We start from the raw sequence: 142,688 nt of genomic DNA, 5'->3' as shown, positions 1-142,688 counted from the left end.
AGCTAGACTTTCCTGTCTATAATCTGGAGGGTGCTGGGCCAGGGACAGAGATGCGGCCGAGGTCCTGCCCGCTAGAGACGGAGCTGGCCTCTGAGGACTGGTTTGGAAGCCCTCTGTACCCTGACTCTTGGTGCCCTGGGCTTCCTTTGTGTAATTCCTCCTAGTTCTCTCTGCTGTGCTATGGTGAGTTAGTTGCAACCAAGGGCCACAGAGGTCAGCACCTTGTTTCGGTGGAAATTCCTTTCAACCCCCACACACTGCACTGGCCACCCTCACCCGACCCAGGCCCACACCGCTCTTACTTCGTAAACTCTTCCGAATTTTCACGTGTTACATTCTCATACCGAAACTATACAAGGGCTTCGTGGAAAATGGACTTAAAAGATGTTTACTACAGTGCTCCAAGCAGGGGGTGTACACACACACACACACACAAACACACACACCCTACCCCGCACCGGAAAACCCAGACGGCCTCGCAGCTTTCAGCTGCCTGCGGACCCCGGGGGCCGGGTGGTCGGTCACCCGCAGGGAGGTGCGAGCCGCGGTCGGGGGCGCGGAGCTGGGAGCCGGTCTCCACGAGGACAGGAGCGCGCGCCCGGGAGACGACGCGGGAGCGCGTACCTGGTCGCCGCCGAGGGAGGAGCGCGCGCGCGCGGGGCTCAGCGTCTTCCCGCTGCGCGCGCTTGGCCTAGCCGGGTCCGGGGCTGTGGCGCGGCCCAGAGAGCGGCTTCCGGGAGGGCCCGGCCGCGCCCTGCCGCGCCCCAGCGGAGGCGGGCGCAGCCTCCTCGGTGACCCGCCGGCAAGGCTTTGGGGCGCCGGACGCGGCGTGCTGTGGGAGCCACGGGACCGGCTGTTGTCAGTGACTCACGTCTGGCCCTGGGCTTTCTTCTGGGCCCTTCCTTCCTGCCCGGCTTTCCTGGGCTTGCGGGAAGCTGGCGGGACCGAGAAAGCGAGCAGCGGCGGCCAGGATTCTAGGCCCCTGGCCCAGTAAAGGGAGAAAGCGATAATACCTCCCTCTCATAGCGCTTCAGAGTTTTAACTGTTTGTCTGCAACACAGAATTTCTTTAGATCCTGATAAGAGCAAACAGAAACCAGGAGTAGTAGTTTTGTTTAAATAGTATTGTCGCTTTTAAAGAGGGTTGTGGCGTTATCGAATGCGAGTAATTCTGGATGCTTCTCTAAAATTTTTAATTCGTTGTGTCTCTTGCTGTAATGACCCAACTTGGCCTGAGGATTTTCAACATTGAGATGGCCTTTGCAAGTAATGAAATGGGTTCGTTGTGTGCTGTTCAGTGAGTTTTGATAAATACATCCGCTGGGGTGCCAACACACCCCTAGTGTGCTCGCCACATCACCGACTAACCAGCCTCAAGTGGGACTGCCCTCAGGAGAGCTTGTTCGCTTGTGACGAGTAACGGAGACAGCGGGAAGACGCTTCAGGAAACTGCCCGCTGCTAACCGGAGATGGCCTTGCTGTCATGGCAAAGGTGAGGGGAGTGTCCAGGAAGTGGCAAGGCGAGGCGGGGAGACTGAAGCCACATCTGCCTTTGTATTTTCAGAAAATGGCTGCACCCCTAGGTGGAGAATTTAGTGTGTGTGTGTGTGTGTGTTTGACAGGCAGAGTGGACAGTGAGAGAGAGAGACAGAGAGAAAGGTCTTCCTTTACCCTTGGTTCACCCTCCAATGGCCGCTGCGGCCGGTGCCCCACGCTGATCCGAAGCCAGGAGCCAGGTACTTCTCCTGGTCTCCCATGGGGTGCAGGGCCCAAGCACCTGGGCCATCCTCCACTGCTTTCCCGGGCCACAGCAGAGAGCTGGCCTGGAAGAGGGGCAACCGGGACAGAATCCGGCGCCCCAACCGGGACTAAACCCGGTGTGCCGGCGCCGCAGGTGTAGGATTAGCCTAGTGAGCCGCGGCGCCGGCCAGAATTTAGTGTTATAAAGAGGAAAGTTCAGCTTAGATGGGGAAGATCTGACTTGTTTCTTGCAGCTTTAACTGCTGCTTGTTTGTAGAAGCTGCCCTCTTCTGAGAAAGATGTGGCAGGATGAGCTCTTCAGGAACATTCTGTGAAAAACTGGCTCAGTACAGTTCAAATTCTCTTCCAGGTGTCCCAGTGCTCCCTTTAGCACCATCAAGGTCTAGAATATTTCCATCACTCCAAAGCATCACCTAACCCTCTTTCCCAATCCATCCCTTACCTCCACCGCTAAGCCTGGCCTAGGAGACTTCTTGGTGTTTACAAAATTAAGTTCACCATCAAAGATTTGCAACCTCTGAGGACATGGTCAAAGACAGCTCAGAGTGAGGGGTATTTTTAATAATTATCTTTATAAAGCTCTGCTGTTTCAGTGTAACATATCTGTCCAGGGTATTGTTCACACCACTGATACAGGAGAGCTAGGCAGGAAGATTACATAGGAATAAGTGAGCGGGAATTTCTGCCAGCCCTGCCTGGTAACACTGCCTCTTAACTGTCAGTCTAGTACACCACTTTCCCATGATGCACTTGTGTCTCATCCGGGACCAGGAAGGAGCAGATGCCGTGATGGCCATACTGAATGAAGTTAAATTCCAAGTGACTGTGCTGCAAACCTCCCAGAAAGCTTTATGCACCCAAAACTCTGTCCCTTGTAGTATTCAATTAGAGCACCACTTCCGAGCTAATAAAAGAGAGAGGTAAAGTGGAAGGGGCCCCTCTTTTGTCCTGGACTTGGGGACCATGCTTATGTGTCCTTCTCTGGCCGCTCCTCTCCCTGTGTAGGCAATAGAGGCTCTGGGCTGTGGTTGGCAGGTATGGCTCCACGTTGGGTGGCCCGCACTCACTCACGAATGTAGATTCATGATCTCTTTTAAAGAAATCCTGCTCTTGCTTGTGTACTGTATTTATGCTTCTGCTTTGAATTCTTTCCTCTGTGGGCACAAGAATTTGGAATTAAGATTAAGATATTTAGGCCCATACCTCAACTGTTCTGTCAGAATTCGTGAAAAAAATGTGTGCCCTGATTATAAAGAATAATTGGAGTTATTCCTAGCAGTGAGCTTACTTCATACTTTCTGATGCCTACGAACCTATCAGCACAGGCTCCTAACTCATTCATGCTGCCTGGTTTCCAGCCCCAGCAGCACTTACTACTTGGGTAAATCAGCATTTTTGTCACTTAATCTCGCTAAGCTTCTCTTCTGCTGTTGTAAAGTGGGAACAATAATTATACCAACATCAGACAGGTGTTAGGAGGATTGCCTGAAACCGTGTAAAAAACTTTAGCGTATTGCTTATCAATGTAGTAATCACATAATAAAAAAAAATGACTGCTAGTCAGCTGTTTCTCTATGTCTTCTTGTCTCCATCATACATGTGAGCCATTCCACATCCTTCTCTCACTGACGAACACCTGTCTCCCCAGACAAAATTGGAAAACCTTTTTGGGACATCAATGGCCTGGTCACGTAGAGCAAAAGGGCAATTTATCAGCATGATTCCAGCTCCAAATAACTGCAGATAACTGTCACTCCCCTCTAACCCAAAGCAGACTCCGGAGGCTCATCTTTGGTTGCAAAATGTCTAGAGGCGAGAAGTCCCCAGGGTTAATTCAGCAGCTATATCAAGGATCCAAGACCTCCCAGCTCTCTGCCCCACTGTCCTCAGTGGAGATGGCCTTAACCCGCAGGCGGACTTTAACCAGTAGATCAAGATATAGTCAATGTCCAGAGGGAAGAGAGAGTGTCTCTTCTCTCAAAGTTGAGAGAACTACTTCCCATGAATCCCCCTGAGGACTAAACCAACTGCTGACAAGTTGGCTGTGATAGGTTTCCTTTTGATCAAAGAACATTTTCCCTGGGCTGTAGATACTTTTTTGTTTGCTTGTAAAAGAAAGAGTAAATGCTATTCTGCCAAAAAGAACATGTAATTATTTGGCAATTTGCTAGGCATTAGTAAAGATAGTAAGAAGACAAGGATGTTGAACACTTAGTAACTTGCTTCCAGTTTTATCAAGGAACATACAACACAGGGATCCTCATTACCCACCAGTACAATCAATGGCTGTGTTGAGATTCTGATTTGAACTCTAAGGTGCTGTAGGGACCTTATCTGTAAGGTTGGAACTTTTCTAAAGAATCTTATGATTTTCAGGAATAATCTTTATATATGATGCAACATTAAACACCTACTGGGTACCAGTTATATACTAGGACCTGATACAGTCTCTGTTCTCATAGAGTGGACTTAGTTGAATGATGCCATTTTAAGCTACTGACTTAAATCAAAATATAATAATTTTTTTAAAGTTTTTGCTGCCTCATTTTTTAACTGCTTTATTGAGGTATGATTGACATAGAACAGTCTGAATAGTAAAGTCTGAACATATTTTATGAATGCAATTTGATGAGTTTGGAGATAAGTAATTTTTTAAAAAAGGATTTATTTATTTGAAAGGCAGAGTTAAAGAGGCAGAGAGAGAGAGGTCTTCCATCTGCTGGTTCCATCCCCAGATGGCTACAGCAGCCGGAGCCTTGCTGACGCGAAGCCAGGAGCCAGGAGCTTCTTCTCCTAGGCAGGTACAGGGACCCAAGGACTTGGGCCATCTTCTACTGCTTTCCCAGGCCATAGCAAAGAGCTGGATGGGAAGTGGAGCAGCTGGGATTCAAATTGATGCCCATATGGGATGCTGAAACTGCAGGCAGAGGCTTTACCCGCTATGTCACAGTACCAGCCATGATAAGTAACTTTTTTAATGACAAAAATAATGTATATTTATAGTAGAAAAGAAGTATGCACACATATTCACACAAATAAGTGTTTCTGCATACTCTTCACAGAAATTTTAAAAAAGATTTATTTATTTATTTGAAAGGCACAGAGAGAGGGAGAGATGACAGATGGATATATGGATGATAGATGATATATACATATACATATACATATACATATACATACACATGATGGCTTCATTCCCCCAAATGGCCATAATGGCTGGGACATGTCCAGGCTGAAGCTGGGAGCAAAAACACCATCCTGGTCTCCCACATGGGTGGCAGGGCCCAAGCACTTGGATAATTTTCTGCTGCATTCTCAAGGCAAATTAGCAGGGAGCTGGATTAGCAGCAGAGCAGCCAGGATGCAAAGTGATGCTCTAAGATGGGATGCCAGCATTTCAAGCCACTCTCTGTGCTACAATGCCAGCCCCTCAGAATTGTTTCTAATAGCAGAAAATTGGAAATAAGGGCCGGCGCCGTGGCTCACTAGGCTAATCCTCCGCCTTGCGGCTCCGGCACACCGGGTTCTAGTCCCGGTTGGGGCACCGGATTCTGTCCCGGTTGCCCTTCTTCCAGGCCAGCTCTCTGCTGTGGTCCGGGAAGGCAGTGGAGGATGGCCCAAGTACTTGGGCCCTGCACCCCATGGGAGACCAGGAGAGGCACCTGGCTCCTGGCTTCGGATTGGCACAGTGCGCCGGCCACAGCGCGCCGGCCGCGGTGGCCATTGGAGGGTGAACCAACGGTAAAGGAAGACCTTTCTCTCTGTCTCTCTCTCTCCCTGTCCACTCTGCCTGTAAAAAAAATAATTGGAAATAAATTTAGAGGAAGTATTACTTTCCTTCCCCAAATTATGGTGCAATTGTGGAGCTATTTAAAACATGTGAACCATGGGGTTCACATAAAGATTGGAGATAATTATTAACCATAAAAATGAAATTTTAGAATGATAAATATATATGGTTTTATTTATGTTTATTTTAAAATGGTGTGTGTAAAATCACTAATCAAACTGAATAATTAGTACAATTATCTCTCAGGAGGAGAGCTGGGTTTTCTGGGAGTAGGGAAGAAGAAGGGGAAAATTTTAATGTCTTAGAATTTGTATGTATAAAGAAATTTTAGAAAACAGAAAAATTAGAAACTGTTCATCACTCAGGTTTTATATATTTACAGTCTTTATTTTATATGCATTTAAAAAAAAAAGAGGTACCAATATTGTGGCATAGCAGGTCAGTTGTTGCCTGTATCATCTGCATCTCATATCAGAGCATCAGTTCCAATCCCAGCTGCTGTGCTTCCAATCCAGCCTCCTGCTAATGTGCCTGGGGTAACATCAGAGGATAGCCTAGGTACTTGGGCTGCTGCAACCCATGTGAGAGACCTGATAGAGCCCTGGGCTCCTGATTTTGGCCTTGACAGTGCTGGCCATTGTAATCATTCGAGGAGTGAATCAGCAAATTGAAGATCCCTCTCTGTCTCATCCTCTCTCACTTTCTCTTTCTCTCTACCACTGTGCCATTCAAATTAAATAAGTAAAAATCTTTAAAAGAGAAAAAATGGTTCATTTTGTTTATGCAGTTTTATATTCTTTAAAATATTACTTAGGAGGAGATCCAAGATTGCTGAATAGGGAGGTACTGTAGTGACCTCAGCCACAAAGAGATACAAAGGAAACAAAGGAAGTACCATGTTCCCAAGATACTGATTGAGAAACAGTGTTGGCCGGTGCCGCAGCTCACTAGGATAATCCTCCGCCTGTGGCGCCAGCACCCTGGGTTCTAGTCCCGGTTGGGGCGCCAGATTCTGTCCCGGTTGCCCTTCTTCCAGGCCAGCTCTCTGCTGTGGCCCAGGAGTACAGTGGAGGATGGCCCAAGTGCTTGGGAACCTGACCCGCATAGGAGACCAGGAGGAAGCACCTGGCTCCTGGCTTCAGATCGGCACAGCATGCCGGCCGTAGCAGCCATTTGGGGGGTGAACCAACGGAAGGAAGACCTTTCCCTCTGTCTGTCTCTCTGTCTAACTCTGCCTGTCCAAAAGAGAGAGAGAAAGAGAGAGAGACAGTGCCAAATAATTTTCTGAAGTGGAGCTGCAGCCAATTCTGTCCTGTTTGGAGAATGGTGGGCATCTCACACTGGAGATGGGGCAGCTTGTTAATTCATCACATCAACAAAATGAAGGATAACACCCATATGATTATCTCAATAGATTCAGAGAAAAAAAAATCTTTTCATGATTAGTAACCTTAAGCAAATTGGGTATAAAAGGAACATACCTCAATACAATCAAGGAAATATATGACAAACCAACAGCCAGCATCATATTGAACAGGGAAAAGCTGGTGGCATTTCTTTTTTTTTTTTTTTTTTTTTTTTTTTTGACAGGCAGAGTGGACAGTGAGAGAGAGAGACAGAGAGAAAGGTCTTCCTTTGCCGTTGGTTCACCCTCCAATGGCCGCCACAGCCAGCGCACTGTGGCCGGCGCACCGCGCTGATCCGATGGCAGGAGCCAGGAGCCAGGTGCTTTTCCTGGTCTCCCATGGGGTGCAGGGCCCAAGCACCTGGGCCATCCTCCACTGCACTCCCTGGCCACAGCAGAGGGCTGGCCTGGAAGAGGGGCAACCGGGACAGAATCCGGCGCCCCAACCGGGACTAGAACCCGGTGTGCCGGCGCCGCTAGGCGGAGGATTAGCCTAGTGAGCCGCGGCGCCGGCCAGCTGGTGGCATTTCTGCTAAGATCCAGAACCAGACAAGGATGCCCACTCCCACCATTATTATTCAATACAGTCTGGAAATTTCAGCCAGAGCCATAAGGCAAGAAAAAGAAATCAACACAATACAAATTGGAAAGAAGAAGTCAAATTATCCCTGTTTGCAGATGACATTATCCTTTATATAGGGGAAGAAAAGAGCTTAAGGGTTATTGCAACTCAAGAGAATTCAGCAAAGCTGCAGCATACAAAATCAACACACAAAAATCAACAGCATTCTTATACACCAAGAATGTACTGGCTGAGAAATAACTTGTAAGATCTGTCCCATTCACAATAGCTACAAAAATTTTTAAATATCTTGGAATTAAATTTAACCAAGCATGTGAAAGATTTCTACAACAAAAATTACACAACATTAATGAAAGAAATAAAACAGCACACATACAAACACACACACACACTAGAAAAATCTTCCACGTTTCTGAACTGGAAGATTTAATATCATCAAAATGTCCATACTACCCAAAGCAATTTCCAGATTCAATGATATCCAAATGAAAATATCAGAGACATTCTACGAGATCTAGAAGAAAACAATCCTAAAACTCATGGAAGCACAGAAGACCCCAAATAGCCAAAGCAATCTTAAATGATCAAAACAAAGCCATTGGCATCACAATACCGTATTTCAAGGCATACTCCAGACTGTTAAAATCAAAGCAGCCTGTTGCTGGTCCCAAAATAGATATGTAGACCAACGGAACAGAACAGAAACCCTAGAAATTATTCGACATATCTGCAACCAACTAATCTTCGGCAAACAAGCCAAAATCTCCCAGAGAAAGGACAGTCTCTTCAACAAATGGTGTTGGGAAAATTGGATCTCTTCACGCAGAAGAATGAACAAGACCCCTACCTTATACCTTATACAAAAATCAGCTCACAGTGGATCAACAGCCTAACCCTGAGAACTGAAGCCATGAAATTACTAGAGAAAAACATAGAGATGCACTGCAAAATACTGACCCAGGCAAAGAGTTCTCAGGTAAGACCCGGAAGCACAGACAATAAAGGCTAAACTGGACAAATGGGATTACATCAAGCTACAAAGCTTCTGCACAGAAAAGAAAATAATCAATAAAGTGAAGAACAACTGACAGAATGGGGAAAATATTTTCAAATTATGCAACAAAGTATTAATATACAGCATACATGAGGAGCTGAAGAAATTCAACAACGAAACAAGCACCTCAATTAAGAAATGGGCATTTTTCTTCAATGGAGGAAATACAAATGACCAAGAGATACATGAAAAAAATACTCAGGATTACTAGTTGTCAGGGAAATGAAAATAAAAACCACAATGAGGGATCCCCTCACCCCAGTTAGCATGGCTGTCATCCAAAAAATAAAATATTGGGGAGGATGCAGATAAAAGGTACTCTAATATACTGTTGGTGGGACTGCAAAGTGGTTGTACCAGCTGACACCAGAGAGATTCTTCAGAAAACTAAAAATAGATCTGCTTTATGTCCCAGTTATTCCACTCCTGGGAATACATCCCAAGGAAATGAAAGCAGCATATGAAAGAGTTACCTGAACACTCATGTTTATAACAGCTCAATTCACAATAGCTAAGATATGAAATCAACCTGATAAATAAAATGTGGCATATATACATGATGAAATATTACTCAGCCATAAAAAAATAATGAATTCCTGACATCTGCAACAAAATGGATGCAACGGGAGATGCTCATGCTCAGCCACCCTGTAAATTAGCGGATTCAAGAAGACTTGGTGAGTATCTGTGAGAGTTCATTTTAGGTGTGAGCACAGTGAGGCCACAGATAAACCAGGCCCCAAAAGAAAAACATCACATATTTTCTCCTACTTGTGGTAGTTAACATACAGAGGGAGGATACAAATTCTGCGGATTTCAGATCATTTGGTATAGTTAATGATGAGATATTCTTGTTTCACATGTTTAAAAAAAAGGAATTGATGGGGAGATAGTGAGGACCTTTGGGACACTAATAATGCTTTGTTCTTAATTTGGGTATTCATTATGAGGATTATCAGAAGATAAGAAAAAACTCATTGATCTATACACTTAAGTGCATTTCTTGGTGTGTATACTGTAGCTCAATAAATTGTTTAAAAAAACTATTTAGGTGTACATCATAAGCATTTCTTTCTGTCACTTGTAATAATATTATACTATAACCAACTCCAAATGTCTGTACCCCTTGGATCCTCAAGCAGATACAAAATAGTAAAAACAGTTCAAAGTAAAACATACCACAAGTAGGGCCTCTGCATAAATTTTTTAGAAAACAATGGTGGGGGGGGGGGGATGAAACCAGAGAGAAGCTAGCACGGGAGAAATAAGAAACCAGCAGTAGCTGCTCACACATCCTGTCTGTTGATTCACGAAGACTTAGTGAGTTTCTGTGAGGGTGCATTTTAGGTGCCCATGCGGTGAGGCCGTAGGAACAAGACATTTGCTACAACATTGTTCTAGATGTTTCTGTGAAGTCTTTTTTCTTTCTTTCTTTCTTTCTTTCTTTCTTTCTTTCTTTTCTTTTTTTTTTCTTTTTTTTTTTGTAGAGGAGATGAGCATTTAAGCAGTAGACCTTGAGTAAAACAGATTGCCCTCCATAGCATGATGGGCCTCCGTCCATCAGTTGGACCCTAATAGAAAACAGACTCACCGCCTCACCGAAGAAGGAATTCTGCCAGCAGACTGTCTGCGGATGGTGGTAGCGACATCAGTTCTTGCCCAGGTCTCCAGCTTGCCCACCGGCCCGCCAGCCCGCAGGTTTCGCACTTTCTAGCTCCTGCAACTCTGTAAACCAATCCTTCATTGAACTCTGTCTTGTCCCACCCCCTCCCTCTTCACAGGGACAGTTGTCCTTTGCGTAACCCTGGGAGATGGTTCCAGGGCCCCTGAGGATACCAAACTCCGCAGATGATCAACTCCCTGACATACAACAGGGGAGCATTTGCATATCACCCACCCACATCCTTCCATTTACTTAAAGTCATCTCCAGATTAGTTGTTAATACCAAATACAATATAAAGGCTATTAAGCAGTTGCTACAGTGTATCACTTGGGGAATAATGGAAAAACAGTCTGTGTACATTCAAAACAGAAATTGATTTTTTTCCCTTAAATGCTCTGGATCTCTGTGGCTGCCGAGGGCCACCTGTCTCCACGCATGTGTTTCTCCTGCTGCTTCTGTTTCTCAGAACCCTGACTAACGCAGCACCTGAAGCCTAGAAGGTGGGATTTCTGACAAGAAGGGAGCACAGAGCAGGCCAAGAATCTGAAACAGTTGACTCCCTAGAGCTTGGTTTTCAGAGGATGTTCCTGCTGGGAGGGGGCCAGAGCATCAGTCAAACAAGGCAAGCTACTGAAGGCCAGTCTGAGTCAGAGCTTTAAACATGCAAGGCATAAAGATGTACTTGGCCCTGCGGCGGCGGCTTTTCTACATCCTGGGCCCTCCCCTCATCCTCGCACTGACAGCTGCTTCTTTAGGAAACTCTACCTCCCCACTGCATCCTCTACTGGAGGCTGATTAATCAGCTGGCCCCCCCCACCCACCCCGAAGCAGATGCATTGAAACCGTCAAGCACTTTGCTAGGTGGTTCTCACAGCTAGAGAAGGAAGGCAGCAGACTTTGCAGGGTACATGAAATCACCATGGGCTAAAGGGAGACAAATGAGCTGCCCAGTAAGGGTGTTCAAAAGAGGTGTCCAGGGAAAATCGCCTGTTAGCTGGTTTTGGAGAATCTTAGGGAGGCAGACTAAATTTACCACAAGCACAAAAATAACCTACCTACACAGCCAGAATGCAGAAGTGATTTGAGAAGGTGAAAACAAAGATGCAGGTTTAGTAGTGTTTTCTCGCTGTGTGAGGCCTGATTGCTGGGCCCTGGGCTGGGACACAAGTGATTTTCCCAACTAGGCCGGTCACCGAGTTATGAGAGTGTTTCATCAGCTTTCTCATTTCCTCTCTGACTGAGTCATCCCAAACACACCATCTGTATGACTGAAGATTTTTAAAGAAAATGAGAACAGACCAGAAGAGCGGCACATCCGAGGAAGATGGCTCTCTGGACACCAGTGCTAAGATAACTTGTAGAACTGATAGACTATAAAGAAACATGGAAGGGCAGGTTTAAATTGTCAGATATGGGGGACAGGGGACTGTTCACACAACTCCTCACTCTGTCGAGAGGAAACAAGCCAGTGCAGAGGTCCTCGGGTCTATGAGACTCCAGTGGTCGCACAGACAGAAGCATGCCTGGAACCCACCATTCCTGACTCCCAATCAGGACTTCTTCCAGTCCCTATAGACTGCCTTTTAGGAAAGCTTTAGAATGATGAGGAAGACTAAACGTTGCATTGCCTGAAAGATAGGCACTTCCTGAGCCTCAGTTTATAAATATTCCCTGCTCCCTCCATCCCAAAAGAGGCTTCCACGTCCATGGGATGAGAGTGTGCAAACAGTATTTGAAGGGAAGTCTCAGCTCTGCGCTGTGACTCTGTTAGGCAGAGTTACAGGAGCTGGAGGTGGGAGACACTGCACGGAGAAGTGCAAACCAGAGAAGTGGATGCAAACTGCAGTGGGAAGAGCTAGGAGCAGGCAGAACAGAAAGAGGTCTGGGGGAAATCCATGTCGTGGCCCGGCTTCTTTCCCAGCCTCCCCCACCCCCGGTCATGGGCCCGTAGGTCAGGGCTTCCCAACTCCTGACTTGGAGCTCCGCCAGTAGTTTCCAGACGCATCTTGGGTGACTTTCTCAGCATGTGGCCTCCCCAGTCCCGTTCTCTTAGCTCGGCTGGTATTCCCCCACAGGAAGGGGACTCAGCCGATCAGCTGAGTCCCAAGTTGCAGAGTTTTCAATGAACTCTCCATCCGGCTCCCTACAGCCCCACCCTAAGGGACTTCACTGTGCACCGGACTCCCAGTGGGTGAGCATACGGCATTCAGCAAACGAAAAGCAACTTACTCCTGCAACCAAAAACCTTGCTGAAGTTATTTTTCTTCCCTGCAGCCTCTGCCCACAACCCCTAACGGGGTCAGCCTGGGCTAACCACCATGAATCTACTCTCTCTTCTGTTTCTGAAACAGCCTTGAGACAAGGAGTAAAGTGCGGTGGAGAGATACTCACTGGCTCTCTGCTTTCCAGATCATTCCTTCTCTCCATGATCCCCTTGCTTCCATCTCCCCTTGGTCTCTGGCATTCATTCCTCAAACTGCCCAGTGGCAAGAACTCCTAAGGCTTGGGGGCTGGGCCGAGGCCTGGGACCTGAACCAAAGGACAGCCAGCATTTTCACGTGGCAGCCGGGCCAGGCAGCCTTCTCCATGGTAGCGGGGGCCGTTGGAGCCGCAAGCGTTACCCGTGGCCTCTGGAGAGACTGGGTCCAAGTTCAGGAGAGATTTAGTCTGACAGTACTGTTCAAGTTCTTCTTCACCACAACCTGGCCTTCACGGTGTGGTCTCGGCACACGTCGGCCCTTGGGCAGGTCTTCCAGGTGGTCAAATTCGCACGGTAGCTGAAAGTGCCCACCCCAGGTAGGCTTGAAATGTTGCCCTTTCTAGAAAGAGTTTGTGAAGGGAAAGTGCCCCCTTTCCCTGCAAGCCAGGCAAGTTTTCTTTAATTTTATGAACAGAATCCAATTCCCTGGCTTATTTTGAAACATGGAAGCCGTGACCTTTTGTTAAAGATCGTTTTTTTATTATGTTGTAAGAAATAAATGGCGATTGTCTGGTTCACTTTTCCGAGAATGCCCTAGAAGGAGAAGGAGGAGGGGAAGGGGAAAGGAGAAGCAGAGGGAGGGAGGAGAGAGGAGGCAGAGGATGCTTGCTTCATCCCGGGGGCGGGCAGAGAGCATGGTGTGTGGAAGCAGGAAGGAACAGCCTACTGCTGGATCTTCATGACAGCGTTGTGTGCCTCTCCAGCTCCAATTCCTCCAAGCTGGCTTGCATAACCACCACACTGTCCTGCTCTGAAAGCACCAAGACCATGCCTGGCTTCTCCTACTGCCTGATCCTTGGGTCCTCACTCTGCTTCGCAGGGGAAAAGAAAGACGAAATAGAAAACTGAGAGTGACGTTTGTAACCGGTGAGCAGCCTTCGCAGCCAGTGTGGCTGGGTGGGGCTCCGTGACGGCCAGTGCCTGCAGAGACTCTTCATGCTCCCATCCTGGAACCGTGGACTGGCCAGGATTCCGGGGCGGGCCCTCACTCTCCAGCAGAGAAGCTTCAGCTTGCCTGGACACAGGGTTTTTTTCTTCTTATCGCAAAGCATCAGTCAATAAAAATGCCAACATTCTTGGAAAGTTGCTCTTTCCAAGTGCATTACACACACAAAAAAAATTCTTCCTTAAACATAACCAGAATTACCCCTGCTTCAGCTTAAGATTATTTTCTTTGGCTTGGTCATCCATAGACCTCTAGGGCACTGACATCCATCACAGGCTCAGAACAAGCAGAGACCACTCTCGGGCCGCTCCAGGGCGCTGGGCGTCTTTTCCCAGCTCAGCTTGCCGTTTCTCTGTCCTCCGAGTTGCCCAGATGAGCATCCTCCTTGTATGGCTTGTTACTGTCCTCTGGCTGCTCTTCATTTTCTATATTCAGTCTGAAACTGGATGCAATGTTTCTTTTTAAATTACAGATAATGCATTTGAAAGGGAGAGAGACAGAGACAGAGACAGAAACTCCCAGTTCTGGGTCATTCCCCACTAACGCCCACAACAGCCAGGGCTGGGCCAGGCCCGAGCCAGAGCTTCCCCACCAGTACCCTTCTGGTTCCTGCCGGTGTGTGTTTGGTAGAGGGGCAGGGGAGCAGGAGCTCCTGTAAGTGTGTGCTTATACAGGGAGGGGTGCACTCTCTTTGGATTTCATCTCGCTTTAATTTCTTTTCTGCATTTTTATTGAAAGACCTATTTTTGGTCAGTATGAGGCTGACCAGAGCTGAGTACTTCTGAAGAGTTCCCCAGGTTACAGTCTTGGTAACAAAGCACAAGGAGATGGAGCGGAGGCTTGGGGCAGGGCTGGGGCGGGGGGGGGGGTACTCTGCATGTCAGTGAAGTTCACTGTGGGCAGTGTCTTGGTGCAAAGGAATGGACACTTCTTTTTGGCTCATTGGAAAGAGTCCGGGAGTAAATGGTGGTTTTTTTTTTCCCTCTCTCTTCTCTTTACTCCCTGTCAAAATAATTCACAGTTCTCCCTTCAGGCGACACGCTACTCAGTTAATTACGCTGCAAAGACCTTTTCACCCGTCCCAGTCAGAGGACTCACACTTTGACGTAATCCTGGTTGAACGGAACATCCTGGGAGAAGTCGAAAGTGATTGACAATGACTTCCATTTCCCAGTCTGTGACGCGGCGAGGCAGAGGCTAGCCCTGCCACAGTTCGCTTCTCTTTTTAACAGTGCCTCGCCCTCCCTCTAGGACCCAAGGACTTCCATTTCCTTTCTGGGATTGGCCACTGTCCTGTGTTCTGTGGCCTCCAGTTTTTGGTGCTGTCTGGGTGAAGGTGGGCCGGCCGTTCCCTCTCGTGTCTCCCCGGCCCATGGACCTGCTATCCTGGGGCACCTCCTGATGTCTGAGGGTCTCTCCTCCAACACTGCTGCCTTCCACAGCGCCCACTGGTCATTCGTGCCTCTCTCTTGGCATCTCTGTATACTCCCTATACTGACTATGGGGCAAGGGAAGTGAATTTTAAGTATGCTCAGTGGCAGCTCCCTTCAGTTTCAGTGTCACTATTAAAACTTATCTCGGGGCTGGTGCCGTGGCGTAGCGGGTAAAACCACTGCCTGCAGTGCAGGCATATGGGCGCCGGTTCGAGTTCCGGCTGCTCCACTTCCGATCCAGCTCTCTGCTGTGGCCTGGGAAGACAGTGGAAGATGGCCCAAGTCCTTGAGCTCCTGCACCTGCATGGGAAACCCAGAAGAAGGTCTCCTGGCTTCGGATCTGCCCAACTCTGGCTGTTGCGGCCATTTGAAAGTGAATCAGCAGAAGGAAGACTCTCTCTCTCTCTCTCTCTCTCTCTCTCTCTCTCTCTCTCTCTCTCTCTCTCTCCCTGCCTCTGCTTCTCGGTAACTCTGCCTTTCAAATAAATAAATAAATCTTATTAAAAAATCTCAAAGCAACTTCACTGGGGTTTTCTTAAGTGACGGCCTTTCACACATGCTAAGCATTTAATTTCCTTCACGTGCGGTAAAATAAGCTCCTCTGTGTCTGCTCCTTAATAAAACATCTCTTCTGTTCAAAGAGGAAACAAAATCTGTAGCAGGAGAGCCCAGTGCCAAGCACAAGTGGGAGAAGGGGCAGTGGGCAATGGAGACAGAGCCTTCTGCTCAAACAGAGTTAGCTCTGAACGGTGACTTCTCTTCCATTCCAGGCATTCTAGCAATTTCTGTCTCAAAGAACCAGCAAGAGGGTGACAGCCCTTTACAAGGAAGAGGTGACCACTCTCATTCTGACGACATTTCCGCCAGCTTCAGCAGCCCGTGGCTTGGGTCTGGCCGCCCTGTGCTGGGTGCAAGCCTCCTAGGCGGTTTGGCCAGAGCAGGGGCAGGAACCGGAAGGGGCATTTGTCCCGTCCACAGAGAGCCTGGAAGCCCCTGTGCCATCCTGCCCAGCAGAGAGCGAGCTGGCGCTGGCCAGCAGCCTTTATCCTGAAGCAGTGGTCAGAAAGCTCCCTCACCGCCAAGAACATCTAGACTCCATGGGAAGATGATGTTTGGAAACGAAAAACAAAACTTCCCTGAAAATTTTTTCAATGCGGTGATGGGTTTTGTTTCTTGAGCAACCATGAGCCACGGTGGGAAAGGGGTTTTCCCCGGCATCTTGGCTGGACTCTGAGCGTTCCCTAGACTAATACCGAAACCCAGCAATCCAGCCCTGCCCCACCCTGCGGACTCCACAGGGAAGAGTAGAAAGTTTGAGTTCAGCTTCAGCAGCATGAGGATGTGAAACAGCTCCAAGGTCAAGACCGGCAAGATTGTATTGACTTTTGTGCCAAGACCACGCTATACCTGGGGCAGAGACCAGGGGAGGCCCCCCTGTGGAGACCCATCCAGCTCTGTGCCCCATGTGCCCCGAGTGCCAGGCTCAGACCCTCCAATCACCCCTCCTCGGGGGTCCTCTCCATATGCCCAGTCTGGGACTGCCATGAATTTCATTGATTGTGTCTTTCCTCGTAGAAATACTTTTTATATTTATGAAGCTAACTCAGCATATCTTTGTATGTGTGTGTATGTGTTTCTGGGGCTTATATCTTGTTCTCTTCCCTTAGGAGTATAAAAATATTCTCTCATAAATTTATCATTTTAATTTGCACATAAAATTTTTCAAATATTTTTTCTTTCATTAATGTAAAGCTACAGATGAACTAAAAGTCAAGCAGTGGTTTGGGCTGGCAATGTGGTATAGTGGGCTAAGCCTCGGCCTGCAGTGCCCCCATCCCATATGGGCACCAGTTTGAATTCTGGCTACTCCACTTCTGATCCAGCTCCCTGCTAATGCACATAGGAGAACAGCAGAGGATGGCCCAAGTGCTTGGGCCCCTGCATCTATGTGGGAGATCTGGAAGCTGCTGGCTTCAGCTCGGCCCAGGTCTGGCCACTGTGGCCATTTAAGGCGTGAATCTGTGGATGGAGGACCACTCTCCCTGTTTCTCCCTTTCTCTCTCTGTAACTCTGCCTTTCAAATAAATAAATGAATCTTTAAAAAATAAAAAAGAAATCAAGCAGTGGAGCTGAAGAACTTACCTGGAGAGGCAAGAGTTTCCAACTCTGTTCCTCCTCAACTCCAGAACAAAGGCCTTTGAAGGTTTTGATTGGTTTTACCCTCTGGTAATACAGGTAGCTGGGCTGTGGCTTCCAGTGCACCACCTTCTCCTCCTCTGGCTCCATCCACTTTCCAGTCCCTACACATTTCCCCCAGGAACCTTTGGTCCGTGTAGCATGCTCCTATCCTTATGCAGTTGTGAGCGTATCTCAGTCTTTTCTTTCACTATTGTTTTCATTTCAGAAGAAGAGGGATCAAATACATCCCCCAGGTGCACCAGCTTGGAAAGGAAGCTCTGTATTTTACAATCAGAAAGGGGAAGCTACCTAGGGAATACCTGCCCGGTGTCCTTTCCTTTAGTCCCCGAGAAATTTACATCAAGCTATTAGTGACAAAATTTTCTTTAAAAAACTATCTTTTAATTCCACTTAAAAATATTTATATAGGGGGCCAGCCTCGTGGTGCAGTGAATTAAGAGGCCACCTGTGACGCTAGTATCCCATATTGCTCCAGTCCCCACTGCTCCACTTCCCACCCAGCTCCCTGATAATGTGCCTGGGAAAGCAGTGGAAGACGGCCTGAGTACCTGGGCCCCTGCACCCGTGTGGGAGACCCAGAAGAGGCTCCTGGCTCCTGGCTTCAGGCTGGCCCAGCCTAGGCCTTTGCAGCCATTTGAGGAATGAATCGGCAGATGGAAGCTCTCTCTCTCTCTCTCTCTCTCTCTCTCTCTCTTGTCTCTGCCTCTTTCTCTCTCTCTCTCACTCTGCCTTCCAAATAAGAAACAGTGACAAAGAGAGTTCCACTGGTTCACACCCCAAATGCCCACAACGGCCAAAGTCAGGAACCAGGAACTCCATCTGGGTCTCGCACAAGGGTGACAGAGGCCCATGTAATTGGGTCATCATCTGCTCCCTCCCAAGCACATTAGCAGGAAGCTGGACTAGAAGTGGAGGAGCCAGGACTTGAATTAGCGCTCTGATATGTGATGCAGCACCCCAAATGGGGCCTTAACCCACTGTGCCATAATGCCCACCTTGTGAAAACTTTTAAATGCGTGCTTCTCCAAGGCAGGTTAGGATTTTACTGAGACTGAAAATTTGAGAGTGTCTTGTGGTCTTCAAAATGTGTGCTTGTAAGTGTCCAAACAGAAAACCACAAAATCCAGAAGTTTGTATCACTTTTTTTTTTTTTTTTGACAGGCAGAGTTAGACAGTGAGAGAGAGAGACAGAGACAAAGGTCTTCCTTCCATTGATTCACCCCCCAAATGGCTGCTACGGCCAACACGCTGCACAGATCTGAAGCCAGGAACCAGGTGCTTCTTCCTGGTCTCCCATGCGGGTGCAGGGCCCAGGGACTTGGGCCATCCTCCACTGCCTTCCCGGACCACAGCAGAGAGCTGGACTGGAAGAGGAGCAACCAGGACAGAACTGGCGCCCGAACTGGGACTAGAACCCAGAGTACCAGCGCCACAGGTGGAGGATTAGCCTAGTGTGCCGTGGTGCCAGCAGTTTGTATCACTTTAAATATCTGCAAAGGATGTAATTTCCAACGTGTTGTAATATTGTCATTAAAAAAATAAACTGTGTCATCACTCTTAAATGCATTGAGTAGAATATAAATTCACAAAATCAGTGAAAATATTTCTTTCAGTATCTGAATAAATGCTCAAAAAATCTAAAATCCAACCTTCCCTTGCAAGTGAATGTTGATTTATTAGGGGTAACTCAGAATGTGGCACAGCCTTCCTCCTTATAATTATTCAGAGGGTGCATCTGAGACCCACACCATGACAGAGGAGGCCGAGGGTGCTCACCAAGGCCCTGTTCCTAACACAGCAGGGGAAACTGCGGTGAGCACCTGCCTGCTCAGGTAGGCTCAGCGGTTCCAAATCCAGGGACAGAGCAGTTCGCCCACTGAGGCCTGCTGTGATGTGCTGCTGGGGCGAAGCTGGTGCTGCTGCCATCAGTATCTCCCCCTCACTCGGCCTTTCTGGCTGCTGATGTTTGCCAAACACACTGGCGAGAGATTGGAGAGGGTTCCTGGGTCTCCAAAAGTTGTGGATTTGTTTTCACAACCCGAAAAAGAAAAAAAAAATCGGCATCACCCAGGAAGGAGGGGAGGTCTGCTTCCTGGGTTCTAAAGTTCTGATTGCCCGCCTGAGCGCATCTGGGATCTTAACCTGGGAGACCTCTACGTAGGGCGCCGCCAGGAGGGGCAGCTCTGAGGTGACCTTGCCCGCGCCTATTCCAAGAACCAACCACAGCTCTTCTGTGAAACAGCTCTTGCTTCTTGCCAAACAGAAGAGGCAAAGCTAGAGATACAAGCTGCCAGCACTCCTACCTCCTGACTCTACAGTACACGTTTTTAATGTCACATTTCTTTTTTTTTTTAAGATTTATTTGAAAGGCAGAGTTAGAAAGAGAGAGAGAGAGAAACAAAGAGAGGTCTTCCATCTGCTGGTTCACTCCCCAAGTGGCCACAACAGCCAGAGCTGGGCCTATCCAAAGCCAGAAGCCTGGAGCTTCTTCCAGGTCTCCCACATGGGTGCAGGGGCCCAAGGACTTGAGCCACCTTCTACTGCTTTCCCAGGCCACAGCAGAGAGCTGGATTGGAAGTGGAGCAGTCGGGACCCGAACTGGCGCCCATTGGGATGCTGCCGCTGCAGGCAGTGACCTCACCCACTATGCCACAGAGCCAGTTCCTCTAATGTCACATTTCTACTTAATAGAAATTTGGACAACTTGGGAGGGACATAAAGCCATATCTTGGATTTATAATGTTTGATTTAAGAAAACCACATTGACTGAAATCAGTATTTCAAATTGTCACACCTTTATTGGACACCTTGAAGTTTTTTACTTTCCAGAATATTATACCATGGTTAGATTCAGGTTGGGTAAGAGGTAAGATTTTCTTTTCATGTTTTAAATTAAAAATGTCTCCTGAAAGTTATTTTTTTGACACTCAGGGCTGAGCCAAGCTCAAGCTGGGAGCCAAGATCTCATTCCTGTCTTTGTCATGAGTGGCAGGGACCCAAGCCATCACTTCCAGGGTCTTCCCAAGGTTTGCATTGGCAGGAAGCTGGAATCAGGAGTGAGAGTGAGGAATCGAACACCAGGTACTCTAAAATGGGACACAGGCCTTTTGACTAGCATCCAACTGCCAGGTCAGATCCCTTTTTAAATAGGAAGAGGGCCAACGTCCTACTCACAGCTGACTGAGTTTTAGGAAACCATTTAAAAGAGACTACAAGTCTGGAAATTGATTAAAAAAAAAACTATCAGTCTATCAGTAACTCCATTTCCTGTGAAACCTCTAGGTGCCCTTGGGGGTAAGCAAACCTCAGTTTGGCCTTAGCCCCAAATGAATGCATCTGCTGGCGGGGCTGCATGCATGGGGGTGCTGGTAGGAGCGATGCTTTACAAGTGGACCTATCGGATCACACCGTATAAGCCACCACTCATTCCCTGCTCAAGATCTGTCTCCGATTCAGCCAGAGGTTTCCGGAGGCAGTGTTAGCTGGGCCTGAGGACACAGTCCCTCTAGTGAGAGGGCCTGTGTTGGCCATGCTGCAGGCCTGATCCTAACTTCAGTACAATCAGGAAACACAGGCAGCTTTTCTCCTCTGCTTCTCTTCCTTTTGGAAGGGTTCCCTGGCTCCTCATCTACACACACCCAGAAGCCTCACACTGCCACCTTTATCCATTGGCTTTTTATTTCACGGGATTTCAGTGCCTTGGTAACACTGAAAAACATTAGTAGCTCAAATTGTGGTTTTCCTCCCCCCAGCAAAGTTTGTTTTCTAATAGCTTTAAGTCAACATGTCACTCATTTTGAAACCGTATTCCCAATGTTTGCCACATTCATACACCTTATTGACTATCATTTTCTTTTTTTTCCCCTCTAACTTGACTCACCTTTCTGTTTCGAAAAAAATGTATTTCAGAAGGAAAACCATTGTATCTCTACCATCCTGACTGTTCCTGCTGTCTTAGCCTGGATTCTCCAGAGAGCAAAGCTAGCAACAAAGAGCAAAGTGGTCTGTTTGGAAACTTGATTTCAGTGGTTTGGCATGGGAACCTGAAGCAGGGGAGGAGGAGTGCGGGGTAGGGGAAGCCATACCCAGAAGCCTGCCCGAGTTGCCCCTCAGAAAGCAATTGGTACTCCACCATCCAAGGCCTTCCAGGAGCCTCATGCATTAGCTCTCAAAATTCTCTACCTGGAAAACCAAAGGTTGACACAATTGTTCACTAACATCCAGCCCCTACGAGCAGTGACCTTCTCAACTGCTTAGTCAAACACCCCCAGAGGTACCCCATGCCAAGGCAGCAGAGAAGCCCCTGCAGGGCCCAAAGCAGACTCTGAGCAGTACAATGCCAGGCAAGGTGCATGAGGGCGGCTGGCCCGGTGTGGCTCAGCTGCTCACTCCCAGATGCTCCAGAATTCTCCAGAGAAGGGCACTGGAAGGCTGGTGGGAAAACAGGTGGTGGTGGGACTCAAGTCCTCCTCACTCCCCCATCCCTAGGTGCCACCATGGTGCACACCTGAGCTTCACTCAACCGTGGCAAAGATGACTGCAATGCATCTGCCCCCTCTGCAGAGGCAGTGGGTCTGCGGATCTTGTGAGCTGAGCGCTCTCCAAAATGTGTACCAAATACATATGTGTATATATATATATATATATATATGATGTATTTATTTATTTATTTGAAAGGCAGAGTTACAGAGAGGCAGAGAGAGGTCTTCCATGCTGGTCCACTCCCTAAATGGCCGCAATGGCCAGAGCTGAGCCAATCCGAAGCCAGGAGCCAGGAGCTTCTTCTGGGTCTCCCATGTGGGTGCAGGGGCCCAAGGACTTGGGCCATCTTCTGCTGCTTTCCCAGGTCATAGCAGAGAGCTGGATCGGAAGTGGAGCCGCTGGGACTTGAGCCGACGCCCACATGGGATGTAGGCACTGCAGGTGGCGGCTTTCCCTGCTCCGCCACAGCGCCGGCCCTGTGGCTGACCTCTTGTAGTGGCTGGACAGTGACTAGGTTTGAGAAACTCTGGCTGCTAAAGCAGAACTCTGGAGCAGTGCAGAAGCAGTCCCTCCTTAAAGCTTATAGACTTTGCCCAGGCAAAACTAGCAGCTGCCCCACCCTCGACTGGGGCATGTTCTCTCCTCTGCCCTGGCCCAGCTGCCCAAGGTCCTCAAGATTTCCTGTTTGTTAGTTTGTCGATGGGGAGCAGAGAGGGCTATTGGGTGCTTCGCCCCGGGCCACACCCTCTAAGGAGGTGACAGAGGAGAGCGCGGCGGAGGGAGCTTCCTCAGACCAGACGCCCTACCCAGTCCTGGGCTGGCGGAGCTCAGATTCTCTACCAAGTAAAAGGAAGTCGGGAGGGGAAATACCACCTCTCTGATATATCACTCGAAGAAAGACAGAGTGGTTTGCCATTATCGTGGAGACGGCGAGAAAAGAACATCTCAGAGACACAGCCTCACCCTTTGACTGTTAACGCAGAAGGAAAAGAAGAACTTGTGAGTAAGTACACTGACCGTCGCCTTATTAGGGGATAAGTGGGTAGAACTAGTTACCCACAGCCGGCTGCCTTCTAAACAACCATCCCATCACTCCTGCCTCTAGCAAGCATGCCTGGTCTCAGCGGAGCCCGCTGGGGTCTCTTATTCCCATGGGAGCCTACAGAGTCCCAACACACTTGGACAATCACCATTAGAAGGATGGCCCATTGTTTTTTAATTTCCTAGGCAGCAGAAAAGATTATTTCTGCAGGACCACTTTGAGTCTGTCCAGCGAGAAAACTTCTGGTAAATACATCTCTCCAAGGTAGCCCTGACGCAAATAGATGGTGCCGATCAGGGCATGGGCCTTGGCTGGCACTCCAGTTGGGGGGGGGGGGGCGGGGGTTGCTTCAAAGAGGAGACGGAGCTCCTGCTGAGCAGTGCAGGGGCCCGGAGAGAGTGACAGTGCCACGGTCATTTTCATTTCTCAGTTTTGATAGATTTACTGGCAAACAAAACAAAAAACTTACTCACACTGCAGCCCATGAGCTCATCAGTAATGTTGGCTGTGCGTCTTGTTTCTCCCTTCCTACTGGCAATGGAGACCTGCTGGTCTCCCACTAGTCTCGATGGAGACCCCGCGCCCCTTTAGGACAGGTTCTTTGAGCAGAAGGGTTGAAGAACAGAGACACTTGTGTTCCCATGTTTATATTAATTAGAAAAAAAATGCTGTCCGATGACTCGGACAACCAGCTGTGCTGGTTGCTCTGTTTTCAGTACCATGGTCCAGAAGGGAGCTGGAATTTCCGTGGCCTGGCTGACGGATGCCGAGGGTCCTTACAGTTCTCTGTGTTTCTAATAAAGTCAGCCACATCTGTGAAGCAAGAGCTGTTTCACAGAAGAGCTGTGGTTGGTTCTTGGAATAGGCGCGGGCAAGGTCACCTCAGAGCTGCCCCTCCTGGCGGCGCCCTACGTAGAGGTCTCCCAGGTTAAGATCCCAGATGCGCTCAGGCGGGCAATCAGAGCTTTAGAACCCAGGAAGCAGACCTCCCCTCCTTCCTGGGTGATGCCGATTTTTTTTTCTTTTTCAGGTTGTGAAAACAAATCCACAACTTTTGGAGACCCAGGAACCCTTTCCAATCTCTCGCCAGTGTGTTTGGCAAACATCAGCACAGAGCCTTCTACGAGGGGCAGCTGCATCGTCTTCTGCCCTTGCCTGGTGTGCACCTCCAGGCTTCTCGGTTGCCTCGCTCTGCGCCCCGTGTACCCCGGAGGCGTCCAGCCTTACTGGCTCTGAACTGTTGGCTTTCATTTTCCAACCTAAGCACCTGGAGGCATGGGCCACACGCTGAGGCCGGGAACTCCACTGCCCAGGTGTCTACACCTCAAGCTCTGCCTGCTCTTGGCGCTGGCGGGTCTCCACTTCTCTTCAGGTAAGCGGCACGCGGGAACCTAACTGAGACACTGCGCCAGTGGGGAGAGAGGCGGCGGCGTTCTCTCTGCTGCCCCCTTCTGTCGCCCGATGAACTGGAAGGGAGCTGCTGGGTGTTTCCAACCCAGTGTCGGGATCAGGAAACTGTGCTCCGCAGAGGTTAGAGGAGCTGCTTAGGGTCACACGGCAAGTTAGCATCCAGGTGGGGACAGGGTTATCATAACAAAGCCAAAAGCTCATTTTGCCACAGCTTAGAGTTGTGGCCACTTGCATGAATGCCAGGTGCTCTCTCTCTCATTCTGTATCGTGCTAAGGGTGTTGTCCTAGGGATCTGGTTCCCAAACTAGATTTCTCTACCATTCGGCTAAAGTGGTCTTCCTTTAAAATTCAGCCTTCCGATTCGAAGGCAAGGGGAGTGGTTGAGGAATATAATCTTCCGAATGCCGGCTCTTTCTCTTCATATGTGTTCCTCCATGTTGGATGCTGAGGTCTTTTGGCATCTGACAAATTCATGGTCTCAGACTTTAATTTACTACCTAGGGTCTCTCAAAGAATGTTTGGACATCCAGGGGCTTTTGTTCCAGCCTCGGTGGCTGTAGGAGGTGCTGGACTTGGAGTGCTGTTGAGATGGGAGGGCTCAGCCTGCTGGTTTCCCAAATACAAACAGGAGATCCGGTTCCAGCCGGAACCTTTCCAGTCTGCAGAGGTGCTGGTCTTGAAAGCTGCTTCCTTCGCGTAGCCCAGAATCTCCACGGTGTGTCTGTGTGGCAACGGGAGCCGGGGCGGGAACTCCAGGAAGAAGACTTGGAGGCTGGGAGAGTGCCTGAGCACAGTGGTCTTCAACTTTTTGTCCTGAGCTGTCAAATTTGTTGTTGTATACTGTTGTAGAGCCAGGAGACCCATGGTTGAAGCTTCACAGCCTTCATGTTAGATTTTGTGTATATTTAATGGTTATATGACATTTCCAACAGTTACAGCGTTCTTATGGGAAGGCAGGGAAACACTCCCCAAAGAGACTTCTCTGGGGAGTTTAAAATATGTAGAAGGAAATTCATACAGGTGGAATTCCTGGAAATGAGGGTGTGTTGGGGGAAGGGGGTGTGAGAGACGGACAGAGAAGGGAAGAAGAGAGAGAGAGAGAAAGAGAGAGAGAGAGAGAAACAACAAAAAGGAAAACGAAAACACACACACAAAAGAAATGAAACCAAGACATTAGCAATTGTCCCAGGAAAATTATAGTCAGAGGCAAATGAAAAAAGATGAGCTCTGAGCTAAAGAAAGAGGTTTAGGAAAACCCCTTGTCCCACGGCTCCAGTCAGATATTACTGTTGCTGTTACTCAGTCAACAAACCAGCCCGTGAACTCCTTACACCTGAACACACAGTGTGCGTGCTCCAGGGGCACCACAGAGGCTGTGCCTGGGATTCTTGTCCCCAAAGAGGTTTGCATAGGTTGCCTGGGAAAGGAAAACTAACCCATATACAAGAGTACTTCGAACATTTCGTGGAAAGGCAACATTTTTAAAAATACATTTATTTTGGTGCACAGATATTTTGAAATCCATGCTTAATTTTCCTAATATACATTTTCCATGAACTTTTTGAAAACAAGCAAAGAGTGATGCTGTGCTGGGTCCTGGCTGTAAAAACCCAAACTCTGGCAAAGGAGGGACGAGGGTGAGCTGGAGCAGCTGGAGGCATACGGGTGACAGAGAAATCTGGGCAGGCCAGCAGCCTGGGCAAGGCGCAGGGGCAAGGCTGCATGGGACACAGGTGTTCATTCTTTTGCTTAATCCTTTATTAATTTGACAGGCATCGAGCATCTGCTATGTACAGGATGCTTTTCTTGGTCCTGGGGACAAACTATGAGCAAAATGGACACGGCTCTCATCTTTATGGAATTTAAGGTCTTTGGGAGGAAGAAGAAAAGTAACTCAATGATGACTCAAGGATGCATGAGTAACAGGGACCAGGACTTTGCAAGCAAGGGACCAGTGCTGTCCCCGAGCCACTGTCTCTCCAGAGGGCAGGGCCTGTCACATGGGGGAAGCACAGACGTGAGAGAGCAAGCAGGGCCCCAGGGAAGACAGTGCTGGACTAGGAGGCAGTGGGAGCAGCCAGGCCCCCAGGCTTGAAGGCCACAGTCAGGAATCTGCTTTATGAGACAAGGAGCTCAGTCTATCCCAGTGCTGTTCGCACTTGAATTGTGCACACCAATCACTGGGGTGGGGGTGGGGAGTATTAAAATGCAATTTCTAGCACAGGGGATTTTTTAGAGAAGTAAAACTATTTTGCATTATACTATAATGATGGATCTAGGTCACTATAGATTTGTCAAAACCCATAGAATGTGCAGGAGCAGGAGTGAACCTTAACACAAACCATGGACTTTGGGTGATGATGACGACGCGTCAGTGTAGGCTTACTTATGGCATCAATGCACCACACGGTGTAGGATGTTGATGGTGGGGGAGGCCGTGCATATGTGGGGAGGGTTATAGGAGAACCCTCGGTGACTTTCCACTCAATTTTGCTGTGAATCTGAAATTGCTGTGAAATAGAAAGTTCACCTACTGTTTGGAAATGCTATTTTTGCTTCAGTTAGTCTGGGAAGGGGCCTGAGATTTTGCATTTTCTAAGAAGCACCCAGGCAATGCTGATACTGCCAGACCGTAAATCTTTAATTTGGGTAGGAAAGCTTTAATGACATTTCAAAAAAAAAAAAAAAAAAAGTGTTGCTGCTGAAGCGTAAAGAGTGGCTGGTAGGGCGGCTGCCGTGATCGTGCGAAACCCATCGGCAGGCTGTTTTAGTGCTTCCAGAACACGGTGAGGGTTTTCGTGAAAATAATGGAATCAATCAGAATGAAATGGGTGGGTTGGAAAGGGCCTCTGACTGGAGCATAGCTTTCAGTTGTGCATGGTCTGCGGGAGACAAGATTGAGTGACAGAGTGGAGTAAGATTATGGAGGACATAGCTTCAGGGCGCTGGGCTCTCCCATCTGGCTCTGGGTCAAGAAGGCACACTGCAGCCAGAGTGCCCCGACTCTGCGCTTCCCCAGCCACGGGCACCCAAAGCAGTGACCCCTCTCTCTGGCACAGGGTGAGAGCAGCCCGCCTCTCCCCTCTGCCAGGCTGGTGTGCACTGTTGACAGAGACAGGAACACCTGACTGTGCACTCCGGAAACCGGTGACTGTAAGGCAGAGGGGCCAACGTGGTGTGGCTTTGCCCTCAGAGCTGGGGTCCTTTAATGGGATCCCAGGAAAATCCTGGGTCCGTAAGTCTGTAGCAGATACCAAGCAGAAAGCGAAGAGATTGCCCCGAGGTGTTGCTATTAACAGAACCGCCCTGAACGCACGAGCACCCCCGTGTTGCTGTCAGAAGGTGGCGGGCCCAGGGGTCCCCTGAGGGAGGCATTTCACCATCATCACCCTGGTAACAGCTCTTCTGGTCCCTGAGCACTTTGTGGATATAACTACTGTTTAGGGGGAGGAAGAGAGAAAAGTCACAGACACAGAGATTGTGTCAGTGAGCTGAGACTACAGTGGAGAGAAGGTTGAGCGACGTGAAACTCACTGCCAGCTGCCACGGGTCACAGGCACCTTCTCTTCCCTGTGTTGCTGGCACCAGCCCAGGGTGACCCTGACTGAGCCCAGGCTGCTTTCTGAATCAGAAGCTTAGAAGTGTCCAAAGGGGTCACTTCTGTTGGAAGAGTGTGTACGTACCAGCCATGGTGAAGTTTCCAGGTGGGGGCATGGTAGATGACTTCTATGCTCACCTGTCTTTGCTATTCTTCCTATTTGTACTGTGTGTTTCTTCAGAGAAAATGTGTGTCTCTGTCTCTCTCTCTCTCTCTCTCTCTCTCTCTCTCTCTCTAACTCTGCCTTTTTTAAGGTTAATTTATTTATTGGAAAGGCAGAGTTAGAGAGAGAGAGATTTCAATCTTCCGTCGCTGGTTCACTCTGCAAATGGCTGCAAAGGTTCAGGCAAGAGGCCCAACAACTTGGGTCATTCTGTGCTGCTTTCTCAGGTGCATTAGCAGGGAGCTGGATTGGCAGTGGAGAAACCAGGACTTGAACCGGTGCCCATATAGGATGCCAGCACTACAGATGGCAGCCTAACCCAGTACGCCACAACAGCAGCCCCACTTGGTGAATTTTTGATACTGTGCCCACCTGTTTTTCTCCCTCAGGGGAAGTGGTGAGGCAGCAGCCAGTCTCTGGGCAGTCTCCCTGCCCACTTCAGTGGTTAAACTGTGCACCTTTGCCAGAAGGGTGCTTTGGCCCAGCCACTGCATCCACACTGCCCAGCTCATGTGTTAGGAGACTGACATCTTTCTAGATGGAGTTTTTTTTTTAAAGCTATACATTATATTGTATTATTTTTTTTAAAAAAAGGACATTTGCTTTTTCAAAAAAAAAGTTTATTTGAAAGGCAGAGAGACAGAAAGGGAGAGGCAGAAGGAGATGGAGAGAGAGAGAGAAAGGGGGAGGGAGAGAGAGAGAGCTTCCATCCACTGATTCATTCTCCAAATGTTCACAACAGTTAAATCTGGGCCAGGCCGAAGCCAGGAGCCTGGAACTCAATCCAAGCCTCCCTTGTGGGTGGCAGGGACCCAACTCCTTGAGCCACCACTTGCTGCCTCCTAGGGTGTGCATTAGCAGGAAGCTGGAATCAGGAGTGGAGCCAGGACTCGATGCCACTCCGAGTGGCATTTTCACCACTGTGTGAAATGACCATATTAAATTTCATTTTTATATTATTATATCTCCCCATTTTCCCTGTACTCTTTTTTGTGATGATATAAAATTCACCCTTTCACAGTGTATAATTCAGTGGTTTCTAGCATATGCTCAACGTTGTGAAATCGTTACCACTGTCTAATTCCAGAACATTTCCATCGCTGCAAAAAAACAAAACAAAACAAAACGCTGTACCCTTGAACAGCCACTTCCCATTTCTCCCTCCCTCCCTCTGTCTCCTGGTAACCGCAGATCTACTTTCTGCCTCCATGAATTTGCCTATTCTGCACATTTCTTATAGATGGAATCATATAGCATGTGGTGTTTGGGGCCTGGCTTCCTTCCCTTAGCACAATGCTTCATTTATTCTTTTTTTTTTTTTTAAGATTTTATTTATTTAGTTGAGAGGCAGAGTTACAGACAGAGAGAGGGAGAGACAGAAAGATCTTCCATCTGCTGGTTCACCCCCCAAATGGCCACAACGGGCTTGGACCATCTTCCACTGCTTTCCCAGGAGCATTGGCAGGGATCTGGATCTAAAGTGGAGCAGCCGGGACTTGAACTGGCACCCATATAGGATGCTGGCACTGCAGGCTGGGGCTTTAACCCACTGTGCCACAGTGCTGGCCCCTGCTTCATTTATTCTTATGGCTGAGTGGTAGACTCAGTTTTTGAGGCACCCGCTATGTGTTTAAAAACGAGCGGTCGCTGCACTGGTTGGCAAATGGCTTCTCCCTTGGGCATTAGTGGTGGAGAGTTGAAGCAGTCAGGGCAGGAAGTGGACAGGCCAGGGCTGGGGGCTAATACTACGGAGTGTCCCCAGGGAGCCACAAAGATGGGGGGCAGTTTACACACATCCACCCAGAGAGGTGAGCAGAATTGCCTTCCGTTTCTGCCTCCTCCCTCCCTCTCTCTCACCACCTCTGTCCCTGTTTGACCACCTTTGGGCTCTCGATTCCACAGGGCGGCCAGTTACCATGGTGATGCTGGTTCCACCCTGGGTGTGGTTCGACAAAGCAGGGCAGGAAGGGCCCCATTAAGACTGTACACCTTTTGCAGCTCACAGCCCTTTACGTCTGCTGCTGCATGAGTGCTGTGAGAACTGTGTGAAGTAGGGAAGATAACAGCATGCTCATTTTGCAGAAGTGGTTCATGAGGCCCACAGGGGTTAACCAACTTGTTCAAGGTTGTGATTCTGCCCCTCAGCAGATGGAGCCAGATTTCATTGTCTGGTGCCCGCTGTGCACTCAGGAAATGTTTGCTGAGCACCAGGCCCTGTGGACACTGCAGATGTGGCTCTGGACAAAACAGACCAAGCCCCTGCTCTCACGACCCCAGGGGTAATCATATGAGCATGTTGTATACAAGGGGTCTTTAAAAAGCTCATGAAAATCCACTTCATCCTTTTTTTTTCTTAAAGATTTATTTATTTATTTATTTGAAAAGCAGAGTTACAGAGAGAGAGGGAGAGACGAGGAGAGAGGGAGAGACGAGGAGAGAGAGAGAGAGAGAGAGAGAGAGAGAGAGAGAGAATGTCTTCCATCTGCTGGTTCATTCCCCAAATGCCTGCAATAGCTGGGGCTGGGCAAGGCTGAAATCAGGAGCCCAGAACTCTATCCAGGTCTCCCACATGGGTGGGAGGCACCCAGGTACTTGGGCCATTTCCACTGCTGGAGGATCCAGGGAGCCGGATCAAAAGTAGAAAATCCAGGACTCAACACCAGCACTTATACGGGATGCTGGCATCTCAGGCAGTAGGTTAACCTGCTGCACCACAACACTGGCCCCGGCATATATATCATCTTTTAATTTCAGTTGTCCTTGAACTTTTTGAAGTACCTTTGTATATACTTATATGTAGATTCATGACATATAATGCCATTTCGGTCAATGATCAAACACATATACAATGGTGCTCCCACAAGGTTAGCATGGCCTTGAAACGGGTCACCATGTGGAGGTGGAAGGCAGTGACACCGAGGATCCTAGCCCTGGGGAGGTTTAGGCTACTGTGTGCATTTGCATATTTGTTAAAAAAAAAAAAAAAACAATTGCTTAGGGGCCAACATTGTGGTGTAGTGGGTTAAGCCACTACCTGCATGCCATATGGGTGCCGGTTCGTATCCCGGCTGCTCCACTTCTGGTCTGGCTCCCTGATAATGGCCTAGGAAAAGCAGCAAAAAATGGTCCAAGTGTTTGGACCCCTGCCACCCAGCTGAGAGATCATGATGAAGCTTCTGGATACTAGCTTCAGCCTGGCCCAGCCCTGGCCATTGTGGCCATTTAGGAAGTAAACCAAGAAAAATCTTCAGAAAATACTTACAGGATAAAGATATAAAGAAAGCAAATATTTTGTACAGTTGTACCAATGTGTGTTTTAAATGGTCATTACCCAAAGCAATACAAATTTTTAAAGTTTATAAAGTAAAAATATTATATTAGGTTAAGCTTAATTTATTATTGAGGGAAGACAAAAATAGTTTAATGAGTTAAGTGTAGCCTGAGAAAGCAGTGTTTAAAAACTCCACTGTGGTGCACAGGAATACACCAGGCCTCACAGACACACACCCTCACTCACCAGCGTGCCCACTGCACCTATCAGGCCTGCAAGCTCCATTCATGGTAAGCACCCCACCCAACGTACCCTTTTAGATCTCTCTATACTGTATTTGTACTATACCGCCTCTTCTTTTTTTTTTTTTTTTTTAGATTTATTTTATGTATTTGAAAGACAGAGTCACAGAGAGAGGTAGAGACAGAGAGAGAGAGAGAGGGAGGTCTTCCATCTGCTGGTTCACTCTCCAAATGGCCACAATGGCCAGAGCTGAGCTCACCTGAAGCTAAGAGCTTCTCTTGGTTCTCCCACGTGGGTGCAGGGCCCCAAGGACTTGGGCCATCCTCTACTGTTTTCCCAGGCACATTAGCAGAGAGCTGGATTGGAACGGGAGCAGCCAGGATTCGAACCGGCGCTGCAGGCTGGGGCTTTAGCCCACTGCATCACAACACTGGCCCCACCTTTTCTTCTTTTTTAAAAAAATAAAGATTTATTTACTTATTTGAAAGTCCGAGTTACAGAGAGAGAGGGAGAGATACTTCCATCCACTAGTTCACACCCCAGATGTCCCCAGTAGCCAACACTGGGCCAGGCTGAAGCTAAGAGCCAGGAGCTTCATCTGGGTCTCCCACATGGGTACTGGGGTCCAAACACTTGGGCCATCTTCTGTTGCTTTCCCAGGCATAGTAGCAGGGAGCTGGATAGGAAATGGAGCAGCTGGGACTTGAACCAGCACCCATATGGGATGCCGGTGTCACAGGCAGTGGCTTTACCCACGATGCCACAGCTCCAGCCCCTTACTGTACATTTTTCTCTGTTTAAATACACAAAAATCTATCATTGCTGTATTCAGTACAGTGACATGACATACAGGCATGTAGCCTAACAACAGTAGGCTACACCAGCAGCCTAGGTGTGCAGTGGGCCACACCAGGTAGGTTGTTGTAAGCACTAAACACTTGAGGAGGGACGCATGACAACCAAATTGCCAGCAATGCATTTCCCCGACAACAAGTGACACGTGGCTGCAAATAGGCACCAGCCAGAAGGAAGCTTGAAAAGAAAGACATCAGGACCACAGTGGCAGATGCAAGGGGACAGGGAGGCAGGCCTGAGTTCGGGGGTCTCTGGGCCATGTGGCTCCTTTAATTCCCAGTCCCGGGAAGGAGTTGTGCGTGCAGTATCTCATTTAAATCCTTGGGGAGGTGTTGTGATGCCCATTTGTATACTGTGAAAACACACTCTGCAAGTCACCCAGATTGCAGGGGGTCATGCTGACAGTTCTGGGGCCCGCCTCTCCCCTCCAGCCTCACTGGAGCACCCCGAAACCCTGCAGAGGTGCGGCCGCTGTGTTCTCATCACCATCTGAACGCGGTGCAGCCCCTGGGCATGGAAGCAGGTCCCTGTGGGAATTTGCAAACTGCCCGGCAGAGTTTTGGTTCCTCTTCTGGGTCTGGTTCTTCCTCAGCACCGGCTGTCTGGTGAGAGGACCTCGCCTGGGAAGCGTAAGCTGCCCATTGACGGTGCGCCGTGACCTTTTGCCAGCCGCCCACACTTCTCCTCAGACAGCTGGACAAAAAGTCCTCAGGAGCCATCATGGAAATCAGATGGCTTCATTTTCAGTTGTGGTTGCTCTTGTGCTAAGTCACCACATGTCAAAAGTTGGTTCAAAATACTGCATCCTTCTTTTTGGGTGGGAACGGGGACTCGGGGCCCCAGCAGAGGGAGCTGCTCTCTGTCTTGGCATCCGTCTGGCCCCAGCAAGGCCAGAGTCCTGTACGTCTGGCAGGACGCCCGAGAAAGAGGAAGAAGCCAAGGGGCAGGGTTGGGGAAGGATAGAGGGAGAGAGAAAAATGGAACGCAGGCCTTTTCTGTTTATATCATTGGAATTTGAATCTGATTCTGCAAGTGGCCGAGCTGGGCCTGGAATGCAAGTCAGGAACACACAGTGTGCGCTGCCTCTTCATATCATTTTGCTTTCTTTGTGTCCCGAAGCGTGTCGGCACTGCAGCTGGATTCTCAGCGATCATAGCTTCGCTTGCCCTTCATTGCTTCCCCGATCACTTAACACTCCTGCAGCAGGGACTGGCCACGCTCGGCACAGTCGCCCAAAGCGGGGGGCCTAGGATCCTTCTGAGTTAGCTCGGGTTGCTGTGTAAATACTCGCCATGCCCAAACCACTTCCTAATTGCGGTGGCCGAGCCATCTCCAGGGTGACGGAGGTCTGAGATGCAAAGTGCTACAGCCCCTTGATCTTGCTTTCCAAGAACACAGAGGACCTCGAAATAAGTCACCCAAACACTGGCTTTCTTTGGGGGGGCTGGGGGGGCTCTGTGTGGCCCTGGGACATGGGGCAGGGAAGACAGAGCACGATGGCGCAGGCGGGAGTGAGGCCGGCTGTGAAGGGTGTGCTCCTGACTGCGATGCTGCATCAGGTCCTGCGCGGTACAGGAGGAGGGAGCACCCCTTGAGAAGCAGACACTCAGGAGGTCAAGTCCGCTAAGGGATCCTGCTGTGGATGTGTGGGTGCTAGGGGCTAACAAGGTGCTGGAGCGCACGTGCTGAAATGTTGGTGTTTCAGGACGTACTGATGAGGAATCCACTGCACTGCAGGTAGCCAAGGGAGATAAAGTCAGCACATAGGAATCACACGGGTTAGCTGAGAGGGCTGAAGCAGACCCAAGGTGCGACCGTGGTCCTGGGTGGACAGAGATGAGGGGCGTCACTGCAGCCTGGGCCCACGGGGTCAGCACAGGCGGGGGTGGGGGCCAAGCACTCTGCCTCTCAAAGCCAGCACTCACGGTGGGGCCGGGGTGGGCTGGGGCAGCCTTGGCTTATCTACCCCAGAGCTGGGAAACCGGCCAACATGAAGAGGGGCCTAAAAGCCTGGGCCAAGAAACACAGCGCAGAGTGAACCTGGAGCAGGTTCCTTCCCAGGGCGCACTTTCCCATCGCTGAAAGAGGCCAGCGACACCAGTGACCCCAAAGTCCCTTCGAGGCCTCAGCTTCCTTCCCCATGATGGGCACTGTCCTTGGGCTGAGTGCACTGTGTTACCCAGGTTGGTGCCTACATCCACGTCTCTTAGTGGGCCTCCTCCCTGCCTCACTGTGGGATCCTGTCCCTGGCCCTGACTCCTGGTCCGTGGTATCTGACTATACACAGGCGTGACACTAGCAGATGCCACTCCATGTTTCTTTCTTTAAAAAAAAAAAAATCAACTTATTTATTTAGAAGGCAGAGCTACAGACAGACAGTGAGACAGAAAGAGAGAGAGATCTTTCATCTGCTGATTCACTCCCCAGATGGCTGCAATGGCCGGAGCTGGGCCAACCTAAAGCCACGAGCCAAGAGCTTCTTCCAGGTCTCCCGCACGGGTGCAGGGGCCCAAGGACTTGGGCCATCCTCTTCTGCTTTCCCAGACATATCAGCAGGGAGCTGGATTGCAAGTGGAGCATCCAGGACTTGAACCCAGCACCCATATGGGATGCTGGCACCATAGGTGGCAGCTTTACCCACTGTGCCACAGAGCCAGCCCCCACTCCATGTTTCTTAACGCCCAAGGTGATCACCATATGGAGATGCAGGGAAAGGGAAGATTCTGGATGAATTTCTGTAGGTGGCATCCCTAAAAGAGATGGACCATCTGGTGGGCTGCCACGAGGAGGTCCCAGGCACTCGAGAATGGCCAAAATGCATGCCACACTTGTGAATTTTTAATGAAGACGTATGTAGGTGCAAAGCTGTGGGCGAGGCGTTCTGCACCGCAAGCGACTCAGGGAACATGGACATAGAAGACAGGAAAGGGAGAAGGCCCTGACTCCAGGGGCTGGGTCTACACGGTGGAATCTCTGTTCCTCTGGGCAGTGCTGGCCGAAAACCACCTGAGCAAGGGAGCAGGGGACAGAGCCAAGGAAGAGGCCTTTTTTTATTTTTAAATTTTTTTTAAGATTGTATTTCTTTATTTGAGAGGTAGAGTTACAGACGGTGAGAGGGAGAGACAGAGAGAAAGGTCTTCCTTCCACTGATTCATTCCCCAAATGGCCGCAACGGCCGGAGCTGCACCAATCCGAAGCCAGGAGCCAGGAGATTCTTCCAGGTCTCCCATGCAGGTGCAGGGACCCAAGCACTTGGGCCATCTTCCACTGCCTTCCCCGGCCATAGCAGAGAGCTGGACTGGAAGTGGAGCAGCTGGGACTAGAACCGGCGCCCATATGGGATGCTGGCACTATAGGAGAAGGATTAACCTACTGCGCCACAGCCCCGGCCCCGGAAGAGGCATTTTAGAAGTAGGCTGCCAGGGGCCGGCACTGTGGCGTAGTGGGCAAAGCCACTGCTAGAGGAAGACTTCTCCCTCTCTCTGCCTCTGCATCTTTGTAACTCTGCCTTTCAAATAAACCTTTTTTTCTTTTAAGTGCGCTTTCCTGGGGTATCTGTTTTCTGTCTCTTAAAAGAATTTCTAGGGAGCCAGTGGTGTGGCATACACTGCCTGTGACACTGGCATCTCCTGTGAGTGCCCCTTCGAGTCCCAGCTGCCTCACTTCTGATCCAGCACCCTGTTAATGCTTCTGGGAAAGCAGCAAAAGGTGGCCCAAGTGCTTGGGCCCCTGCACTCACATGTGAGACCTGGAAGAAGCTCCTGGCTCCTGGCTTCCACCTGGCACAGCAGATAGGCGACAGCTCACTCCCTCCCCCACCGCCCTACCTCTCTGTAACTCTGCCTTTCAAATAAGTAAAAAAAAAAAAAAAAAAAAAAAAAGGAATTTCTAAAGAAATGAGTTGCTACTTAACCTCCAAATGCATGTTCCTGACCCCTTTTTCCTAGAGGAGAGAAAGGGTCGTTACGCCCCCGTGAGCCTCTCATAACAACACTGTGGTGAGCTGGTGAGTGCATCACTTTGCTTTATATGTAGTTCTGTTGAAGGTCACCTTAATTAGCATCTAGTATTGATTCAGAAACATTGAGCTTGTATCCTACAGCTCTGTAACTCCAGCCTGCAGGAGGCTCATCCAACACAATGACGTCTCTGTAAGGCACAGCACAGCCTCCTGCTGCTTAGGGATGCCACACGGCGCTGCCCCAGGGCCATGTTCAATGTCAGAGTCAACAAGAAGAAGCACAGACATGTGAAGAGGGTGGCACCGGAGCTGCACACTGTGGGAGGACACTGCTCACAGTGCGAGGCCTAAGCGAATAGGGCGGAGCCTAGCCTCCCTCAGCATCCGTCTGCTGGGGACCGGTGTGTCAGCTGACTTGAGTTTTTGGCACTCTGCCTGTGCCTGTGAATGACCGCAAAAGTACAGTTTTACCTAACATCACTGCACCGTAGGCTCAGAAATGGTTACCATCTGAATGGATGGGCAATGTTGTGTAGCAGGTGTCACCACTGGCCAGTTTGAGTTTCAGCTCCTCTGCTTCGGATGCAGTTTCTTGCTGAAGCCCCTGAGAGTCAGCAAATGATGGCCCAAGTGTTTGGGTCCTGGCCACCCATGTGGGGACCCGGCTAGAGTTCCTGACTTCTGGCTTCAGCCTGGCTGAGTCCTGGCTGTTTTCAGCATTTGGGGAGTGAACTCATGGATGGACAATCTCTCTCTTTCTCTGTCACACTGCCTTTCAAATAAATAAATCAATCTTTTAAAAACTTGGTTAACATGATAAATTCTGTAATTTTTACCACAATACAAACACCCAACATCATTGAGACCAAAATAATCAAACAGAGTTCTCTCATCATGCTTGGTCATGGGATATAACACCCTGAGATGAGGCTGGCGCTGTGGTGTAGCGGGTTAAGTTGCCACCTGCAATGCCAACATCTCATGGGCGATGGGTCATGTTCCAGCTGCTCCACTTCCAATCCAGCTCCCTACTAATGGCTTTGGACAAGCAGCAGCAGATGGCCCAAGTGCTTGGGCCCCTGCTACCCACATGGGAAACCCAGATAAAGCTCCAGTTTCCTGGCTTTAGCTTGGCCCAACCCCAGCCTTTGAAGCCATCCGGGGAGTGAACCAGCAGATAGAAGATCAATATTTCTCCCTCCCTCCTTCTCTCTACCTCTCTCCCTGTAACTCTGCCTTTCCGAGAAATAAAAGATAAATCTTTTTTTTTTTTCTTTCTTTCTTTCTTTTCTTTTTTTCTTTCTTTCTTTCTTTTTTTTTTTTTTTTTTTTTCTTTTTTTTTTTGACAGGCAGAGTGGACAGTGAGAGAGAGAGACAGAGAGAAAGGTCTTCCTTTGCCGTTGGTTTACCTTCCAATGGCCACCGTGGCCAGTGTGCTGCGGCCAGCGTACCGCGCTGATCCGAAGCCAAGAGCCAGGTGCTTCTCCTGGTCTCCCATGGGGTGCAGGGCCCAAGTACTTGGGCCATCCTCCACTGCACTCCTGGGCCACAGCAGAGAGCTGGCCTGGAAGAGGGGCAACCGGGACAGAATCCGGTGCCCTGACCGGGACTAGAAAGAACCCGGTGTGCCGGCACCACAAGGCAGAGGATTAGCCTATTGAGCCGCGGCGCTGGCCTGATAAATCTTTTTTTAAAATAAAACTCATACAGTCTGAGTTTATTGCTGCCACCTCTGGATTTCTGCTCATGAGGGAATCTACAATTAATCCATAAGCAATCTTGTTCTGTTTGCCTCTCCGTAGGTATCAGCCAGGTCACCAAGTCGGTGAAAGAAATGGCAGCACTGTCCTGTGATTACAACATTTCTATCGATGAACTGGCGAGAATGCGCATATACTGGCAGAAGGACCAACAGATGGTGCTGAGCATCATCTCTGGGCAAGTGGAAGTGTGGCCTGAGTACAAGAACCGCACCTTCCCCGACATCATTAACAACCTCTCCCTTATGATCCTGGCACTGCGCCTGTCGGACAAGGGCACCTACACCTGCGTGGTTCAGAAGAATGAGAACGGGTCTTTCAGACGGGAGCACCTGACCTCCGTGACACTGTCCATCAGAGGTTGGTGGGATTTTCTGGTTTACTTTAGACTGGCGGATTCTTCGTGCCCTTAAAGCCAAATGTCTGTTGATTTTGGTGAAAATTTTACCAAAGTACGATATATTTTGTTTCATTCCTTAGGATTGATTCTTAGTTTACAAAATACTCTGATTTCTTAAGATGGCCTAGACGTACCTACTAAAGAATATTTCCTGTACATTGAAAATTCAAGCTCTTGACAATCATCCTGGGGCATTGTAATATCCTGAAGTGCCTTCTGAATCACAAGAAAATTTTTTTCTTTCATGTGTCTTCACTACTAACTGCACATGACCCAACAATATGTACATGTGCCTCTGCGAGTATGCTGGAAAGGTAAAGGAGCCGTGCAGGGAGAAATATTGCTCAAGTAGTTTTTAAATGTCTAGGACTACGGTTATTTGACTATTCTCATATTTTCAAAACATCACTTTTTTTTTGCAAATTTGAAACTCGCATCTCACAGTCACTCCTGCAAAGTTGAATGTCAGAATTGGATGCATGATTTATGACTGCCACTGGAAAGGATAAATTCCTGAATCAAAGCCCTGTGTATACACCTCCTGTGAAGGGCAAGCGTTCTCATCCTAGACAGGGAGGAGCCTCGCCTTCATCACACGTGCTAGGACGACAGGACACTGACGGAGCCTGAGCCCTTGTCGAGAAAGTGCAGCTCCGGGCCAGTCCCTCACACTTAAAATTCAAAGATTTCTTTTTCGTGGGCACCTGAGACTCTAGTGAAAAGCAAACCTCCTACTTAATCAAATGCAGTTGTTAACCTTGGTAACAGATAACTTCAGCAGATCCTTAGTGAATTCCATACTGTTGTTCCTGCTTTGCTCGTTCGTTAGCAGTGAAGCTATATCCATGGGTCACACCTGCAGCTTATAGAGTAGGCCAAAGTTCATGGAACTTCCTTAAATCTCACTCAGTGTATTCCCTACTCGTGGACAGGGCAAATGACTACATGCAGATGGGACTGGAGGGGTACTAAGAAGCCCACCCCTTCTAAAATGTTGACCTGTACTGATTTCAAATTCTCAGCATTATAGCCATTCCTGTTTGTTTCAACAGTTCCCTGTACAAGACGCTTGTTAGAAATGAAGATGTGTTGTCTGGGGAGATATTGCCATGCAGTAGCTTATTATTAAAAAGTCCATATCAGCCTGTATTAGTTAATTACATTTAGTACTTAGTTCCCTGACAAAATGCCCAGACAGAGAAGTAAGCCAAGGAGAGCCAAGTTTTGATAGAGAAGAAAATCTAATTTTACCCAGAACAAGGCTGAATTTTTCAATTAAGTCAATTAAGGCCCCTCTCCCATGGTAAGGGCACCTGTGAATCCCCTGGGGATTTGCAGGTTCAGCTGCAGCAGGCCTGGGGTTGGATCTCGGGAGTCTGCACAGCTAACAAGCTCCCAGGTGGTGCCTGGGCCACTGCTGAGACCCACAGTTTGAGAAGCAAGAAGTTAAGGTAGACTTGGCTAGAGTGGTGGTCTTAGTGCATTTTCTGATGCTAATAACATGGTATCACAGACTGGGCAGGTTACAAAGAGAAGGGGTTTATTTTGACTCACAGCTCTAGCCCAAGGTCAAGGGTTCACATCTGGTGATGGCCTTCTTGCTGGTGGCATGAGGTATAGCAAGGTAAGGGAGCCACTGGGTCAGACATGAATGGTTGTATGCCGGGGCTTAGGCCCACGACAAGCAGATCTAGATTCCAACAGGGCAGAGGACAACTCGGAGCCATTTGTGGGTTTCTTTCTCCTTTCCAAACAGTGGTGCGGTGAGAAATGCACAAGGAACAGACTGGTGGTGGAGCCACAGGAGATTTCCGCCTTTGTGTCCACAATGGCAGTCAGACATCTCCACACAGCCACAAGCAGCTGCACATGTGTCCACATCCATCCCCAGGCAACTGCATCCAGCCATGCCCCCCACTAGCTTATATGGGTTACAGATAAATGTGGCCCAGAGCCAAACCATTACATCACAGACTTGTGGGCAGCTAGCCCAGCAGGTGGACCTGTCCGTTACCATGACACCAGCTGCCAAACAGGCACAGAAATATGGAAGCACAGAGGTACCCCGGCAAGAGCAAAAGGCATGAGAATTTGGTAGTTTCACCTTCCCAAGTTCATCTTGGCAATGGCTTAATCCATTCACAAGGCAGAGCCCTTCAGGCCTAAAGGCCTCACCCCTAACACTTCTAAATAGGGTGAAACTTCAACCTGAGTTTCAGAGGGAACAAAACTTCTTCAAACCACAGCGGTAACCAGGTGTCCTCTTTTGCTTGGGGTGGAGGGGTTTCTTCGAGACGCCAAGTTTTTCAGTGCTAAAATAGAGACGTCTCGGGAAAATAGCAGAGGTTGATGATTCAACAGCAGCTAAGAGAGCAGAATGAGGGGCCGGGTGTTTGGCACAGTGATTAAGATGCCCACATCCCAAAGAGCCTGCTTTTGAGTCCCGGTTCAGCTCCCGCTGCCAGCTTCCTGTTGATGTGCAGCCCAGGAGGCCACAGGCTATGGTTTTAAGACTTGGTACTGTCTACCCACATGTGATAGGCTCCTGGCTTCAACCTGGCCCAACGCCTGGTGTCAGGGCATTTGAGGAATGAACCAGTAGATGAGAGTGCTCCCTCACTGTTTCTCTCTCTCTCTCTTTGTGTGTGTGTGTCTCTGCCTGTCAAACAAAATAAATAAATAAATGAATCTTTTTTAAAAAACATTACAAGATGGTAATAAAATATCAATATAGAAGTATACAAGGAGTCTTCAAAAAGTACATGTAAAATATGTATTAGAAAAAAAAAAACTATACATGAATTTCAAATTGGTTTTGCACCAAAATAAATTTTACTTCCGTTTTACATGAACTTTTTGAAGTATCCTCATATGAAAACCCCTATTAATCTGCATATTTGAAAACTTGCTATACTAGTTAACAAGTTAGGTTAAAGGATTTTTCCTTCCCTAAAACGTGCTTACCTCTTCCTTTCCTTGAAAGACAATCCTAGCCCTCCCCACTATGTGTGGTGGAAGCTAGAGCTAACTGGTTGAAAAGGAGATGCCGCGGAGTAATTCCCTGATGGTGCACAGTGTGGCAAGGCCTCCGGGGCAGTCACCCTCCACAAGTCAGGAGACAGAACTGAGGCTCTTCCAGGCCCGCACAGACCTTGAAAGGATGGCTTGTCAGGCGACCCGGCTGGCACTGGCATTCCTGAGAAGAGTACAGAGACGACTTAAAACATGACTCATTTGGACGTGCTAGTCCATGTTGCAACAGATGACAAACTGATGTTGTAAGAAACCAGGGGAATATTTTTGACGTCAGGTTTGAGTGTGATGATTTCATCTTAAGAATAAATTCATGAGGAAGAAATAATAACTCAACTAAAAAGGGCTCAGATACATGTCAAATTCCAGTTAGAAACAAAGTTCATTCCCCAAAAAGGTGACTTTACTTTCAACTACATCCAAGGCCAACTCTTCGCTTTCCTGGCAATTATAGTCACTTGTCATGATTTCTCCTTCCCCTCGTTTTTCCCCCATCACTGGGCAGTCCTGGAAGCCTTCAGTTGGCCGCGTGATTTAAATGAGGGGACACATCTAAGAGAAAACAAATGTATGACCCACTTAAGTCAAGCCATCATCTAACTTCCTGTGTGCCAGGTTCTGAGCCAAGTGATTGATGTGAATTACGTTACTTAATTCTTTAGAATCCTGGGAGATGGTATTATTATCCCCCATTTTATGGATGAGCAAGCTAAGACTAAAAGCAGTTACTTAGTTGGTGTAGGGTCAAAGGCAAAATTACTTTTCTAAAAATTTTTATTTATTTCACCATATTTGAAAGGCACAAATAAAGGGGGAGGGAGAGAGAATTTTCCATCATCTAGTTCACTCTCCAAATGCCTGCAACAGCTAGGGCCAAAGCCAGGAGCAAGAACTCCATCCAGGTCACCCACAGGGGTGACAGGAACCCAGGTACCTGAACCACCAAGTGCTGTCTCTCAGAATGCATTAGCAGGAAGCTGTATCAGAAGCATAACATGAGACAAGAAGCAGGCACTCCAGTATGGAATGCAGGCATCCCAAGGGCATCTTCACCACTGTGCCAAAAAAAAAAAAAAAAAAAAAGTCCTCAAAACTATTTTATCCAAGTCCTTGGGTCCCTGCACCTGCGTGGGAGACCCGGAAGAAGCTCCTGGCTCCTTACTTCAGATCTGTGCAGCTCCAGCCATTGCGGCCATCTGGGGGTGGAACCAGCCCACGGAAGACCTCTCTCTCCCTGTCTCTACCTCTCTCTGTCTTTCAAATAAATAAAATTAAATAAAAAAAAATGAGTAAAGAGGAAGAGAGCTGCCTGTGCACCTAAAGTACCGGGAAGGGCAGGAAAGGACAGGCTCTGGGGATAGAAAAGCATAAATTCAGATCCCTGCTCTGCCACTTATTTAAGATGGAGATTGTGGATGAATGTTGTGGCTCAGTGGGTTAAGCTGCTGCTTGGGATGATGACTCATGTATCAGAGTGCGCGTTTGAGTCCCAGCTACTCCACTTGTGATCCAGCTCCCTGCTAATGCGCCTGGGAAACAGGAGGTGATGGCCTAAGTACTTGGGTCTTTACCACGCACTTGGGAGACCAGGATGGAATTCCTGGCTCCTGCCTTTAACCTGGCCCAGCACTAGCTATTGCAGGCATTTAAGGAGTAACCAAAAGATGGAAGATTTCTCTCTCTCTCTTTTTCCCCACCCTCATCACTCACCCTTTCAAAAAATAAATCCTTTTCATAAAGATTTTATTAGGCCGGCGCCGCAGCTCACTAGGCTAATCCTCTGCCTGCGGCGCCGGCACACTGGGTTCTAGTCCTGATCGGGGCACCGGATTCTGTCCCGGTTGCCCCTCTTCCAGGCCAGCTCTCTGTTGTGGCCCGAGAGTGCAGTGGAGGATGGCCCAAGTTCTTGGTTTGGGCCCTGCACCCGCATGGGAGACGAGAAGCACCTGGCTCTTGGCTTCGGATCAGCGTGGTGCGCCGGCCGCAGTGCGCCGGCCGTGGCGGCCATTAGAGGGTGAACCAATGGCAAAGGAAGACCTTTCTCTCTGTCTCTCTCTCTCACTGTCCACTCTGCCTGTCAAAAATAAAATAAAATAAAATAAAAAGATTTTATTTATTTATTTGAGAGGTAGAGTTACAGTCAGTGAGAGGGAGAAACAGAGAAAGGTCTTCCACCTGCTGGTTCATTCCTGAAATGGCCACAACAACTGGAGCTGGGCTGATCCGAAGCCAGGAGCCAGGAGCCTCTTCCCCGTCTCCCATGCGAGTGCAGGGGGCCAAGCACTTGGGCCATCTTCTACTGCTTTCCCAGGCCATAACAGAGAGTTGGATTGGAAGAGGAGCCACCAGGACTAGAACTGGCGCCCTTATGGGATGCTGGCATAGCAGGTAGAGGATTAACCTGTGCTACAGTGCTGGTCCCAATAAATCCTTTAAAAAAAAAGATGGAAACTATATTAGGTTAAAAAAATGTATGAAATTACTAATATTTGACCTTTTTTGTTTTTGGTCTGCAACCTACCTCCCAGGATTGTTATGAAGAAAAGTAAGATAATGTCCAGATGTGACAGACATGAGTCCAGTGAATGTTACCTCTTAATTTCTCTTACCTCTCACAGTCGCGAGTGTTGTTCAGTCACATGAACCTACTTCTCCTTTCTCTAATAAGTGCCTTCCTATCACCATCAAAAGTGGCAAAGGGGACTGATATTGTGACATAGTGGGTTAAGCCTGTGATGCTAGCATCCCATATGGGTGCTGGTTCAAGTCCTGGCTGCTCCATTTCCAATCCTATTCCCTGCTAATGCACCTAGGAAATCAGAAGATAGCCCAAGTACTTGGGTTCCTGTACCCATGTGGAAGCCCTGGATGAAAATTTCTAGCTCCTGGAATTTGCCCCAGGCTAGCCCTGTCTGTTGCAGCCATTTGGGCAGCGAACCACTGGATGGAAGCGCGCGCTCTCTCTCTCTCTAATTCTGCTTTTCAAATAAATAAATAAATCTTTTTTAAAAGTCAATTAAAAGAACCAATTCAAAGCAAAGTTACTCCAAGGATTATACGTGATTATTAGCAGCTGATGGGAAGTTGCCTATCATATCCCACTCTATGATTCTTATTAAGGCTAGCTTATTTGGTAAAAGTATAAACTCACATACACAGACTATGCAACGGCGCCTAATTCCATCCTTGCTCTTTCTTTAGCTGACTTCCCTGTCCCTAGCATAACCGACATTGGACATCCCGCCCCTAATGTGAAAAGGATAAGATGCTCCGCCTCTGGAGGTTTTCCAGAGCCTCGCCTCGCCTGGATGGAAGATGGAGAAGAACTAAACGCCGTCAACACGACGGTTGACCAGGATTTGGACACGGAGCTCTACAGTGTCAGCAGTGAACTGGATTTCAATGTGACAAATAACCACAGCATCGTGTGTCTCATCAAATACGGGGAGCTGTCGGTGTCACAGATCTTCCCTTGGAGCAAACGTAAGCCTCCTCACCCTGGGGAGTTCAGACCGAGAAGAAAACAATCCAGCCCACAGGATTTTAAGAATTGGGCATCTGGAATTTTGATAGTATTTCAGATATGCAAATGAAATGGTTACTATGACTTGTTAAGGTCACTGAATGAGATTTGATCATGCTATTAGACTAATTTTAGTTGCTTTTAATGAAGATTCTGAAATTCAGAATCCTAGGAACTGCTATCCCTCTGGTAATCCTTGTGGGAAGTTACAATGGCTTACAGTGTGTCCTGATTTAAAACGCCCTCAGGGCTTTGGAAGTTTGTTTTAGGGCAACCCACTCCCATGGCCCACAGTTTCAAATCTTTGCCTATCATCAGTAAATGTGTGTGTGTGTGTGTGTGTGTGTGTGTGTGTGTTTTAAAGAACTACTAGTTCATTCAGAGCCAAGCCTGGTAAAGAAAGTAAACTACAAACTCCTTGAAGACAGGGCCTGAAAAAAAAGAGCAAATCCTTTGAGCAAATCCTTTACTTGCAGAATTGTCTTTCATCTGAAAATATAACATGAAAAAATTGGATTTATATAAACATATGCATGTTAAGCCCACACTGAGTTATTATAGAACTCGGATGCTTGAAACAGGAGCCTAATGTGTGTGACTAATTGTACAGAACTCTTGGCCCTACTCCCAAAATGGGCTTTGGGACTGCATAGTAAGAAATATTCCGCTGCATTTGATATCCCATGGCACATAAATATGTAGTTTAATATGTAATATACAGTAGCATCATGCATTACATCTACTTCTTGTTGTGACTTGTAATTGAGGAGATAGGGTATATGATTTACTCCCCATCTTTCAGTCTTTGGGAAAATTCTTTAACTATTTTCCTCAATGGGCAATGAGATGAAGTTTCCTGAGAAAATTAGCTCAGATATAAACCACATTTTGGCATGATTTCATAGATACGCCAACCTCATCTCTCTCGATCATCTTTTAGGAAATCTAAGATGCACATGAAAATGAGGTTTGAGTCATAAAGACAATTTATTAGCTCTGAGTTTATTTGTACTTCATAGATGTATCATTATTGAGCCAATTTTAGCTTATTCTGACTAAAAGTGGGGAGTAATAGGAGATAAATCAGTAATTGTAGCTTGAGTCATATTTTAGACATTCTTGATATCTGGAATATGGGGAAATGTGATAGTCTAGGACAGGGGTTGGTTAAATTTTTTATGAAAAAAGCCAGATGATAAATATTTTAGGCCTTGGAGTCAGTTTCTGCTGCAACAGCTGAGGTCTGCCATTGGAGAAAAAACAGTCACGGACAAGACATCAATGAATGACATGGCTGCGTCCCAACACGTTGTACTTATCAAAGCAGGTGGTAAGCCAGGTTTGGCCTGTGTGCAATGCATAGGTTTTTTTTTTTTTTTTTTTTTTTTTTTTTTTTTTTTTTTTTGTGGTTGAAGGGCTTTAGTGTACAAATACTTCAAATCTCACTCACTGGACTGAGGGCCTCATTTACAGCAAGCTTCATAAACAAATAATGTATTTGTGCAGTGAAGAGATGGCTGCACACACACACACACACCAGGTGTGTAACCTGTAGCTAAAAATGTAACAGGTCAATGTCACTAAATCAATATCAACACCCAACTTTGAAGAAAAAAAAACAAGAACACCTAAATTATGAGAGATTGGCTGTGTGATTCTTTTAGTCTGGGCCTGTCAAGTGGGTTATCCGTCAATAAACTGGAGGGCGGTAAATCAGGGAGAACCACTCATGACGTCTAGGGAGCTGTGTGCCCAGATGCCTTCCCATTCCTTGCACATGGGATTCTGTGGTGTGATACCAGGTTCTCAGCAGGCATCCAGACAGAGCCGATTTGCTGCCACTGGTCCCACCTCCTTGCCCTTACAGGCACACCATCCCCTCCCTCAGCTGATTTGAAGCTTGTGAATGGGTGTGGAGTAGCCTCATGGAGGAAGGAAGGAGTGAGCTAGACTGGTGATGCTTCCAGACTAAAGGACAACAGGACGGGCTTCTGTGTTATTTGTGTCATTCCGATCTGTACAGGCCAGCCCTGTAATCACTTGCCTCCATGCAATCTGGTATTTTAGGAAAAAGGAAGGAAAAAGGCAGGGGGAAGCCACTTTTTCTCTTCTTTAAGTGGTAGATGTGTTACCAGAGATGGGTGGTATAGGTTCTTGTCTTGGTGCAAGAAAGAATTCAGACGTGAGACAGAACAATGGCAAGCAAGGTTTAATGAGGGTAGGGCATCCATCAGACAGATGGAACAGAATCTGAGAGAGAGTGCCCAGTCACTCAGAAAGCACGGCTACATGCTGAATGGAGATAATGCACCTGGCAGGCCAGGCAGGCAGCTCAGGAGAGAGCTGAGGGCTGAGTGCACCGTCTGTATTTAGACTGGGGAAGAGGGTCCAGTTCTCCCCACCGTTTCTCCTTCCCCTCCTCCTCCCCTCCTCAGAACAAAGTTTGCTGAGTGTGAATTAGAAATTCCTCCCAAGATTTCATTACTCAGTGTTATCAGACTGGGGAGTCCACCTGGCATTGGGCGGAGGAGCCTCCCCCAGGGTGCCTGCTCAACGTTATCAGGCCAGACGGCCTATCTGGTGCTGAGCAGAGAGGATTCTCCTGGGGAGCTTCCCTTGGGAGGAGGCTAAGACCACCTGGAAAGTTATCAGGGTATGGGCAGGACTTTGTAGCGTAAAATCCTGGGCTGCTTCCAAGGTGAGCTTCTGCAGATGCTTTGTGTTCCTAAGGCCCCTCTCACACACATAGGCTAATTTCTAGCTTCCTACCTGACAGGTGTACCGTGATCAAAATGGCATTTTAGAATGATTGCTGTGGCAGCAGTATAGGAATTACTAGAGCCTATGACATCTGAGGCAAAGAGGCCAGTTTGGAGGCTAATAGGTGGGAGATGAGAAGAATCTGGACAGAGACAGCTGTTGTAAGAGATTTGGGAAAAAGCCATCAGCAGTAGAGATTTTTCTGAATGTAGAGTAGGAAGTTCATGAGAAATTAACTGAGCACACAGAAGACAAATCCCTCTTATTTGGATAATAACTGGTGTCACCAGTCATGAAAATGGGAGATGAGAGGTGGCAGAAATGCTTCGGAAAGAATCTATTGAGTTCCACTTTCATCAAGGGGGGAGGCACTGGCATCCAGCCACCTAGTCAGTAGCTAAAACTAAAATCAGGAGCTCAGAAATATGACTTCCAAGTGTAGAAAGCAGATGGCATTGCAGGCCTTGAATGTGGGAGGACTGGGGCTGGTGAGAGGAGAATGGGGCCTCAGACAGCCATGGGAACAACTGAAGGCCAACAAGAAGAGCCTACAAAAACCTGAGTGCAACAAGCAGAAACAGAAGGCTGTGCTGTCGTAGAGGTTGAGAAGGAGAAGGTTTCAGCTGGATCGCAAGCTGATAAATGTTTTGTGCTTATTTGTAAGCCACTCCAGAGAACTCAGAAGAGGAAGAGCTGCTAATATTCCTTTCAATCCCTGTCCCTGCCCTTTCTCCAGATGTTGTTGCTAACTGCTCCTCGAAAACCACTTGGTATACCTGCTGCTCCTGATAAGGAGGAATGGGGCAGTACCCTATAAGCTAACACCTTCCTCCTCCTCTCCCATATGCTTTTTTGCACGTCCCCCTTTTGTTCTTAGTGGGATTGGAACTGCAGCTCAGAGCTGGTCTGCAGAGCTCACTTCCAGGATGGTCCCACTTAATGCAAACCACAAACACTCTGCTCTTCACAGAGCCTTTTGTAATCCTTCCAGAAACTCTAGGCTGGAAGGTTAGGAAAAAAAAGTGTCTGAAAGTGAATGAAAAGTGGTCCTTCTAGTTTTTGGCAGCTACTGTGAGTGTGTGTGTGTGTGTGTGTGTGATAGCTAGACAAGGGAAAATAAGGTTCATTTAATCATGACACATCAACTAATCATTAGTAGTAATTCATAGTAATTTTAGTTGTAAGATATTAAGACAAGATCACTTTAAAAATATCTCCTTAAAATCTTCCATGTGCCATCTTAACTCAGTAAATGCACAAGTTCAAATTGTCTTTTTTGCATTCAGTACCTGACATCTGACTATAAGCATGTGTCTGACTGAAGAATTAGGCAAGCAAAAATGCTAGCAGCTGTGTAGCAGAGAGCTGACTTGGCAGAGAAGTGGGAAATACACCAGAGTTGCTTTTGGAAGAGGAATAGAATCATGCATCTGACTCTTTTCTTTTCCTTCCACAGCCAAGCAGGAGCCTCCAGTTGATCAGCTTCCATTCTGGGTCATTATCCCAGTAAGTGGTGCTTTGGTGCTCACTGCGGTAGTTCTCTACTGCCTGGCCTGCAGTAAGTACTCCATTTATCATCGTGACCTCTGTTCCATCAGCACCTCTCTGAGGTTTAAGCCTCTTCTCCTACTTGTAGCAACACTAAGTAAACTTTAGTGTCTTCATTAGTTGTCCCAGCAAATTGCATTCATTCACTGGACAAACAAACATTTCTCAGACACCTACTATGTGCCAATGGGTCTCTCCTAGGCCCTGGAGTTACAAAGACAAGAAGTCACTGTTCTTGAGACACATTCTAGTTTAGTTCCTTATTTTTTTCCCTAATTTTATATTTGCTTGGGGAAACTGAGGCTTGTTAGCTAGAAAACATCTCATGCTATAGGATTTCCTAATGTTTGAGTTGGAATAGGAGGAAAGGCAGAATGACAAGATTTAGGGGCAAGAAAAACTTTTTGGAGGAGAACAAGATGCATGAATAACGTCAAGCAAATACATGGCCAAGGGTGATTTTACCAACTGCAGTTCGTTTTTGGATAGAAGATAAAGAGTGGTTGGTGAAAGAAGAGATGTCTGGGATGGGATATTTTATCCTATGAATTTAAAATTTTGGTCCCAGACAAATGTTCCCTTCAATCTTTGTGAATAAATGGATCAGAATGGCTGGGTTAGAGCTATGGTCATAATCACCATGAAGGGGTATGAACCCTTCTTAGAAGACCAATATTGGTTGATTTTCCCAAAAAGTGTCAAAGCTAGGTGAAGTCGCTGGAGACTACAAGGAACAACTCACCCTAATGGTGGGATAGAGGCATCTGATGGGCTCAGGGCATTCTAGTACAACAATACCCAGCCTTACTGCCCTAGTTCATGGTTTCCCATCTTCAGCAATACTACCACTGCCATCTGGAGCCAGATAATTCTTTTAGAATGCTGTTCCGTGTATTGTAGGCTATTTGAAAGTTTCCTTGGTGTCCACTTACTATATGTCAGTAGCATCCTTTGCCCCATTTGTGACAACCAAAAGTGCTTCCAAACATTGCCAAATGTTCTGGGGGGAAGGAAGGCTTGGGGTTGGAAATTACCACTGGGTTGAGAACCACTGGATCTAAGGCCGTCTTGAAGGCCAGCTGAAATGTATGGCACAATTTGATGGGAATTCACCTATCATCTTTATTGCTTGTGCTTGTTTCCAAGGACATGTTGCGAGGTGGAAAAGAACAAGAAGGAATGAAGAGACAGTGGGAACTGAAAGGCTGTCCCCTATCTACTTAGGCTCTGCGCAATCCTCGGGCTGAGCGAACATCACAAGGTAGCCCTTTTAGTTCTCTACCAATGTGGATTAAATGGGGTCATGTGGCCATGAGGCACAGTCTGTCTTCTGCTCAGTACCAAATTCGAGGTCTTCCTACTAGCCCAGCTTCTCACCCTCTGGCACCCCTCTCCTTTCTCCCCCACACAATTTGATTACTCCTTTGCTGTGCATTCTGCCTTCTGAAATGTTTCCCTCTCATCAGCCAGCTCCATGCCTTTCCTTATTTGTAAAGCACTGCTGTGAGTTGATCTTGCAGTAGGACTCTGCCCACTTGTTCTCATCGTTCACCTCCCCTGTGTCTGCCAGGAGTGACGGACACAGATTGGGGTAGTTTGTGCTAGCACAGTAACACCCTCATTGGTTTCTCTGCCTGTTACTAACAGACTTATCCTACTGACCAGTGACTGAGCTGAATCTCCATCATTATTCAGTTACTCTGTCATGTAATTTTCCCAAACATTCTGAAGAGACCCCAGTGCCTGTAGCAAAGGCTTCAAAAACTTTTAACGCTGTACATTCCAGCTAATCTCTTCAGCCTAAACATCCTGTTTCTGTCCATTGTTCCTCACGTGGCATAGTTTTCAGATGCTTCATGTGAACACTGTAGATGCCAGTGAAGTCCAAAACTTTGGTCTTACTGGTTCTGCATACAATGGGATAGTTGTATCTGGGATCTGGATATAGCCTTAGCTTTTGTGACACTAATGCTGTTAACTCAAATCAGATTTGTGTTCTTCTAAAACCTCCAGGTCTTTTCATGTAAGAAAAACATTGGAACATTGGAATCTAAGGACTGATGTCAGGTCAAGGGTAGTTCTAGCCTTGTGAACAGTTCAGTTTTGACTTACAAAAGATCGGGATAACTCTGGCATAAGAAATTAGAGCCTGTAGAATTGCCTTTAAAAATAAAGGAAATGGGGCCAGAGTTGTAGTGTAGCAGGTAAAGCTGCTTTCTGTGAAGCCAGCATCCCCTACAGGGACTGGTTCGAGACCTGGCTGCTCCACTACTGATACAGCTCCCTGCTAATGGCCTGGAAAAAGCAGTGAAAAATAGCCCAGGTGTTTGAGCCCCTGCCGCCCACATGGGAAACCCAGATGGCTCCTGGTTTCAGCCTGGTCCAGCCCCAGCTGTTGTGGCCATCAAGGGAGTGAACCAGTGGATGGAAGATCTCTCTGTCTCTTCTCTTCTAATTCTTTCAGATAAATAAATAATTTTTAAAAAAAGTAAAAAATAATATCTGGGCTTTATATAACAGCTCATGTTTTGCAGAAGTACTATTTAATCTGAATCATAAAAAGCTCTTATGAGCAAGCTGCATCTTAGTTTAATGGCTGGACAACCTGAGGCTCCCAGTGGTTGAGTGACTTAAATTAGGTCATTTGTTTAAGGAGCAAAAGCGGGACTCAAACTGGCTATCAAGCTTAGGTTTTTTTCATCAATATGGCAGCTTAAATTTTTCCCAAAGCAGTCTCCCCGTTTCCTATCTTGTTTTCATTTTAGATTATTGTTTACTCTTCAGGGTGCCATTCCCCTGGTTCTGCAATTATCTAGGATGTCCCTGACTTTCCCCTCTATCTTAAAAAGTCTTTTGGTTATCTGCTCATACTTCACAATGAAGCCATGAATCCAAGATTTACACCAAGTCTTCTATAGCCATCTTGTGCATTTGCATCTCTGAACTTGTATATAGCACATCATATACCCGCTGGGTTTATTGTCACATGCCTTTACCAGACTGTAGGCTTACTGAGAAGAGCAATTCTCTTCTTTGTTTGCCTCACATATAGAAGAGTACAAAGATCAAGAGCAGTTGGTCTTTAGGTGTTAGCTGGTGTTCAAGAAACATTGGCCTGCTACACACCTCATGCAGAACTCATTAGACCATTTCTAAGTTCTCTACTAACTTAGATTTTCCTTCATATCCTTTAACTATCAAGATTAAGGTTTACTGTGTTATCTCAAGTTGGGAATATCTTTGACCTTGAGATAGAAAGTTTAAAAATGTCAAGTTTTTCTCCATTGATAATGCAGGGATAATTATTTTGTTTCCTCAGGTCTCACCTAAATTTGCAATTGACCTCTTCCAGGAACTTGACCAGATGGCCAGGAGGGTCTCACCTTCCCCTTCATGGATCTTTCCTTCAGTGACTCTGCAGAAAGCGTCTAGAGGAATATGGTGGAAACAGAAGTAGCTCTGGTGACCTTGCACAGGGCTTTAAAACAAAAGAATTCTTCAGGCCCAGAAGGGACTTTAGAGGATACTTAGTCTCATTAATGACAAGGACACTGCGGCCCAGGTTGGGGAACTGAATTGTCAAGGTCAGAGCCAGAACCCAGATCTCCTGGCTCTGGTGCTCTTTCCTTTCGCCTGTTTGACCCTGGGCTATTAAGAGTGTTATATATATATACACATGTCAGTCAAGTGCCTCTCAAAATAGAATCTGCCCACCATCAGGTCAACATCAGGGACTTGGTCTGATTTCCTGATGAATATTGGAAAGATTTAGTGTTGCTATTTTTAAAAAAAGTCTAATGCAATCTTTGGGAGCTACATTGGTATTTATCCCTGTATGAGGATAACGGAAATATTACTGGCGTTTAGTCAGTTGCATTCTCCACTGTGTTCTTCTTTGTTGCTCTCCCACTTCCCTCCTAGGTTCAGATCAAAGTAGAACTCTCCAAAATGTATTTTCCCTGAGATGTAAGAGGAAAGCCTTTCATACCTCAGAGTAACAGGCTGGAGAGAAATAGTTGGAAGATTTATAATCTACTGGTTCATATTGGACTGACACTCTCTTTAAATGGCTTTATGCTAGTTTGACCTCATTTGTAAAATATTTATGAAAAGTTCTCATTTAAAATGAGACAGTTTTTTTTTCCTAAACTGCATATGTACTAAGCAGTAAGCTATCTTCAGAGATAAATGATAGAGGTGATAATAACATACCATAGTGCTTCCTCAGATCCCCAAGTGGCTTTTCCTCCTTGGTACTTCTGGATCTTTCTGACATCAGCAGAGAACTGAAAAGAAGTAGTCAACTGTGGTTTCTGTTATTCCTGATTCCTTTCTCTGAAGCTGCCTTTCCCAACCCAATGGACCACAAGTGGACCCCTCTCAAGCTTGGGAGATCACACACTGTCATCTGAAAATCTGGAACTGGACAGCAAGAGATGACTGAGTTTCCCAGTTGCAGCTGGGTTGAAAATGGTGGATTTTGGTAGCTAAAAAGGGGCCAGATTCTCCTACAAAGAATGAGAAACATAGGAACACTTTAAAATGGGTGCTCTCAGAACTAAATTTCTTAAGAAAACAAAGGGAGTGGGCTGACAAGAATTTAAGAGCAAAGAAACAACAAAAACCAGAAACTGCTGCATTTAATTGTTTCATAATCTTTAGGCTTGGTAAAAGGAGACTTCAAAAAATAATTAACCACAAATTAGGATAAACCTAGGGGACAGGTTATTAATGTGAAATAAATTATATTAAATTATTACTTATTACCTTTGATAAATGTGTTTTTTCAAAAAGTTGTACTTTACTTTTATTATTGATATTGTTGTGACATGAATAAAATTATTTCTAAAAGCAGCACTCTAGTTGTATAATTTCTAGCTGAAAGATGGAATCTATTAGGTGAATATGAATTAAAAAATGAACAGATGGGACTAATTATTAATTTGTCAACAATTTATGAATGGGATAATAGAGAAAACATGCCTAGGAAGTGTGGTCGCAGCATGTAAATCACAGTGCCAGGATGCTAGTGCAGAGATTCTCAGACCCTTGTAACTGCTGCTCATTATTAAACAGTGCCCTGTGCTAAATGCCTTATATGGACTGTTTCACTTAATACACATTCTGAAACAGATGAAAAACCTGAGACTTCAGAGAAAACTAGCTTTGCTCTAGGCCACCTGGCTGTTGCAGTACATGGCTGAGAGGCACAACCAGTGGTCTGCTTCTGGAACCCTGCACTGCCTCCTGAGCCTTGTTCCTCTGAGCAGCAGAATTTTCAGAGAAGCAACAGACAGGTCCAACACCCAGATAAAATGCTAGAAGTTTTTCCCTCCCCTTCATCCACGGAGGATATATTCTGAGACAGCCAGTGGATGTCTGAAACCATGGATAGTACAGGATCTTACATACAAGGGTACTTCAGAAAGCTCATATAAAATATGTATTTATGAAAAACTATGTGAATTTTTTACACCAAAATAACTTTATCATTTAATTCCATTTTCCATGAACTTTCGGATGTACTCTTGTGTATTTTGAAAACTTGCACGTTTCCACTGAAAAGCGGCACTCACAGTTTCCCTTTGGCATACTATATTGTCAACATCACCACTCCTGTGGTTTGTGGTTGTTGTTAAATACAGTGCGGGCTATGTGAACAGAAGCACTGTTGTCACTGTGACAGTTTATCTGATAACCGAGATGCTACCGGGTGACTGGCAGGCACGGAGAGTGCGTGACAAGGATCCACGGGGGGAAAGGAGTGCTCCCTGGCCCGGGCAGGATGACATGGGATCTCACGATACTATTTACAACAGCACGCTACTTAACCCTTATGAACTGCTTATTTCTGGGATTTGCCATTTAATATTTTCAAACTACAGCTGACTATGGATAACAAACCATGGAAAGTGAAACCACTTTAATAGGGGACTACTGTACACTTAATTCAGTCATTTGCTTCCTTCTCACCTATTAATAGTTAAAATCTGCAGGCCCGCTTCCTTCTGGGTGGCTTTTCCATGTAATTCCTGCACACTACACAGCACACTCCGTCAGAAACATCGGGAGAGAAAACAAAGCTGGGCTGTTTCTTTCATTAACACTGACTAACTGCTTTTGTTAAAATTGTATTTTATTTCAAATGGCATAGGAAGCATCTTGGAGACTTACTAAAACAAAACTACACATGGGCTACACATTTGGGCCCATGCTGCTCCCAGAGCCCAAGGGCACAAGGGTTTCCCAGTCCATTTGCCTTACCTGGCTCTTTCCTCCCCTCCCAGGGGTTCCTAGGGTAGCTTTTGAAGGGATCACATGAACAAATATACAACCTGTAGGCTTCAACTTTAATCTTTTGAAAAATGTTTATTTACTTATGTAACAGGAAGGAAAAAGAAATTTTTGTATACAGATCAATCAATAGATCAATGTAGGTACCTGTATGTATTTAAATTTAAGGATAAGTGAAGGTACTGTTGTACCAAGAATTGGTAAAACATGTATAGCTAATAATGATATGAGTAGGTCTCTGCTATCACAGGTGTCAGCACTTACATTTGCCGGGAGGCTGACCAGAGAGTGGTCTGGCCATTGGCATTCAAGGGACGTGGCCACACAGCTCCTTCAACTCTGCAATGCATTTCAAGCCGAGGCCATTTTCAGTCCTTGTCTTGTTTATCTGTTGATGAAGGGTTCCTAGGAAGGTTTAGCAGAGCTTCGATTTTCTTAGCATCATCCTCAGCTTGATTTTTCTGTAAGCTACTTTCAATTTCCTCGGGGAGGAACTCAGTAACTTGTAGCCTGGCTTTCCTGTAATCAAAGAATAAAAAGGATGTAGCAAGATTTGCTCCATTGTTTTAGCTGTAAGAGATCTGAAACAAGCAAACAAAGATAGTATTTGTCTTATTCTCTCTGGTGTGGTGCAGCAGCTTATGAGCACACGGCATTTCCCTATACTTCAAATACAGTTACGTTTCTTCTCTCTCCTACCTTGTTCCACCCATAAGCTAACTATGATTCCCACATTACCAAAATAGACACTCCCATGGCAGCAGCTCTAATCCATAATATATTCCAGTATAGATAGTGTACATACACACAACAGAATATTACTCAGCCTTTAAAAAGTATGAAATCTTGTCATCTGCAACTACATGGATGGAACTGGGGATCATTATGGTAAATAAAATAAGCCAAACACAGAAAGACAAATATCACATGATCTCATTCATATGTGGAGTCTAAAAATTAGGTGATCGTATATAGATTAAAAATATAGGCCGGCGCTGCAGCTCACTAGGCTAATCCTCCACCTGCGGCGCCGGCACCCCGGGTTCTAGTCCCCAGTTCTGTCCTGGTTGCTCCTCTTCCAGTCCAGCTCTCTGCTGTGGCCCGGGAATGCAGTGGAGGATGGCCCAAGTGCTTGGGCCCTGCACCCGCATGGGAGATCAGGAGGAGGCACCTGGCTCCTGGCTTCGGATCGGCGCAGTATGCCGGCCATAGCAGCCATTTTGGGGGTGAACCAACAGAAGGAAGACCTTTCTCTCTGTCTCTCTCTTACTGTCTAACTCTGCCTGTCAAAAAAAATATATATATATATATAAAAATGATGTTTCAGAGGCTGAGGCGGGAAATGGGTTGGGAAGGATAGGGAAAGTTTGATTATCAGGTACTAGGTTACAGCTAGATATGAGTATGACTTTCTAGGGTCCTATTACAACAGTACAGTGATTATGGATAATGCACTGTACATCTATATATTGTATATAGAATACTGTACTATATAGAAGATACAATTTGGGATGTTTTTACAGTAAAGAAGTATTGCATGCTTAAAAGGATAAAAATATTTTCCCCAACTGGACATTATATAATGTATACATGTAATGAAATGTCACATAATACCCCATAAATATGTAAAATTTAGAAAGATATTCTAGGGGGCCGGCACTGTGGCATAGCAGGTAAAGCTGCCACCTGCAGTGTTGGCATTCCATATGGGCACCAGTTCCAGTCCCAGCTGCTCCTCTTCTGATCCAGCTCTCTGTTATGGCCTGGGAAAGCAATAGCAGATGGCTCAAGTACTTGGGCCCCTGCACCCATGTGGAAGACCCAGAAGAAGTTCCTGGCTCCCAGCTTTGGACCTACCCAGCTCTGGCTATTGTGGCCATCTGGGGAATGAACCAGTGGATGGAAGACCTCTCTCTCCGTCTCTCCCTCTCTGTCTGTAACTCTACCCCTCAAATAAATAAATTAAAAAAATAATAATTAAAAAAAGATATTCCAGGTTACCAGGTCCCAGAGTTCTCACAAGGGTGACGTGTGGGGGCTGAAACACCTATGCTAAGGTGGGAGTCTCAGGGCCTGGCTGTCCTCCTGTCCTCAGACTGAGGCTATGCGAGCACCCTGCCACTCTGTTCAACTCTGTCGCCAACCTTGTAGGAACTACACGAAGGCTACAATGGTAACGTGAAAGTCAGACTGGACAACATCTTAGATGTATATTTATGAAGAGCTAAGATCTAATTTCCAAATAACAGCTCAGTTTATTTTCTAAATCAAGTATTGGTGTCTTCCTTTCTTTATGTGATGTCCAAGGTCACTTATAACTTTCTGCTTAACTCAGTTCAAACAGATCTGACCATTTTTTCTTCCATATCTCTACAGCCAGCTTTCTACATTTTCTGCTAAGCCTATTTTTAAGACTCAGATAATTTGATTTCACTATGTTATTTTCAAGCAAAGAAACACATATATAGAAGGTACTTAAAATGCATTAATTCTTCTTAGAAATGTCACACATATAAAAATACATATCATATATATGTATATATGTACATTTCTAACATGGTCTTTCTGCCAAACTATTCTTCTAATATTATAATTCAAGTTATCATTTTCCCCATTCTTAAGGTTTTCCATCTAAATCATCTCTGTAGTTTTTCTCATTTCCCTTTTTTAAAGTATAATGCAGTTATCATTTATATTTATGAAAGAATAATTTTCATAATATCCTATGGCTAAACTCTCTTCCTTTTCAAAAAAGCCATCTTTTTTTTTTGACAGGCAGAGTGGACAGTGAGAGAGAGACAGAGACAAAGGTCTTCCTTTGCCATTGGTTCACCCTCCAATGGCCGGTGCGCTGTGGCCGGCGCACTGCGCTGATCCGATGGCAGGAGCCAGGTGCCTCTCCCGGTCTCCCATGGGGTACAGGGCCCAAATACTTGGGCCATCCTCCACTGCAGTCATTCTTATGTCATCTCTTATGACACCTAGAGAACCAGAAATAAGCTGATGCTTTCATGCTTTTAAGTCTCCATAAATCATGTAACTGGGATAAAAGCCCAGTCATGACAACAAGTCTGTAACATCAGATTTTACGCTGGCATTCAGAATTGTAAGTGCTTCATCCAAAACCTAGAAAACCGTATGCTCACATGATCTGCTACCATGAAAGAATAATGACATGAACATATATTGAGCACTGTGTTATGATTCCGTCCCTAGAACAAAAAAAATTGAGGGCTTGAAATCAAGAAAAAACAGCAAAGGTCACAGAACTATCCCATAGTGTAGGTGGGATTTCAGTTCACTTTTCAAGGTTTCATTGGCTCTAAAATCCATGCTTTTTCACCTGTAGCACCTAAGGCCTTGGACAACATCCCCACAGATATTATAAAATCTCTCTGTGTGTGATTTAGCACAAACAGAGGTTTCAAATAAAATCATCGGAAAAAATGATTGCTCTTCTATGCAATTACCAAAACAGCAGCAGCCACAGCAGGTGTCACCTCACGTACCCAGGAAACTGAACCGTGAGAATCATTTGTACTCAGGAGCACTAGACAGCAGCCTGTTATGTTGATCTGACACAGAAGCTGCAGTCTGCTATCAGTCTGACTACCCTACCCCAGAAATGACTTGATGGACTAGGCGAAAGTGTTTGTGCTCCTCTGTGACATGTAATTCACGAATAGTCACTGTGCCTACTTAATTCCTCTGCATCTATGGCAACTAGTAGATCCTTTGAATGTTTAGTTTATTTAAAAGGTGATATCCCTTTCTAAGCTCTGTACCATTTGTAGATGTACGCATAGAAGGGAATATCACCTTTTAAATAAACCAAATAAAACTCATTCCTTGATGTGCATTCCCCTTAGGTAGCTTCCTATGCAGTCAAGAACACAGTCAAAGAAAAGAAAAAAGAACACAGAAAAACAAAATATGCAACCAAGTGGCACTGATAAGCATTTTACCTTTTTAAAAAATGTATATAAAGAAAGACCCTCATCAAATTAAAAGTTAAGTTAATGTTTCATTTTCCCATTCTCCTTAATTAACTAGATCAGAAGACATGTCGAGTAGGAGTCGAAGCTCATCGTAGAAATAAACTCTCCTTTGACCGTACGTCTGTTTAGAGTACTGGGGCTAACTGAGCCCCGCTACACAGGGCCCGCAGCTGGGCAGGCTGCCTAGTCTAACGCGCTCCTTACCACTCTTCTAGTTTCTGGTCATGGAGTGCCTTTCGGTCCTTCTGTTTTCTCTCCTGAAGAGTCTCACCGTGGTACTTCTGAAGTACCATCAGCAGGCCTCCTACGGGAGTGCTAAGGTGAAGCAGAGGGAAAAGTCATCAGATCATGCAACACGTGAGCGTCCTGCTCAGGCTCGGGCAGCATCACCGAGCCCTGCCCACTGTCACTGATTTCATGAAATGTTCCTTCATACAGGATTTCATAATTAGAGATCTTACTGGGAAAAGGAAAAACATATTGAGATAATTTCCTTCCTCATCTGTACAACAGAGGAAGATAATTATCACAACTCCCTGAAGTTAAATGTTAAGTATACAAAACAATAAATTGATAAATTGGCTCTGTTTTTTAAATAGTAAATGAGAACTAAACCGAGGGAAGGTAAGTGCATATTTATGACAAGTTCTGGTAAGTAGCTCCCAACTGAAGTTTTCTCAGAAATGAAATTACTATTCAGACTGGTATTAGCCCCCACTGGGGATAGGAAATGTGAAAGGCATTTTTGGTTGGAGAAGGCATCCTACTGGCTTTTGGGGGTAAAGTCACCAAAACATCCTAAAATTCATGAATCGGGCATATCTGCTAACCCACATGCCAACAGTTATCCAGTGAGAGACTGATTAAGATCACAATGATTACAGTGATGAAGTGGGTTTGGATCTTGTGTTCTCAAAGAAGAGGTTTTTACTATGGTAAAACTTAAAATTCCCTTGGCTGCAACTTCAGTAACTGAATTTTGAAAACTACTTTTGGGGCCGGCAGTGTTGTGCCACTTGTGATGATGGCACCCCATAGCAGAGGACCAGTTCGTTCAACTACCAGCTACTCCACTTCCAATACAGTTTCCTGTTCACATGCCTGGGAAGACAGCAGGAAACGGCCCAAATACTTAGGCCCTACCACCCATGTAGGAGACCAGGATGGAATTCCTGGCTTCAGCCTGGCCCAGACCTGGCTGTTTCTATCATTTGGGGAGTGAAACAGTAGCTGAAAAGATCTCTCTCTAACTTTCTATCCCTCCCCACCTCTCTCTGTTGCTCTGCCTTTCAAATAAATAAACCTTAAAAACAAAAGTATAGGGGTGGGAATTGTGGTGTAGTGAGTAAAGCCGCCTCCTGTGTTGCTGGCATCCCATTTGGGTGCCAGTTTGAGTCCTGGCTGCTACAATTCTGTTCCAGCTCCCTACAAATGTGCCTGGGAAAGCAACGGAATTTGGGCCCCTGCACCTATGTGAGAGATCCGGAAGAAGCCCTTGGTTCCTGGCTTTGGTCTGGCCCAGCCCTGGCCGTTGCGGGGACTGGACCAGTAGACGAAAGGTCTCTCTTTCTCTCTCTGCCTCTCCCAATCTCTCTCTAACTGTGCCTTTCAAATAAATAAAACATTTGTTTTATTATTTTTTTAAAGCAAACAAAAAACCCACAAAAGTATATTTACTAAATGGAAGCAATCTAAATGTCCACTGAAAGATGGATAATGAAAATATAGTATACACATGTGACAGATAAGTAGCCTTAAAAAAATCCTGTCACATGCTACAACATGGATAAATCTCAAGGACATTACTATGCTGTATGAAATAAGCCAGTCATAAAAGGACAAATATTGTATGACTCCACTCACAAGAAGTATCTTAACTAGTCAAAACCCACAGAAACGACTAGTAGAAAGATGGCTGCCGAGAGCTGGCAGAGCATGGAGACGGAATTCATGTTTAACGTGAGTAGAGTTTCAGTTACAAAAGATGAAAAAGTTCTAGAGCTCTCTTGTACAATAACATGAATATATTTAATACTGCTGAACTGTATAGGTAAAAACAGTTATGATGCTAAATGTTCTACCATGCTTTTTATCGCAATAAAAATTTTGCTGCTAACTTTCATGATTTTCCCTTCAAACCAGCCTGGTATACTACAATAAAAATAATGTCAGCACAGTGGATTATGAAATGCTGATAACTTTTTTTTAATGTATCATAAATAACACACTTTAAAGTATTTTATTTTTATGTCATCCTCTTTGCACAATTTTACAAAATGTATAATGTACATTCTGATGTCTTTTAATTTAAAATAATTGTTAAAAAAACACATAAGTCTATAGTGTTATTCTCTCCTAAAAAGGTGGTGAGAGAGCTGGCACCGCGGCTCACTAGGCTAATCCTCCGCCTAGCGGCGCTGGCACACCAGGTTCTAGTCCCGGTTGGGGCGCCAGATTCTGTCCCGGTTGCCCCTCTTCCAGGCCAGCTCTCTGCTGTGGCCAGGGAGTGCAGTGGAGGATGGCCCAGGTGCTTGGGCCCTGCACCCCATGGGAGACCAGGAAAAGCACCTGGCTCCTGGCTCCTGCCATCAGATCAGCGCGGTGCGCCGGCCACGGCGGCCATTGGAGGGTGAACCAACGGCAAAGGAAGACCTTTCTCTCTGTCTCTCTCTCTCACTGTCCACTCTGCCTGTCAAAAAAAATTAAAAAAAAAAAAAGAAAAAAAAAAAAGGTGGTGAGAAAAGGGAGTGAATAAGTGGAGAGGAAGGCAGAACTCTTACTCAGATGAATGCCAATAAAAACAGGAGACTGCCAAAACTAGCATGTCAGCATTTTGCAACTAACTAACTAACTAACTAACTAACTAACTTCCTTCCTTCCTTCCTTCCTTCCTTCCTTCCTTCCTTCCCTCTCTCCCCCTCCCTCCCTCCCTCTTTTTTCTTTCTAGATTTTTTATTTATTTACTCGAAAGAGCTGGAGTGAGAAACAAGAGAGTAAGAGAGAAAAGTCCTCCGTCTGCTGGTTCACTCCCCAAATGACCAAAACTGCCCAAGCTAGGCCAGGCCAAAGCCAGGAGACAGAAGCCTCTTCTGAGTCTCCCATGTGGGTGCAGGGGCCCAAGCACTTGAGTCACTTTCCACTACTTTCCCAGGTGCACCAGCAGGGAGCTGGATCAGAAGTAGAGCAGCTAGGACACGAACCCGCACCCATACAGGATGCTGGCATTGCAGGCAGTGGCTTTAACCGCTATGCTACAGTGCTGACCTCTGCAACTACCTCTCTAATAACTAATTACAGCATGGATCATCAAGGGAGCATTAAAACCACTAGATCGAGGCACCATTTAGTGCAGTGGTTAAGTTGCTATTTGCTATGCCTGCAACCCATAATGGAGTGCCAGGTTCAAGTCCTGACTCCTCCCCTTCCTATCCAGCTTCCTGCTGATGCACATCCTGGAAGGCAACAGGTGATAGCTCAAGTACCTGGGTCTCTGCCACCCGTAGGGGAGTCCTGGAGGAATTCGGGGTTCTGACTTTGGTTTGGCATATCCAGGTTGTTGTGGGCATTTGGGGAATCAGTCGATGAAAGATGTCTTTCAAATAAAATTAAAAATAAGTGACTTTTTTTTTCAGAAAACACTAGTCCAAAGATAGCTGGAGAACAGGTTATTCACAGTCTCACTCTAAACTAAAGAGACCTAATAGATTATGCTTTAACCAAGTGTGGTCAGCAGCGTTCTAAGACAGTTCCCCTAAATTTCCTGCCCTAATCCTGTAACTGTGAATATGATGAGATACTACTTCTATGATCACATTATGTTACACAGCAAATTGGATTTCACAAATGTAATCAGGGCTACTGATTAGTCGAATTCAGTTCATCAAAAAGAAGATGATCTGAGTGAACCCTGAAGGCAGAGTTTTCTCTGGCTGACCATCTGGAGTATCAGCAGGATGCAAGGCACCGCGGTGGTTTGAGCGTGAAGAGCATCCTGTGAGAAGGAATGTGGGCAGCCTCTAGAAACTAACAAGCAGCAGGGAAACGTCCTGCAGCCGCCAGGAACTGGAATCTGGCAACAACCTGAATGGGCGTGGAAGCAGATTCTTCCCTGAACCCTCGAGACAATAGCCCAGGTTGGTTAACACCTTGCTTTTGGCCTTGTGAAATTCTGAGCAGATAATCCATCCAAATATACTCAGATTTCTGACCCACAGAACTGGAAGATAACATAAATGAGTACTGTTTTATGCCGCTAAGTTTGTGGTGATTTGTTATACAGCAATAGAAAACCAATACATCAAGTAAATAAGAGTTAATATTACTTAACGGAGGGTGATAGGTCCTTCTATACACTGAGGACACAACTTCATCTAAGCTCTAACCCTGATAAAAATATTTAACCCAAGTCTAATCATGAAGGAAAGACCAAACAAAACTGAGGAGCACTCTTGGTATTATTGTGACAGTTGAGGAATCTATTTAGTTAAGCAAACAAACCAGACCAATTTGTGTAAGAATGCACTTCTTGGGGCAGGCGTCTGATGCAGTGCTTAAGTCGCTGCTTGGGGTGCCTGCATCCTGCATCAGAGTGCGTGGTTTGAGTGCCAGCACCTCAGCTTCCACCCTGGTTTCCTGCTCACATGCACCCTGGGAGGCAACAGGTGAGGGATCAAGTACTTGAGAACCTGACACCCATACAGGAGGCCCAGATTGGGTTACAGGCTTCTGGTTTCAGCCTGGTCCAGTCCTGGCTGTTGTGGGCATTTGGGGAGTAAATGCATAGATGAATAGATCTCTCTTCGTCTTTCTCTGTTCATTTTCCTTTCAGTCTGTCTCTCTGCTTTTCAAATAAAATGAAAATAATTTTTTTAAATAAAGGAATGTACTTCTTAACTGAGCTGAATATGGATTATAATTTAGATATTACTGAATTGATGTTATTTACTGTGAAAACTGTAAGTAAAAAGTATGAGTAAAAATTGGGATGTAATTAAAACTGGATGAAGTTACCACCAATATAAGATTAGAGATATTTTATAGGTTCTAAGATTAAATCTGCTCTTCAGAAATGAATGACTTTTAACAGGCAAGACACTGGATGAAATTTGTACCAATTTAGACTCAAACCACATTAATGCTTACCCCAGCAAGGCTCCAATTATGCCACCAGCCACCAGGCCTCGCAGACCCAAGTTAACTCTGAAAATACTTCCTGTGACAGCTGTTTTAAAACAAAGAGGCAATATTAAGCCATCTTTAAGTACTAGAATAGCATTTAAAAACTCCCTGTCTTAAAAATGACACAAACCCTCAAGTGAGCCTTCTGAACCCATTCACACACGACAGCCTAGATTTCCTGAATCTAAACGCCACCATAGGTGGCTTCCAATCTGCTCTGCAGATCAAAGGAAGAAATGTCCCTTTTACAAAAATAAATCCTCAGCCTGTCTAAGGATCCAAACTCTTCTCATTCTGCTTCATTTTTGCCCACCTCCTCTGAAAACGTTGCATTTTCCCCCTTCTACCTCTTTCATTTCTTCTTTTTTCAAACAAAGCTTTCCCAAAACAAAGAACCTCACTCTCCCCTTCAGCTTACGCCTTTCCCAGCCTCACCCTTTCCTTGCAGCTATACTGCCGCGGTGAGGCAGTGCAGCAGTGCGGCAGGCAGCATTTGGCCTACAATGCCACCTGGTGGCCAGTACTGGGGATCGCTTGCTTTCCTTTCCACAGCAATTGTGCGTCTGCGGCTCTCAGCTTCCTTCTTAGGAATTGATGCCATCTCAATTGGTACTACTTTTAAAATAACATTTGAGGGATGAGCATTTGGCACAATTGTTAGGAGATACCTGCATCCCATATTGGAGTGCGTGGCTCACTTCCAGCTATTCCCTTCTGACCCAGCTTCCTGCTGATATACACACCCTTGAAGGCAGCAGATAATGGCCCAAGTACTGGGGTTCCTGTCACCCCTGTGGGAGACCTGGATTGAGTTTCAAGATCTGACCTTTGGCCTGGCCCAATCTTGGCTGTTACATTTGAAAAATAATCTGTGTGCGTGTGTGTGTGTGTCTCAAATAAAATGGGAAAAAAAGATCTGAGGTTTCTATTTTAATTTCAATCTTGTAATACTGAAAAACTTTCTTGATTAAAAAAACAAAAAGCCCACCTTTAATCCCATTACCCAGAAACAATGATGAGTCTTTTCTTCTAGTTTTCCCAACACATTTTTTTTTTTTTTAAATTTCAGAGGTAGAGGCAGTGAGACTGAGAGTGAGAGTACACCCTCCCATCCATAGGCTAACTCTTCAAATGCCTGCAATGGAGAGGAGTCAGAGCCTTCTTGAAGGCAGGCAAATGGTGCAGAAGTTAGGCCACTACTTAGGATGCCCATCTCCCAAAAAGGAATGTCCGGGCTCAAGTTCAGGGCTCTGCCTCAGCTTCCTGCTACTGTGTACCCTGGGAGTTAGCAGGTGCTCGCCCAAGTACTTGGAGGCATCAGAGCTGAATTCCTGACTCCTGGCTTTGACCTAGCCCAGACCCAGCTGTTGTAGACATTTGGGGTGTGAACCAGCAGATGAAGATTCTTTATTTCCTTTCCTTTCCTTTCCTTTCCTTTCCTTTCCTTTCCTTTCCTTTCCTTTCCTTTCCTTTCCTTTCCTTTCCTTTCCTCTTCTTTCCTTCTTTCCTTCTTTCCTTCCTTCCTTCCTTCCTTCCTTCCTTCCTTTTTTTTTTTTTTGTCTATGCTTTTCAAATACAATGAAAAAAAATGTAAAGTTTTAAAAAGGTTCATACCCTTTGATCCAGGAATTCCACTTCCATGAGTGCATCCTAAAGAATCAATTAAATGTAACCCCTCACCAGGGCAGGCACCATGGCATAGTGGGTAAATCTGCTGCCTATGATGCCAGCATCCCAAACGGGCAACTGCTCCACTTCCAATCCAGCCCCCTACTAATGTGCCTGGGAAAAGCAGAAGATAGCCCAAGTGTTTGGGCCCCTGCCACTCATGTGGGAGACCCAGAAGAAGCTCCTGGCTCCTGATTTTGGTATGGCCCAGCCCAGGCCGTTGAGGCCATCTGGGAAATGAACCAGCAGATGAAAATTATCTCTCCATTTCTCTCTGTAACTCTTTCAAACAAAAAGTCACCTAAATGTACAACTCAATAAATTTGGTTGCATTTAGTGTGCAACCATTATCACAATCTAGTTTCATAACATTTCCATCATTACAAGATCCCTCATACCCATTTGAAGTTATTATTCCTTCACCGCCCTATCTTTGACAATCACTAATTTACTTTATAGCTTAACAGATTTACTTATTTTGGTTACTTTCTATAAATAGAATGATACATTATGAAGTCTTATTCCTGGTATTTTAAGTTGCTTAAAACATTCAATTGAATAGGCCACCATTGGTTTACTCAACCACTACTTGATGAACATAAAGGTTGTTTTCAGTTTGGGGCTGCCAGGAATAATGCTGCTATAAAAATTCATGAGGGGCAGGCATTATGCACAGTTGGTATAAGCTGCCACCTGGGACACTCTCAACTCACACTGGAATGCCAGTTTCAGTCCTGGTTACTCTGACTCCAATCTAGCTTCTTCCTACAAATGCATCCTAGGAGGTAGCAAATGATGGCTCAAGTCCCCTGCCACCCATGTGGGTGACTCAGATGAAGTTCCTGGCTTACAGCTTTGACCTGGCCTAGTCCTGCTTGCAGACATCTGGAAGAGTGAACCAGCAGACAGAAGACCTTTATCTTTCCATTGCTCAGCCTTTCAAACAAATAACTTTTTTTAAAAAAAGAAAAAAAACCCCATGCATGACTCAAAAATTTTTGTGTGAAAATAACTCATATTCACTTGTAACATGTCTAAACAAGATCTAGTTTGAGGCATTAAGAGATTATAAGACATCAGCTTGAAGGGTGCCTAGTTGTGGCATAGTGGGTAAAGCTGCTGCCTGTAGGCCAGCATCCCGTTTGGGTGTCAGTTCTATTCCCGGCTGCCCCACTTCCAATCCAGCTCCCTACTAATGGCCTGGGAAAGCAGCAGAGGATGGCCCAAGTGTTTGGGCACCTGTATCCATGTGGGAAGCCAGGAAGAAGCACCTGGCTTCAGCTCAGCCGAGCTCTGGCTGTTGCAGCCATCTAGGGAGTGAAATAGCACGTGGAAAACCTCTCTGGCTCTTTCAAATAAAAAAAACTCTTAAAAAAAGAAAAGGGTGCCTATCAGACCAACAAGAATTTTGCCAAAATTAAAGTAAGAACATACAATTTATGGTGAAGCTCAGGTGAAAGAGAGAGATGAAGCATGGCTTTCCCAGTAAGATCCTGAAGACGAAGCACAATCATGGCTACCAAGAGGTGGAAGTGGTCCAGTGAAAGCAAAAGTGGACTGATCACGACCAAAGGAAACAAGTTTTCTTGTTTGTCTATTTTTATGTGTCCAAGACATTTTACTTTTGACTTTTTAGAGGGCCAAAGAACAGTAACGTCTGTTTACTATGAAAGTGTTCTGAGAAAGCCAGCCAAAACTTTAGCAGAAAAATGGCCAGGAAAGCTTTGCCAGGTTATTCTTAATGACTACAACAGTGAACCTGCTTATTTCTTTCAAGACACAAGAGCAATTTGGAGAAACCAATGGGCATCCATCTTACAATCCTGAATTGGTTCCTGCTAACCTTTTGTTTCCTAATCTTTACTAAAATGTATTTAAGATTTATTTATTTATTTGAAAGACACAGTTACAGAGAGAGGCAGAGGAAAGAGAGAGAGAGGGAGAAAGAGAGAGAGAGATCTTCCATCGACTGCTTCACTCCCTAAATGGCCACAATAGCCAGGGCTGGAGCAGGTGGAAGCCAGGAAGCGAGACCCTCTTCCGGGTGTCCCGTGTCAGTGCAGAGGCCCAAGCACCTAGCCATCATCTATTTCCCAGGTACATCAACAGCTGGATTGGAAGTAGAGCAGCTGGGACTTGAACTGGTGCCCATATAGGAAGCTGGCATCACAGGCAGCTTGACCTGCCATGCCATGGTGGCGGCCCCTTGTTTCCTAATCTTAAAAAAAAAATTCTTCAGGCCGGCACCATGGCTCAATAGGCTAATCCTCTGCCTGCGGCGCTGGCACACCGAGTTTTAGTCCCGGTCGGGGCGCTGGATTCTGTCTTGGTTGCCCCTCTTCCAGGCCAGCTCTCTGCTGTGGCCCAGGAATGCAGTGGAGGATGGCCCAAGTACTTGGGCCCTGCACCCACATGGGAGACCAGGAGAAGCACCTGGCTCCTGGCTTCAGATCAGCGCGATGCGCAGGCCACAGTGTGCCAGCCATTGGAGAGTGAACCAACGGCAAAAGGAAGACCTTTCTCTCTGTCTCTCTCTCACTGTCCACTCTGTCAAAAAAAAAAAAAAAAAAAAAAAAAAAAAAAAAAAAAAAACTCAAAAAAAATTCTTCAAAAGGGACCCACTTTTCTTCAGTCAATAATGTAAAAAAAAAAAAAAAAAACAACACTGCATTGATACGAAAAAATTCCCAGGACCCTCAGTTCTTCAGGGATAGATAGAAAGCCTGAGTTCTTTTTTGGAGAATCTTTTCATAGTCTTTATTTTCTAGTATTTTGAGAGTGTGTACATTCAGAAACCTAGCACAGCCACTATGAATTTCATGTTCAGGAAAACAATATGATAAATCTGCTTAACATTAGAAGGTTATGATTTAACCAAACTCTGGAGAACTATTTACTCATTAGCTCTCCCCTGGAGACTCTATTAAGTCTACTCTGGATAACAAAATCCCGTGAGGCAGGACTTAACCAAGGAAATTTATTTTCTCACAGCCCTGGAGGCTGAAACTCTAAGATCAGGGTACCAGGTGAGGCCTGTGTCTTGGCTGGGCCTATCTTCTCTGCATGTGTGTGTCAGGGGAGAACTCTCAGTTCTAAATGGCAAGGATCATCACTTACAATCATGTCTTGAACTTGATGGAGCTTCTGTTGAGGAATAGAATTTATATATTTTACTTTTAATTTCTTTTTTCCCATGAACCTTTTGAAGTCCCCTTCTATCTTTGTTGAAAGGTCTATTTAAATCTTTAATTAGGTTATTTGTGTTCCTGTAATTGAGTTCTAAGAGTCCCACTTTCTGGAAACTAGTCCTTTATCAGATATACAATTTGTAAATACTTTCTTACAGTCTATGATTTGCCTTTACATTTTATTAATAAAATATTTCTGGGACACTGTGGTGGATCAGTGGGTTAAGTTACTGCCTGCAATGCCAGCTTCCCATATGGGCATCAGTTCAAGTCCCGGCTGCTCCACTTCCAATCCAGCTCCCTGCTAGTTTGGGAAAGCAGTAGAAGACAGCACAACTATTTGGGCCCCTGCACCTACGAGGAGGCTTGGACAGATGTCCCAGGTTCCTGGCTTCATCCTGGACTGGCCCAGGCAGTGGGCTGTGGCAGGCATTTGGGAACCAGTGGATGGAAGATCCGTCTCTCTGCATCTCCCTCTCTCTGTAACTCTGCCTTTCAAATAAATAAATACATCTTTAAAATATATCTATATCTTATATATGTATCTATATATTTATATATAGATATATACACATATATCTATATAAAAATATATGTATTTATATACATATCATAGATATATATCTATCCGTTCTCCCTAATGAAGTATATATGTATTTATATATTTTATATAAATATGTATCTATTTATATACATACATATATATTTATATATATAAATATAGATACATATATATTTATATTGACAGGCAAAGTTTTAATGAAGTCCATGGGGTTGGCACTATGGTATAGCAGGTTAAGCTGCCACTTACAATGCTGGCATATGCCATGTGAGTGCTGGCTCAAGCCCCAGCTACTCTGTTTTCAATACAGCTTCCTGCTAATGTACCTGAGAAACCATCAGAAGATGGCCCAAGTGCTTGGGCACCTGACATTCATGTGAGAGATCAGGAAGGAGTTCCTGGCTCCTGGCTGTTGCAGCCATTTGGGTAGTGAATCAGAGGACAAAAGATATCTCTCTCTCTCTCTCTCTCTCTCTTTCTCTCTCTCTCCCCCCACCCCGCTGCCCTCTCTGCTGCCCTTACTTTAAATAAATGAATACATAAATCTAAAAAAATTTTAAATGAAGTCCAATTTATCAACTTTTCCTTAATTGTGCTCTGTCATATTTAATAAATCTTTGCCTTATCAAAGGTTACAAAGATTTACTCCTCTATTTTCTTTCTTATTTAAGTCTTTGCTTCGCTTTGAGTTAATTTTCACGTGTATTAGATAATGGCCAAAATTAACTCCATTTTGCAAGTAGACATCTGATTTTGTCAACAATTTGTGATGAAAAATCTATCCGTTCTCCCTAATGAAGTACTTTGGCATTTTTGTGGAAAACCAACAACCATGAATGGAAGGGAAAGTTTCTGATCTCTCCATTCTGTTTCATTCATTTATATCAGAGACTAACTGACCTGAATAACTAACTTCAATTTGCTCTAGCCTTCTGAGGGGACCCAACTGCAGCCCTCTCCAGCTGTCCTGTCCTACCTAAGAGGAAGATAAAAACCTGAAGGAGGAAAATCCTGAGAAGCACTTGTGCAGTTGACAGTTCAGGGTCACAGGCTCACTCCAAGACTGAGACCTAATCACAGGACTACAACATGCCTTCTCTCTCCCATAGCTTACTACCACCGAATTAAAGACCTATTTATTTATTCCTTTTAGTCAGGTACATCATGTCTGACATCATGTCACCACAACTGAAATAGTAAGAACACAGTTTAAAGAGACAGAGCAAGTGTCACAACCAGACACAGGTTTGGCAGGGATGTTGGAATTATCAGATCAAGAGTTCAAAATGACCATGATTAACATTGTAAGAGCCCTGAGAGATAAAGCAGATGGAATGCAAGAACATATGGGCAATGTAAGCAAAGAGATGAAAATTCAAAGAAAGAACTGAGAAGAAATCTAAGAAATCAAAAATAGTAACAGAAATGAAGAATGCCTTTGATATACTCATCAGTAGGCACGATACAGCCAAGGAAAAAACCTTCCAAAAGAGAACAGCAAAGACAAAAAAGATGGGAAAAAAACCAGAACAGAATATCCAAGAGCTGTGGATTAAATACAAAAGGTACAAGTAAGTATAATTGGGGTACCAGAAGAAAGAAAGAAAGGGGAATAGGAAAAAAATGTTACTTGAGAATTTCCCCCAAATTGACGTGAGACAACAAAGCACAGATCCAGGAAGCTTGGGAAACACCAAGCAGAATAAATGTCCCCCCAGATTACACGTAGGCAAATCATTTCCAAACTGCAGAAAAGATAAAAGAAAAAAATCTTGAAAAAAAGCCAGAAGTAAAAACTTTACTCACAAAACAGCAAAGAATTAACATCAGACTTATCCAAGGAAACAACACAAACAAAAAGAGTATAGAGTGAAATACTTATAGTGTTGAGAGAAAAATATAGCAACAAGGCTTAATCCATTCATATTTAATTTACTGTTGATATGGCTGGGTTTAGGTTTGCCACTTGTTATTTGCTTTCTATATATCTTAATTCCTTTTTTATTTTTCTAATATTTTTAAAAGTTATTCTTTGTATTTGCTTAAGGGGCTATAAAATATATCTTAAGTCACCATAATTTACTTCAGATCAGTACTGATTTGACTAATGAAAAGGAAGAAACTTTGTTCTAATATGGTTCTACTCTTCTCTCACCTCTTTGCTATTACCATCATATATGTGATATCTGCATGTTAAAATCCAACAATACAATGGTATAATTATTGTCTTCTAAAACTTTATGTATTTTAAATGGGGAAAAGACAAGAAAGGAAAAACAAACAATTCCACATATTTACCATTTCTTGTATTTTTCATTTCTTCCTAGTTCCTACTTAATATCATTTCTTCCAATATACTTCTACTTCTTTCTGCTCTTTTGTGCTACTGCTGTCACATATATATCATTAAATGCTATAAGCCCAACACTTCATTTTCAGTACTGCTTTATCTAACTTTTAGATAACTTAAGAGAAATACATTTACATTGCTTTTTAAAATTACTTACATAACTTCCTTTATTAACGCTTTTTAACTCTTCATACAGATTCTAGTTTACATCAGGTATCACCTCCTTCATTCTGCAGAACTTTAAGTACTTTGGTAAAGCAGGTCTGCAAATAACAAACTTTCTTTGTCAATCTGGCAATGTCTTTCTCTTCATTTTGAAGAACAGTTAGATAGATACAGAATTTTTGGTTGACAGCTTCTTTTCTGAATAAGTACCCTGAATATCAATCACTCCACTGCCTTCTGCCTTTCTTTATTCCTAATGAGAAGCCAGCTGTTAATCTTGTTGGGTGTTCCCAACAAGAAAATATGATAAACTGTTTTTTTCTTGCAGCTTTCCAGATTTTCCCTTTGTCTTTTAACAGTTTAACTATAATAGATCTAGGTGGGACACTCCCTGCTTTTTCCTCTTGGACTTCAGACCTTCTTAGATGTGTGGATTAATGTTTTGCATCAAATTTGGAAAACTGCGGCTATTTATTATATTTCTTCAAATACTTTTTCTGTCTTTCTCCCTAATATTCCCATTATAGACCCATTGGTCTGCTTGATGATATCCCATAGATCTCTGAAGCTCTGTTTATTCCTCTTTGTTTTTAAAATTTTGTCCTTCAGGAAAGATAACCTATATTATTCTTTCTTCAAGTCTATTGATTCTTTCTTCTGTTATCTAAAATCTTATATTGAGCTCCTTATCCACAGTGCATTTGTAATTTCCACTGATAGGCTTATCAACTCCAGAATTTCCATTTGATTATTTTCAAATTTCAGTCTTCATTGATCTTCTCTATTTGATGAGTCACTGTCATATTTTTACTTAGTTCTTTATATATCATTTGAAGTCTTTTGCTGGCTATGTCCAAAAGACAGGCCTCAAAAGAGACAATTTCCATTGATTTTCTCCCCCAGTTTTTCAATGTTTTGTAATGTTGTTGTTTTTGATGAAAACTGGACATTTAAGTAGTATATGGTAGCAACACTGGATTTGCGACATCCCCCCACTTAGAGGCATGGTTATGGTTCTGTATGTAGTGACTTGTCTGAACCAATTCTGTAGCATCAACTACTCTGTAGAGCATAGACACAGATGTGTGCTTTCAGTTTTTATTCTCATATCTGGTTTCTGAGAAATTGTATTGGCTTAGCAGTCAGCCAATGATTTGTCAGAGCTGTGCTTCAATAGCCTGTAGCTTAGGGAATCCACTTAAAGTTCAGGCAGTTGACAAATCTTTTATTTTATGAGTTCTCAAGGAACTCATATTCAATAAGAGACAAGCAGCTTGCTAGGGCCTTCATCAGTCTCTCCTGAATATGCTTTTATCCTTACCTTTGTGCATGATCTTCCACAGAACCAAGGATAATTAGGATCTTATTAAGGTCTTCTTTGTCTTGTTCTCAAAATATCCCTATTAAAATTCTGGCTGGCCTACCAGTCTATTGCTCACCAGAAACAGTATCAAAACCTCAGGCTTTACATAATGTTCTCATCTCTTACTCATTTGAAATTGTTTTTGTGACATCCCTAGACATGGAATTTTCTGTTATGCTTCAAAACAACAAAGAAGTCAGCCTCCTTTAGCTGCAGAACCGCTAGTCCTTCCAGCCTGCCCTGCTTCTGTGGAACAAAGCACCAAGGAGCTGGGAATTAAGTGATGGGTGTAGCTCAGGCTGAAATACCACAGACTCCCACTGTTCTTACAGAGTTTCAGTAGATTTTCTTAAATAATGTTTCTCAATTTGTTGTATGCCTTGGTCAATTGCCAGCATCTTCAAATGATTGCTTTTGATAATTCTGTCCAGTTTTATTAGTGCTTTCTGGGGACAACATTTGCCATTCTGGGTGTTGAATATGCTTTTATGTACGTCCAGACCAATGTCAAATAAGCAGGGTGAGAGGAGGCATCCTTGATATTGTTCTGCCTTCATGAGAAATTACTCTAGTGTCACATCACTAAATATGGTGTTGGTTGCTGGTTTTAGATAAAAATTTATATTGTATCTGAAATATTTTTCTATTCTTATTCTACTCATAATTTTGACAATAAATGATGAAACATATATTCTACTCTATGTGTCAAGTGATTGTAATATGACAGCCACTTTCTTTGAATTCAAATAACCCCGTTTAGTGAGAAAGTAAAACAAGTAAACAGCTATAAGATAGTATATTGTAAATACTTTGATAAAACTGTAGTAAATATGAGACTTACAGGAAAAAGACACTTAGGTAGAACTAAAGATAGAAAAATGGAGGCTAGGGTGGACTTCCTAGGGTAGCACAGGATGACAAACGATCTGGACTCTGAAAGATTAACAAAATCAGTTGCAGGAGTGGGAAGGTGTTATCTACCAAGAAGAGGGACCAAACCACACAAAGCAAAACTATGCTGGGCTTGGGAATCCCAAGGAGATTTGTAAGGCTGAAGCAAAAGAGTGGTGCTTAGAGGTCAGATCAAGAATTGACATTAAAGTGAGGCGGGCATTGTGGCACAGCAGTTAAGTCACCGCTTGGGTACCTGCATCCTATAATGGGGTGTGGTTCAAGTCCTAACTACCCTGCTTCTGATCCAGCTTCCTGTCAATGTGCACTCTGGGAGACAGAATATGATGGCTCAAGTGCTTAGGCCTCTGCCACCCATGTGTGAGATCCAGATGGAGTTCCAAGCTCCTGTCTTCAGCCTGGTCCAATCTTGATTGTTGTGGGAATTTAAGGAGTGAACCACTGGATGGAAAATACCTCTCTCTCTCTCTCTCTTATTGTCACTCTGCCTTTCAAGTATAGATGAAAATAAAAAAAAAATACATATTAAAATGAGAGAACTACTATTATTATTTTATTTGAAAGGCAAAGTTACAGAGAGAGGGAGAGATAGAGATACAGATAGAGAGAGAGAGAGAGAGAGAGATCTCTCATCTGCTGGTTCACTCCCCAAATGGCCACAATGATTGGGGCTGGGCCAAGCCAAAACCAGGAGCTTCTTCTGGGTCTCCCATGTGGGTGCAGGGACCCAAGGACTTGGGCCATCCCCCACTGCTTTCCCAGATGCAGCAGCAGGGAGCTGGGTCGGTAGTGGAGCAGACAAGTCTTGAATTGGCACCCATATGTGATGCTGGCATCACAGGTAGAGGCCTAACCTGATATGCCACAACAGCAACCCCAAGGATTGACTTCAGTTTAATGGCAAGCTATAGAAAATTTTCAAATCACAAAGTGCTAAATCATATTTATAAATCAAAGATACAGCTAAGGTTAAGAGTGGAGGTGGAATACAGCAAGATTAGAAATGGAGCAGATGTGACAACGGCAGTGGGAATAAGAGGTGAGATTCTGCATATATTTAAGGAGAACAACTGAAAAGATTGGAAGTTTAGAAAGATGGGAATAAAGAAGAGTATCATTCCTTAGTTTCTTGGTTTGACATTTAACAGGGTAGGTGACACAGAACACAAAAAAGAGGTGCAAGAAAGGAAAGTAGGAAGGAAAATTTGGTTTGGATATGCGCATTTGAGTCTTTAAAATATCCAAGTAAAAATGTTTGTAAATTTAAAAATGGCAAATCCTATTCGCTCTAGAGCTAATTTTTATATAATTTTAAAAATGTGTTTATTTTAATTTTATTTGAAAGATAGAATAAGAGTGATAGACAGACACAGAGAGATATTTCATCTACTGGGTCACTCCCTAATTGCTTGCAAACAGCCAAGGCTGGACAAGGCCAAAACAAGGAGCCTGGAACTCCATCCTGGTTTCCCATGTGGGTGGCAGTGACCCCACTACTTGAGCCATCACCTGCTGCCTCCCACGATGCACATTAGCAGGAATCTGCAGTGGAAGAAGAGGACGAAGGACTTAAACCAGGCACTCTAATATGGATGCAGACATCATAGGCAGTGACTTAACTGCTGTGCCAAACCCCTACTCCTACTCCAGTACTATTAATGCCTCTTCTCAGTTTTATATTTTAAAATGTTTCCATTAGATGCAAGTTCAAATTTTAGTGCAATTAAAAATTTTTGAATCTAGGCATACAAGTCTTCAAACAGTTCTTGAAAATGTATAGTGAAATGAGTATGCAGGGATAAAAATTTTGTTTGCATCAAAATAAGTTTGTCTTTTGTTTTGTTTTGTTTTGTTTTTGTTTTTGACAGGCAGAGTGGACAGTGAGAGAGAGAGAGACAGAGAGAAAGGTCTTCCTTTGCCATTGGTTCACCCTCCAATGGCCGCTGCGGCCGGCGCGCTGCAGCAGGTGCATCGCGCTGATCCGAAGCCAGGAGCCAGGTGCCTCTCCTGGTCTCCCATGCGGGTGCAGGACCCAAGGACTTGGGCCATCCTCCACTGCATTCCCGGGCCATAGCAGAGAGCTGGCCTGGAAGAGGGGCAACCGGGACAGAATCCGGCGCCCCGACCGGGACTAGAACCCGGTGTGCCGGCGCCACAGGCAGAGGATTAGCCTATTGAGCTGCGGCACCAGCAATTTGTCTTTTAATTCCAATTTTTCAGAAACTTTTTAAAGTACCCTGGCATACACATGAGAAGAGCACACTCCGAAGCAAGATAAAGCACCTGGGGTAAAACGCTAACAATGGCTCATTCTCCGTATCTATGGGTATACAGTGATCCTTGTATTATTTTTATCTTGCAATTTTTTTGTGAGCTTGAAATTCTTTCCAAATAAAACAAATTTTTAAGGTTATGTTCAGCATGTGTGAGTTTTTGTGAGAGAACATACTGGAGTTAGTGACTAAATGTGACAGTTGACTTTATTTACTTTTCTGTAAATACTCTAATGCTTCTTTTTTCTAATGCTTATTGTAAAAGTTAATTTTTAAATCAAAAATACAAATTGTATTTACTTATTGCATACAACAAAATGTTTGATAGTATACATCCACTATGGAATGACTAAATCAAGCTAATTAACTATAATCACTATATTGTACCAGTTTAGCTGAAATTTTGTACCCTTTGGCCAAAATCTTTCCAATCCCTATCCCCTGCTCTAGGTCCTGTCCTCACCATATATTCTTATTTTTATGTTCATTTAATAGAGATATATCTATTACAGGCAGAGAACTTGAAACGAAAACCCAGTTTCGGCCCTTGCACACAGGGGAACAAGGTCGTGAAAGGAGCGAGGCTTGGTGTGGTGCCGCCATTTCTTCCTTCCTCGGTCTCTGTGCCTCCCACAGAGCTTCCAGTAGCACCATGTTGGAACACAGCATCTGGAGGTTCACAACCTCTGAGGTCCGTAGGAGCCACTGTGAGGAGGGCCCAGGGAAGAATTTGCCATTTTCAGTGGGAAACAAGTGGAGGTTGCTAGCTATGATGACTTTGTATCTTGGATCTAGATTTACTGTACCTTTCTTCATAGTACAACACTAACTGCTTAAGAAATAAGCATGTTTTAGGTCCTCCATTTAACAGATAACAGCATTTCAAGAGGTGCAGTCTCTGAAAAATGGATCAGACTCTTGAACTCATAGCATACTAGATAAGTTTGTAAATAAAATTTCAACTTGAATGCTTAATGCCTCTTCTCATATATAGGGAATGTGATAATTGAGTGTGTGCCTACTTTATTATTTGGATAATATTCTAGTATTAGTTTCTTAATCAAGATGTGTATGATTTAGCTTGTTATATGACCTATTTATTTAATTTTTTATTTTTTGGATTAAGACATTGTTGAAATGTATGATATAACAGAAATGCAAAGTCAACTACTGTCTATAACTTTCTTTTAAACTTAAAGGGAGAGAAAAGATTTAAGAGCTTATATTTTTTCCAGGCCTATAACATTAAGCTGAAATTTTGGGTCTGATAATTGTACTGCTGATCAGTATTAGTCTTGTTCAGGCTGAATAAAAGAATATTTAAAATGGAAGCATATAGTGTAGGAAGTATTCCAAACAAATTTACTCTGGAGTTTAATTAGTAGCAAGGAGATAAAAGATAACAATTACATTATGCTTTAAAATCTTAAGGGCCTAGTTTGTAGGAGAAAGTATTTAGCAATTGAATATTTTAATGGTTTGGTTGCTACTGGAATATGAATAGACAAATAATATAAAGTAGATTGTAAACTGGTAGTCTCTCTGGCCTCCAGACTTTGGTGAGAAGATGCTGTATTGTTTTTAAATAACATATATATTTCTAGATTCTTGAACAAAAAAAAAAAGAAAAGAAAATCCAAACTCTTACTATGAAAAAAATCTGGCTTTTTTCTACCTCACCTAATAAATCTCATCCCAAACTAGGGTTCCTTGCCTACTATTTGAGCAGATTATCCTGCTTCGAGGAAATTTCTTGCCTTAGAGCCTTGCCCCTTGAGGTTTCTCCTGCTGAGGCCACTTTTCTTGGCAAAGCTTGCCCCTTCTCACTTCACTTCCTCAGAGAGGCCTTCTCTGAGCCCCTGTCCACGCCAGATCCCATTTCCCACCTATCTGTTACATTCTACCATAGAGACCTGCTTTTTCCCATTCACATTAGAGTTTAAAATTCAATGAAAGCAAGGATCTTTTCAGTTTTGTTCAGAAGTATACCAAAGGCCAAGCGTAATGCTTTTTCTTAAGTATATTTTCAAGAACACTGAATGAAATGGTAGGGAAGCCAATCAATGAATTCAGCAGTTCCGATTTATAATCCTTACATATTTTCTAAACCACATGTGGGACTGAAAAATGTAAGCAAGAACAAAGATGTCTTACCTCCTGCAATGACAAAATGGCTTAGGGCATTTTTATTTCGGTACACATTTAGACTAGTGTTCACTGTGCTGAAAAGGAGGAGGGAAAAAGAAAACATAAGATTTAAAGCATAGCCCATTTACCTTCTCAACTGCTATTTTCACTAAATGATAGCTTTAGAGGTTCCTGCTCTAACAGGTCCTAGGTCTAGGCCCCTTCAATGTGCTCCAGACAGCCAGTACAGCTCTGGGCTCACTAGGTGGCTCTCCTGCTGAAGAATGAACCAAACAACAATCGCATTTCAGGAACAAAGAATCACTTAGAAACAGAAACATAAAGAAGAGTTTGCAGATTTTCTCTTTCTTAGAAATATTATATCTATTTGATCTAATTGGCAGACCTGCAACGCAGAGGCAAAATTCTGACTGGGTCGTTTTCACAAGACCATCCTGGAGCACACAGATGGACAAAAGTCTTGAAAAAAAGGCATCATGTGGCTTTCCAGTTTTTATACTGCCTGCTGCTACTTCCTAACAACACCAAGACGCCTGACAGTCCAGGGAAAACTTACTTGAATATGGTCACGAACACCGCGGTTCTCCAGCTCCAGCGCCAGCCGTACCGTATGAAACCTCGCGTGGCAGCGCGGTGAGCACTTTGCTGAAGTTAACAAAGAAAAGCTGTCAGATGCCAAGAAACCTGACTACTTTCCTGTTTCAAAAACTACATTGGAGGGGGCTGGCGCTGTAGCACAGTGGGTTAAAGCTGAGGCCTGCGGCGCTGGCATCCCATATGGGCGTTGGTTCGAGTCCCGGCTATGTCGCTTCCAAGCTGTTATGGCCTGGGAAAGCAATAGAAGATGGCCTGAGTCCCTGGGCCCCTGCACCCACGTGGGAGACCCAGAAGAAGCTCCTGGCTCCAGATCGGTGCATCTCTGGCCATTGCGGTCATTTGAGAAGTGAACCAGCACATAGAAGACCTCTCTCTCTGTCTCTGGCTCTACCTCTCTGTAACTTTTTCAAATAAATAAATTCAAAAAAAAAAAAAAAAAAAAAAAGACAAACCCTACAGTGGAGGAAAGTCTAGGGACATCATTCTTTAGATACTGACACTTAAGGCAAAATCCAATGTGCATGCTACTCTATCAGGAGATGGAAAAGGAACTAAGGAGTATCAGTGTCAACCATGTAATTCGTCAATTAAGTATCTGCTAAGAATCTGTGGCAACCACCATGGGCAGATGCAAAATCAGTATCAGACATTTTCTTTACATGCAGGAAATATTAGGGAAAAAGTAAAGAACAACTACTAAGTAAATGCTAAATTAAAGGGCAGGAATTAAAGGATACAGATATGCAGGAAAAAAAGAACTAATATTTACTGACCACCTGCTATATGTTAATATATTATTTTCACTTAATCTTTACAACATGCTTTCCAGAAAGGGGATTTAGTATTAACTAAAGTTTAGGAAAAAGAATTTATATCTTTCCTAATTTTTTAAAGATTTATTTTATTTATTTGAAGGAGCTACAGAGAGAGGTAGAGACAGAGAGAGAGGTATTCCATCCACTGGTTCACTCCCCAGATGGCCACAGCGGCCAGAGCTGCCGCCGATCCAAAGCCAGGAGCCAGGAGTTTCTTCCAGGTCTTCCATGTGGGTGCAGGGGCCCAAGGACTTGGGCCATCTTGTACTGCTTTCCCAGGCTATAGCAGAGAGCTGGATTGGAAGAGGAGCAGCCGAGACTAGAATGGGATGCCAGAGCTTCAGGCCAGGGCTTTAACCCTCTGCTCCACAGCGCCAGCTCCTTCTTAATTTTTTTTTTTTTTTTTTTTTTAGGATTTATTTACTTATTTGAAAGGCAGAAGACAGAGAGAAAGGAAGACACAGAAAGAAAGAGATCTTCCATTTGATAGCTCACTCCTCAAATGTCTCCATGACTTTGGCTGGATCAAGCCAAAGCCAGAAGCCTAGAACTGCATCCAAGTCTCCCACATGGGTGGCAGGGACCCAACTATTTGGACTGTCATCTGTAGCCTTGCTAGGCACACTGGCAGGGAGCTGGTTCAGAAGAGATGCAGGAGTCAAGTAGTGGCTTAACCTGCTGTGCCACAATGCCTGTCTCTTGGGAGGAAGTTTATAATCAAACCCAGATTGTGAGGAATAAAGGCAGAATCTGAAGATACATTGTCTGTGTCCACAGTCCATTTTCACTAGACTTCAATAGAGCAAGTTTGGTATAATACCATGGGTAAAGTCTGGGTCTATAATGAATCTAAGAGAATCCCTGAGCAGATCCTTAAAACTAGTTATATGATCGTGGGTAATCTTCTCTAAGGTTATCAGTATGAACTCATGGATCTTAGTAAATAGGCAGATAAACAAAACATAACATAGATGTACAGTGAAAAAGATGGATGTATCAACGTGTTTCTATAAAACACACAAACACATACATACACACAATTTCCTGTCTGTCTAGAATCTAGAAGCAATGATACCCCAGTACCAGTGCGCATAAGTAAGACCAAGATCATGCTTCCTAATCTCATTCTCCGGTAAAAGCAGTTTTAGTTCCACGGAGAAATGCTAATTCCAGATCTGGCATTGGAAAAGTAAAAGATTAGCCATGGACATTTTGCTGTGCCAGAAGTAAAGATACGTTGAAAAAATGATGGAGACATATCAAAAGGACACAGAAGCTAGTTTGAAGGGCTCCAACTGTCCAAACCTAGATCAACCTAAGTATCAAAATAAGTGATAATAATACACCTACAAAAACAAAAAACCTAAAAGTCTGTACTGATATGTTAAAAATAAGTAAATAAATAAATGGTGGGAGAAAGAAAAAACTTCCTTAAAGCAGAATACTAACCAATAAATGTAGAAAGAATGAAGGGAAGTTGAAAATGGCCATCTGGCAACCACCTCAGAACTGTTTCAGTCAAAAATTATCATTTAGGGGCGGACGCTGTGGGGTAGCGGGTAAAGCCGCCGCCGCCTGCAGTGCCGGCATCCCATATAGGCACCAGTTCGATATCTGGCTGCTCCACTTCCAATCCAGCTCTCTGCTATGGCCTGGGAAAGCAGTAGAAGACAGCCCAAGTCCTTGGGCTCCTGCACCTGCATGGGAGACCTGGAAGAAGCTCCAGGCTCCCGCCTTCGGATCGGCCCGGCTCTGGCCATTGCGGCCATTTGGGGAGTGAACTAGCAGGTGGAAAACCTCTGGAAGACCTCTCTCTCTCTCTCTCTCTGCCTCTGGCCTCTCTGGAGCTCTGACTTTCAAGTAAAATAAATAAACCTTTAAAAAAATTATCACTTAAAGCTAAAACTACAGAGTAAAAATCTAATGAAAAACAGGATATTTACAGTCTCAAAGGAATAACAAGTACTCATAAAATATTTATTAATTACAAAGAAAATAATAATTTTACAAGGGATAAACCTGGCATATGCCATTTGAGTGACTAAAGTATACATCATCAGTGACAGGAAAAATAAATATCATGTGCTTCCAATATAATGTAATAAGGATACAATATTCTTTAAAATTTTTTATTTATTTGACAGATAGACAGTGAGAGAGAGAGACAGAGAGAAAGGTCTTCCTTCCATTGGTTCACCCCCCAAATGGCCACTACGGCCAGAGCTACACAGATCTGAAGCCAGGAGCCAGGTGCTTCTTCCTGGTCTCCCATGTGGGTGCAGGGCCCAAGTACTTGGGCCATCCTCCACTGCACACCCGGGCCACAGCAGAGAGCTGGACTGGAAGAGGAGAAACTGGGACAGAATCCGGCACCCCAACTGGGACTAGAACACGGGGGTGCCGGCGCTGCAGGCGGAGGATTAACCAAGTGAGCCATGGCGCAGGCCCCAAGGATACAATATTAATACTAGGGCATTCCTGCGAAAAAAAAAAAACAGTCTGAATCTAATCATCAGAAGTCATCATAAAAATACACATGGAGGGACATTCTACAAATAGCCCATAGTCTTCAAAGCTGTTAATGTAGTGAAAAAGGACACAGAGAAACTTCCAGAACAATGTAGACTAAAGAGGTATGAGAGGCAAACTCAGCATGTTATCCAGTATTAGATCCTAGACCAGAAAAAATATATACATATAAATTTTCCAAATAAACTATATAAGTGAAACAACTAGATAATAGTACCATGTCAGTGTTAATTTCCTGATCTTGATCATTATAATTATAGTTAAATAAAAGAATGCCTTTGTTTTTAGAAAATCTATACTTCAAAAAAGGGAAGAAAAGTACTTCAGCATTTACCATGTCTGTAACTTACTCTCAGGCAAATACACACAAAAATACTATCTATTATACAAAAGAAGAATAATAAAACAAACATGGTAAAATATTAAACCTTCAGAAAATCTGGGTGAAAGGTATATAAAAAATATGTGTACTATTTTTGCAATTTTTCTTTAAGTCATTGAGCTTTCATTTTTTATTGATGTAACAGAACTGATGTACAGAGCTAACAAGGTAGCAAATGAATTAACACCATAAACTGTAAAGATAGAAGGGCTAACTACTCTATTGGCATGAGCCAGTACACCCTTGGAGGCTCTGTGGTCCAGCTGAGCTTTGATGATTTGGCCGGGGATTAGAAACGCATTTCAGAAAGAAGAGTCTAACACGGAGATCCCAAACATTCCCATTTTGAAAACAAGCAAAGCAGTCTGATGAGCCACTTGTAGGCACTCAAACGTTAGGGTTTCCATCATTCCACTGACTTTGTTTACTCTGCCAAACCCATGATCTAACTGAATTATTATGTGTAAAGTGAACTGCTCAACTGGTATGCCCCCGATACTATTAAACCTCCAGTACTTACCACAGCATCAAACCGGTTGTGATAAATTTGTGCCTGGCTCTGCTCAATGTAGCTTTTTTTAGCATGAATAAAAGCTGGTATTCCACCATAAGCCCAGCCAATGATGCCTGCTGAAATCGCCGCCCTATAGATATTCTCAAGCTCCTTTGACGTCCTCTGCTGTTCACTGTAACAAAAAGAGGATGTTGTTTGGCATTAGCCTACGGATATTACTTTCCGAAAGACACCATGATCAGAATTACCCCAAAGCTAGCAATACGGTTTTCATGATGGGCAGAACTGCTTACACCTTCTGCTGAATTAAACAGAGCAGTTATGTTACAAGTAGCACAAATCCAAGACAAAACTAATCTACGTTGTTAGAAACTAGGGCAGTGACTGGAGGGGACACGGGGGGAGCACCTGGGAACACCTGGGATGCTGCCAACAATCTCTTTCTGGGTGTTGGTCACAGAGATATGTCCCATCTGTGAAAATGTATGAATCAGCATAATCATATGTGTTATTCTAAATGTATATTACACCGCAACAAAAAAAATTTAGGGTGCTTTTATTTGCTGATGGTTACAATTATAACATACTCCTGGAAACATGAAGAATTTGTGAGCTGAATTTAGAGATCACACAAACTCCAGACTTTAGGGCAATGTTTAAGGAATTAAACCATGAATGTCAAAAAATCAAAGTCTTATCTTTCATTGATTTTATATGACATACTAAGATAGGCCTGTACTATAAAAAGCATTTGGAAAGCTTATGATGCAATGGGCAGCACGGGCCAATCTAGAACAAGGGAAAAACCACTGTTTGACTCAACATACTACTCTGTTTGTTTTTGTCTTGCTTAGTAGGAATTAAACATATTACTGTTAAGAGTATATGCCTAAGAACTAGAATGGAGCTTCCCAGATGTCCTGAAATTGCTCCAACAAACAGCTACATTGGTGAGGATTAAGTTACTCTAAGTAATGGCCCTAAGTAAGTAAACTACCAAATGTTTCTTTATTTACATTACTAACTTGCTTTCTTCAGAAATGGTACAAGTATTTATCTAATTCTAGTTGTCAATAACCATATTTCTAAAATCAGAATCTGTGAGGCAGTGCCTACATCTATAGACAAATATCTCAGAAAACTATATTCTTAGACTCATATTAATAGGAAAAGTCCCATAATTTGAACTTTATCCTTTAAGATATTAACACCATAAAAATTGGTCTATGATAGAACCCAGAAAAGAGAAAATGTAAAAGAATTTAACATTTAAAAAGCCAGAAGCAGGTCCACTTGGGACTCCTCTGCCCCAGCCAGGAGTGCCTGGGTTCAAGTTCCTGCTCTACTCCAGATTCCAGCTTCCTACTACTGTGCATCTGGGAGGCAGTGGAGGATGGCACAAGTACTGGGGTCCCTGCCACCCATGTGGGAGACCTGGGACTGAGTTCCTGGTTCCTGGCTTTGCCCTGGCCTAGCCCTGACTAGTGCTGGCATTTGAGGAGTGAACCAACAAATGAGAGATCTGTTTCTGTCTCTCTCTCTCCCTGCCTTTTTTTTTTTAATTTATTATTTTTAATTTATTTGAAAGGCAGAGTTACAGAGAGAGGAGGAGAGGCAGAGTGAGAGAGATCTTCCATCTGCTGGTTCACTCCCCAGGTGGCATAACAGCCAAGGCTGTGCCAGGCTGAAGCCAGGAAAGTCTGGAACTTCTTCCGGGTCTCTCATGTGGATGCAGCGGCCCGAGGACTTGGGTCATCTTCTGCTGCTTTCCCAGGGGCATTAGCAGGGAGCCAGATTGGAAGTGGAGTAGCCAGGACACAAACCAGTGCCCATATGGGATGCCAGCACTGCAGTCACAGCACCAGCCCCTCTTTGTGCCTTTCAAATAAAATACACAAATAATTTCTAAAACATTTAATAAGCCAGGAGACATATACATTTTGTCTCTTCTTTATCCTATGAATAATTCTATGATATAGGTGACATCTATGTCCATGTTATCAATATGAAACTGGAGGTTCTAATAAGTTATGTGGTTGGTCCAAACAGCTCATGAATGGTGGAGAAGAAAGTAACCGTGGACAGTGGTAGAATGGATGGAGACTGTAAGTACCAGTGAGGTTGTGTCCTGGCTCTGGCCACTCATGCTAACCATCCATAGCCAGATCACAATCTCCCTGAACTCTGGTGTCCTCACCCAGGATGCAGAAAGGATCACGAAAGTGAAAGTCTTTTAGCTCCAACCTTCTGTTTATAAAGCTGACCAAACTAACTCTTCTCTTACATACTCCATAAAAGAATCTTTCACAGGTATCTCAAATTTTGGAAGGGCCAGAGAAAAGTCAACTCTATTTTTAAAATGAAGGCAATGAAACCTACATAATACCAGGCAGTCTGCTTCCTTATCCCAACTACCTCAGCAACATAATAAAGTTTCAACTCTTACTTAACCCCTTGATAACACCACGGCATGATAAATTCCTTCATACATGGGCAAACTTTCCTGCAGTAATGAATAAATGCAGAAATGAATGAATGAAATATCCTGTTTTTAACTAGATAAAATTAATCCAAAGGGTGTGCCTTTATTCCAAAATATTTAGTTTAAAATGTAATCTCTTTTCGTCTATAAAATGAGGAGGCAATAGCTGCTACTGTTTTTAATTTCTTATTTGGCCCCAGAAGAGAACTTTCTTGGCTCCTCCATCTTTTTGGGGGGGTGAGGGCACACAACTGGTTACAAAATACCAAAGGTCTGGGATTAACTGAAACCCAAAAAAGAATACTGGGGTGGGTTTCTTCAAATAGGGATTCCAGGGCCAATGCGGACACTAACATGGTCCAATTTTTCTGATCTGTAAAATCAGGCTGCACTAAGACTATAGTCCCTAAATATCCCCAAGACCTCTCAGTTTTCAGTCAGTCTGACCTTTAGCATTAAAAAAAAAAAAAAAATCTGTCAACAAATAGAACTACCAAATGGCAACGTCAAGATACAAGGCTTGGGGGAGAAATCGAGGATCCTCAAATCTCATTTAAAAATGAACCACCCCGCCCCTGGGGTCCTTCGCCCTAGACGACCCAGGCTGGAGGACGCCTCGGCCCCTCCCGCACACCCGAGGCACTTTTACTCTTTGACAAACAGCTCCCGGAGACGGTCCCATCCGGATTCCGGGTAATAGCGTTCGGGGACGTAGGAAGGCAGCTTCCGATTCTCTGCCAGAGCTTCCGAATCGGCAGCCACATTCTCAGCCGCAAAGACTCGGGGAAAAGGACCCAGGGCTCGGTAAAGGAAGCTCCGAGGAGCCGGCGGCGGCACCTCCATTGCCCTCTCCCGATCTTGAGGCAGACACACTTGGGCGCTCAAGGCCCCAGGGCCGCCAGCAGGTGACATGCGACGGGCTGAGGATAACTGCACGAGTGAGTGAGTGACTCATGCACGAAACCCGGGCTAATCCGCTGCCACAACCGCCTCAACAGTAATGCACATCGTTGTCCTCATGACAGGTTCTCACTTTGGAAGCCCTGGGAAACACAATAGGAAGTCCCGCCTCCAAGAGGGCAAAGGCCACGGGGCGGAGCCCAGAGGTAAACACTTCCGGCTGAGACAGGAAGAACAATGACCTCCGAGGCCCGCTTCCGGAAGTGAGTTGGCAGCCAGTAGCGATGCTCAGTGCCCTCAGGCCACGCCTTCGCTGGGTTTGTGCCGGCTTGAGCCGAAGTGAACGGGTTCTGGGCTAGTTCCAGTTACTTTGAGGTGTTACACGCTGAAGTAATTTAGCATGTTTAAAATGATAGAAACCTCCTGTAAATGAGTAGGTATTCGAGGCAAGCTGTGCTTGGAAAAAGGAAAAGGCGACCGGCGACAAAGCAAGCCCAACCCTCCCTAGCGCGGCTCTGGAAGCCTCCCATCTGGGCGGGTCCGGTGGTAGCCTGTCAGTTCTGGTTTCCGGAGAGAAGCTGGGCGCTGGGATGGGCCTGGGAGCCAAAGACAGCAGGATTTCGAGAATCCGCTTTTGAGGTGCAGTAGCTGGTGATGGCACTCCCTTAGTTACTATGCCTGCTGCTCAAAAGGCAGGAGCGTTCCTGCAATTTCCATGAAGTGTGTTAGACAGTCAGCCAATTATTCCTACAGCCTCTGCTCACTTAAACTTTGCCGTGCAGTTTCCGTTCATTTGCATTCATATAAAATATACTCTGGCTTATGTAATTTCATTTAATCCTTGGTAGTCACCAGACATATGCCCTTATTCCCTTTGCCAGTGTTTTCATACCTTTCCTTTCTAGTTGTAATTTAAAACTGCTACCCTCTTGAGTAAAATACAGTAAACAGAACTCTGGAATTTTGATTCTAGATAAGGCCCACAAGTGTCCTTGACTACAGTGACTATCAGAACGTGCCATGAAGATATCTGTCTTGTCTGGGAGCCACGATTAGATTAAGCGGCCATCAAGGCACTTGCCACGTTGCATCATAGTTCTTTATTTGCTGAGGTGTCTAAGTAGACCAACTTGAAGGTCAGAGACCACGTGCATACAATCATCTCTGCAGCTCCAGCACCTAGCTCAGCATCTAGCACGTGGTAGGTGTTCACTAAAGGTTTTTTTGAAATTAATGCAGATCTCGAGTTCTGGCTGTAGGTTGCTGCTTATCACATACTAGGTAGAGAGTACTAGGTAGACATATGGTCAGAAGACCTGAAAGCTAAAGAAAATGGCTGTGCAACCTAATCTACATGTAGAAAAACCCAAATGTTTAAGAGGACCCCAGATCGGCCGGCGCCGTAGCTCACTAGGCTAATCCTCCGCCTTGTGGCGCCAGCACACCAGGTTCTAGTCCCGGTCGGGGCGCCGGATTCTGTCCCGGTTGCCCCTCTTCCAGGCCAGCTCTCTGCTGTGGCCAGGGAGTGCAGTGGAGGATGGCCCAAGTCCTTGGGCCCTGCACCCCATGGGAGACCAGGATAAGCACCTGGCTCCTGCCATCGGATCAGCGTGGTGCGCCGGCCGCGGCGGCCATTGGAGGGTAAACCAACGGCAAAGGAAGACCTTTCTCTCTGTCTCTCTCTCTCTCTCACTGTCCACTCTGCCTGTCAAAAAAAAAAAAAAAAAGAGGACCCCAGAATCACTCGAGGCTGGGGAGGATTTGGAATGGGGAGGGTGTTGAGGGAATGTTGGACAGATGTCACGAAAACATTATAAATGGCTGCAGGACTCACCAGCCTATGGATACAAGTGAGGTCATCTTAACAGGCAAATCTAAAGCCAACGCTGCCTTCCCCTTTGCGTAACTAGAGATTCACTGTAAGGTTCCCTTTGCCACAGAGCACCACAGGAAAGTGTCCATTGCCGTGGCCACCGCTGACATGGTTGCCCATCTCAGCTCCCACTGTCCTTAGTCACTTCCCACTTTCCCAGGCCCCTGGAGCCCACTTTCTTCTGCCACTAGGGAAATACTCTTCCTCTGTGATCTGCTCTTACCGAAGGTCCAACGGGTGTGGGGTTTAGTGGGACCACTCTGTTTCACATAGTTTTGTTCCCAGGAGGTAGATTTCCCCCTGCAGTAGCTGGGAAGGGTTTCAACAGTCACCACACAGTGCCTGAAATCACCTTCAGCTGTCATTACCAAGTTCTCACAGAACCCAATAGCTTCTTCCCCTACAGGGAATTTTCTTTCTCCGCCAGGTTCACCAGGTACTGACTGCCCTTGCTACATCTATTACATTTTGTTCTATCAGTAGTGAGAATGAATTTTGAGAACTCCAAGGACCACTTCCCATTGACTCTTCCTTCAAGGTCTAACTCAATTGTTATCTCGTTTCCTATCTGCTCTAGATGGAAATTTTATCTTCCTCTGACCTCCAAATCCACATCACCTTTATGAACAGTTGTTGCTTTAATCACCTTCCACCTAAGCCACCTCTCAAGTTACTCACTTTATCATCTTAACTGCAGAGCCCCATGAGGTTAGAAGCTTTTCATCTTCCACTGTTTGGTGAACAGTAGATGCTTAAGAAATACTTGAAAATTCTGAGTAATTTGTAGTCTGGTTCCAGTAAGATTACCCCAAGGGAAGGCATCTCTAGATCTATGTGAAGATAGGCTTTTTCTTTCTTTTTTTTTGGTGAGTATATGTGTGCTCTTATTTATATGGTCAGTCTCAAGGTTCAGTGTAGGGAACTCTTTGGAGTTGATCCAAATGAGGCTACCCACTAAATTATTTTTTCTTGGAAATTTTAATATGAATGAGCCTGGCAGCCTTTAAAACTGCAGTATAGCAGTGCTGTGAAAAAAGTCTGAAATTCTGGCTTTAGGTAACCTCTAAAGTTACCCTTGTTTCTATACTTCCACCCGCTGCAACATTATTCAGATTTCTGTGAGTGCTCTCATATCCTTCTAACAAGTTTTAGAAGCAATTTCTGTTCTTGAAAACTAAGAGAATCTGACCTGATATGGTAGAATAAGGTGGAAACCTGACATCACACAGCTGATAGTCTGAAAACAAAAAAAGAAAGAGCATACCATTTGTCACCCGTGTACCTCACTTCATTCAAATAAACCAAAGTACTCTCTTTGAAGAAGAGCATAGTCTTTAGCTATTAAAGAAGAAAGATAGGTTTGAGACTTAGCTGTTATTAATGACAATAACAAAAGCCTTCAAAAGTTGTGGGGATACAAATTATTTTCAAAAATATACATTGTTACCATTGTATACATTGTTACCATTCTCAGACCAAGTACACTGAGGTAAATGGATAAACAAGTGGAAAATCTGAATGTGCTGCAAAGAAAAATGATGCCCTTATAGACTCTTCAAAGGGCAAGTGAGGCTTTGCATTGATATTCAATCGCCCCTGGAACCCACGGCTGGGTGATCTGTAAATAGAGTGTACTTAAACCAACTGTCTCCATCCATCCATCCATCCATCCATCCATCTATCCATCCAACAATTCTTTAGTATTTACTCTTAGAGAGGCACTGTACTAGAAAACAGATATTAAGATGAGTAGGCAGGCACCACGGCTCACTAGGCTAATCCTCCACCTGCAGTGTCAGCACCCGGGTTCTAGTCCTGGTAGGGGCGCTGGATTCTAGTCCCGGTTGCTCCTCTTCCAGTCCAGCTCTCTGCTGTGGCCTGGGAAGGCAGTGGAGGATGGCCCAAGTGCTTGGGCCCTGCACCTGCATGGGAGACCAGGAGGAAGCACCTGGCTCCTGGCTTCAGATTGGCGCAGTGCGCCGGCCATGGTCACCATTGTGGGGAGAACCAACGGAAGGAAGATCTTTCTCTCTGTTTCTCACTGTCTAACTCTGCCATTTGGAGGGGTGAACCAACGGAAGGAACACCTTTCTCTCGGTCTCTCTCTCTAACTGCCTGTCCAAAAAAAAAAAAAAGATGAGCAAAACATGATTCCCACCCCCCAGTAAGAACACAAAAGAGTAGGAGAAACAGTTAACTACAGTGCCAAGTGATATCATATAATACAGGCATGAGCAAAATGTTACTGTAGCATTTAAATGCCTAGAAAAATGAAAGAATTCAGAGAGGTGATGTTTGAACTGCAACTTGAAGCAAAATGGGAAGCATTTCCAGGGAAATTAAGCTCTACTAGAAAGGGCAGCAAATTTTCCTATTTAACTGAGAAGAAAATTAAATTACAGAGAGAATTACATCTAACAGGGCCTCACGGGGACAAAGCAACTCAGACATCTGGACTGCCTATTGCTAGACCTACAGCACCCAAGGACCTGTCCTTGGGAATTGTTAGTACTCAAAAACACAAACAAAATGGGTGGATGTTTGACTTAGCAGTAGACTCTGCTTGAAACACCCACATTCTACACTGGAATGTTTGGGTTCAAATCTTTGCTCTGCTTCAGATTCCAGTTTTCTGCTAAAGTGCACTCTGAGAGGTGGCAGATGATGGCTCAAGAACTTTGGTCCCTGCCATTCACAAGGGAGACCAGGATTAAACTCCTGGCTTCAGCTTGACCGCCCCAGTGTGCACACATTGGGGGAGCAAATCAGTAGATGGACAATCTTCCTCTGTATCTCCCTTTCAAATATAATGAAAATAGGAGCCAGCACTGTGGCATAGTAGGGGGGACCTCCTGCAATGGCAGCATCCCATATGGGTGTTGGTTCGAGTCCCAGCTGCTCGCCTTCAGATCCAGCTCTCCCCTATGGCCTGGGAAAGCAGAAGATGGCCCAAGCCCTTGGGCCCCTGTACCCACTTGGGAGACCCAAAAGAAGCTCCTGGCTCCTGGCTTCAGATGGGCCCACCACCAGCCGTTGTGGCTATCTGGGGAGCGAACCAGCAAATGGAAGACCTTTTCCTCTCTCTCTGCATGTCTGCCTCTCTGTAATTCTTTCAAATAAATAAATAAATCTTTAAAAAAATGAAAATTAAAAAAAATTAGAACCTGAGAACAAAATCTTAAACACCTGCATTATTCCATGCAAACATCTTACCAGGATGTTTAAGACCTCTAAGAATGTCCTTAGACTGAAGAATCTGTAGAGTTAAAAAATGACAAATATATTCTGACAAATGAAATAAAATCTGTTTTATGTGGCTGAATCTCACATTTGCTAATTTTGAAATCAGCTAATATCAAGTACTTCTAAAGAGGCAAAGAAAGAGTTGGATTCACCTGTGGAAACACTGGGCTGAAAGGACAAGAGTGGCCCTAGGGCATCAGACTATAGAGTTTAAAATTAAGTTTTTATCATTTTTTAAAAAAAATCAGGGAGAGCACCTTGAGATTTAAACTGTTAACCAAATGTCTCATTCAAAACTGTAAAAAAGGAAAAGGGAGGCACCCCAACATGGACTTGCAGTAAAACAAACACCTCCTATATAAGTTGAATGCTCTAAACTACCGACTTAATGCCATGCTTGCATATGAAGACTTCTTGTGGTCCCTGCACAGCACTTAAAGGTGACCTTTGCTGCTGCTGTTTTATTTATTTTTTTATTTTTTATTTATTTATTTATTTTTTTGACAGGCAGAGTGGACAGTGAGAGAGAGAGAGACAGAGAGAAAGGTCTTCCTTTGCCGTTGGTTCACCCTCCAACGGCCGCCGCGGCCAGCGCGCTGCGGCCAGCGCACCGTGCTGATCCGATGGCAGGAGCCAGGAGCCAGGTGCTTTTCCTGGTCTCCCATGGGGTGCAGGGCCCAAGCACCTGGGCCATCCTCCACTGCACTGCACTCCCTGGCCACAGCAGAGAGCTGGCCTGGAAGAGGGGCAACCGGGACAGAATCCGGCGCCCCGACCGGGTCTAGAACCCGGTGTGCCGGCGCCGCTAGGCGGAGGATTAGCCTAGTGAGCCGCGGCGCCGGCCTTGTTTTATTTCTTAAAGGTTTATTTATTTGAAAGGCAGAGCAACAGAAGAATGGAAGGAGGGAAGGAGAAGATAGGGAGAGAGAGTGAGAATGAGAGATCATCTATCTGCTGGGTCACTTCCAAGTGGCCGTAACAATCAGGTCTGGGCCAGCCCAAAGTCAGGAACCAGGAACTCCATCCTGATCTCTCACATGGGTGGCATGGGTCATCTGCTGCTGCCTTCCCAGACACGTTATCAGGAAATTGGATTGGAAGTGGGGCAGCTGAGACTCAAACCAGCACCCTGACATGGGATGCCAGGTTGCAAGCAGTGCCTTAACTGACTGCACCACAATGTTGGCCCCTGACACTGCCAATTTAAGAAGGAAAAATATGGGTGTGCAAAGGTTAAGAGGTGGTGTTCTTATCGCAGTTCTTTACAAAGTGAGAACTACTTCCTAAATTTATTAAGAAGTTGTCTTGTCTTTTTCTTTGTAAATAAGAAGGGCATGAAGGCACAAAGAGGAAACTTGAAATCCAATTGCAATTACTCATGCAATCAGTCCCTTTGTATGTGTCATTGTAGAAACCTCCTGAGTACCACGGAGTTTATGCCTTTATAAACAATAACTCCTACATCATTACATGGCACAACAACAGCTTCCTTAGGCCTTTAAGGAAATGATCCCCAAGTATTTTTCACAGTTTCCACTAAAGTAACAGAGGTCAGTTCTAGAATAACTTGAGAACTGTGAAGATGAGTTGCACTAGTTCCAAATGAATCTTCTGCTTCAGATGATGGCACACGAGGCATCTTCATAATGGACAGAGTCAATTTCACGGTGATGAACACACACAAGTAGATGACCTGAGGCACACACTGTGATTGGTTGTAAGACAATGAACGGTAGAATCAGGTTCAAAATACACATCTCATGATTTCTCTTCCTTCAGTGTAAGGGTGGAGCTGCTTCATATCTGTGTATTATACACATTTTGAATCTTTCTTAAGAGTTGCACTGGGTGCAGCATGATAAGGAAAAAGAGATATTTGGCTTGATAAATGGTATTCAAGGTACAGGTGCCACACTCATGGTAAGCTTCTCACCATAGGACATCTGCAATCTGCAGGCATAGAGACGATATGGTACCACAACCACTAGAGTTCAGTTTTCAAAATTCTGGGACTAATCTGATCATAGCCTTTCCTTCTTGTTACATTATAGGACAGGAATTTAGAGTATTCAGTCAAGAGGTTCTCCCAGTAACAGGTGATGTCATCCATCTGCAAGTGGTTCATAATAAACTGGCTTCCCCTAGAGAAGAGAACAACAAGAATATTTTATAGTAAAGAATTTCATCATAGTCTACATTTGCGTAGGCTACCTAGTGCCAAGGACCATTCAGAGTACTTTATGCGAACTAACTCACTTGATCTTCAGGCCCAATCTTGGCAGTCATTCTATCCATATACATGGAGTTAGCAATAGAATATAACATTTTTTTCCTTTAAAAAACAGAAATGCCAATGCTCATAAAAAGAATTTGTTAATTACCTCAAAGATTTTGGTCTATTTCTATAAAGCTTAGGGCATATGTGAATATGTGTGTAGGTTTTTCCCCTCAGGACAGTTTTCACTCTGAGTTATTTCTGTATCATGAGAGGATCAGTATATCATCATGGCAACAATGTATTAAGATATCTTTAGTTAGGGAAGAATGGGGATCATAAAGTATAAAAGGGAAAATGAACAGAACTTACCTTTCAGCAATTTCTTGAGCTATATCATCATTTGCTTTCACAAATTGCAACAGCTCTCTGAAATGAAAAGCATTATTAGACTGCAACATGTAGACTAAGTTCGTAAGTATGATGTCAGAAAGACTACAGACTGAGGTCTAATATTAATCTCTAGATATGAGGATGGAGAATGAGTTCCTTAAAGCAAATACACTGGGGTCCTTGCAGGAATAAAATAACAAATAAAGCTCACTTCCAGGTTAAAAGCAGTCTTTTGTAGATCTGAGACATATTTGAGAAAATAAAACTTCAATGATAAATATCAAAACTCAAAAGCAAAAAAAAATTTCCATCTTGTCTTCAAAATCTCACTTTGGCACCAGAAGAGGGAATGGCTTGTATTTCAGGCCTTTCTCTATTCCTCTTCTAAGATCCTCCCATTACGAGAGCAGACCTTCCCAAACTTCACCCAAATCAATTCTCATGCTGTCTGCAAGTCCCTTTGATAATACGAGATCAAATACCCCTACATTTAATCTTCAAGAGTTGGAAGCTTTGTTACTCCATACTGTCTGTCAGGTTTGGAACTAGCATCAGAGTACTGTTTCAAATTAAATATCTCTTACAGCCTACTTGAATAATAATCTAAGAGTATAGGAGGGGTTAAAAGGTTCATGGAAAAATATAAATGTGTATTATTAAAAAACGATACATGGATTTCAAAATTTTCATGCAATAAAATAACTTATTTGCAGCAGAGAGAAAAAGCCCATCCTTGCGTTCACTCTCCAACTGCCCACAATGGGAAGGGCTGGGCTGGGGCTAAAGGTGGGAGGTAGGAATTCAATCCAAGTCTCCCACATAGACAGAAAGAATCCAATTATTTAAGCCATCACCACTGCCTCCTAGGGTCTATACTGTCAGGAGCCAGAAGCCACAATCAGGAATCAAATCCAGTTACTCCAATATGGGAGACAGGCATTTTAACTGCTAAGCAAGCACTTCCTTCAATAAACTTATCTTTCAGCTCCACTTTTCCATGAACTTTTGGAAGTGTCCTCATAGATGCAATCAATAGAAGAGAAATAAAGCTTTCAATAGAGAAACTCATCTGGACTAAAAGCCTGAAATCACTGGAAAGTGGGGGTGGGTTGCAGGGTCATTAGGAGTTCTGTCTTAGGGATAGCAGCTTACTGGACATTGGAGAGGTCTGTTTTCACTGGGATATAGTGCACCCATGGCTTCAGTTGTGGATAGAAGAATTCGAGCCACTCTTCACCAACATGGAAAACAAGTGAACCACACAGGAAGAGGTGTTTGAATCGAAAACTTGCAGCTACCCCCCGAAAATTAAACAGATACCTGGGGAAAAGAAAGAGCAAAATAAATTTGATATTCTGTGCCTGCTGTCAGAAATATGGCCTTTTTTCATATTCCTTCCTCCCATTCTCTCCTTTTACCATTCCTCTCCCTTCCCTTTCCATTTTCAGTTTTCAAGGACAAGCAGTATGTCCCTGTGGGGCTTCCATAAACCCCTTGCTTTTCTAGGGCTGGGGCTGCAGGTTGTTCTGGGAATGATGGGTGAAGATAAAACAAGGGTACTTTCTGTAAACAGCTCGTTGGGTGGTGGGATACAAGGAGACAAGGGAATATGACGGTCAGAAGGAATGACAGATTTGGGACATATTTGAGAAAATATAGCAATGTTCAGTGATATACATCAAAATCAAGAGCGAATAAAATTCCAAAAGCTTCTCTAGGCCAAATGTCTGCAACCAGTCATAGCCCCCAAAGCCTGGTTTCCCTCTAGTGTACTCCATGTGCTCAGAGGTGCCCCTGGTTTCCTGGACATTACCCTCTTCTACAGTCTGTAGAGAATGAGCTGATCTGGTCAATCATCAAAGAAATGCCCCATGGAAAAAGCTATCTTCAGAAACAACATTTTCTTTGCAGCATTACTCAAGCATGTTCCGCTGTCTCCCACCAGCGTTGCTTTTATCCTATAGTTCCCACTGGGTGTGCAATTGGCATTCATACCTCTGAACCTCCTCGCTACCCTCCTCCAGACCTGGCTTAACCTCTTCATCCAAAATTTTCAGTCTTGGCATTTAATTATAATATTTATTAATCTGAGATAGGACTTCAACTACCAGTTGGTAGGACGTGGGGAGAAGTAATCCCATCACTTTAATGACTGGAAGGCTTCTAGAAGCAGAGACCAACCACGTTTCATTCCTCTCAGTCCCTACAGTACTCAGGTCGGTGCACAGTAGGCCTTCAATAAAAGGCAACTAAATAGAGCACCAGCGCTGTGGCATAGTGGGTAAAGCTGCTCCCTGCAGTGCCGACATCCCATATAGGTGCCGGTTTGAGTCTCAGCTGCTCCACTTCTGATCCGGCTCCCCGCTAATGAGCCTGGAAAAGCAGCAGAAAATGGACAAAGTATTTGGGTCCCTGCACCCATATGAGAGACTCAGAAGAAGCTCCTGCCTCCTGGCTTCCACCTGGCCCAGCCCTGGCCATTGAGGCCAGTTGGGGAGTGAACCAGTGGATGGAAGCTAGATCGCTCTCTCTCTGTCTCTCTGCCTTTGCCTCTCTCTAACTTTGCCTTTCAAATAAAAATAAATAAGTCTTTTAAAAAAGCCAGCTAAATAAATTAATACAACTTTCATATACCCCAAATAGGCCTTGATATGAAAATCTTCCCCCAAAGTGAAGCTATTTCAAAGGCAATACAGAAACTAGAAGTCTTACTTGTATTTGCAGTGATCTACAAGATGAACATCCTTAGCAGCTGGCTTCCCCAAGGTATCCTGTAATAGAAAATAAATACTTAATATTGATATTTACTGGCAATCACTGGGCAGCAAGCACTGAGGAACACTTCATCTAAGTACCTCACTCAGCCTCATAGTAAACACACTCGGGACGCATTATTATACCCATTATATAAACGAAGAACCCAAAACTTCAAGAAGTTGAGAGGGTTGCTTAAGGTCATATGGCCCTAAGCAGAAGAAGCAGAGATTTTAACCTAGGTCTATTTGGTTCTAGAGTTTAAGTTCACCTGACGCCATGCTGCCCTCCTTTGAACTAAGAGGTCACAGCCTGTAGCACATTTCACTCTAAATCACACCCAGAAGGGCACGAGTCTGGCTGGTGGGTTGAGAAGAGGCCACGCACAAATTTTGCTGGGCATGCAAAGTAGTTAAAAATTATTCAGACCATTACTAACATTTATAGGTGGCAAGCTATTTCTTGCAAAAATTCACATTTCCAACTTTTCCTGGATGAAAAAAGCCAAGAAAGGTCTGGCAAACGGGGCTCCTACTCCCACCCAGCAGCAAGCGCCTGGAGTTGTTTGTGCTGTCTCCTGCTCATACCTTTCTTTTCTTTTCTTTTTTTTTTTTAAAGATAATTTATTTCAAAGTCAGAAGTACAGACAGAAAGGGAGAGACAGAGAGCTTCCATCTGCTGGTTACTTCACAGCAGCAGGGGCCAGGGCTGGGCCAGGCTGAAGCCGGGAATGTTTCCAGGTCTCCTATGTGGATAGCAGGGATCCAAGAAACTAGGGCCATCTTCCGCTGCTTTTCTCAGGCTTTTTAGCAGGGAGCTGGATTGGAAGTAGGGCAGCTGGGACACGAACCAGTGCCCATGTGGGGCACCAGCTTTACCTGCTATGCCACAATGGTGGCCCCTCGCTCATATTTTTCTATCACCTGCTGCCCTAGAGTATTTGAATGTGAGACCCCCAGGTACATTCCATCCACTTTAGCAGGGGAGGAAGTCTGGTTGCTTCTGGTAGATGCTAACAACTTGTGTGCGGAATGAATACATCTTTTTGGGGGGAGCCGGCGCCTCCAGTGCCAGCATCCCATATGGGCGCCGGTTCGAGTCCCAGCTGCTCCACTTCTGATCCAGCTCTCTGCTATGGCCTGGGAAAGCAGTGGAGAATGGCCCAAGCCCTTGGGCCTCTGTACCCATGTGGGAGACCCAGAGGAAGCTCCTGGCTCCTGGCTTCGGATCGACGCAGCTCTGGCCGTTGTGGCCAACTGGGGAGTGAACCATCGGATGGAAGACCTTTCTTTCTTTGCCTCTCCTTCTCTGTGTAACTCTGATTTTCAAATAAACAAATTAATAAAAAAATACTTTTTTTACTTGTATTATTCAATAAAGTTTCTTAAATTCATTTGCTCCAGTTTGATTAAAGCCATACCAAATAATAACATACCTCCAGTTTTCCCCCAGGAAATTTAGAGCTTTTTTTCAAAGCCTACTCATATGGTGGATGGAAATTCCAGATGAGGAAATTTAGGGCTTTAAGGGTTTTTTTTCCTCTTAAAGTTTTATTTATTTGAAAGGCGGGGCAACAAAGGAGGAGGGAAGAAGAGAGGGAAGCAGGGGCAGAGGACAGGGATGGACAGAAGGAACAGAGGGGCACAGAGGAAGAGGGAGACACAGAGAGATGTTCCATCCACTGGTTAACTCCCTAAATGGCCACAAAAGCAGAGGTAAGGCCAGGCTGAAGCCAGAAGCCAGGAACTCCATACAATTCTCCTGCATGGGTGGCAGGAACCCAAGTACTTTGGCCATCATCTGCTGCCTCCCAGGCACATTAGCAGGAAGCTGGATCAGCAGAACTGGGACTCAATCCTAGGCACTCTAAGACAGGATACCAGTGTCCCAAGCAGTGGCTTAAACCTCTGCACCACAAGCCCACTAATAGGGTTTCAGGTTTTCTGATTAAGAAGTCAGAGTCCAGAGGACAGACATACTAGACCTAAGGTCCCAGTTTCTGGCTTTAACTTAGAATCATTTTTTAAAGATTTATTTACTTATTGGCAATGCAGAGTGACAAAGAGAATTTCCATTCACTGGTTCACTCCCACCATACGCCTATGACACCTGGGGGTAGGCCAGACCGAAACAAGTACCCAGGAATTCCATTCAGTCTCCACTGGGCAGGAACCCAAGAATGCTTGGGCCACCATCTGCTGCCTTCCAAGCACATTAGATGGAACCAGGCACTCCAAAATGGGAAGTAGAAGTCCTAAGCAGCGGCTTAAGCAACTGTGCCATAATGCCCACCCCAATTTGGGGAATTTTAAACAAATGAAGTGGCCTTGGCTCTATCCCCAGAGATTCTGACTCTTTTTTTTTTTTAAGATTTATTTTATTTATTTGAAAGGCAGAGTTACAGAGAAAGGTAGAGACAAAGAGAGAGAGAGGTCTTCAAACTGCTGGTTCACTCCCAAATTGGTACAACAACCAGGGCTGGGCCAGGCTGAAGCCAGGAGCCAGGAGCCTCCTCTGGATCTCCTACAAGGGTGCAGGGGCCCCAAGGGCTTGGGTCATCTTCTGCTGCTTTCCCAGGTGCATTAGCTAGGAGGTGGACTGGAAGAGGAGCAGCCAGACTCAAACCAGCACCCATATGGGATGCTAGCACTGCAGGCTGGAGATTTAACCCACTGTGCCACAGCATCGGCCCCTGATTCCTTGTTTAAGCTCTCTGGTTGTACTTTTAGCCAAGGTAGAGAACCACTGGATGAAACCATGGGTTGGAGTCCATTGGCCAAATCAAACCCACTGCTTGTTTTGTATAATCAATAGATGAATAAGGATATTATTTTCAAGTGGTTGGAAAAAAGCAAAAGACTATTTTACAACATGTGAAAATCACATGAGTTTCAAATTTCCACAGCAATAAGCAAAGTTTTATTAGAATATACCACGTTGGGGCCAGTGTTATGGTGCAGTGGCTTAAGTTCCTCCCTGTGATGCTGGCATCCCATATGAGTGCCGGTTTGAGTCTGGATGCTCCACTTACCATCCAGCTCCTTGCTAATGTGCCTGGGAAAGCAGTGGAAGATGGCACAGGTGATTGGCCCCTGCCACCCTTGTGGGAGACCTGAATGGAGCTCTAGCCTTCTGACTTCTGCTGCCTGGCCCAGCCCCAGCCATTGTGGCCATTTGGGCAATGAACCGTAGTTGGAAAATTTCTCTTTTGTATCTCTCTCCCTCTCTCTATAACTCTGCTTTTCAGATAAATAAGTTTAAAAGAAAAAAAAAAAACCATACAACCACCCATATCAAGTATACAGCCAAATTCATTTGGTCACAGATTGCTGCTTTGATACTTAAACGGCAGAGTTGAATAATTACAACAGAGACCAGATTCTAAATTTACTATCTGGCCTTTACAGAAAAAGTTGGGACCTCTGGTCGAAAGCATCAGAGCATAATATATTAGTCATAACATGATGAGAAAAAGCAATGTGAGTTTAAAAGAGAATTTACATATACGCTAACACTGGTTCATGGAACTTTCTCTCTACTCATCTCACCACTGAGACGAAACCTAGTCTCAAATTCTACCCAGGTGGCAATGTCCTTTGAGTGAGAATGTTCACTGTTGTAGTTCTATTCAGATGATTGTTGATTACTTTCATAGATTTCCAGGCCTGGTTTTTGGTATACTCTGCATCAACAAGTTTTGGATTTTTCCGAGACAGAAGAATGAGAGGATCTCGTTCTGGACTTGTCCTATAAGAGAAACACATGACAAAACTATGTGGCTTATGCCGTAACACGGTTCCCAACCTTGGAAAGGTAAGCAATCCTAGGACCCAACCCACTGCAGTGGCTGCCTGTGTAGAAGGCCATTCACTGGTTACTGTGACAGCAGAGGAGCAGCAAGTGGTGCAGCAGCACTGAGGGGATCCGAGAGTGTTCCCCACTTTACCCTTCAGGAGTGGGAGGGTTTCACACTTTGTTTGCACTTGAGCTTTAAGAGTATGCTGTTCTTGGCCGGCGCCGCGGCTCACTAGGCTAATCCTCCGCCTTGCGGCGCCGGCACACCGGGTTCTAGTCCCGGTCGGGGCGCCGGATTCTGTCCCGGTTGCCCCTCTTCCAGGCCAGCCCTCTGCTGTGGCCAGGGAGTGCAGTGGAGGATGGCCCAGGTGCTTGGGCCCTGCACCCCATGGGAGACCAGGAAAAGCACCTGGCTCCTGGCTCCTGCCATCGGATCAGCGCGGTGCGCCGGCCGCAGCGCGCCGGCCGCGGCGGCCATTGGAGGGTGAACCAACGGCAAAAGGAAGACCTTTCTCTCTGTCTCTCTCTCTCTCACTGTCCACTCTGCCTGTCAAAAAAAAAAAAAAAAAAAAAAGAGTATGCTGTTCTCGATCCAAAATGGGAATGAGGCCACACAGCAGACTCACAGAGTGACAAATGCCCTAAACAGCACTCTGCCCTCAGAATCAGCCCTTAAAAGCATTCAGATCTGGCTAAAAAGCCCATGAGAGCATTTCAGGCATGGAAAGCCAAGACACTGTGGCAAAAAATAACATACAGGAAAGATCTCTGTGAATGAGATCCTCGTGGAAAGAAGGGACCATCAAAGAATGAAGTATCTTTCTCTGAAGGGAGGAGAGAACCTCCACTTTGATTATGGCCTTGTCTAAATATTGTCAGAGTTTGTGAACTCAAGAGGCTTCCATAGCCTTGGCAGCTCATGACAAGAGCCTCGGGTGATCACTGACATCATAAATAAAAGTGTCAATTGTTAAATCAACAACAGGAGTCACTGTGCACTTACTCCCCATGTAGGACCTCTGTCCTTAATGTGTTGTACTACAACTAATCTTCAAACAGTACTTTATACTTTGTGTGTCCATGTGGGTGCAAACTGTTGAAATCTTTACTTAGTATATAAAGATAATTAAAAATGAATCTTAATGAAGAATGGGATGGGAGAGAGAGTAGGAGGTGGGATGGTTTGGGCAAAGGAGGATGGGTATGGGGGGGAAGAACCGCTGTAATCCAAAAGTTGTACTTATGAAATTTATATTTATTAAATAAAAGCTTTCTATTAAAAAAAAAGGAGTATGCTGTTCTGGTCACTGTAGCCATTTCCCAAGGAATGACTTCCTTTTTAGGAAGGTTCATGTCACCTCTGTAATCACTGGCACTCACAGCTGCAACACTAGGCAGTCAGCACTTACTGAAATAAGCTATATGACCTCTGTGGCAAATGCTCCATGAAATGCAGAATAATATTTAAATTTAAAAACAAAGCAAAAAAACTAACCGGCTTAAAAACCTAAAGACTATATAGGGACGAAAAACCTAGCAATGGTCCAAGTAATGGAGGGTCTTGACACGTGAGGGCTCCAAGACCCCCAGAGAATCCCTTAAGAACTGTGAATGCATGCCCTTCCCACATCCTGAGAAGAAAGCACATATTCTCACGTAGTTTCAAGGAGGTCCTAAGACTCTTAAAGTCAGACACGGGCCCCAAGTGAACGATCTATGAGCTCAAGAGAAGAACCACAGAAGTCGGTAAGGAACAGTAGTGATTCAGCAGCCATTTGCACCCTGAACTCCACTGGCCATGCGAGGAGGATGGGAGACAGAGGTATGATCCCTGACCACGACTCGCCACAAAACTTCAAAAGCCTTCTTTTCTGGTCTTTCTCTATTCATCTGTTCCCAATACAAGGACACTTCAAAGAATTCTGGGGAAAACGGAACTAAAAGATAAATTCATTTTGGTGCAAAATAGTTTGAAATCCACAGACAGCTTTTTCATAACAGACATTTTGCATAAACTTTTTGAAGGTCCCTCTTAGACATGATGATCTCAAATATTTTTCTGGCAAAACAAACTTATCTGTTAATTTCATTTTTCATGAACTTCTTGAAGTACCCTAAATTTGTAGCCTGTCTACATGCCACGTCCTGCTCCTGGCATTGGGGATGCACGGCTGAACAACGCAGACAGGGTCCTTCTGCTACTTTCCTATTTCTCTCTCTCTTCCCTGCTTCCCTGTCCATTTCCATCAGCCTCGGTCTGTGCTCTTAGTCACTGTTTTGCAGCAATAGGGCCTGATGAAAACCTCAGAAGCTCTGGTGAGGCTGACCATGGCAGGATCACCAGCTGCCGGAGGACTCCGTAAACAAGCAGGAGCTCACTTGTTCTGTTCAGCGTCGTGTGATCAACGTCCACTACTCTCGTGGCACTCTGCAAACATCTAGATGGATGAACTTCACCTCTTTTAATTTCAGTTAAGAGTGAAGTGGGAAAATAATCTGAATTCTTCTCTAGTCTGATTCTGTCATTCTACATGTATTTCTTAGTCTTAGCTTTCTGTCTGAGCTACAGTTCTTCATACACTCAAGATTATATATATTTTACACATTATTTGGAAGAGAATCTTTGTAAAATGTCAAAATAATATAATCACCTTGATCCTCGGAAATATGCTGTAGAATTTTTCTTTTTCCATGGCCACTGTGCTGCTGACCTAAAAAAGATAGATTTTCATTTTTTATTTTTATTTATTTGAAAGTCAGAGTTACAGAGAGAGGTAGAGACAATGCCCATGTGGGATGCCGGCGCTTTAGGTCAGGGCTTTAACCCGCTGTGCTACAGTGCCGGCCCCAAAAGACAGATTTTCTTTAGTTTTCTTTTTCTTCTTAACTATATAAGGAGTGTTTTAACTGGTCTAAAGATTAGTTTGGGGCTTTGTATGTTCAAATAAGCCTGATCGCAGCTACTGAAAGAAGATGCCTGCCCAGAATGGGCATTGCACAGTGACTGGCATGCTGCTTAGGAGGCTCGCATCCCATACTGGAGTTCCTGGTTTGAATCCCAGCTCCTCCACTTCCAATCTAGCTTCCTGATAATGTGCACCCTGGGAGGCAGCAAGTGATGGCTCAAGTTCTGGGCCTTTAGAAAAGCCAGGAGCTTCTTCCAGGTCTCCCGTGTGGGTGCAGGGGCCCAAGCTCTTGGGCCATCTTCTACTCCTTTCCTAGGGCAATTACCAGGGAGCTGGATCAGAAGTGGAGAAGCTCAGACTCAGACCAGAACCCATATAGGAAGCTGGTATTACACATGGTAGCTTAATCTGCTATGCCACAATGCCAGCACCTCTCTATCACTTTTGTCTTTTTTTTCTTTCTTTCTTTTTTTTTTTGACAGGCAGAGTGGATAGTGAGAGAGAGACAGAAAGGTCTTCCCTTTGCCGTTGGTTCACCCTCCAATAGCCGCCATGGCTGGCGCACTGCGGCCAGCGCACCGCGCTGATCTGAGGGCAGGAGCCAGGTGCTTCTCCTGGTCTCCCATGGGGTGCAGGGCCCAAGCACCTGGGCCATCCTCCACTGCACTCCCGGCCACAGCAGAGAGCTGGCCTGGAAGAGGGGTAACCGGGAAAGAATCCGGTGCCCCGACCAAGACTAGAACCCAGTGTGCCGGCGCCGCTAGGTGGAGGATTAGCCTATTGAGCTGCGGCGCCAGCCACTTTTGTCTTTCAAATATAAAAGTAGGGACTAGAATTGTGGCATAGAGGGTAAAGCCACTGGCTGTGACGCTGGCATGCCATATGGGCATAGGTTCAAGTCCCAGCAGCTCCACTTCTGATCCAGTTCCTTGCTAATATGCCTGGGAAAGCATGACCCAGGTGCTTGGACCCCTGCATCCACGTGAGAGACCGAGATGAAGCTCCTGGCTCCTGGCTTTGGTCTGGCCCTATCCTGGCCATTGTGGCCATCTGGGGAGTGAAAGAGTAGATGGAAGACCCCTCTCTGTGACTCTTCCTCTCTCTCTAACTCTGCCTTTCAAATAAACAAACCTTAAAAAAAAAATTCATTGATGCTGGCACTGAGGCAGAGAAGGTTAAGCCTCTGTCTGCCATGCTGGCATTCTGTATGGGTGCCAGTCTGAGTTCCAGAAGCTCCACTTCAGATCCAGATCCCTGCTAATGCACCTAGGAAAACAGTGGAAAATGGCCCAAATTCTTGGGCCTCTGCACCCACATGGGAACCTGGAAGAAGTTCCTGGCTTCTGGCTTCAGCTGGCCCAGCTCCGGCAGTTGTGGCCATTTGGGGAGTGAACCAGCAGATAGAAGATATCTCTTTTCTCTCTCTCTCCTTCTCTCTCTATTTTTGCCTTTCAAATAAATAAAATAAATCTAAAAAAAAAAAAGAATTCCAAATATAAAAGTAAAACAAAAAGAAAAGATAAACAAAATTGATAAGCCTTAAGCTAGAATAAGAAAAAAGAAAACAAAACAAAACAAAGAGAGGACTCAAATATAATAATAAAAAATATTACAACTGATACCACAGAAACAGGATCATTAGTGATTGTCTAATGATCACTTTATTTTGTTCAGGGTTTTTGAAATCATGAATAGATGCTGAATTTTATCAAATGCATCTATTTCTGTATCTGTTGAGATGATCATTTTTATTCTTTATTCTATTAATATGATATATTTATTGATTGAAATATCCCTGCATCCCTGGAATAAATCCTGAATCCATACATACCAATACACTGGCACACAGAATAAATTGATGAATTTCTGGATTACATATGATTTACCAGAATTGAACCATGAAAACAGAAAATGCAAACAGAACAACGGTGAATGAGATTGAATCAATAAAAGAAAAGGCCAGGATGAAACAGCTTCACTGTTGAATTCTACCGAACTTTTAAGGAAGAACTAACACCAATTATTCTCAAGCTATTTCAAAAAACTGAAAGTGAGGAAAATCTTTCAAATTCATTTTAAGAGGCCAGACTTACCTTGATACCAAAATCAGATAAAGACATGAAAGAAAAAGAAAACTATAGACCAATATTCCTGATGAACACAGATAAATATTTCTCAACAAATTACTTGCAAATCAAATCCAACAATACATCACAAAGTCCATTCATCAAGATCAAGCGGGATTTATTCTAGGGATGCAGGGATATTTCAATCAATAAATATACCATATTAATAGAATGAAGAATAAAAATGATCATCTCAACAGATACAGAAATAGATGCATTTAATAAAATTCAGCATCTATTCATGATTTCAAAAACCCTGAACAAATTAGGTATAGAAGAAACATACCTCAATATAATAAACATCATATACAACAAATCCACAGTTAACATCATAATGAATGGAGGTAAAGATGAAATTATTTTCTCCAAGATCTGGAACCAGGCAAGGAGTCTACTTTCACTGCTCTTATTCAATATAGCACTGGAAGTTTTAGTGAAAGCCATTAGGCAAGAGAAGATATAAAAGGCATACAATGAAGAAAGGAAGAAGTTAAATTATCCCTCTTTGCAGACAACATGATTCCATATGTACAGAAATCTAAAGACTAACCAAGAGATTATTACAACTGACAAAAAGTTTTTAAAATTGCAGGAATAAAAACCAACTCATGGGCCAGCATTATGGCATATTGGGTAAAGCTGCCACCTGTCCCATATGGGCACTGGTTCAGGTCCTGGCTGCTTCATTTCTGATCCAGCTCTCTGCTGTGGCCTGGGAAAGCAGAGGAAGCCAAATCCTTGGGCCCCTGCACCTGCATAGGAAGACGGAGGAAGCTCCTGGCTCTTGGCTCCTGGATTCAGATCGGCACAGCTCCAGCTGTTGTGGCCAACTGGGGAGTGAACCAGCAGATGGAAGACCTCTCTCTCTCTCTGCCTATCCTTCTCTCTTGTGTAACTCTGACTTTCCAATAAATGAATAAATCTTAAAAAAAAAAAAAATCAACTCACATGGGGCTGGCACTGTGGCTTAGTGGGCTTAGCCTCTGCCTGCAGTGTTTGCATCTCACATGGGCGCCAGTTCAATTTCTGGCTTCTCCTCTTGCAAGCAAGCTCTCTGCTATGGCCTGGAAAAGCAGTAGAAGATGGCCCAAATGCTTGGGCCCCTGCACCCACGTGGGAGACCCAGAAGAAGCTCCTGGTCCTGGCTTCAGATCAGCCCAGCTCTGGCCATTGGGGCCATTTGGGGAGTGAACCAGCGCATGGAAGACCTTTCTTTCGTCTCTCCCTCTGTCTGTATATAACTCTACCTCTCAAATAAATAAATAAATTTTTAAAAATCAACTCACAGAAGTCAGTAACATTTTTATATTCACTAGGAAAGAAATTTTAAGAGCAACTGCCTTCCCACTAGCTGTAAAAGAGACATTTGGAATCAACATAACCAAGGATATGCAAACTTATCCAAGGATGTGAAAAAAAAATAATAACAATTATAACACTGATCAAAGAAATTAAGACCTGGAAAAAGCTCCTGGCTCCCAGTTTCATCTGGCATGGTCATGGCCATTGTGGCCATCTGAGGTGTGAACCAGCAGATAGCAGACTTCTCTCCCATATTTATGAATTGGAATAATTAACATTACTAAAATGTCCATATTACCCAAAAGTAATTAATCGATTCAACACAATTCCTGTCAAAATACCAATGACATTCTTTATAGAACTAGAAAGAAACAACTCTAGAATTCATATGAGAACATAAATGACTCTGAATAGGCAAAACAATCTTGAACAAAAAGTAGAAAACATCACAATACCAGATTTCAAGTCAGACTACAGAGCTACCGTAACCAATACTGCATATTACTGGCATAAAAACAGATATGGGCCATGTAATCAATGTACCGAAGACCCTAAAACAAATCCAGCCACCCATTTATAGCCAGCTGGATCTTTTTTTTTCTTTTTTTTAAGATTTATTTATTTATTTTAAAGTCAGAGTTACACAGAGAGAGGAGAGGCAGAGAGAGAGAGAGAAAGAGAGAGAGAGAGAGAGGTCTTCCATCTGATAATTCACTCCCCAATTGGCCGCAACGACCGGAGCTGCGCCGATCCGAAGCCAGGAGCCAGGAGCCAGGAGCTTCTTCCGGGTCTCCCACTCAGGTACAGGGGCCCAAGGACTTGGGCCATTTTCTACTGCTTTTCCAGGCCATAGCAGAGAGCTGGATCGGAAGAGGAGCAACTGGGACTAGAACCAGCGCCCATATGGGATGCCGGCACTTCAGGCCAGAGTGTTAACCCGCTGCGCCACAGCGCTGGCCCCCAGCTGGATCTTTAACAAAGCAATCAAAAAAGATACAATGGAGAAAGGACAGACTCTTCAATAAATGGTACTGGGAAAACTGGATATCATATGCACAAGATTGAAAGTTGATCTCTACACCTCATCCTATACCCAAACCAATTCAAAATCAATCTGAGTTGTAAATGTAACACCTGAAGTCATGAAAATACTAAAAGAAAACGTAAGGGAAACACTTCAAGACTTTGGCATGGGCAAAGATTTTTGGACAGGACCCCAAAAGCATAGGCAAAGCAAGCAAAAATAGACAAATGGGATTATACCAAAGTATGGAGCTTCTGCAGGCAAAAGAAGCCATCAATAGAGCAAAGAGACAACCAACAGAATGCAAGAAAACATTTAAAAACTATTCACCTGACAAAAGACTAATGCCCAGAATATATAAGAAACTCAGAAAACAAAGAATCCAGTTAAGAAACAGGCAAAGGATTCGAATAGGCAAAGGATTTCTCAGAAGAAATACAGGGGCCAGCGCCATGTCATAGTAGGCTAGGCATCCGCCTGGGACACTGGCACCCCGAATGGGTGTTTGTTCAAGTTCCAGCTGCCCCACTTCCGATCTAGCTCCCTGCTGATGGCCTGGGAAGGCAGTACAAGACGGCCCTGAACCTGTGTTGGCAACCTGGAAGAGGTTCCTGGCTCCTGGCTTTGGCCTGGCTCAGCTCCAGCCGTTGAGGCCATTTGGGGAGTGAACCAGTGGATGGAAGACTTCTCTCTCTGTCTCTCCCCCTATCTCCCCCTGTCTGTAACTATGCCTCTCAAGTAAATGAATAAATCTTTAAAAGAAAAAAAAAGCAGAAGAAATAAAAATGCTCAACACAGGAAAAAACACCCAGTTTCAGTAGCCATCAAGGAAATGTAAATCAAAAGCAAAATGAGGTGTCTCTCCCACTCCAGCAGAATAGATATTATAAAAAATACAAATTATGAAAAAAAAACAAACAGTAGCAAGGATTTGGAGAAAAGAGAACCATTATAAGGTATTAGTGGGGATGCAAATTAGTGCAGCTATTATGAAGAACAGTATGGAGGTTCCTCAAAAAAACCCAAATAGATCTACCATTATTACTCAGCTATCCCACTTCTGAGTATGTATCTGAAGGAAATGAAATCAGTATTTCAAAAGAGATAGCTGCACTTTCATGTTTACTGCAGCATTATCCACAATAGCCATGATATGGAATCAACCTAGATATCCGTTAATAGAGGAACAGATAAAGAAAATGAGGGTATATATACAAAATGGAATATTATTCAGCCATAAAGATGAATGAAATTCTGACATCTGCAGCAAAATCGATAGGATCAGAGATCATTAAGTGAAACTGGCCAATCATTAAGTGAAGTTGGCCAGACACAGAAAGACAAACACTGTATGTTCTCTTTCATTTGTGGAAGTTAAAAAAGAAATAGTTGCTATGAATTTAGAATAGTGAGTATTAAGAAGCAGGAAGAGTTAAGGGGCAGGGCGGGGAGTCAGGGAAAAGAGGGTTAGACAACAAGTACCAAAATACAGTCAGATAGTGTCTAGTTCCAGGAGTGGGTGTTTGGCGCAGCGTAAGACACTGCTTGGGAAGCCTGAATCCCATTTTGGAGTGCTTGGGTTCAAGCTCCAGCTCTGCTTCCAATTCCAGCTTCCTGCTAATGTGCATGCTAGGAGGCAACAGATGATATACAGCTCACGTACTTGGGTCCCCGCCACCCATTTGGGAGAGTCCAGGCTCCTAGCTTCAAGAGGCCTAGCCCCGGCTATTGCAGGCACTTGGAGAATGAACCAGTGGTTGGAAGATCTTGCTCTAGATCTCTGTCTGTCTCTTTGTCTTTCAAATTAAAAAAAAAAAAGTAAAGTCCTAGTGATCATAGCAACATGGGATGACTATAGTTCACAGTAATTGTATTATATGTATATAAAGAACATAAACCACTGGAAGAAAGGAGCTGGTAGGCCCTAAACACAAAGAAAAGATAAGCAAATAGACAGCCTAATTGCCTGGTTTGATTGGTTCACACTGCATGTTTGTAGAAACACTGCACTGTGCTATATAAAAATATACAAGTATTACATGTTAATCAAAAATTTAAAAAAATATATTTTAAGGAAAAATAATTATTGCTTCCCTAAAAGCTAAGAAAAGACCTTTGAAGATTGTGTTTCTAGAAGTTCCCTAATTAAGCACCAAAACTGTTTAACTCATTAATGTAGTATGTAGCTAAGATAAACAAAACCTACAGCATGGCTGACCCAGACTATCTAAATTCTGAAATGGCAATATGGAGTCAACAAGCCAAGGTATGTCTCAGCCACGAATCAGAGAGGACCTGGAATAAGCTTAAACTTGAGATACCTCAGGAGAGTTACACCCCCTCACCACTGTCTATAGGACACGGCTCTAAATTATCAAGTACAAATAGGTTCTTCCAAGGGATTTCCTCTCCTTCACAATATGGTCATTCATTTTTATTCTTATTTTGAAAGTAATTTACCCTTATTTAAAGAATATTAAGGAAAAGTTGAATGAAGAAAACAAAAGGCCAACACATTCCCTCCCACAGAGACACTGCTGATAGTTTTAGGTTCTTTGCCCTTTTCTATGGATATGTAAACATTTTCACACAGTCACAAAATTGCTTATGATATAAACAGTTTTATTTTTAATTTAAAAGCTAGCCATCTTAAAGAAAATAATTGGTTACATCCTACTGCTTATTTCAAAAAAACACACGAAGAGGGGGAAAAGAAAATCTCTCCAAAGGACTTACTTTACCAGCTCTTCTCTGAAGAGGTCCCACCGTCCAAGACCTGTGGGATAAATTGGCCAAACAGCAGGTCCCCCTTCCCAGAATGTCCAAGCAGGGTACATGATATCATAGTACTCTGATGTCTTCAACAGAAACAGAAAGGTCGTTCTAAATCAGTCTCGGAACAGAGTGAGGAACAAACAGCATTTATTTCACAGGATCTGGACAAAGGCCTTGTTCTACTGTCACACTGCCAGAGACACATTTTCCCTGGTCCACAGTCTGGACTCTAATAGACATGAAAAGGCAAGAGAGATCATGGGTTAAAATTCAGAGGATCACTGTGTCTCAGAATTTAGAATCATATTAAAGGTCAACTTTTTCAGTTCCCCAAAACTCTGTTTTGACCAAAGGATACACCTGTTAATGCTTCTGGTTTAAGGAAATACACCCATTTGTGAATAATCCCATAGCACTGTCATATTTTACTGTCATTCCATTTGGAGTGTACACTGTCTCATCAGGTCCTGGTGATTTCCCAGAGGGTCTTTTGAGAGCAAGGACCAGGAAACACAGTGCAGTGGTTAAGGGCCTGGGCTCCTGAGACAGATCCCGTGAGTCTGAATGTGAATCTATCTCTTACAACTCTAGGTACATGATTCTCTCTTTCCATGCCTCAGTTTCCTTATCATTTTCATGAAGGAAGTAATAACAGTATCAGTAATGCTGTGTATCTAACAGGTTTATTTTGAATATTAAATTAGTTAATACATGTGAAAAGCTTAGAACAGTGTCTGGGACATAGCAAGAATTCATTTCATGTTAGCCTATGTCACCTAATGCTGTGGCACTGTCAGGCTCATACTGGTTGGTCAATAAATTCTTGGTTATTCATTGACCAGGGTTAGAAGTGCCGAAGGGCAAAATGGGGAAACCGCTATTATCACACATCGTTTGAGGAAAGTTTGAACCCAATTATTTCCCTTTTATGGCTACTTCTATTAAACATATGGCCACTGACATGCCTCCAGCTTTACTATTTCTTCCACTGAAATTACATGTGCAATATACTCTTTGTCTTCTCTCAAATACTTGAAGAACACGTACGATTCATCAGCACCTCTAACACAACAGCTGTTCAACATAAGCTGTACAGTTAACTGACAGACTAAATCCCTTGCTTGGTTACAAGCAGTTGCTGATTTAACAAAAACCTGAGGGAAGTAAAGATGAAAGGAAAACTAGTGTACTGGTGGTCATATTTTATTACTCACAGAAATGACAGGTAAATAACAAACACAAAGTCCTTACTGTTGATGTGGGTGCTTATCTGCTATCCTGGGAGAGCTTCAGGACAAACAACCAGACCAAGCACCTCTGAGAAATGAGGGCAATGCAACACCAATGTGGCCTCAGCCCACTTGCAACACAGGAAATAACTAAGTCTAGAGAGAAAGCAAACTGCCAACGAGAAAAAGTGGAGGCTAAAAAGTCCCTCTGCCTTGGAAAAACCAGTTCACGCATGCTGTTCCTTTTCTCAAAGTCCACGGGGTTTTCTTAAATCCACTCTGCTCCACAGAGTCTTCCATCCACAGTGTTCTGGCCTCCTCACCCTGCTCCCAAATGCTGTCCTATCTGGTCTCTAGGGAACCGAGGCCTGTTTCTGTCAATACACTCTCTGTGCAAAGCTGATTGCTGACAAGATCTGTACTGTCCCATATTCTCCCAACCACAAGTGTGTGCTTCACAGTGACACCCAGAGATCACCCCCTGACACGTCTCTCTTGGCCATCCCAGGGCTTTCTCCTAGATGCAGTGCTTGAACCCAAACCATGTGGAGCTTGCTGGCACCTTCCTGGTCACTTTTAGTCACACTGGCCCCTGGGACACAGTGACAGACCTGGAAGATGATACCCGGCGCTATGACTGACACATACACTGCAGGAGCTCAACAAGCAGTTTTGAATGAAGGTGTTTCCTAACTCCAAGACCAGGAGCTCTGTAAGATCCTGGAGCCCCACCTCCAGGGTCTTGTAGGTTCCTCAGGCCTCTCACTTCCCAGCTTCCGCCCCTGTCCCTACAGACACATCACTTATGGGTCTTCCCCTCTGTATCTTCATTCTTACTGCTCAAACATTATGAAGGTAAGCAGGACACAGGACCCATTCTGAACCTTACCTGTCTGCCCATCAGATTTTCATGGGACAATGACCTCCTGCTCACAGCAGAGGTGGGGAGCTCTGGCCGGCAAAATCATTTTGTCTGGTCCCACCAAGGCAACCACAGTTGGCACTCAAAATTCAATGTATCTATAGCAGACTAACTTTTAAGTTGATGATTTTGTATGGACTGCAAATGATGTTATAAATATCCAAATGGCCCTTGTCAGAAAAAAGGCTCCCCACCCCTGCCCTCCATTCTTCTATGTGGTTCTTCTTCTACTCACCTTACTGAAGGAGAAGACTGGAATAGCAGGTTCCATCCATTTAGGAACCTGAGGATAATCTCGTACATTGATCACCATCTCCATGTCAGGGAGGCGCCCAATAACTTCCAAAATAAAGTGTTCAACACCACTACACCTGCCAATCAGAAAGACCACAAATTTACCAGCACAGTGCCGGCAGGCTCCAGGACAAGGCGGGGTCCCATTCACACTTTAAAGTAAAACAAGGCAGTATTTACATTATCGGCCTAATGGAAAACCTCCTGAAAGTAATGCTTCTAAAAGGACTGTTTCACTTTTTTATTTTGTGCGAGTTATTATTCCTAGCTAAACTGCTCCAGCCTACAACATTTAACAAAGTCTTCTAAATAAATCCTCATAGCTTTGGCAGGAATACTATTGCTACTCCTACCATCTATCTTTTATTCAATTCCCATTTTTTTCTTTATTTCCCTAATGTGGAATAGTTTAATTAGTAGGCAAGATACTAATTTTGATAGGAATTGGAAAAGCTAATTTGCTAATGGTACTCCTTTGGCTTTGCCTCTCACAAAGGCATTTTGTTTCTATTATAATTCTCAATTTTTTTTCATTTTAAATTTATTTGAGAGGCAAGGAGACAGACAGAGAAAGAGAATTCTCATCTGTTGGTTTATTTCCCAAATATTCATAATGGCTGAGACAGGGTCAGGCTGAAGCTAGGAGCCAGGAACTCAATGAAGATCTCCCACATGGGTGGTAATAACCTAATTACTTGAGCCATCACTGCTGCTTCCCAGGGTTTGCATTAGCAGGAGGCTGGAGTCACAAGCCAAAGCCAAGAAGTGGACCCAGTTATTCCAATATGGGATATGGGTATCTTAAATGCTTGCCCTAACTAAATTTCAGATTTGAAGAGGAAAGACAAAAACCTTTCATTACCTTCGACCTGAACACAGAACACTATTAAAATCAGTTCCACAAACCACAGAAAGTACTGTGCACACGATTACGAAGATTATGAACACAACTTTCTGAACAGACTCCCTAGGAATCCTGAGATTTCTTGAAAGAAACATAAGATGCAAGAGTTTACCTTGTTTCTGCCTCACTCCTCAAGTCCTGACCAGCACTGACAGTAGAGGCAGCATTCCACGGCTTAATCAAAAACTTCGGGCAGCACAGAAATGATGGATTTTAAATATTGTTTTAGATGGGGAGATAACTGCAAAAAGTATCAATGGTTCAGAAATGTAGGAAAAGATGCTCAACTGTATTATTAATAATGAAACGTCAAGGAAGCTTGATGCCAATTTTACCACTTGGATGGGCAAAGACTGAAGAGTCCGATTATACACAGGATTGATTAGGGTGTGAGGTATACTTAGGGCATCTGATACAAGGAGGGCAGAAGTATAAATACTGCACAATTTAAAGGACAATTTGCTCCTATTTTAGAAGGAATTAATTGACCTAGTTATTCCACTTCTGGGAATTTAGCCTTCATATTTAGATACGTAAAGTGCTCGAAGGTATATGTAGAAGGTTATTCACTGCAGCATGGTTTGTACAGGCCAAAAATCAGAGACATGGTGAGGTGGTGAGGAATAATTTACAAGTCCATGGATGGATCTGAATAAAGAAATCTATCCAGTGGGTTATGATGCAGCCATGAAAGAGTGAGCTGCTCTCCTAGTACTCGTAGGAAACAAGATCAAATTCTACTGTTATATAGAAAAGAAAAGTAGCAGTAGAGTGTATTTGAATTTCTTGATGAGCCTAGATTCCTATAATGCATAGAGTATTTCAAGGATATAGAAGAAATTTGCAATACTTGTTGTCTTCTGAGAAGAGGTCTCAGGGACTATGATTAGGAATCTAAGGCAGAAGAGAAGCTTCTTTTCCATTGACCATCCTTTTGCATTATCCAAATATTTTACTATGTCCATGCAATAGTATTTTGACACCTTGAAAAGTGCTAAAAATTTAACAATGTTGCTGCATATAATTTATACATTAAAGCCAAAAGATGTATTTTCTGGGGCAGGTGCTGTAGTGTAATGGGTTCAGCTGATGCCTGCAACACCAGCATCACACAGGGATACTGGTTCAGGTGCCGGCTGCTCCACTTCCAATCCAGCTCCCTGCTAATGTGCCTGGGAAAGCAGCAGAAAATGGCCCAAGTGCTTGGGCTCCTGCCACCCATGTGGCAGACACAGAAAAAGCTCCTGACTCCTGGCTTCCATTTGGCCCAGCCCTGACCATGGCAACCATTTGGGGAGTGAACCAGAGGATGGAAGCTCTCTTTCTTTCTCTGTCTCTCACTCTCCCCATCCCTTGTAACTGCCTTTCAAATAAATACATCTTTGAAAACATTTTTATTTTCTTTCACATTCAGCCTTTAAAACAGCACTCTCACATGCTGTGAGTCCATTTATATAAACTCTAGAAAATAATCTCTAATTAAAGAAAGTACATCATTGGATGCCTGAGAGAACAGAGTTGGGGAGAAGTCACAACAGGCAGGGGCAGCAGAGAGGGACTGTAAGAGGCACAAGGAAATATCTGGTTGTTATGGGTATGTCCAATATCTGTGTACATGCACAAAGTTATCAGAGTCCACTTTATTGTTTTTGCATTGACAAACAGTAGTTGTACCATTTATTGGGTACATTGTGATGTTTTGTTACATGTTTACATCACAGAATGATTAAATCAAGCTAAGTAACATATCCTTCACCTCACATGCTTACCATTATTTTTGTTGTAAGAACTTTTAAATTATATACTTTAAATACATGCAGTTTATGCCAACATACCTTACTAAAGCTATTATTAAAAATATATCACTTAGGTCACCACACCTCAACAAAGCTGTTATTAAAAAAGAATCACTACTCTTCATCTTTGAAATGACTCATCTCTAGTATTAATCAGTCCTCTGGTTACTCAGCAAAATCTTTCAGCTTACTCTTTTTAAAAATGTGAAATAAACCAGACACAGAAAGAAAAATACCACATGTTCTCCCTCACACATGAGAGCTAAATTAAAAAAAAAAGAAAAAACAAGACAGACCTGGGTATATCAGCTTTGCTACAAATACATGTTTTGCCAAACTTTATTTTATATCTTTGTGAAACAATTTGATAGGAATGATATACTAGTATATGTGTGTGTATATATATATATATATATTTTTTTTTTACAGGCAGAGTGGACAGTGAGAGAGACAGAGAGACAGAGAGACAGAGAGAAAGGTCTTCCCTTGCCAGTTGGTTTACCCTCCAACGGCCGCCGTGGCCGGCGCGCTGTGGCTGGCGCACCGCGCTGATCCGATGGCAGGAGCCAGGTACTTATCCTGGTCTCCCATGGGGTGCAGGGCCCAAGCACTCGGGCCATCCTCCACTGCACTCCCTGGCCACAGCAGAGAGCTGGCCTGGAAGAGGGGCAACCGGGACAGAATCCGGCGCCCTGACCGGGACTAGAACCCGGTGTGCCGGTGCCGCAAGGTGGAGGATTAGCCTAGTGAGCCACGGCGCCAGCTTACTAGTATAATTTTTAAAAAAATTATTTATTTTTGTTTATTTGAAAGGTACAGAATAGGAAAGATAGACAAAGAGCTTTTCTGGCTGCTGGTTCACTTCCCAAACACCCACAACAGCTGGGGCTGGGCCATTCTGAACACAGAAGCCAGGAACTCAATCATGTGGGTGGCAGGGATGTAACTACTTTAGTCATCACTTGCTACTTCCCAGGGCCCACATTAGCAGGAAGCTGGAATCAGAAGCAGAGTTGGGACTTGAATCCAGGTACTCCAATATGGGATGCTAGCATCACAAGAGGAATCTTAACCATTGTGCCAAATGTTTATACCTCAGCTTATTCTTGGAATGCTGAGTCTACAACTTATTTTGTTCAAAACTGAGTTTTTAAATGTCATACAGGTTTCCGAAATTGGATGAATTTAAAATATCTAGGCCTCAGAAGTTCGCGTTTGTAGTTAGAACTCTGAGATATTTTACAACTGTGTTCATTTCATAAGGACAGTGGTTTGGAATATTTCTATTTGTGTTTTGTCTATCTTTGCTTTCCCTAGTTGAGTATGTAGCTGGGACAGGGACTTTCAGCGTCATTGGAAATGCAGACTATTTTATTGCCAAGGAAAATTCCATGCTTCCTTAAGAACATTTCTAAGAGCTCTTGATTCTGACTAAAATGTTCTGAGAATAAAAGTAAGAAATTTATGCTGCCTTTCAGAAATTTGAAAGTATATAATTTTGGGGCTGGTGCTATGGCATAGTACATTAAGCCTCTGCCTATGGTGTTGGCATCCCGTTTGGGTGCCAGTTCAATTCCCAGCTGCTTCTCTTCCGATCCAGCTCCCTGCTCATGGCCTGGGAAAGCAGTGGACGATGGCCCACGTCTTTGGGTCCCTGTACCTATACATGGGAGACCCAGAAGAAGCTCCTGGCTCCTGGCTTCAGATCCACCCAGCTCTGGCCTTTGCGGCCATTTGGGGAATAAACCAGCGGATGGAAGACCTTGCTCTCTGTCTCTCCCTCTCTCTGTAACTCTGCCTGTTAAATAAATTAATTAAAATAAATAAATAAAAATAAAAAAGAAAGTATATAATTTCACCTGGAATTGTTCAGCACACTATTAAACACTAGATAAGCTTTCACAGTCCAACAATGTCTAGATTCATATCTTCTTATTTGTAGAAATTAAAAATTCTCCTATGCTCATATTTTATATTTAAAGTCCCTATTATTATCCCAAATAATAAAGCAAATACTTGTTTAAAATTCCTCAATGATTTTCTCCAACACAACTTATTTCCCCTTGAGAGATGATAACCAAAATATAACTGGTTTTCTTAGGGTTGTTTAATATTAAGTGATTTTCATGTTATTTTCACATATTTTGATGGTAATTATGAATTATTTTGAAGTAAAATGGTCATTAAAGACAAATAGGGTCAGTATTGCAGCACAGTGGGTCAAGCTACAACTTGCAACACTGGCATCCCACATCAGAGTGCTGGTTCAAGTCCTGGCTGCTCCATTTCTGATCTAGCTTCCTTCTACCCATATGGGAGACCCAGATGAAGTCCTGGCCATTGCAGGTATTTGGAGAATGAACCAGTAGATGGAAGACCTTTCTCTCTCTGTCTCTCTCTCTCTCTCTATCATTCTGCCTTTCAAATAAATAAATCTTGTGAATAAATAAATAAAGACAAATAATAGGGGTACATGACTTATTAGCTTAGTGATTAAGATACCAGTTAGGATACTCATGTCCCACATTAGAATACCTGGCTTTAATACCTGGCTCTGGCTCCAAATTCCAGCTTCCTGCTCATGAAGACCCTGGGAGGTAGCAGTGATGGCTCAAGTCATTGACTGGATTCCTACCAGTCACTCTACTTCCAGGATATCTCGCTTGAGTTCTTGGCTCCTGGCTTTGGCCCCAGTCCAGCCCCAGCCTTTGCAGGCATTTGGGGGTTGGGGCAGGTTTGAGAGCTTTCTTTTATCTCTCTCTCTTTTCCTTTCAAACAAAAACAATATTAAAAATTATAGAAATAACAACACGGGGTAAGAATTGTGATACAGTGGGTTAAGCTGCCACTCGGGATGTCCGCATCCCATATCTGAGTACTGGTCGAAGACTGGCTAACCCATGCTTCTGATTCAGCTTCCAAATAATGTGCCTGGGAGGCCGCAGATAAAGGCTCAAGTACTTGGATTCTGGTTATTCACGTGGGAGACCCAGATGGAGTTCCGTCTGGGGAATAAACCAGTGGATAGAAGATCTCTCTCTCTCTCTCTGTCACTCTGCCTTTCACATAAATAAATATTAAAAAAAAAAAAAAAGACAACATAGATCTTTATGGCAAATGGATGCTCTCCACTCACCTCCATACTTCACATTTATTTCACTTTTAATGACAGAATGTGGAATGTTTAGCAGCAGGATCTTAGATAAGGGGATACCAGGCCTTCTGGATTTTATGCCTTCTAATTTTACAAAGATTTGAGATTTCAGAAAAAAGACTCTAAAAAGAGAGCTGATCATTTGTGTATGTAATGCTGCCTAAATCCAATCTCCAGTTCAGTCTATGATTCTTCTGCTCCCCCTGGCGTCCCATCCACTGGTGGGGGACCTCAATTCTCATACCTGAAGTTCTTGCTAGTGTAATCTACAGTTCCAATGATGCCTTGTAAGGGTTCTGGCCCAGTGGATCCAGCTGCTTCTCAGGATATCCAAGATCACAGTGCCTGGTTCAAGTCCCAGCTACCTGGCTTCCAATTCAACCTCCTGCTGAGGTGCTTCCTGGAAGGCAGCAGGTTATAGCACAGGTACCTAGACCCCTGCCACCCAAGTGAGAGCCCTGTACTGAGTTTCAAGCCCAGGATTTGGGCTGGCCCAGCCGTGGTTTTTGGGGTCATTTGAGGATTGAACTAATAGATGTAAAAATATTTTTTCTCACTCTCTTTTTCTCTGTTGCTTTGCCTTTCAAATAAAAAATAAATAAGCATTAAAAAAAATGCCTAGCCTGTGACAGACACTCAAACAATACTCACATTTCTCATCCTCCTTCCGCTCAGCTCAGTCTGACTCGGTCTCACCTGCCTGTGCCTGCAGCTACCATATCCAGAGAAAGACAGGAAGGGGCAGAGCCACAGCCTATACAGCCAGTGATGTGCCCCAGCCTCACAGAGAAGGAAGTGACAGGCTTTGATAGAGCACCTGGAAGAGAAACCCCTAGGCTACTCTTCTGTAGCGCCCTGAGACATGAGGAAGGCTTCCCTTTTCGGTTCTCTGAAGTCCTCTGTCTGAGCCTGTGTGAGCACGCAATAAGGTCCGATCTATCCACCTCGTAACTCTTACCTGGAGGGGAACATGCAGTCATTTTCCCGGTATAACCTGTTCTTAATGATCTGATAGTGGGTCCCGAGCTTCCGCTGGACTACCTCTGCCATCATTTTCCTGGAAATACCTCCTCGGAAAGGAGTCAGGTCCTCTTCTATGATGCTGGGAAAGAATGGGAATCACCAAGGAGGGCTCAGTATTGGTGAACATGGTAAGCTGAGAGAACGAGTACAGGCTAGGGATGAGCACCCTGGGTTTCTAAAACTTCAAAGACAGGAAGTCCACAAAAAATCGGAGTTGATGTCTTGCCTTCCTCCCTCGCTCTGATGCCTGTTCCTGTTCTGATTCCTATGCGTCCTTGCTACTCAGCCAGTTTCCACGGTCCTGCTGCCATCCCCTTCTCGGCACCCGACACAGGGAATGGCGGATGCCTTACAGTCCAACACTGTCTGATCACCTTGTTCTTGTCTACCTGGTACACCCTCCCACCCCCGCCCCAGGCTCCAGCAGCCTGACGACATCAATCAGAGATGATACTACTTTGTAGCCCTTTTAAAGTCTAGTACATAGTAAGATTTCAGTTAAGTATCATAGTATCAGATGGAGTTAGGACATTGTTAGGAGCTACTAAAAGCCTGTTACTTCGCTGATGAGGAGTCTGTGGGAGAACCCAAGTCTGCTTTCAAAGTTATCTCTACCAGATCATCACCCATACCTAATTTGCATCCTTTAAAGATAACCAATAAGAAAACTATGATTAGATTCATTGATCAATATGTTCATTCAATATTAAGAATACTCACTGAGGACCAGCACCAGGGATATCATCACAAAGAAGACACAGACCCTGACCTCAAGAACCTTTGGTTTAAGTTTAAGTGCATGAGCTAAATCCCACTGGAGTTTCATGCTGGGCCTCCCCTATCCTGGGGGCACTTGTTTTTCCTAGAAGTAGGGAAACCACCTCAGGCACCTTTCTGCTCTTACAACAGGAGTGCTTGGCCCCTCCGACCACTGCAGCCAAGGGCTCCTGTGGGTCTTAGGCTACCTCCTGGCGATGAGAATTAAACTCTCAGAGACACATCAGAGAACTCACCCATGGTAGCAGCTGCAGTTTTCGCTTGAACATGGTTCATAATTCTCCAAAGACCTGTTAATTTGATCAATAAATACTTTCCATTTCGAACCTTCAAAAAGAGAAGTAAAATGAGAGTTATCAAAACATCCTTGGGCATTGTTACTGGCCGGCTGCAGGCAGCACCAACAGAAAGCTAAAACTTTCAAAAATTCCCTTTGCATCCCTTTGGTGGAAACGAAAGGCTAAGAAGGCTTCTCCGCGTAATTCCCTAACACGGGGTCTCACCTTCTACTACTGAGCCCCATCAAGGCTTTCAGGAAAAAGCCATAGACGTTACCCCTCGGCTCACGTCGTCCTCCAGCATCACACGCACGATAAATGCACAGGCACGTTCCGCCCCCTCCCGCCGTGTATTTCACGGAGGCGCAGGTAGCCACGGGCGGTCAACAGAGGGATCCCTCTCCTCCCTCTTTTTCCAAATTCAGGAGGCTGGGCTACTCTGCAGGGCAGGAGCTGAGACCCACACACCCACAGAGCTCTGTACTGCAGAGGCCACAGCATCTTCCAGGGCACCGGCGGCGCCCCGCAGCGCCTCGGGACCGCGGCCAGACCCCGAGCCCCAGCGGCAGCCTCGGCCCTGCCGGGAGCCCACCTGACTCCTTTTGGCGGCCCTGCACCGGGGACAGGAGTAGCAACAGCAGCCACAGGCGAAGGCGCTCCATCGCCAGCGGCCCGACTGCGGATTCCCCGCGGCGCCGCGGGCGGAAGCGCCCCGCACAAGGATGGCCGTGGGCACGGGGCGCACGCGGGCGCCGGCCGCCCCGCACAAAGATGGCCGTCGCGCTCTCCGGCGGTCTGAGGCGGGCTTGCCCCGGGGAGTGCGGCGCCGGGAAGCTGGGCGGAATGGAGTCGTCTGGGGGCCGGCTCACGAGCCTCCCTGCCGGCATTCCCCGGGAAAACACGGCCCACAGTGGTATTTCCTTCCATTCCGTGGTATACTGAAAACATCTTTTTCTTCACCTTAAGAAAGCTGAAGGTTGAGAGGAGATAGGCACAACCAAGGCTTGTCATGGAGCCTAGACGCTTCTTTCTGCATCAAGCTATTTCTTATCGAATAGCACACATTTGTTGAGCAAGTCAATGTGTACAGTACTGTTGGACGTGCAAGGGGTTAGAAATGAAATATAGCACGGGCCCCTTTCTAATACGAATTTATGACAGTGGGGGTGACTTAGTTATGGGACATACACACAAAAATCGGTGGTGTGAAATAAAACTTACAGGAGTCCATTGTTTAGGACTGAGTTCTTGCACTAGGCCCCAACAGACCACACCAGTGTGGAGTCACTGGTCCTAGGTGCCCTGTAACCAAACTTTAAGAGGAGACTGACAGCGACCTATCAGAAAGGCTCAGTCTGAGACAGCACGATAAAAAGTCCCCTATTTTAACCCTCGAAAGTGACTTCGGTACGACTAATCCACTTTTTGTTCCTTATTTCTGCTCTCTCTATCCCTTTTCTGCCTGTGTAGCCAACTCCTCTGCTCAGTTCATGAGAATGCCTTTCTGTTTCACAGATAGGATGTTGTCCAACTCATGAACTGCTAATAAACTTGTCAACGTTTTGGCTTCTGTCAGTGGTGATGTAATATTGGACAGTATGGGTACATATAATATAGTTATATAAAAGTAAAGAAGTATCTATGTATATACACAGTCACCTAAGAGTGTAGAAGTGTAGGTATAAATTCATATAGTGATCATACAAGTATTTACCCATCGTTTAAATGTGGAAAGTAGCAGCCTAGGTTTTGTGTAAATACACGGGAGTACAGGTTCAAAGCTGTGTCTCCAAGGAGTTTAGATTTAGTATGGAAAACAAATATGCTTCTCTAGAGATAACTTACAATTTAAGGTAAGTGCTACTGGTTTCAGTGGAGAAAAAATCTATATGAAATCAAATATGGAGAAAGGGATAGGTGTTGTGTATTCCAGGCTGAAGAAAAGGGAATGTTACTTAAGGAATATTGTACAAGACACTAAAAATCTTGGGAGCCACAGGTGCAGAAGCTGGGGGTTGGACTCTAGATTGACAGTAATGGAAGGTTTAGGATGTGTGTTGAGGAATGGTGGAAGATAAAATCATGTTGATTAGGGAGGAATTGGCCTCATCTCAGTCAGAAGGACTATATTCCATGAGGATAGAAGCACTGTTTTGGTCAGTGAGGCTCACTTTAGGTGATTAGGAGGAGGGGAAAAAAGGACTACCAACATATATGATTTCTTTGGGAATCCAAATGAAACTTTTTAAAAAAGATTTATTTGTTTATTTGAAAGAGTTACACAAAGAGGGAAGGAGAGGCAGATCCAAAGCCAGGGGTCAGGCGCTTCTTCTGGGTCTCCCACACAGGTACAGGGGCCCAAGGACTTGGGCCATCTTCTACTGTTTTCCCAGGCCATAGCAGAGAGCTGGATCGGAAGTGGAGCAGCCGGGACTTGAACTGGCGCCCATATGGGATGCCAGCACTACAGGCAGCAGCTTTATCTGTAGGCAACAACGCTGGCCCAAACAAAACTTTTTTAAAAAATATTTATTTATTTATATGAATGAGAGAGAGAGAGAGAGAGAGCGAGCTTCCAGCCTCTGGTTCACTCCCCAGATGGTCCCAAGGGCCATCGCTGGGCCAGGCCAAAGCCAGGAGCCAGGAGCCAGGAGCCAAGAGTTTCCTCTGGGTCCCCCATATGGATGGGGCAGGGGCCCAAACACTTGGACCATCTTCCACTGCTTTTCTCAGCACATTAGCAGGGAGTTGGATCCAAAGTGGAGCAGCAGGGACAGGAACCGGCATCCCTGGTGTTACAGGCAGCAGCTTTACCTGCTCTACCACAACGCGCCAGCCCCCCACATGAAACTTGAGTCAAACTTTCCTCCGCTTCTAGGACATGTGCTGTAGGTCAGGATGAATGGCTTATCAAAACACATAACTAAGAGAGTATACTCGTAGTTGAACATCTCAATAATCTTTACTTTTTTATTTTTAAATTTTTATGTATTTGAAAGGTGGAGAATTTTTAAAACTTTAATGAAAAGTTCTACTTCTATAATCATAACTTTCTGTGATCAGAAGAAACTAGAAATCTTGTGTTATAATATTTTCAACATGAAAATAGTGTCTTTTGCAATTTTACAATATTTATGTAGAAGAAAAGCAGACCCCATACACGGAAAGAATAAGCTGCATCTGAATCCAAATGGAAATTGTTTCAATTCCTTATTTGGTGAGGCAGTGTTTGCTGTATCTGAATAAGCACCAGAATCCTCCTGGAGTTATGAAGGCCATGGACTTCTGGGTCCTAAATTAGCCACTAATTTTAAAAGAAAGCTGGAGTAAAATGGGCTCTTCTCTTTAAAAGAGTAAGCAATGCAAATCTCCTGGGATTGTTGGTAAAGTGGTTTTATTAAATTAAAATTACCTTGAATAAAGTACAATTTCTACTTTTATAAATAACATCAAGGCGTGAAATTACTGAATCTCCCAGTGCCATTCCCTACCCTAGTCTTCCACACCTCCAGAAAATGGCACCATGGTCCCTGCAATTACTCACTCTTCTGTTTCCTTCCTCTCCGATCAGTGAGTAAAATCTTAAATTTGTCCTCTTATCTTCATCTCCACTACTGCCATCTCATTGGTCTCCCTGAATGTTCCCACTTCAATGGGTTCAAATGTTGGCTCTGTCAATTACTGGCTGAGTCACTTTGGCCAAGTACTTAACCTGGTGTCAGTTTTGCTGTGTAAAAACAGGGATGATAATAACCATATTTCCATGGACGTATTATGAGGATTAAATGACTTAATATTTGGAAAGCATTTAGAACAGAACCTGGCAGAGTACAGGTCCTCATTAAATAAAAATACTATCTTCTCCCCCAAACACATCAATACAAAGCAGTAAGATGATAAAACTTAAATTGTGTCATTTCCTTTAAGTCCTCATTTTCCCACTGCAGGTAAAAATGTATACATCAAGGTTTAACAGGCCATCATGGGGCAGGCAATGCGGTGCAGCCCATTAGGTCAGTCACATGGGACACCTGCTTCCCCTATCAAAATTTCTGGGATGGAGGCCATTTTTGCTTCCCACCCAGCTTCCTGCTAATGTACCTAGGAGGCAGCAGATGATGGCTCAAGTACTTGGGCTCCTGCCACCATGTGAGAGACCTGGATGGAAGTCCAGGCTCCTGCCTTCAGCCTGGCCCAGCCCCAGCTATTGCGGGCATTTGGGGCATGAAAGAGTGATTAGAAGCTCTCGATCTCTCTCCTTCTGCCTTTTGAATACATAAATAAATAAAACTTAAAAGACCCTCCACATTCAAGCTCCTGCCTAAGTCTTTCAGTTTATTGCATGCCACATTTCCTGTGCTCACCATGATCATTATATAGGTTTCCGTTAAGTTTCTCACACATGGCAAAGTCCAAACTATGTTTTAATTTCTGGGTAAATTTTTTTTCTCTCTGGGCTGCTTTTCTCTCTCATCTTTGCATCACTGGTTCCTTCTTGACCTTGAGGTTTCTGCTGAAATGCCATTGCTTCAGAGATATCACCCCAAAATAGTACCCTCCTCTTCTATCCCAGTCACTGGCCTCTCTGCAAAATACCTGTAGGTTGTATTGATTTACATATCAAATGTTTCCCTCACTGCAGTGCAAGCTCTACAGGCAGGATAAATTTGTCTTATTCATTCAGAGTGCCCCAGAAAAAGCAACAAAGATGTTTCAATGTAGCAAACCGCTAGCTGAGTAAATATGAAAATGAATGTGCAAAATTCCTTACCCCAAGATGAACACATTTGAAAATATGTAATTATGTAGGTTGAACTTTATATATTTATGCATGAAATCTCCAGTAATACATTAGAATGCTAGGAATATTTGGGAATATTCCTAACTAGTGGTTTTGGTTATCAGTCATTAAACTGTGGCACTTCATAGCAGGGTTATTTTCAACAAGTTACTTCCTTAACCTCGGCTACTTTTATGAAATACAAACCATACACTGTGAGATTTACATGTAATCTAGTCCAGTATCTGCACAATAATAAAATACTCAATAAATGTTAACATATAATTAATACAAAAATCTTTCTTTTAAGGGGCTTAAACTCTCTGGAGTGAAAGATCTCAGACAAATGCTCTTTTTGACACTTCTCTCTTAATATGAAACTAAATTCACCATGAGGTTACCCACACTTCCTTGTCTTTTATTTGCCACAAGGCGCAAAGCCGTGCTGCGAACAACTAGCTATTCACTCCTGGAATCCTGCCTTGAACCCCAAGCTCTCTTGTGAAGCTTTTCTTGGTATTGCCACCACCATCCTACAGAGTTCATGCCACTGCCTTGCAGGCTATCTCTGGACCTTGGCTAAACACATTTTTAATGCTGCATTGATCGTAATGAATTGCGATTACTGTGTTTTCCTCGTGCCTTGTCTCTTCCTCTGGATTCTGAACTTGTGTGGTTTCCACTTTCGAGCTCCAGCATTTGGCAAGTCTTTTATGTACTTAACATACAGGGAGCACAGGGCTGGATGCTGAAGGCTTGGGCTTCCTTACCTAGTAATGACCTTAGGTGATGTCTCCCATGTGTAAAATGTGGGCGATGACTTGGACATATTTGTCACACGGAGTCCACCAGACAAGACGACTGCTGGCATGGGGCTTGCACCCCGGAGGCGTAGGCTGACTGAGGAGGCCCGGGGAGGAAGCACGTTAGCCAGAGCTGGCTGGGAAGGCTGGGAAGGCCGGGAAGGCCGAGAAGGCAGGCTGGATCGCGAGCCGCAGGACCAGGCGTGTCCCATTGCGCAGGTGCGCTAGAGAGGGGTTGGCGGGCCAGTTCCAGCCGCTGGCTCCTTTCGGAAGGCCGGCTGGAGGCGGAGGCGGCCGTCGCCGAGCTGACGTCATCGCCGTGCGCTGCCACGTCTCCCCAGCTCCGCGGTAATGGAGGCTGAGGATGGGTGCTGACGGGGCTGGCCTCTAGTTGTAGCTTTTGCTTTGGCTCTGGTATTGACTCGGGGTCTCAGTCTGGCATCCTGAATCCTGGACACCTTTCTTGACTTTCCAGGAAGGGACAGCCTGCAGACAAGCAGCTCGTTTGGGGCACTCAACGCGGGGTGTGAGTTTTATTACTTGGGGTCCAGCCTGTAAAGCCGCCGCCTCCTCCCAGGGATCCCGCCCCACTGGCCGGGACCTCCTCCATGCGTGAGTATTACCGAGCTGCCGCGCTGTCCGACTGTCGCGGGCCTACTTGGGCCCTCCGCGGAAGCGGCGGGGACCGCTTTGTCGTCCTCTCTTAAGGGCCAGTTTGTGGTCCCTCGCCATCCGCCTCCCCCTACCCCATCCTCTCGCCTCTTCCGTTCCCTCACTTTTCTTTGCCTGTGCTCGTTAGTTGAGCAAGCACCGGCAGCCCCGAACCCACTGGCTTGACTGCTTTGTCTCACCTGGCATTTGTTAGTCTGCAGCTGAAAGCTGTTAGGAATAGGGAATATCGGATCAGTCTACAGGAACGTTTTCAAAACCAAAGTTTGGCTAGCCCGTCATTCCTAAGTTTTCACTTGTATTGTTTAGGAAACACTTGGTATCCATATTGTCGGAGCCATGCTTTTTTGCCACAGATTCTTTTCAGTGAGGGACTTTATCTCTACTTGCCTCTTAATCTTGCAGTTTTAGTAATTTCTTAATAATATGACGTCATTCTTTGGACTGAGCCACTTGAGTTCCTTTTGGTATTTTCAACCTCCCACATAGAGATGCCCCTTGAACAGTTTTAAAGAGCTGCAAGGCCTACCGTTGCCGTCTCATCCATCCTCGTTAGTCCTGAGAGGGACTTTTATAGAAGACAGTGGTTTCTTGGTTTGTTTGTTTTCTGGTGAAGAAACAAGCTCAAACTCAGTTTAAATGACTCAGTCAAGGTCAGATAATATTTGACACATCTGATCTTAGAACCCAGATCCCTTGGTAACAAAACCTGACATTTTGGAGAGTGCTGATTGTCCTGTATTTCAAGTGCCGTAAGTGTGAAATACTTAATTGGAAATGTACGAATATAAGCTGTGTTTCTCAGAAACTTCATCTGATTGTACTATCTTTCCTGAGATAAAAATCAGCTGATAAAAAGTGCAAATTGTGTTTTGCCTAATGCTGAACAGAGGACTTCTGTCGGAACTTAGGCTTCTGACCCATTAGAACTTGAACAGTCCATTCCTTAGAATGAAGTAGGTAACAGACACGGGAAGCATTTGTTTGAAAATCTGGTTTTACAAGTCCCGCTCTTTAAGTTTTTCTGGTTGTTTTGTTACATTGCTTGTTTAAAAAAATAGTCAACTGATATTTAAATGTGTTATTTTTGTTTTTGTTTTTGTTTTGGTTCAGAGTTGAAAGATTGACAACCATTAACTTGGGTTGCAACCACAGGTGACACTGGAAGCACACTGGTTCCCGGACATGCCCGGTGGAAGGAGGGGCCCCAGTCGGCAGCAGCTAAGACGTTCAGCTTTGCCATCTTTACAGACGTTGGTTGGTGGAGGCTGTGGCAATGGAACAGGCTTGAGAAACAGGTAAAGAACGAATAAAGCTATGCACGATCTGTAATGTCCTATGATCAGTAAAACTCACCTAAAAGTCATGCTACTCAGGTATTTGCTCATCAGAATTTTTGACCGTGAGAAGGAAATCCAGCCCCTGAAGACTGAAAACTCAGAATTTCAGAATACTTTAGAGGTAGAAAGATGTAATGTGAGGCTCACAAAGTGAAAGCAGTTTTTCTACTTATGGCTGATAATCCAAGTTCTAGTCATCACCTTTTTAGCAGTTTAAAAGGGAAAAGTAAATGAAAGTACCAGGCAAATGTGATAGTTTATTGACTTACTGACATTCTGTGTTTTTTGGAGGCAAATTAAAACTGATAGCCAACACGAGTTTCCAAAATTATGTCAGATTCCATCAAGTGTTTTAAATTTTTTTTTTACCAAAATTTATTTGATATATAGCTGTAGCCTAAACATCTTAAGGTTTTTGTCTTATATGAGAATAAAGAGCTTGGTCTTTTTAATAGAAATTTCTCTCTGTTCCAAAGTTTTGAAAGTTAGAGTGAGATATTTCTAATCTTATCTAGGGTAACTTAAGTCATCAGGAACTTGATCATGTACCAGTGCAAAGAGATACTTTTTCCGGATCAGATGTTTGATCAAGACAATATTTGCCAGCTCATTTCTGCTTCTTTCCTGAATAGAGCTCTTCTTGTGCCTTCATTTTAATTTTCAAAACTAGCAGTCATTACCATTCGTTTCAGGCTCACCTGATGGTATTTGTGCATGTCTTTGTTTTTACCCCACTTCCCACTCTCTGATTTTCCAAGCCAAGTTCCATCTTATTTTCAAAGTTAGTTCTGATTTTGTTATTTCAGTGGGGACTCTCCCTGAAATTCCAGTTTGAAGGGATTTTTCTGATCTCTAACTCTCATTGTACTAATTTTCAATCAGGGTTTTTTGTTTGTGTATGTAAATAGGATAACTATAGTTTACAGTATTTTTTATTTTGCTATTCTTTGGGTTTTCTCATTTTAAAAATGGTGATAATCTTTGCTTCATGGCAGGATTTGAAATCAGTGAAGTAGTACATTTTAGTAACTTTTAAAAAACTTTACTAAATTTTCCAAAATTCCTACAAATAATGTGTTATTTTACATATAGAAAAATAAGATTGCTGGCATTGTGGCACAGTGGGTTAAATTGCTGTTATTCCAGCATCTGATACTGGAGTACCAGTATCCTGGCTGCTCTGCTTCCAATTCAGCTGCCTGTTACATGCTTGGGAAGTCAGCAGATGAAGGCCAAAGTCTTTGGATCCCTGCTGCTCACATGGGAGACCTTGATGGAATTCCTAGCTCCTGGGTTCGGTCTGACCAGCCCTGATCGTTGTGGCCATTTTTAATCCTTACATGTGCTTCGTAAACTGAATATGTTCAGATGGCCATTGTTTTGTCTGTGTTTTCTAATTTCTCCCTTTGAATCATCTGTACTTTATTTTCTTACCTAAATTCTGCTGCCTACTGGCTCTTTCCTGAACCCAAGCTTTATATGCAAGGGCACAACCCTTGTTTGGCATCAACCACATTGTTTATGCACTTTAGGCACAGTGAATTAGTCTTATGTTTTAGGGAAGGTTTTCTATTAGTGGAGGGCATTGTGTACCAGTCAAGTTCCCAGATGTGGGACTTGTAAGCATGCCTTTATAAGGATAACTGTGCTGCACACCTGCTTTGCTTTTGGGAATCTAGAATTTTGGTATTGCTAGGAAGAGGCACTTTGATAGAAATCTTGGGCATTGAGTCTAATGAGCTTTCTTGCTGGACAGCAGTTCACAGGTAATGGTACAACTCATTGCTGAAGAAATTTAATGTGTCCTGAATTGATTCTTGAATCTATTTTTATATCCTGTTAGAGAAATATTTATTTTTCCTAAAAACACCTCTGTGACTAATTTTTTGAGATATATTGACCAAGTCTATTTATTTTAATTATATATATTTTTGGTTTTAAGAACTTCGATCATATCTTCTCTTAAGCTTTCAACTTTATAGATTAAACAAAAATTAACTCTCATAGATTATATAGGAATGCTTTGCTTTTTTCCTTGCTGATGCTCTGGATCAATTTATTTGACTTTTTTGTTTTTTTTTGCTTAAAGTTTAATAGCCAACCCTGTGAGGAGTATTACAAATGTAGGTTTTGGTTTTTGTTTTTTAAGATTTATTTCTTTTGAAAGGTAGAGTTACAGAGAGAGAGAGAGATCTTCCATCTGCTGGTTCATTCCCCAGGTGGCCACAGTGGTTGGAGCTGGCCTGATCCAAAGCCAGGAGCCAGAAGCTTCTGGGTCTCCCATGTGGGTACAGAGGCCCATGCACTTGGGCCATCCTCTGCTACTTTCCCAGGTACATTAGCATGGATCTTGATTGGAAGTGGAGCAGCCAGGACTTGAACCAGCACCCATATAAGATGCTGGCACTGCAGGTGGCGGCTTTACCCGCTATGCCACAGTGCCAGCCCCAAGTGTAGGTCTTTTGTACTTTGTTTTGAATGTTTTTTTCGAAGTCTAGCATTTTATTGACCTTGTTAATAGCAAAAGTGTATTGGTCTGTTGTACTTGGGACAACTTCTGTAGGAACCTTTTTAACCTTTAAACTACAACAAATAGTTTAGTATGCTTTCCCCCTGGTGTGTTATTTGACTGCCAGAGTTTGTTCTAAAAGAGAAGCTCCTGGTCTTGTAATTTATCATTAGAATTTTTAATTTAAATATATTATGATCAATTGGAGTAAGGGAATAGATTTGCTGCTGGTATTTTTTTTTTTTTTTTTTTTTTTTTGACAGGCAGAGTTAGACAGTGAGAGAGAGAGACAGAGAGAAAGGTCTTCCTTCTTTTGGTTCACCCGCCAAATGGCTGTCACGGCCGGCGCGCTGCGCCGATCCAAAGCCAGGAGCCAGGTGCTTCCTCCTGGTCTCCCATGTGGGTGCAGGGCCCAAGCACTTGGGCCATCTTCCATTGTCTTCCCGGGCCACAGCAGAGAGCTGGACTGGAAGAGGAGCAACCGGGACAGAACCGGCGCCCCAGCCAGGACTAGTACCCGGGATGCCAGCGCCGCAGGCGGAGGATTAGTCAAGTGAGCCGTGGTGCCGGCCTGCTGCTGGTATTAATCCTCTCCATTCAGCTTACCAACTCGTACAACTCCAAATGCCATCGTTCCATGGTATATTCTATGGAATGATGCTTCCTAGACTTGTATAGCACTATGGCCCACCTCCCAAAACAGAATAGAAGGCTGAAGTGTTTTAAGGGTCGGTTTATGATTGAGGAGGTACAGTTCTGAGACCTATTGGTAGATCACTTTCTACTGCTTAGTAAGCTTGCTGTATTGGATGGAATATGTTCTGGGAATGAGAGGAAAAAATTTTTGATAGTTTTCTCCAACTCTTCCCTTTTCCACATCCTCTTTTTCCCTTCTAGCTCTTCTGAGTTTCTGCAACAATATTCTTAAATGTTCAGAATGCAGAGTTCATGTTCCCATGAGTCACTTAAAGTTCTGTAAATGCCACATACCAGTGCTAGAATTCTATATTTGGAAATTTTAGAATAGAATGGTAACACTAATACTGTTCCTTCTCTAGTCGTCTTTGAAAGTATCCAAACCAAGCCTTTTTTCCTAGTTTTGTAAACAATAATAGACTCTTAGAGCTCTGTAACTATTCCCAAGAATATAAACAATAGGAAGTTTTATTCCCTACCTGTATCTTACCATTTTAGATATCCTAGCTATTTCTGACCTTTAAGAAGTACATGGAAGAAATAGCATTAAGAAGATAGAGATTAAAAATCTATGTTAGTTTGTATTTAAGAGATATCTCTGTGACACTGTTGATTTGCTGCCTTTTTAACCTAAAGTGTGTATTTGCAGTGAACTAAAAAAAAGTACATTCTCTGACCTTGAAGTTACAGGCTGATAGGACATAGTTGTATTTAAAAATTTATGTAGTAATATGAAAAGTACAATAATAAAAGCATAGTTTAGGTATAATGGTGGCACGGGGAAAGATGTATCAATTTTGATTGAGTTAAACAGAATAAGTTTCACTAAGCATCTTTAAAGGCTTGACGACTGAGTAAAAATGTCTTAAAAGATTTTGTCAGTAAATGTTATGTGAGAAGTTAAGGAAGGTGATGGTGGGGGTCATTATATTTGCTGTAGATAGAGATAACATAGGTGGCATACAGGGTCCATGTGGAAGAGTGATGAGAGGTGAGGCTAGTCTGCAGAGGGCCTCATAAGGCCTAAAAATTTTTAGATATTATCCCATAGGCAGTGGAAAGCCATTAAAAGATTTTAGGTAAGAGAGTAACACTATCAGAGTTTGCTATAGAACAATCTCTGAGGGAGCTTGTGGGGTTTGGTGAAAGTTAGTCAAATTTAGAAGGATTACTGTAATAATTTAGGGGAAAGAAATGAACTAAAGCAATGGATTTAGAAGGGAAGGTACAGTTTGGAAAAAGCTTTGCAAAGTGAGAGCTACCAAATTTAGAGAGGGATTGGATATGGAGAAGCAGAAGAAAAGTTCTGGTGTGACTCAGGTGTTTGATTGGAACAGCTAACTGGATGTTACCAGGAACTAGGGTCAGAACTAGAAGGTAGCCATGTCAACAACTGTGTCCTGACTACCAGCCTGTAACTTCAAGGACAGAGAATGTCCTTTTTTAGTTCACTGCAAATACACACTTTAGGTTAAAAAGGCAGCAAATCAACAGAGTCACAGAGATATCTCTTAAATACAAACTAACATAGATTTTTAATCTCTATCTTCTTAATGCTGTTTCTTCTCTTCCATGTACTTCTTAAAGGTCAGAAATAGCTAGTTGGAGGAACACAGGGATTTCTGTAAGCGGTTGGATAACATAGGTCTAAAACTTAGCAGTGAGCTCTGTGGAAGGAAATTTTAGTCTTCAGGACATGGGAAATAATAGAAGCCATGGCTACTTTCTAGATCACTAAGAGAGTATGTAGAGGAAAAAGAGAAGAGAAGCCCAGGTTGGAGTCTTGAGGAAGGCCAACAGTTAAGGGGTAGGTGAAGGAAGCAGCAGGCGCTTTTTATGCCCTGTGAAACTGAAGGATATCATCATTTGATTAACCATAGTTTTTTCTTTCAGGAATGGTAGTGCAATTGGCCTTCCGGTCCCACCTATCACAGCATCAATCACACCAGGTCCTGTTCGTCATTGCCAAATTCCTGACTTGCCTGTCGATGGGAGTCTGCTCTTTGAATTTCTTTTTTTTATCTACCTGTTGGTTGCTCTGTTCATTCAGTACATCAACATTTATAAAACGGTGTGGTGGTATCCTTACAACCATCCTGCTTCTTGTACTTCACTGGTAAGTCCTAAAAGGCCTTTACATTCTTTCTAGCTAGCCAAGAAACTAGCTGGAAAGTCTTGCTGAAGAAATTACCTTCCTCAAAAATCTTTCTTTTAATGAAATGTTTTTCTATTAAGCCATAGATTACTTCCAGAAACAAAATTACATAACATTATTAAAATATAAATACCACCAGAAGAAGTAAAAATATAGGTGAAAATACAGAAAATAAATTATTATAATATCACAGGAAGGTTTTTGATCCTTAGCTTTCTCCATACCATGTTCAACTTTTAAGTGTAAGATGTCAGTATAATTAAATTCCATTAAACTCTTTTTCATGGCTAAATTAGGATAATGGTAACGTCTACAACAAAAAAAGCCTAAAATTGCATGTTGCTTCAAACACGTAACAGTTTGAGGCAGTTGCTTGGGTGGTAGTTTCCTCATATGGTCAATGAAAGGACCCAGCTTTGTGGACACTGCCTTATTCCAGGTTGACTGTGGTCCATCGTTGTCAGCCAGAAAGGGAAATGAGCGTAGGGAAATACAAAGGGGAATTTGTAATGGGCAAGGCTCATATCATTTCCGCACATGTCCACTCCTAACTGTAAGGGAGGGTAGAAAATGTAGTCCTTTATCTGGGGACATTGTTTACCTGAGTAAAATTGGGTTCTATTACAAAGATTAAATTGAGTCAGGAATTAACTGTCTCTGCTGGAGTACATACAAATATATTGTAGATTTTTGCTACTCTTTCCAGTTATTTAGGAGTACCATAATACTGTTGATGCAGAGAAGGTTCTCCATAGATAGGTATATAAAATAATGATGGGCTGGTCATGTGGCTTGACAGGCATATGGTTGGCAGTGGTATACTTCTATGAGTGATAGAGATATGCTGTAGGGAAAGGAAAACTGATTCTGTGTCATTGTGTGTGGGCTTGTTTCTTGTTTTCGTTTTTGTTGTGAGCCATATTTTTTAGTTGTTTTTTCTTGGCTTTGAAGTACTCTTCCATGACTTTTTGGCCTGAGATTCTTTACCATGGTCTTTAACTAGTACACAACTACAACCAACAACTCTACAGGATTTTCCCTTTTGTTCACTTTTACAGAGGCCTACCTATTCCCCTAGTTTCTTGACATCAACCTTTGTTAGGTTGATGGTGTTTGGCACAAAAGAACCCCCACCAGCTTGAAATAGTGTAGGCTTATCACAATTGTATGCAGGCACACAAGCTGGGCCTAAGACTTTGTCAGCTTCACAAATTCCACGTGCTAGATCACTGTGGATGAAGATGGTTCAGCACCTCTTGTAGAGCAGTATTGTCCTATACCTCCCAGTATTAGTGCCTGCCTTGGTCACGGTGGTAGATTATAGGGGAAACAGAATCTTGAATGTACCTGGACCTCTGCCTCCATGTGACTTGGTAGCAGCAGGGAAGGATTGCCCTGTGTAGTTGTGTAGTTTATATATGTGTCTGGGACTTGCAAAAGATTAGAAAACCTCCCTAGCCTGGTGAACATAGAAAGAAAATAAGATTTTGCCAAATTCCTCAAGATAGTATGGGAAGGGACTAAAAAAAAAATTGTTTAAATATTTGTATCACTTGATTGTTCCTGGAATTATTTTCCATCCTACGTGCATACTTACTGTCATGTGATAAGAATTTCAGTGTAAGAATCATGATGTAGGTTGTCAGTTCTTTCCTGAGATGCCTACCTGATCTGTCAGGTATATCCTCTTCATTAAACTTGGCTAGCATGCCTACTGCTAAAACAAACAAACAAACAAACAAACAAAAAAGATTTGGTGCCAAATTGTGTGCTTTTTATCTCCCAAAAGTTATTTTTTCCCACCTGGATTATGAGTTTATTGTTTGTTGGAACTATATACTTTATCCATCCTTCCATGGTTGTGTTGTAAAATGAAGAAATTGGATTAGATGATCTTTAAGCTTTCAACCAATCTATGCCTTACTTCCTATATTTATTTTATATTTAATTTGTAAGAGCTTGTTGTGTAGTCCACTGTGGAGTTTCTGCTTTGTTTGACATCCCACTGGAAACTTCTCATTTGTTGAATTTTCAGATTAATCAAAGTGCTATTCTCTCAGTCTACCATTTCTGACGAAAGCTATTTAAGAAGCTGTCTACAGATGCTGCCTTGAAGCAAAGGGAGCCAGCTCTAGCTGTACTTGATCTTCTGAATCTGGAATTATGTTTCCTTTGCTCTAATCCATATTACCAAAAACAGGTGCCTTTACTGCACATCATCCCCCACACTCAGTCCTGAATTTTAAAGTTTTATATGATGGCTATGGTTGGCAGAAGCTAAATCATATCTAGAACCATAGTTTCAAGAAAATCTAAAAATGTGTGTTTAGCTTCCCAGTCTACAGTAAGGAAGGACTACTTGAAGGATGCTATAGAGTAAACTGGCTCACTGAAGTGATGCACATGTTTTTGGCTAACACAGGCTTACAATTGACTTGTGAAGCCAGCAGTAATATGCATAAAATAGTAAGTTAAGTAAGATTTTAGCTTCTGGATCTGAAAGGGGACTGAGTGAACTGTTCAGGAATGGACTGCCAGAGACATAGCTACTTCCCATCCCTGAGAGTATTGAAGCATGCAAGATAATTCCTTGACTGGGACTGTCCAGATGGGCCCCAGGACCCAGATAGGTGGTCTTTTCCTTATCTTCTGTTGTGAAAATCTAACCCAGGAATTTGTCATATTAAGGCTTTTTTTTCCATTTCCAGATCTGAATGATTGTCACAAAAAAAATGTGAGCACCTAAATGTGTGAAGCATCATTCTGGCTGTCAGATAAAGAGCCAAATGAATCTTAACTCTGAGAAGCGTAAAAACTAGGAGTGGAGGGTTCTGGGTCATTAAATATTCTGGTTTATAAAAAGATAGTTATAAGCAGATGAACTGTTTTCAGTTGATTTAGAATATCATGAAATTTTCTTAATAAGAAGATAGATTAGACACAAAATTTTTTTATTTAAAAAATGTCCTAAGTGGACTGCTGATGCATTATTAATAAGATCCAGAGTCTCCAGTTAATCTACATGCAGTATTTTGGAAGAGTGGGATAAGCAAGGAAGAATATCAAAACTAAGGGAGATAAATATTGTTAGAATTGAAAATATGTAGAGAAGAGGAAATGATCTGCAGAGTGATAAGCCATTCTCTTGGCAGTCTGGCTACTGCATCTCTAATAATATTTTTTTGAAATTTGCCACTTCATTCATCTCCATTGCTACTGACCTTTTCAATCCATCATCATTACTCACCTGAATTAAAAGCAATAGCTTCTTAACTGATCTTGCCCCACTACAGTATGTGCAGCAGCGAGAGCGATCTTTTAAACATACAAGCAGAACTGTGACACTCTTTGCCTAAAATGCTCCTGTGATTTCCCAGTAGGGAAAAAAAAAATCAATAAATTCATTTATCACTCATCACCTCATCACCTCATGCCAGTATTCTTGTTACCTTTTTTTTTTTTTTTTTAAGATTTATTTGTAAGACAGGGTGACAGAGAGTGAAATCTTCTAACTGCTAATTTACTCCCCAAATGCCTGCAACAACAAGCAATCCTTTTTGGGATACATAGCATCTCATGTCTTTAAAAATTCTTTTTTTGAGGATTTGTTTTATTTATTTGAAATAGTTACAGAGAGAGAAAAAGATATCTTCCATCTGTTGGTTCACTCCCCAAATGGCCACAATGGCTGGGGCTGGGTCTTCATCCAGGTCTCCTATGTGAGTCTCAGGGGCCTAACTTGGGCTGTTCCATGTTAACTCCCAGGCACATTAGAAGGAAGCTGGATCAGAACTGGAGTGGGACTTGATCCAGAATTCTGAAATGGGATGCTTATCATCATATACCTGCCCTTTTGTTGCTTTTAAATTTTAAAAATTTTAAATGAATCTTTATTTATTTGAGAGGTGGTGTGACAGAAAGAAGAGACAGAGAGGGAGGTAACTTCCATCTGCTGGTTTATTCCCCAAATGACCACAACAGCAAGGTCTGGGCCAGGATAAAACCAGAACCAGGAACTCAACCTTGGTCTCTCACATGTGTGACCCTTCAAAAGATCTTTTTTTTTTTTGACAGGCAGAGTGGACAGTGAGAGAGAGACAGAGAGAAAGGTCTTCCTTTTGCTGTTGGTTCACCCTCCAATGGCCGCCGTGGCTGGCGCGCTATAGCCGGTGCATCGCGCTGATCCGAAGCCAGGAGCTAGGTGCTTCTCCTGGTCTCCCATGGGGTGCAGGGCCCAAGGACTTGGGCCATCCTCCACTGCACTCCCGGGCCATAGCAGAGAGCTGGCCTGGAAGAGGGGCAACCGGGACAGAATCCGGCGCCCTGACCGGGACTAGAACCAGGTGTGCCGGTGCCGCAAGGTGGAGGATTAGCCTAGTGAGCCGCGGCGCCAGCCTCAAAAGATCTTCAAAAGGGCCCACACATTTTGGACTATCACCTGCCTTCTTCCCAGGTGCATTAACACAAAGCTGGATTGGAAACAGAGAAGCCATGTTCCAATTGGAAATCCTGTGTGGGATGCCAGCAGGCTAAGCAGTGTTCAACTCTTTTTGTTGGCCCTTTCTGCTGCATTTTAGACATACCAGGCATATATTTTCTTATCTTAGAGCCTTTTTGATTGCCATTTCCTCTGCTTGGGGCCCACTGCTCCCAAAGCTTGTCATGCTAGGTGCCTTTTTGTCATTCATCTTTCAGCTCAAAAATCACCCCCTCCGAAATATCCTCCCTAGCCATTGATTTAAATTGGCTCTGCACCTCCTTTCATTATTTATTGCTTTTATTACTTACAAGGAGATCCAACTATTTGAAATGTTTTTCTTGTTAGCTAATTTATTTTCATTGCCTACTTATTATCACAGTTATATATAACTGGCAACATCTAGGCAATGCTATTATTACTTTACAAAAGAAATCAAATATAGGACATACTTCTAAACCAAGTTAGAAAAATTTAATGAGTATAATTAAGGTACCAACTAGTAGAGAGTTTAGTAGATATCCAGTTAATAAGCTGAATAAAGGAACCAAAACAGTAACCTAAAAACTGAGAATCCCAACTGATCCATTAAATTTGACACATTGTAAATGTGGCATTTTAGATGAATTATTCTTGCCCTAATTCCCTAGGTTATTACTTATTAACTCAAAGCTATAATCTTTTCCTTTTAATACAGTAAACTTTCCGTAAAGGAGAGGAATACATTCCAGATAGTTTTAAATCGTGTTTGGAAAGTGAAAGCAATTTGTCATGAAAGGAGAAGTAGAAGGTAGGTAGTCTCTCAAGATCTCTCAAATTCCCATCATCTGTAAGGGTAAGGTGATCTAAGGAAGATCTTTTGAAGGGGCAAACTTCTGTAGTTCCAGCTGAATACAACATCATATTTCTTTCTAATGCAGTTGTTTCTCTTATAGAACTTCCATCTCATTGATTATCACCTGGCTGCATTCATCACAGTGATGCTTGCAAGGAGGCTTGTATGGGCCCTTATCTCAGAGGTAATACCTCATTCACTGTATTTTATCACATGTAGCTAGAGTTACTAGAATGGATTGAGACCGAAAACATGAAATGTCCAAGTAGAATTTGAATACAAGTATAAATTTCTCTACTCCAACATGAGTTACAGTTATACTTTTAAAAAAATTTCCTGCAATATATTTAAAGCGTCAGAACCCTTGGGAATTAATTTGTTGAATATGATATTCCTTTTGACTTCTGAGTTTTTCAGTACGATCTTTTTAATAGTGCAGGTGCAAATAGGATAAATTTTAGGTAACTATTAATATGAAGAATTATCTATATGCCTATAGTTGCATCTAAAACAGTAAGTTTCAGGTAACATTCACTCCAAATTAGTGATATACCATTTGTGGAGTTTGCTGACAAGAGACATTTGTGTGGGTATATTGAAACTTAGAGTTTTTAAAATAAAATGTCAAAAGTTACCGATTATTCTAAAGATTAAAATCTAATTGGTAGAGGTGGAAAGAATTAGAACATGAAAATGATCTTTTTAAAATAAAATCTTTTGACAGAGTTCGCATGATTTTCTTTCTTTCTTTTTTTTTTTTTTTTTTTTTAAGGATGTATTTATTTATTTGAGAGCCAGAGTTACAGAGAAAGAGAGGGGTCTTCCAACTGCTGGTTCACTCCCCAAATGGCTATTAATGGCCAGAGCTGGGCCCATCCAAAGCCAGGAGGCAGGAACTTCTGGGTCTCCCACACATGGGTGCAGAGATCCAAGCACCCATCTTCCACTGCTTTCTCAGGCCATAACACAGAGCAGGATCAGAAGTGGAGCAGCCAGGACTCAAACCAGTGCTCATATGGGATGCTGGTGCCGCCGGTGGAGGCTTAACCTACTATGCCACAATGCTGGCCTCATAATTTTCATGTATTTGTAATCACTAGTGAGGGAGGGAAATGTTTTTTCTTAATATTATGTTGTTTTCTGCCATGTGAATGACGACAAAACCAAAAAATTTTAGTTTAGCTCAAATGACTAATAATTTTAATCTTGGAATGTCTATTTTATTATTTATGTGGTTAGTTATAAACATAGGTAATGAGAGTCAATTTTTTTCTTTCAAAATGTACATGGACAGTCTTTGTATGTGTAAACTCTAATTTTCATGAACCTTTTTCTATGAACACAATGTAATCGGAGACTAAGTTATGATCTGAAAGCCATTTGAAGTTAACTGGAAAACATTGGTGATAGGATTGTCTATTTCTTCAAGTGGGAAAGGCTGTAACCTTTTCTCCAGGTTCCCTATTGAGGTGATGAAAATAAATACTTAATTTTGCATATATTGAAAACATGTTCTTTGTATAGAGGAACTCAGTGGCACTTTTAGTTTACATCTGCAGAAACAGGCAATGGGTGATTTTGTTTCATCCCTTCAGTTGCTTAGGAATAGTACTTGTGCATATCACATAAATATGTCCAGTGAGTGTGTAAAGGCTGTAACTTGGAATGCTTGTTTCTTTCACTGCTGGCCTAAAAATAGCTTAGCAGCTTTGGCACACAGCCTTAGTTAGAGAATATATTAGTTGTTTTGTAAATAAGTTTGCAAAGCTTACTGGAAACAGAATACTTAAGCTAAACCTCAGTGGATTTTTAATCAGTCCCTTAATGTGCATCAGTAAAGGGATGTTTAAATAATTATAGTATAACTATATAATGAAATAGCATACAGCCATTAAAAAGATGAAAACAGTGACACTGTGGCTCAGAGTAAAGGCACTGCTTGGGATGTTCACATTCCGTAT

At 44.0% G+C, this 142,688-nt stretch overlaps 5 protein-coding genes and 2 long non-coding RNA genes across 19 annotated transcripts in view; 2 read left to right on the top strand and 5 right to left on the bottom strand.

Annotated features, from left to right (window-relative positions):
* The window catches only part of ADPRH (ADP-ribosylarginine hydrolase), a 19,945-nt gene extending 8,516 nt beyond the window's left edge, over positions 1-11,429 (bottom strand). The window contains exon 1 of one of the 3 annotated variants that reach the window (XM_017347069.3): positions 11,312-11,429. The gene's annotated coding sequence lies outside the window, so the exon portion shown is untranslated. Of the gene's footprint in view, positions 1-624; positions 946-11,311 lie in introns of those variants that run through there. The other 2 variants (XM_002716668.5, XM_008266882.3) reach the window with 2 other exon arrangements.
* An 11,047-nt stretch (positions 11,430-22,476) lies between these two features.
* Positions 22,477-54,216, top strand: CD80 (CD80 molecule). 3 transcript variants are annotated; one of them, XM_008266820.4, is made up of 7 exons: positions 22,477-22,798; positions 23,868-24,209; positions 38,141-38,458; positions 44,733-45,014; positions 49,271-49,372; positions 50,509-50,623; positions 52,682-54,216. In XM_008266820.4, the coding sequence occupies exons 2-6, from the start codon at positions 24,113-24,115 to the stop codon at positions 50,607-50,609; spliced, it is 900 nt and encodes a 299-aa protein (XP_008265042.1). In that variant the 5' UTR covers positions 22,477-22,798; positions 23,868-24,112; the 3' UTR covers positions 50,610-50,623; positions 52,682-54,216.
* On the bottom strand, positions 38,469-53,648 carry LOC127482939 (uncharacterized). The gene is made up of 3 exons (XR_007908870.2): positions 53,575-53,648; positions 52,689-52,790; positions 38,469-41,694 (listed from the first exon to the last, which is right to left on the bottom strand). It is a non-coding gene; the product is annotated as an uncharacterized lncRNA (long non-coding RNA).
* A 1,495-nt stretch (positions 54,217-55,711) lies between the features above and the next one.
* On the bottom strand, positions 55,712-87,892 carry TIMMDC1 (translocase of inner mitochondrial membrane domain containing 1). 3 transcript variants are annotated; one of them, XM_002716669.4, is made up of 7 exons: positions 87,430-87,892; positions 84,305-84,470; positions 80,018-80,106; positions 79,468-79,535; positions 64,797-64,875; positions 59,859-59,969; positions 55,712-56,175 (listed from the first exon to the last, which is right to left on the bottom strand). In XM_002716669.4, exons 1-7 carry the CDS (start codon positions 87,690-87,692, stop codon positions 56,025-56,027), a joined length of 927 nt encoding a protein of 308 aa, XP_002716715.2. In that variant the 5' UTR covers positions 87,693-87,892; the 3' UTR covers positions 55,712-56,024. The 3 variants fall into 3 exon arrangements, with proteins under 3 accessions (XP_002716715.2, XP_017202559.2, XP_017202560.2); XM_017347070.3 differs by lacking the exon at positions 59,859-59,969 and having other exon boundaries at positions 87,430-87,868; XM_017347071.3 differs by lacking the exons at positions 55,712-56,175; positions 59,859-59,969; positions 64,797-64,875 and adding an exon at positions 76,339-78,018 and having other exon boundaries at positions 87,430-87,868.
* A 6,174-nt stretch (positions 87,893-94,066) lies between these two features.
* POGLUT1 (protein O-glucosyltransferase 1) lies at positions 94,067-123,365 on the bottom strand. Its single transcript, XM_002716824.5, has 11 exons — positions 123,056-123,365; positions 122,422-122,512; positions 121,344-121,487; positions 114,473-114,608; positions 112,048-112,169; positions 104,605-104,664; positions 101,806-101,905; positions 98,117-98,175; positions 96,557-96,724; positions 95,384-95,440; positions 94,067-94,937 (listed from the first exon to the last, which is right to left on the bottom strand). Exons 1-11 carry the CDS (start codon positions 123,348-123,350, stop codon positions 94,781-94,783), a joined length of 1,389 nt encoding a protein of 462 aa, XP_002716870.3. The 5' UTR covers positions 123,351-123,365; the 3' UTR covers positions 94,067-94,780.
* A 1,340-nt stretch (positions 123,366-124,705) lies between these two features.
* LOC138849288 (uncharacterized) lies at positions 124,706-128,349 on the bottom strand. Its single transcript, XR_011387903.1, has 2 exons — positions 128,014-128,349; positions 124,706-124,961 (listed from the first exon to the last, which is right to left on the bottom strand). It is a non-coding gene; the product is annotated as an uncharacterized lncRNA (long non-coding RNA).
* A 2-nt stretch (positions 128,350-128,351) lies between these two features.
* The window catches only part of TMEM39A (transmembrane protein 39A), a 31,003-nt gene continuing 16,666 nt past the window's right edge, over positions 128,352-142,688 (top strand). For 2 of the 7 annotated variants that reach the window (XR_011387902.1, XM_002716671.5), the window contains exons 1-4: positions 128,370-128,658; positions 129,871-130,013; positions 135,154-135,376; positions 140,828-140,911. Coding sequence is in view for 5 of the 7 variants with exons in the window: in XM_002716671.5 (XP_002716717.1) it covers positions 129,901-130,013; positions 135,154-135,376; positions 140,828-140,911 (420 nt within the window). In the remaining 2 variants the exon portion in view is untranslated. Of the gene's footprint in view, positions 128,659-129,828; positions 130,014-135,153; positions 135,377-140,827; positions 140,912-142,688 lie in introns of all 7 variants that reach the window. The other 5 variants (XM_008266884.4, XR_007908868.2, XM_008266885.4 and 2 more) reach the window with 5 other exon arrangements.

The sequence above is a fragment of the Oryctolagus cuniculus genome, chromosome 4 (assembly GCF_964237555.1).
Source record: "Oryctolagus cuniculus chromosome 4, mOryCun1.1, whole genome shotgun sequence".
NCBI lineage: Eukaryota > Metazoa > Chordata > Mammalia > Lagomorpha > Leporidae > Oryctolagus > Oryctolagus cuniculus.
Note: the sequence above shows the minus strand (reverse complement) of the source record. Positions and strands in the feature narration are given on the sequence as shown.

Coding starts and splice junctions, on each gene's coding strand:
- CD80 (XM_008266820.4), top strand. CDS start 24,113: ATGGGCCACACGCTGAGGCCGGGAACTCCACTGCCCAGGTGTCTACAC. Junction 24,210..38,140: donor GGGTCTCCACTTCTCTTCAG/GTAAGCGGCACG, acceptor GCCTCTCCGTAG/GTATCAGCCAGGTCACCAAG. Junction 49,373..50,508: donor TCTCTACTGCCTGGCCTGCA/GTAAGTACTCCA, acceptor CTTGTTTCCAAG/GACATGTTGCGAGGTGGAAA.
- TIMMDC1 (XM_002716669.4), bottom strand. CDS start 87,692: ATGTCACCTGCTGGCGGCCCTGGGGCCTTGAGCGCCCAAGTGTGTCTG. Junction 80,107..84,304: donor ACAACCGGTTTGATGCTGTG/GTAAGTACTGGA, acceptor TGTTAACTTCAG/CAAAGTGCTCACCGCGCTGC. Junction 59,970..64,796: donor ATAATTGGAGCCTTGCTGGG/GTAAGCATTAAT, acceptor GCTTCACCTTAG/CACTCCCGTAGGAGGCCTGC.
- POGLUT1 (XM_002716824.5), bottom strand. CDS start 123,350: ATGCCGGCAGGGAGGCTCGTGAGCCGGCCCCCAGACGACTCCATTCCG. Junction 101,906..104,604: donor GCATATTTCCGAGGATCAAG/GTGATTATATTA, acceptor TTTCTCTTATAG/GACAAGTCCAGAACGAGATC. Junction 98,176..101,805: donor AGGCCTGGAAATCTATGAAA/GTAATCAACAAT, acceptor TTTCTATTACAG/GATACCTTGGGGAAGCCAGC.